Source organism: Moschus berezovskii, chromosome 20 (genome assembly GCF_049115385.1).
Source record: "Moschus berezovskii isolate FMDL1 chromosome 20, NW_MosBer_1.0, whole genome shotgun sequence".
NCBI lineage: Eukaryota > Metazoa > Chordata > Mammalia > Artiodactyla > Moschidae > Moschus > Moschus berezovskii.
Genome location: NC_142479.1, coordinates 66682320 through 66785627, shown reverse-complemented (window position 1 = coordinate 66785627; position 103308 = coordinate 66682320). Strand labels below are relative to the sequence as shown.

Sequence of the window (103308 nt, the reverse complement as noted above, 5' to 3'; positions counted from 1 at the left end):
TGGGACCTACTTGCTTTGTGATTTTGGTCTTCTGTTGTGTGTGTGCCCGCCACTCCCATGGAAGGGTCCTCCCATCCCTCAGGTGTTCATTGAATGAACGCGCACAGAGAACAGTGATCCGCGTGTGCGGTTCTCCGTGTATACTACCTGTGGGGCAACGCGCACAATCACATCTGCAACAGGCGCTTTTTTAATAAGGCCAAGGAGGCAAGGCCTGGGGTCCCTGAGGGCAGGGAGGGCAGACCGAGCCTCTTTCCCCTGGCTCTCTATGGTCTGCCCAGCTCAGAGCCCTGGCTTCTGGATCTAAGTCACTGAGAAATGGGGCATGCGCTCCCACCCCCTCCATCCGTTCTGCCATGCTCTGTTGGGCACACACCATGCACCACTCCCAGCTCCTGACAGGTGCCATGGAGAACCAGGCACTACCTCTGCCTTCCTGGAGCTCCCCATCCGGCAGGAGAGGCCCGCAATGCCAACGTAGTGAAGTCAAGGGCACTGGAGGGTGGCAGTGAGTGGAGAGGTGGCAAAGGTCCAGATGGGTCCCCCAGCCAGTAGGCCCAGGAGAAGCCAACCCCATCTGCGCTGACATCCTCAGTGTCATGTTCTCTCTGTGGGCCTCAGTTTCCTCTTCTGCAGGTGACACTGGAAGGCTCTCAATATTTCGTGCAGACTAAAAACCTATGCCTCTATGACTGAGAACCATTTCAGGTGCCCCCTCCCTCTTGCAAAGGGGGCAAACAGACCAGCGTTGCCCCAGAGCCTAGGCTTGCAGACCCTGGAGTCTGCCAAGGGCCCAGCCAGCTGATGTGGGTTCCTGGAGCTCAGGTCTCAGCTCATCATCTTCCCCAACAAACGTGAACTCCAGGCAGCAACTGGCAGCCCCGAGGTGGGCAGTCTGTGCTGGCAGCAGGGGAAGGGCATGAGCATCAGGTGAACACCCAGCCCCTGTCCTCTGACCTTGCGTCGTGCAGCAGGCTGCTGGGACGAAGCAGGAAGAGAGGTTGTGACGGAGGCCTTCTCCCAGACTGGGTTCTAGATTCACCCAATGAAATGGCTCAGGGTCCGGAGCAGGCCTTAGCGGGTAGACCTTCCAGAACTCTGGCTGGCTGGCGGCAGAGCAAGTGTCCAGGGACACCACCCCAACCTTCTGTGCCCTTCCTTGAGGATGTGTCCTCAGTTGGGGTACCCGTATGGGGACCTCGATAAGTGTAACCAACTGCCTTCTCAAGCAGAAGTATGGAAAGGGTTGCGGTGAGTCCTACCAGCGTGGTAGAGTTCTTCCAGCTCGGGGGCCACAGATGGGGACTCAGAAAAGAGTTACCCAGGTGAAGGGGGAGAGTGGGAGGGTGTTTGCTCAGGGCAGGGGTGGAAATAGCGATTCTGGGTAATACATCAGTGTGACTGATCACAGAGGAGGGTAGGTGGGAAGTGAGTGGCGAGCAGGGGAAGATCGTGATGGTGTTTAGAGCCTTCTGTAGGCGAGGGAAGTCATTGCAGGGCTCTCAGCCGATGAGTGGCGTGGCCAGAAGTGCACTTGACAAGAGCCCCGCTGGCCCCTTACCCTCCCTGCACTGAGCCAGCCAGCTGGGTGTCCACCGGCGCGCCCTTGCCCACCTCCTCTCCTTCTGCCTGTCTCGCTGTCCTGTCCTCTCTGTGTCTTGCTGAATACCCATGCCGACTCTTCTAGAATCAACTCAACATAGTCCAGTGAAGGGTTTGTCTTCTCTTCCCAAGCCCCATTCACGTGAAAAAGATTTTTTTAAAATACTTGTTTTGGCTGGGTCTGTGTTGCTATGCGTGGGTTTTCTCTAGTTTCGGCAAGCAGGGGCTCCCCTCTAGTGGTAGCGTGCGGGTTTCTGGTTGCAGTGGCTTCTCTTGTTGCGGAGCGCAGGCTCTAGGGCCTGTGGATCTCTACAGTTGTGCTGCACGGGCTTAGTTGCCCTGTGGCATGTGGAGTCCTCCCAGGTCAGGGATTGAACCCATGTCCCCTGCGTTGGCAGGCTGGACTCTTAATTTCAGGACAACAGGGAAGTCCTGAAGAGAATTAAAAAAAACCAAAAAACACCCTAGGACTCACCTAGTGGTCCAGTGGTTTAGACTCTAGGCTTCCGCTGCAGGGAGCTTGGGGTCGATCCCTGGTTGGGAAACTAATATCCCTCATGCTGCATGGTTCAGACAAAAAAAAAAAAAAACAGAATGCTTCGTATAAGAATGTTCATAGCAGCTTTAGTCACAATAGCCCCAAACCGGAAGCAGCCCAGATATCTATCAAGTAGAGGATGGATAAAGAAACTGCTATAGTTGTCTGGTAGAATACTACTCAGCCGTGAAAAGGAACAGACTGCTGCTGCGTGTGATGAGGTGGTTAAATTTCAAAATTGATATGTTGAGTGAAAGAAGCCAAACACAGAGTACAAAGTGTTTGATACCATTTATATGAAATTCTAGAATAGGAAAAACTGACTTGTGGTGGTAGAAATCAAATGAGTGGTTGTTGCTTGGGGAGTGGGTTTAGGGGCAGGAGGGGTTGCCTCGGGTCTGCTCACACACTGGGGTGCCTTTTCAAAGCTGAGTGTCCTAGAACTGTCCTTTGATACCCAGAAGCTTCTCAGCCATCCCTCAACTGTGTGCTTCAAACTCTCTGTACCTCCAGCCTGACTCCCCCTTCCCTTCCCTTTCATGCTGAATTCCCCACTCAGGCAACCGTGACACCACCGCCCACCAGTCTCAGAGGACATCGAGTGGCCTCTCATAGTGGCCTCCCAGCCCTGAGAAGACCACTCTGCCTGATCCTGGGAGTGAAACTGGAGAGTTACCCTGGCAAGACCACCCTGCTGCCCAACTCAGTGGGTCAGGAAATCTCTCTAAGACCAGGTCTTGCCCATATTTGTGTCCATGCGGACTCTGGTCCACAGGTGTAAGGAAACATTGACCAGGCAACCAGGTGATGTCTGACCAGGGTTTCTAGCACCTGGGACTTGGGTGTCCTCCCTGCAGGTGGGAAATCCCCTGAGTCCTGTCTAGCTGGAGGCAGGAGACGTTGTGGGCCTGTTAGGTTGGTTGCAGAGACTCAAGGAGGCCAAGGCTGGCTTCCCCATGTCCCTGTTCCTTTCTGTTTATTTACTTAGTTATTTTGGCGGTGCTGGGTCTTGGTTGTGGGGATCTTTGTAGTGTGCAGCATGTGAACTCTTAGTCGCTGGGATGGATGTGGGCTCTAGTTCCCTGACCAGGGATAGAACCCGGAGCCCCTGCATTGGGAGCATGGAGTCTTACCCTTTGGACCACCAGGGAAGTCCTTCCTGTTCCCTTTTTTTTTCTGTCTCTGGGTTTCTGAGTGCCCTTCCATGTCACTCCAGATTGCTCCTTCCTCCTTACACCCATTGCACTGTACACTAGCTCGAGCCAGAATCAGAGGTCCCCACAGTCCTCTCGTGCACCCCAGCACAGCCCCCTTCCCCTCCCCCAACTCCCCACCCCACTCCCCTCCATCACCCTGCTCCGCTGGGCTGGGGCAGGGCTCAGCCTTCCTACCTCCTCCTGTTCCCAACAGAGGGGCCCATCCTTTGCTCTCCCAGCATCCCATCTACCCAGCATCTGTGATCCACCCTCTCCCCGGGCTAGCCCCTTCTCTCCTGCAGGCACACACAGGTCACCTCATCTTAAAGCTTCTCTTGGGCCTGTGTTCACCACAGCTGATCCTCTTCTCCCTCCTGCCCCTTTCCGAGCTCTGGCGTTTGCCGCCTGCTCTCAGACTCTGGGCTCTACCCCCATGGTGCTAATGAGATGCCCTGTGGGAGGCCAGGAGCCCTCCTGGGCAAACGCTGGCTTCCTTCTGAGCCCACTCTGACCTGTTGACTCTCACTGCGGGCTCCGAGGCGCGGCCCGCCTCCAGGAACGGGAGTGTCTGTGTAGGTGTGTCTAGGGGGCCAGGAGGGGGCAGGGTGAGCTAAGAGGCTCCCTCCTGCCCCAAGTGTGGCCCCTTCCAGGCTCGGTCCTCACCCTTTCCTCTCCTCTTTGATCCCACTTCTGGGAGAGTCCATGTACCTGAGTGACAGCTTTTACCTTCATGAGGTCCCGGGGGACTGCGCCTGTCTTGGCTCTATCTCCTTCCTGCTTGGAGCACCATACTGGTTAACCGACAGACTCCGCTCTCTCCACTGAAGGACTTGGGGTGACCTCCCCAGGACAGGGCTAATGCCAGGGTCACCTCTCCTCTCTCCCAAATGGCTCTATTTCATTTCCTAATTCACATGGTTACCCATGCCCTGTGAATTCCACAGGTGTCTGTCACTCTCCACTCCTTCAAACCATCCTTCATTTTCCCCGGGGGAGGGGGGAGTCATTTTCATTCTGTAGCCACATCTTTGATTGTCACTCATACTTGTCTCTTCCCAAGTCCCTTTGGAGGTCACCGTGGGTCATCTACGTGGAGGGGTCTGGGAAGTGACTTGTCCTTCAGAGAAGAGCTTTCTGAGCCCAAGGATAGCAGAGCCTATGAGCTGATCGTTTGGGTGGGGGGCCAGGGTGTGGGTCGCCATCTCTTGTGGGCCTAGTTGGTGATTTTCTTCCTCTGCTTGGGAGACCTTCAATGTCCCCACAGAACCCACTCCCAATAGAACCCACAGGTGGAGTAGGGAGTCTAGGAAGACCCAGGGAATGTGGTTGGAGGTTGAGTCCTGGCCTTCTGTGAGGTCCTCCCGCCTGATGCCCCTCTCCAGAACTGGCCTTGAACTATCGGGCCCAAGCGTGCCCGGCCCTGCGCCACAGTGTAGGCCCAGCCTCCCAGGCAGTCTCTGCCAGGCCAGGCTTAATCTTTAGCCACACAGCAGGCACAGGGGACTCTCAGGCACCTCACAGAGCTCCCAGCCTGAGCTTAGACTCTGGGTAGCTGGGCTCCATGGCCGTCAAGCTCAGTGGCCCATCCTGGTGCACCTCGGGGTGGGGCCCGCAGGGACAGATGGGCTGGGCACCCCTCTGACCTGGTGACCTTGTAGCCAGGTGCAGACAGGTCAAAGGCCATTTGCTGACCCTGTGGATTTGGGTGGGGTAATAAAAGATGGGAGAGAGGGCCTCGAATGCCGATTCCACTGCACCAGCCCTGCCTCCTGGGCCTCTGTGGTCCTAATTCCCAGGGTCTCAGCCCCAGGGGAGCTGGGGACTGGAGGAGCCGATGAGGATGAGAAAGGCCAGGCCTCTCCCACCTCTCTCTGTCCCTTCCCTCTAGTCCCCCATCTGGTGTCCCCTCCCCATCCCTCCTCACCTGGCTCACAGCTGCCACACATCCCACTCAGCTTCAGCGGGCATCAGGGCCCCCCTCCCTGTTTCATTACCTGACCCAGACACACAGGATCAGCAAAGGGCAGCATGGGGCTTTCCTCAAAGGCCCCCCCCCAGGACAGAATGCTCTGCACCCCTGGGAGCATCAGGAAGCACCCTGGGCCCAGTGACCGTGACCCCGTTAGTGTTTACTGTCTGCGGTCACATTTTGTCGAAGTGACTTGGCTGTTTTTCTTCCTTTTGTCGATCTGCTCAGCTGGCTTCTTCATTCCTTCAGTACTTTGGAAGCTGGGGCCTGTCCTTGATGCTGCAGATATAGGAACGCTTCAGGTTATCAGCCTGCCGGGGTCTGCAGGCCCAGGGGCTGCTGAGAATGAAAACTCTCAGAGGCGGGGTCTGTACGCCACCCTGCCCCATCCCTCGATCTCCTGTCTGTGTTTCACTTGAGGCAAGTTGGAGGGAATGGGGTGCCCCTAGGGTTGGGGACAGGCCTTGGTGCGCAGAGTGGGGGCAGCTGGTGGGTGGCTGGGTGAGGGGTGGAAAAAGATTGGCATCCTCTCAGTCTTAACTTAATTCCCTGGGCAAACAGCAGCGCTGGGAGCGCTGCCGGCAATCCACTGTGGCTTCAAAGGGCCTTGGGGCCATGGGTGGTGTGGGCCATGGGCAAGGCGCCAGGCTTCCCCACTTCCTGGAGCGCTTGCATTCCTAGGAGCTCAGCGAGCTGCTTCCTTCCAGGGGAAAGAGGGTCTGGGTCTCGGACCCTGCCATCCTGCCCTCAGAGCGGCGTCTGGGGGCCAGAGTCCAGGCAGCCAGACCTGCAGCCCAGCCTCCTGGCTTGATGAACAGGTACCCTGCCGCTCCCTGCCCTGCCATACCATCTAGCTGGCTTCTGGGGGAGAGTACCCTCCAGCTGGTCCCTGCCCGCCTGTGACACAGGGAAAGTTCAAGCCCCAGCAAGCCAGTCACGATGCCTCCGACCTGTCCCCACCTGGGAGCCTCGGAGTGGGCTGGACACAGGGGCCCCTGGAGAAAGGTGACCCCCTGGGGCTTCCAGGCACCTCCTTGGCTCACACTGGCCTGCGCAGGCCCAGCCTGGGTGGCCTCCCAGAGCCCCCTCCCCGGTGCCGCTGCCTCCCCCTCCCTTGTCACCTGTGTTTTCCTCTTCACCACACAAGAATGTGTCAGCCGGACCTGGGGCCACTCTGCCACCCATTGTTAAAGCAGGCTTCTCTCCACATCCCCATCTCTGACAGGCCCAGGCCTGCCCCGCGGGGCCAGCCCCCTGTCCCCTGCCGGGAGTCTAAATACACCTGTTTACCTTTGGGCCTCAGCCAGGGATGGGGACGGAAGCTCCCCTGACTCCTGACCACCGGCCCCCACTGGCCCTCCCAGGCCTCCCTTCCCACCCCCCACTCACTCTTCCTTCTGCAGGTCTGGGTGCCCAGAACACCTGGGTGGGGGAGGCGTGATGGCAGGAGAGTGTGTCCTGCCCTGGGCCCAGCTCTGCAGGAGGCCTGACCCATTTGCTCTAGGACAGCATGGGACCCCATCCCAGGGGGCCTTCCAGACATCCTGAGAGTCACGGGAGCCGGGAGTGGCCGGTACTGTGGAACGGGATGTGCTCTGGACAGAGGAGGAGGACCCCCAAAGCCTGAGCTCCTACCCTTTCCCCCTTCGTCACTTTCCTGGCTGGGGGATCCATGGGGGAGGGAGGATGGGGAAAAGGTGGCACCCAGAAGGGTGGCCTCTTGCTTTGAGAAGGGACTGTTCCTAACACCTGAGAATGAAGTGGCTCAGGACCTTCTTCCCTCAAAAGTGGAGATCAGGGCTTCTCTGGTGGCTCAGTGGTATAGAATCTGCCTGCCAAGGCAGGAGACCTGGGCTCGATGCCTGACTCAGGAGGAATCCACCTGCCAAAGAGCAGTTTAACCCATGTTCCATGAGAATTGAGCCTGTGCTCTAGAGTCCGGGAGCTGCAACTGCTGAAGCCCGCGTGCCTAGAGCCCGTGGTCCACAAGGGAAGCTACCATAAGGAGAAGCCCGTGCACCGCAGCTGGAGAGTAGCCCCTGCTCGCCACAGCCAGGGAAAGCCCGTGCAACAGCGGAGACCCAGCACAGCCGAAACAGGAGTAGACCTCAATGGAAATGAGAAACCTGCTCCGAGAGCTTGGGTCACGGGCTCAAAGCCACACAGCTCAAAGGAGAAAGGACAACTCAGTGCAAGGTGGGGTCCTGGATTCAGATGCTGGAATGGAGAGGAGCATTACCAGGCCAGCAAGATGTGGTTACCAAGTCGATGTCAACTTCCTGATTGTGATGATGGTACTAGGGTTATCATGATGTTCTAAGGAAATACACACTAAAGTATTTAGTACTAATGGAGCATCCTGTCTGCAACTTAGTCAATGGTGCAAAATATATTTTGATTGGGATTACATTGAACTGACAAATAAATCTGAAATAAACGTCATTTTTATTTTTTTAATTAAAAAACAATTATTTATTTGACTACACCCGGTCTATCTGCGGCATGTGGGATCTACTTCCCTGACCAGGGATCAAACCTAGGCCCCCCCCTACACACTTTAGGAGCACAGAGTCATAGCCACTGGACCACCAGGGAAGTCCCTGAACATCTTTTTAAAAAAGCCACCCAGTCAAGGGTCAAGGCAGGAATGAATAAGAGGGACAGGATCTGATACTCCCGCTTCCCACCCTTCACTCTTTCCTCCCCCATCACTGAGAAGAAGCCCTGTGTTTGGCCAACTTCACAGCCCCCCTCTTAGCTTTGGCTGCTCCTAGAAAGTGTCTTTGGACCCTTAGAAGTACCGATGCCTGCCGCCCCCACCCCCCGCACTCCCCGTGCCCGCCCCCCCCCCCCGCCCCCCGCCAGAGACACTAGTCCCAGGCATGGTGATTTTCAGCTCCTGGTGGTTCTTCCTGGCAGCCAGAGGCTCCTTCAGCCTTTCCTCACAGTGACAGGCCCCCTCTGTCAATCCAGGGTGTACCTGGAGGCTGAGGCTGATCAGGGGCTGGAGGCTGATCCTGGGGACCAGGGAAGAGCCTGGAGCCCCTGTGTTCCCCCAGTGTTGGGGAACGTGGGGAGGAAGGCTGGTGGGTGGTGGGGAGAGGGAGGGAGCCACTGCTGGGGGTGGGTGTCTCAAGAGGGAAGACGGGGCAGCCTCCTCAGTGAGCTGTGGGAAGAGAGTGGGCTGGCTCCCGAGCTCAGAAAGGTCCCAGCCCGCTGGCCTCGCAGTGTGCTCGCCCTTCTGAAATATTTGGAATAATTAGCAAGTGAAAGCAGCACGTTAACCGGGGAATGCCAGGTTGGCCAGGAGCCAGCCTCGAGTACAGGGAAAGAAAGGGGCTTCGGGAAAAAGGGGTCCGTGGAGGCTGGGCAGGATTGTGTGGGACAGTGCCTCTGTTTGTGCCTGCCTGTGAGTGTGTGTGTGTGTGTGTGTGCGCGCTCACGCGTGCTGGGGGAAGGGGCTGTGGGCCACAGGGGCATGCTGGCAGGGCTAGGTGGGGGCCGGAGGTGGGGAGTGATGGGTTCCAGGCAAAGCTGGGGCGAGGGGGGTTGAAAGGTGCCTCAGTTTCCCCATCAGAACTCTGGTAGGGTCTGACAGTGGGAGAGTAGGGTCTAGGCACCCTGTTTTCATCTCCCCCCTCAGTCTGCATTGGAGGGAAGGTGCCGGTTGGGGTGACTGCACCCCAGGGTGGGAAGTAGGGGCCCTGGGGCTGGGGCCCTCTGACCTCACACCCTGTCCCTCCAGCAAGGGACGGAGGAAAGGAGGAGCTGGAGACAGGCCCAGGCGAGGCCTGCAGGCGAGCCTGGGCAGGCCCTCGTGGTGGGGGAGCTGGGGGACAGGAACCGAGCCCTGGGCAAGCCAGGCCTTTGTGAGTCCCCAGGGCCAGGGAGGGGGCTGCGCCTCCTTTGCTGCCCGCCCCCTGGGGACTATAGGTGCTATCTCCCCACTGCACAGATAGAGGTGCTAAGGTCTGGCTGCAGGGGACCCCCCCACAGGGCTGCCTCTCAGTCCTTGTCTCTGGGGACACAGAGGTCGTGGGGAGGGCATCAGCTGGGACTCTGCAGGCCTTTGGTGCTCCCTTCTTCCTCCCAGCCATTCCCTCTTGGCAGTGAAGCCCCCCAAAAAACTGGCCCCCACTTTCCCCCAAACAAATTTGCAAGCAGGTCCATTTTAAAATTTTTAAAAGCTTTATTTTTAAAAATGTTTTACTGTAAATAACTTTCATGAAAAAGTTAAGTTGCCTCACGGGGCAGGAAGGTGGATGTGGAACACAGCCCAAGGGGCTCAGGGTGGAGCAAGGCACTCCCCTGCACAAGCACAGGCAGGGGGCGCAGGGCGATCCCCGTTCCCTAGTCCCAGTGGTTCTAGCAAGCGCCGCGTCCCTCCCGGTTAAGCCTCAGCTATAGCTACACTCACTACATTAGTCTTTCTGTGCCCCCTTCCCTCTGCAGCTTGGCTGCTCCTGTCCCCAACCCCGCAGAAACCCAACTCCCCGCTGCTCTCAGCCTCAAGTTGGGCTCAAAGATTAGGGATTTATACCTCTAGAGATGGGGCCACAAGGCCCCAGAGGCCTTAGAAAATCTCCTGGCTCCACCCGGCACCCCGACCTCGGTTCAGTCTCCTCTCTCTGCCCCCCTTCCCCAGCTCCGCCCCATGTACTGCCGGCCCCAGCCCCAGGGAAGCTTGGCCGAGAGAGGCCTCTAGGGGGTTAATTTGCAGTCACCCAATTAGCATTTGTTGTACCTGGGAACTTTCTCTGGATAGAGACCTGGGGAGGAGAGCCGGAGAGGGAGAGGTCTTGAGGCTAAGACGCTCTGGGGAGGACCCTGTACTGTGGTTTCCAGCTTGGGCAGGGACCCTCCAAGCTGCAGCTCTCAAAGTGCAGGGGCCCGAGCGTGTCCCTGGGGCCGGGAAGAAGTGGATCAATGAAACACTGTGTGTATGAGGGGTTGGGGAGGGGCGGCAGCAATTCTGGTCTTAGGTCCCAGTTCTCAGCCTCCTGGGCTGGAACCTGAGGACGGCCCGGGCTGGGGGCCCTGTGTCCTTGTGGGGTCAGCCTTGGGAGACCTGGCCCAGCCCCTGCCTGGGCAGTAGGGTGTCCATAGGCCTGCAATGGGGGGGCAGTCTGGGCCCAGATGTGGGCGCTGTCCAGAGGGGGAGGGGCAGGGCCTGGTTTCTTACAAGAAGGCACCCACGCTGGCCCAGTCGTGCAGATCGGTGGCCAGGGTGGCATCTCCGGCCTCAAAGAGGGGCTCCGGGGGGAGGCAGCTACTGCCGCTCTCGTCCCAAGGGTGCTGCAGGAAGGATGTGGCCAGGAAGGTCTCATCGAAGTCCAGGCTGTCGGCAGCCTGCTCCACCGAAGCCCCCCAGGTGGCTGGGCAGTCGATGTGGCGGCCGTGGACAGTGAGGTCCACGTCACTGTGCGAGGTGGGGCTCAGTGGCGGGCTCAGCTCCAGGGCCTCCAGCGAGCCCAGCTCCCCACCCAGAGCACCAGCGTCGAAGATGGCCTCCCAGTCAAAGTTGCCCTTGAGGGGTTCCAACTCGCCCTGCTCCTCCTGGGTGAGCAGCAGGGTGCTGGGGGGCCGAGGGACCTTGGCCACCCGCTTGGGCAGCGGTTGCTTGCGCTTATGCCCGAGCCTGCCCTCGCCTGCGCCCCAGCCCGCCTCCCCGGTGGCCTCCTCGAACTCCCGCAGCAGCTGTTGGGCCTCGGTGTTCACGGTCAGCGGCCCGGCCCATGGGGCGGTGCTGGGCTCTTGTGCGGCCTGGCGGGCGAAGGCTGGGTGGATGTGGACTGGGGGCAGCCGCCGCTTCTTGAAGGCCCCGCTCAGCAGCCGCTCTGCATACTGGGGGTCGATGCGCCAGAAGCCCCCCTTGCCGGGCTCGTCCTTCTCCCGAGGCACCTTGATGAAGCACTTGTTCAGGGACAAGTTGTGGCGGATGGAATTCTGGACACAGGCAGAGAGGAGAGGAGGGTGGGTGAGTGGGCAGGGTCGGGGATGGGGGGCACCCAGTGCCAGTACCCCCACCAGCTTCTCTCCGATGGGGGCCGCTGGGACGGATGGAGGGCAGCAGAGGCGCTGCGCAGACCAGGAGGCTCTGGGACACCAGCCACGGGGCACCGGGAGCCGGGAGTGCGGTCGGGGGCTTTTGTTCCCTGTTGCCAGGATATCTGCCTGCTCAGTCATCCGAGCCCTGAGCCGCAGGATGGCTCTCAGTGCCACCCTGTCCTGCCCTCCCTCCCCTCCCCTGCCGCTTGCCTCTGGCCAAAGGCCTCGGCTCCCCCAGGGCCTGGACGGCCATCTCTCTCTGCCTGGGCCTGGCTGGTCTTCTCTGTTTGTGAAGTGAGTGAGTGTGTGTGAGTGTGTGTATGTGTGTGTGGGGGGGAGTGGAGTCTGATGATTTTCCTTGTTTGTAGAGCCGGCCGCTAGCCTGGGCCCTCACCCCCCCGCCCCCGCCACCCCCCAACACCACCCTCCTCCCACTCCAGGCTCTTGAGGCCTCGGTTGATTATTACCCGGCCAAGAAGGCCAAGGGCATAGCGCTCATTCCTGGGGCCTCTCAGGCTTGGGGTAGGGTGGTGGTGGGGTCTCTGCTTTCTCACCAAGGTTACAAATGGTACTGCCCCCTGGGTCAGAGCCCAAGCAAATGTGGAACAGCTTGGAACTGTGATCCTGTGGTCTGTGACACAGGGAGTGATCCGCACATCCTGGGTCTCAGTCTCCAAGAGGCAGATGATCGAAGATGCTGAGGGTCAAGTATGCTCAGGGCAAGGTGTGCCCAGCCTCCCATCACTACCCTGCTTTGTTCATGCCTGGGTGCATAGGAACAGGGGTCTGGGGCTTGGACAGTGGGGCAGGCAGGTGGGTAGTGCCCCCTGGCAAGACTGGGATGTTTACACGGCGGCCTGGGCCCCTTGGCTGCTCTGTGCCAGGTTCTGGAGACTTGGAACATGAAGCCAGTGTGGGAGGCACAGCCCCTGTGGAAAGCACCTGGCTCAGGTAATTGTCCCCCCAGGGAGGTTGATGAGAAGGGTGGGGAGGAGGAGTGGTGGCAGGAAACTGGGGAGGGTTTGGGGTGGGGGTTGGGACAACAGCTTTAGGAAGGCCCCACAGCCCTCCCATGGGGACACAGCTGGCCTTCACACCCCAGAGCACAGTCACTCTTGCCTCCCTGTCCTCCTCCAGCCAACTGAAACCAGGCAGGATGTACAGCCTGTTTCCGATTCCAGTCCGGCCCTGACAAACTGGCCTGGAGCAGGATCGTGTCTAGGAATTCTAGGACTTGGGACAAAAATGTGTCCCTCAGCCCATCAACCTCCCTCTAGGGGGCCAGCGTCCACACATAATTCAGCCCTGGTCTTTGGACTGGGCCTGCTGGATGGGTGACAAGTTCTTTCCACTTGAACCGCAAATTCAACACCCCTAAAGCCCTCTGAACATCCGCCCTCCTTCCTCTCTGAAGTCAGAGTGGGGGCCGTTCCAAGCACTGGGCTCCCTAGAGGTCCTTCCTCGACGGCCTTCTTCCCTCGGGGCCTGGCTTGACGGCGCCTGCGGATCTGGATCCGTGACGCGAGTCCAGCCCGCGAGAGCGTGGGCCGGGCTGGAGGGCCTCCCCTACCTGCCAGGTGGGATCAGCGTGGCGGAAGTAGCAGAAGTTGTCCGTGATCCACTTGTAGATGGCCGACAGGGTGATCTTGGTGGCCTTGCTGGCCTGCATGGCCATGCAGATGAGCGTGGCGTACGAGTAGGGCGGCTTCACGTGCGGGTTGGTGGCGTAGTCCACGTCGTCCGGAGGCGGGGCCTGCAGCCCCGGGGGCGCGCTCCGCGACGTGCACGACGACGTGGGCTTGCCGGGCGTGTGCGGCTGCCCCAGGCAGGCGGGGTCGGCGGCCAGGGGAGACCCCGGCGCGGCCGAGCCTGGCACCTGGTGGTAGCCGTGGGGGTCGGTGCCCCCGGAGGGCAGGGCGGGAGCCTTGGCGTTGAGAATAGAGAATTCCTGGAGCCACTGCAGGCTGGTCAGGCTGTCATCCAGAGCGTCGGGCTCCTCCAGGCCGCCCTCCGGCCCGGGCTCCTCCGCCGCCCCTGCCCCCGAGAGGCGTAGCCAGCTCTCCGCCATAACTGCGGGGACTCTCCGAGGGGGCGGTCAACATCCACGAGCCGAACCGAGGGTGGCCGGCCGAGCTCTCTGGCCCGCTGACGCCCGCGGCTCGAGTTACTCAGTCTCCCGGAAGAACGCTTCCATCCCGCGACCCGGGGGTCGCTTCCTCCAAATTGAATGAGGTGCCTGCGGGGATCACAGCGGGAACTGAGCCCTCTTCCCCCACCCTCGAAGAGAGAGTGTGCGCAAGGAGGTGGGGGGGGTCCTCTAAAATCGCCCCCGCAGCTGGGGAGGATCTTTTACTGCCTTGGTCTGGGAAACAGAAGCTGTGCCCGGGGGTCCAACCTCCGCAGGGTCCGCCTGGCTCTTCCTCTTTGATGTTTCAGAGGAGACTTAATTAGCCAAACGAGGGAAGAGTGTAAGGGACATCCGAAGCCATTCTCTTCTCCCCAAGAGTGGGAGATCAACCCCCCTCCCCTCCCTCCATAACAAATGGAAACGGGGCGAGGGAGCCCAGGAGGGTAGTATCTTTGAAAAAGGCTATTAGGATGAGGGAGCAAGGGGAAAGAAGGAAGGAAACAGGATAGAGAGTTATAGGAGCGCGGGAAGTGAGTGTCCCCCAAACTTCTCTGATGTCGTCCCCGGGGCCCGCCACTTCCTTCGGGGAAGGATGGGAGAGCGGGCTGCTACCGACGTCCTCCCTTTCCGCGGCCGGCAGACCACCCCGTCCCTTACCTGGCTCAGAGCGCAGCACGGGCCAAAGGAATGTTCTGGAAGAAGTTCCTCCCACCCCCTGCGGCTCTCTGACACCCTACCCTCAGCTCGAGGGCCCAGCCAGCAGTCCTTGCCCCCACGCCCGACGGCGCCTCTCTGAACGCCAGAGGCCGGGGGACAGGCATTAAGTAGCAGCTCCGAAGGCTTCTCCTGCTGCCATGGCGACGCTCCGCCCCTATAAACAGCTTCCGCTTCTACCATTGGTCAGTGTGTCTCCAAGGGGACCGCGGGTTCTTACCACTGTCTCTGGCGGTAACTCTCCTCGAACTCCCTCCTCCTGCCGCCTTCTCCCGCGCCACGCAGCCCCCTACCCGCCACCGGGTCCCGGCTCCAAACATTCCCGCGCAAGGGCCCCGCGCACGGTTCGGAGAGGCGCGCGACTCGGCGCTCCAGCCGAGGCCCCGGGACCCCGGGTGAGCCGTCCGCTGCGGGAACCTCACTCCCGCCCTACCCCCCTACCCCACCCCCCCACCTTCCCGTCTGGGCTGCTCCGAAGTGTCGACGGCTCCTGGGACGCAGCCTGGGGCGCGGAGGCCAAGGCTGGGAGCGGCTTAGACTCAGGGAAAACCTCAGCGTGCTTGGGGTTTTCCTTTCCTCTCTGGGTTGTGAGTGGCACTTGCGCACGTTTCCCTGATTGTCGAGTGGTGCCCGCAGGCAGGTCTGACTCTCCGATGCCATCTGCCGCTTAGGTCCGCAGACACCCCCATGGCGGGTAGGGTAATCCATGATTCCTGGTAAGCGCTCCCTCCCAGCCCCATCCTCAGCAAGGTTCCCAGAATGGACATCCCAGAAGCTTCTTCGAAAGCACCTCTCCCTCCCTTCCAGATAGCCGAGGAAGCTGAGCCAGTGGGTGGTACCCAGAAAAGCTATGCCCTTGTCAAATTCTCCTACCAGGATCATTTGCTCCTTTAATTTCACCAGCCTTTAAGTGATGAGGACCAACAGCGGACTGTAGTCCGTCCTCCTCCCTTCTCCCAGCCTCCCTCCAGTAACCAGCTTTCCTGCTCTTCAATTATTGAGCAGCTGCAGTTGGAAGTTCTCCGGTTTAAGGGCGGGAGTTGGGGGTTGGGGGGAGGGTTGGTTATCACGCCTTTGCACAGAGCTGTGCCCAGGCCAGCGGACAGTCAACTCCCATCTAGAAACATGTCTTTCCCCATCCCTTGTCCCAGTTCACTCCTTCATATCCAGCGTGTCTTGAGGAAAAATAATAAAGAGTGCTGGAGAAAGTGAGACAGAAACTTTCACAAATAAGCCAGCTGCACAGTGAACGGCTCTCCTTCCCTTGTCAACAGTTTATTCATTTTTAAGAATCATGCAGCAATCCATAAATGTTGCATCCTTGACGTCCCCACTGTAGTGTGCCCACAGGTGTACTCCGGGGGGTGAGGGGCACACAGATGGCACAACAGGACACACAGACTCCCACATACTAGTGTGCAGATCCTGAAGCAAAGTGAGCAACCAGCATGCCGAGGTCAGGTAGACGGGACACGAGCTCTTCCCAGGTGAGATGGCTTACAGTGTGTGGATCTGTGCCCAGGGGTGCCCCAGAGTGGGCATGACCTCTGGGGGGGTGGGACTGGGTAGGGAAAGGAAAAAGGGCTCCATGAGGAGGCCAGGATCATGGCAGCACTCAGAAGTGAACTCACAGGTGAGTTCAGACCTGAGCATGGCAGGAGGGAACCCCAAACTCAGGGGAGTCTGTGCCTTCATGGGAGAAGCCAGGCCCTGTCACAGGTTCTCTGGGTCACCTGCTTACAACATGATGGTCTCCAGATGATGGCTGGGGCATCTGCCCTGTTCCCTGACCAGGCTGAAGACCAGCCTCTCTGGATGGGCTATTTCTAGGAATCTTTTCTTCCCCCCACTCTTTGGTCGGACCATGTGGCATGCAGGGTCTTAGTTCCCAGACCAAGGACTGAACCTTCACCCCCGGCAGTGGAAGTGCAGAGTCTTAACCACTGGAGCACCAGGGAAAGTTCTACTTGCCAAAGAGCGAAATGAGAGCAGATAGGTGAGGGGCTTGGGGAGAGAGCAGGAACTGAGAAGCAGGCACGAGGAGCCATGTCTCACCCAGCTCAGCCTTGGTTATGGAGCCAAGGCCTTGAGGAATCTCTCTGAGCCTCTTCCTGGGAGAAGGCAGACCTTCCAGAAGGGGTGAAGTCGAGGACTTCCTCTTAGGGTTCCTGGCCGCTGTGGCTACTGTTTACCTGCCCCTCCTGCATCTCCAGTAACAGCACACTGTGAATACTACCTGCCGGGAGAGCAGCTGGGTCTGAATGCCGCCACCCCAGGCTCAAGGAGGCCCCATTCTCTAATGTTTCTGGGGCTCAAACTTCAGGGAATCAGGAAGTGGGGTTATTGCTCAAATCTTAAATAAGGTAGGGGCCATACTAATGTTTCGAGGAGAGAAAGGACATGAAGTGGGGCCTGAAACAGCAGAGGCCGCTGCAGGATTTCAGAGAAGGTAGACGTGGGAAACTCAAGACAGAGGCAGAGATTTAGGCGTGGCTTGTGTGGTGTCTGTTGGGACTACAGGCCTCCCCATCCCCCAGAGCAGGATGTGAGCCACGGCCACCAGTGTGCGGGTCACCACCACCTGGCAGCGCAAAGAAACTACATAGAAGGTTCAAAAGGTCCCCTGGCCACTGGGCTCACTTCGAGGCCTTGGGAAGGACCTGAAAAGCTCTTCGAGGGTCGCAATGCTACTGCTGCTGCTAAGTCACTTCAGTCGTGTCCGACTCTGTGTGACCCCATAGACGGAAGCCCACCAGGCTCCCCCTTCCCTGGGATTCTCCAGGCAAGAACACTGGAGTGGGTTGCCATTTCCTTCTCGAGGGTCGCAATACCAACTATTAATTCAGGTCATTGTGGTGGATGTATCTTAGGGCTCTGTCAATCACACCTCTGCCTCACAAACTGTTGGATCCAGCTTTGCTTCCCAGTCTCAGGCTCCACTAAACAATGACCTCTTCCAAAAGCCGGCAGACAGCACATCTATCTGAGAGCCGGTAAGAATCCACTGACAACACCAGTGTTGAGACAGGAACAGCCAACAGCTTATGGTCTGGCCTTGCTGTTTCAGGGTGTCAGTTATATGTCCTCCGTGGGACTGGGGTGGGGTGAGGTGGACACGTGATTTGAACAATACCTTTAAATCTCTAATGAGCCTATGGAAGGTAGTACCTCCCCCTCCCCCTTAAGGCTCAGCAGATCCGGGGGGGGGGGGGGGCGGCAGAGGCAGGGGAGGACAACGGGTGGGGAAGGGAGCCCCCTGGACTACCCCCGGCCCCAGCTCAGCCCTTTCCCCAACTTCCTTTGGGGCTCCTGGGTACCAATTGAGAATCACCGGTCCACCCCCTCTCTCAACCTGTTTCTTCAACTATTTAAGAAAAGGGGGTGGAGATGGCTACAGTGGGGATACGAAGGCCACTTGACAGGGCGGTAGTGATGAAACGTGATACCACATGACAGCTCCTAACATGTGCCTGCCACATCGCAGGGGTCAAACTCTTTTTGCAGTGTCACCTTAGGATGCAGTCCCAGGCCTTCCCGAGTGCACCTGACCATAAATAACCCTCCGGAAGGGGGCCACGTAATTAAGGGATTCTCAGATTCCAGCAAGATTTAGCCTCCTTCCTAAGCAGATAGACACATGAGGCACTGCCTCTGCCACCAGCAAGAAGCAAGAACTGTTTTCCCAACCAACCTTCCAGTGGTTGCCACCATTTCCTGTCCTTAAGAAAGGAGCTCCTAACGCTTTTTGAGGGGGAACTCCACTTCTAGTGCAATATGGCTTTCCCTTTTCGCAGGAGTCAACCCCCAACCCCCCACCCCGAACTGGAGGTTTCAGACTGGTCATGATGTCCCCGAGACCAGAAAAGGCCAGGTGTCTGTAATGAAGTCACGCAAACTCCGAGTCCTCTTGGTCTACCCGCCTAAGGAGAAAAATGATGCACAAGAAACAGCTGGTCCATGGGCCTCAGCTCCACCTGAAGGTCGAGATTCGGTGGAAACGTTTTCAAAGAGTCTCTGCAGAGGGTTTCAGGAGCTGCAGTTCACCCCGTGGCTTTAGCCCTCCAGGAGCAAGGAGGCTTCTGGTCCCTTCTGAGAGGGGAAGGATCACGATTGCAGAAGAAGGCTGGGAGAAGGAGCAGGTGCCCTCAAGCATCCAGCTTCCACGTGGGTCTAAAGAGTCTCCACGTATCTTGCTGAGGATGCCCAGCAGGTCAGTGGTGCAGTGAGGCCAGGAAGGGATGCGAGGACAGGAGGAGGGCCCTGGCACACAGGCAGGGGCTCTCAGACGGCCAGAGGCCCCCACACGCAGGGCCTGTCCTCAGGGTCCTCCAGGCTTCCGGAGGACAAGCGCCGGCGCTGCGAGTTCTGACGACTCACCACGTTGTCATCGGCCTGCCAGGCACCTGAGAAGAGAAGAGCAAGGTTACTCGAGCTGGACCTCCGGATTGGTCCAGATGGTGTCCCCAGCAGGGCAGCCTGGGAGTTCGGCACGAAAACTGGCAGGCTGCCTGTGACTTGGAGCTCCCACGGTGTGCCAACCCCAGCGCGTGAGGAATCCGGAGCAGGGGTGCCCCCTGGGCCAGGGACCATCACGGACACTGGGGCCCACAATGGCAGGACACATGGGATGGGCCCTGTTTTGTGGGACCTTGCCCTAGGACCCACATTTGTATCTTTATTTGGTCCTAAAGTTTGCTTCAGTGTCGCAGACAAGGAAAAGAAACTGGGTCTAGCTGAGATTCTCATGAGGCAGGAGGAAGCGGATGGGAGGGAGAAGAATGTGTTAATCTGAGCCTAGAGTTTGCTGTGGGGGCCAGGGTGGAGTAGGAAGTACTTGGCTGCCCAGAGGGTGCCAGGGACTGAATGGCATGGGGGAGGACAGTGCAACAGCCATTCCTCTCTTTCTGCACGCAAACAGCCTGCTGAGGTTTGCTATCAGCTGGTGCTATCAACCCCAGGAGATGTTAGCCCCAGAGCCGTGGGGTCCCACGAGCACCATCCCCTAAACTCATCATCCTATCCCCAGTCCGTGGCTCCTGCACGAGCACCGGCTGCCCACGCTGGAAATGCCCACACCCCTGGATTGGGGCTTCTCTCTCCTTTGTGCTGTGTATACAATCATGACTCTGCTCCTGTTTAGTCGATAAATCACGTCCGAGTCGTTGTGACCCCATGCACTGTAGCCTGCCAGGCTCCTCTGTCCACGGAATTTTCAGACAAAAATACTGGGGCAGGTTGCCATTTCCTTCTCGAGGGGATCTTTTCGACCAAGGGATCATCGAACCCAGGTCTCCTGCTTGGCAGGAAGGATTCTTTACCACTGAGCCACCAAGCAAGTGCTGTTCACTCTCCAGTCATGTCTAAATCTGTAAGTCAGAAAACTGGGTATACCCCCAACTTGTAACATACTGACTGTGTGACCCTGGGCAGGTCATTGTCCTTGGGGTTCCAGTTTTCCTGTCTATCAGATGGAAATGAGTACTCAGCCCCCAGAGCTGCTGGGAGAGGTAAGTGAGGTAACACAGCAGAGTGCTGAGCAGGGTGCCTGACTCTGAGAATGTGCTCGACAACCAGGCCTGCTCCCAGCCCTGTTCAGGTTCATCTCCCCCCCGGCAGTCCTCCAGCCCAGACTGGCTCCATCCATTCATTCCCTCCAGTGCAGCAAGAAACTCCTTCCAGGGGAGAGGAGGAAGCCCTAACCCCCTGGGGTTGGGGAAAGCCGTCCAACCTCTGGCCTGAGAACCTCTGAGACGCCTCTCCCAGCCAGTCCCACACGGCCCCCCAGCCGAAGATCCAGCGTGTGCCGACTTGCTCCCCCACAGCCTGCACTGCTGCCCCCCTCCTCAAGTTGTGAAAATGGCTGAATCCTTGAATTCCTCCATTGCACTGTGACCTTCTCCTGGGCGGAGCCAAGAGCCACACCTGGCCCAGCAGGGGGCTCATTCTGAGGACTGAGCCTGGACTGGGGGCCTGAGGCTCAGTATATTCTCCTGTGACGGAGGCCACTCACGAGGGTCTGGGGTCAGCCTTCAGTTAGGCCAGCACGACACGAAACCCTTTATTGGCAGAAACATTAGCATTAAGTGGGTAGAAACTATTTTCCATAAATGTCCTGGTACGATCATCTATCCTAAACCTCTGATACTACCCTGCAGAGGTGGACCCCGGGCCAGAGGAGTCCGTGGGACAGAAACTGTTAGGTATCTCTCGCAGCCAGACAGAATGTGGGGGGGTCCCTATTCTCTGGGGGCACTGCAGTCTGGCACCCTCTAAGGATGGCCCTCTAAGTGTGACGGCATGACGAGTAGGCCAGATTGCCCCTCTAAGTTAAGAACCCCCAGAGAGGGTAAGTTGTTTGTTCAAGCATATAATTTGGTAGAACTCATACCTATTCCTCAGTGTTTAGGGGGCAGGACTATGGAATGGTGGCTATTTGGTGGGAAAGGCCAAAAGCAAATGGTAAACGAGAGAGAAGACACACAGATGCACACGCACGCACAAAGTCAAAACGCCTCCACTGCGCGGCTGCCACCGCCAGCTGCCAGGTCTCAATGCCTGAGTCCTTGCTACCAATGCCACTGGTCCAGTTCCTGAGCCAGGCTCCTTCTGAAACCACCTCAAGACTCAGATCTGAAGCCTCCGTGCTCCTGGGCTTCGTGACAGTACCCTTTCTTCTAAAAAGGGCCCCTGCTGGACCCGTAGCCAAGCCCTGCTGCTGCTCGGCTCCTCCTGTTCAGAGGGCGAGCCTGGGTGCAGCAGGTAAGCCATTCTGTCCAGCCCCTCAGCCAGAAAAGGGAGCCTGGAAATTCAGAATCTTTCAGCAGGGGTAGATAAAGGTGCTTCTTGCTCAATTCCATTCTGGGGACTCAGAAATGGGAGAGTGGAGAGACCTCTAGAGGCAGATTTGAGAAGCACATCCATGGTGTTTCTGTACGCCCCTTCCTGTCTCTGAAAGTGTTAAGTCACTCAGTCACCTCCGACTCTTTTCGACCCCATGGACTGTAGCCCACCAGGCTCCTCTGTCCATGGAATTCTCTGGGCAAGGATACTGAAGTGGGTTGCCATTCCCTTCTCCGGGTGATCTTCCCAACCCAGGGATCGAACTCCAGTCTCCTGCATTGAAGGCAGATTCCTTACTGTCTGAGCCATCTTCCTGTCTCTGCCCAGCCACTAATTAGATATAAGGGCTGTAACAGATCCGACCATCCTGTAGAGTCTCTCCAGGAAAAGAGGATGTTCATTTCAATTTTTCCTTGGTATATGGGAAGTGTAGCCCTTCCTAGCAGTGTCTTAGTCTTGGGTTATTTCAGGTCTCTGTAAGTACTTCTTCGTTTTCTCTTTTTTCTGGCCATGCTGCATGGTTTGGGGGATCTAAGTTCCCTAACCAGGGGTCGAACCTGGGCCATGGCAGTTAAAGTGCAAGTCCTAACTACAAGACCGCCAGGGAATTCCCTCCATAAGTATTTTACATTTCCTTGGCGATGCCCACTAACATTTAAAAACATTTGTATTTCCATTAAACCAAACTATCTTTGCTTTTCCCCATCACTCCCCAGAGCCTTTTCACAGAACTGTCACCAGTCCCCTGATGACTATCCTGCCGCCGCTTGTGTGATACACCATCATATTCCTTGCAACCACATCTACCTAGCACTCATTCTAATCTGCTCATCACCTACCCCTCTCAACTCAGATTTCCTCCCTTTGAGAATCTTTCAGAACAACCTCAGAATATAATTCTCCCCCTGCCTTAGTTTTAGGGTCCAAGAAGATCCAGAAGCTTCTTAGAGAAAGAGGGGCTGGGTTGACAAAGGTGCTCTCTCAGCACTGCTTCCACATTGGTGATGAGTGCGGGGAGGATGTGGCCGTGAGCGGTCCTCGCCACCAGCTGGGGATCCTGGCAGAGCACGTGTGTGGCTGGGGGCGGTGGACCAGGGGATATTCCCCTGGCTCTGCTGCTCGTGGGCCCTCCGTGAGGGGACTGACGTCCTTGGAGAGAGGGAGACCAAGTGCCTGAGAAGCTGTCCTGGCGGCCCAGCCAGCCTGCAGTACCTCAGTCATAGGATGGAGCTCAGAACTTGCAGCTGAGTGAGGCAAAGTCTGTCTATTCCATGGGACCTACCAAAGTGGGTACTTCTGTCATTAACCCAATAGATCCTTCCAGAGAGTTCCCCAGCACTTTGCTACCAGTGTGATGCTAACAGTGGAACTGGAGAAACATTTACCGAGACAGCAGATGCACTTGCCCTCTCCCATAAGAGCCTCTGAGACCTCTGGGTGAGGCTACGCAGGGACCCCCTCAAGCACTTGCGCCTGGGCCCAGAGCAGCCACCCCAGTCATGTGCTTTCACGTCTGGCCCGAATGGTGTACTCGGTTTAATCTGAAAATGGCTGGCTCCCGAGATCACCATGAGGAATCCCAGGTCTCACTCCCCTCCTGCGAGCCCAGAGTGGAATAAAGATCCACCAGCAGGTTGGCCAGACGGAGTTAAGGAGAGGAAGAAGCAGACAGAAAGGGATCAGTTTCCACCAGCACAGTTGGCTGAAACAATTTCCAGCAGCTCCCTCTGCCAAAAAATGAGGGTGGAAAGCGGGGGCCCCCGGCGGGAGGCAGGAACCTAGATTTCTCTCTTAAAGCCCAGTGGCCACAGCTGCTACAGACACAGGGCAGAGTGAGGGCAGAGATGTCATCTTCCCCAAAGTGTTAAATCACTCAGTTGTGTTTGACTGTGATCCCGTGGACTCGCCAGGCTCCTCTGTCCATGGGATTCTCCAGGCAACAATACTGGAGTGGGTAAGCCATGCCCTTCTCCAGGGGATCTTCCCGACCCAGGGATCAAACCTGGGTCTCCTGCATTGCGGGTAGATTCTTTACCATCTGAGCCACCAGGGAACCCCTGGTCATCTTCCCCAACTACTGACCAAAACAAATTCTTCCCGTAACCTTTGCCCCAGACGCATCCACAGTTTTGCAGAACAGGGATTCATCTATTCTCACAATTTTTTTTTTCTTGAAAAAATCCCAGTATGTAGAATATAGGCCCTTGTCAGTTAAGAACGGAAGCCTCGGCAAGAGCCCCTTGGGTGTGCACATGCCCAGCAAGCTCAGGGTCAGGCATGAGTGAACATGAACTTTCACAGAGTCTGGATAACAAAAATGACTTTCAAAAGAAACAAACCGGACAGACAGACTTACAAATTTGGCAAAAAGACATGAGAAACACATGGACAGACAGAAGCCAGGTAAGGAGCAGGAAGGCATGAATGAAGTGGACCCTGGGCCCCAGCTGCTCCCGGCACAGACTTGGCAGGGTCAGCGCTAAGTGGGGAGGCGTCTCTGGGAATTACGGCTTACCCTGCCGCAAGCCTGCGCGGGGCCAGAGGGGTGAGGACCCGGGTCTTCTGCGGGCTGATGGAGAGTGGCAACCACAGGAGGCTGTCCCTCCAGTCCTTAGCCACGTCGCCAAGCAAGTAAAGCACTGGACCCACGACAAAGACGTGGCTGTCCTGAAGCGAAGGAGGTCTTCGTTTCAGGGTACTTTAAAAGATTACAGAACCACGCAACGTGAAGGCAATCTCTGCCGTGAACCCAGGAGAGGCAATTTCGACCTAGTTCACTGGGCAAGATGTGGCTTTTGAGGCCTGTTGGTGGAGCCCTTGGTGAGCAAGGAGCAGGGGGACCTCAGTGCCTGAAGTGTGACCGACAGGGGGGCTTCTCCACGAAAATGTATCCCAGATTCAGTTCAGCGTCTTGGGCACACGTCAGGGACACTCTGATGGCCCTGGGAAAGGGCCAATTGAGTTAAGGCTCCAGGGAGAGGAGGCACCCTCCACCCCTATCTCTCCTCTGGGATCCACATCCAGTGAGCATAAGGCAACTGGTGGTCACCTGGGCCTCCCTGGGTCACAGAGCCACTTGCTCATCTGTGAAATTCTGACTCTCAAATTCCTCTCTGATCCTAAAGATCCACACTCCTCTGGGGAGCTGCAAGGTCCCTTTTCAAGGGCTCAGGGCTCTCTGAGACTTTCTCACAGAGGTGGTGTCTGCCTCCAACACTGCTGATAGAAGCAAGATGTGGCCCCCTGCATGGGATCTGTAAGATTATGATGGATGCACCCCGTCAGGCCAAATTGGAAGAACTGAGAGGGATTTTTGCCCCTTTTCTTCCTGCCCTAACAGTCTCGCTCAGAGCAGGGGTCCCTTTTTGCTCAAGGACTCTCCTTTCAGCAATTGGCTTCCAGCATCTTAGCAAAGCCCATGCCTTCTTGCAGGAACTCCAGGGCAGGAGGTGGGTGTCCCAGGGTGAGAGCAGGGGTGCGAGCAGGGGAGGGAGCGTCTCCCACCAAGTTCATGTTCAGCAGACTGCCACTCACCGGGTAAGCAGACCTCAGAGCACAGCTTATTGTCCAGTGCTTTCACGCTGGCGATGTCAAAGTCATTGTTATTGTCACACTCCATACCTAGAAATGCGCATGTCCTCTGGCCTGTAACGGAGTTAAGGCAGTTAGAGAGGGGCTGGCTGTGTTTTTTCTCTGCTTTGCTGTCCTTGAAATAAAAATCTTAAGGATGGAGACAAAAAAAAAAAAAATCATATCATATGTTTAAAAAAAAACAGACAGTAATTGAGTGGGTAAAGAGTGGACAAAAAAGGAATCAAACTGTTTGTGTTCTCCTGCTGTGCTGCTGTTTCTCTAACAGGCCCCTTTCCAGCCTTTGTTCCTGGGAAGTCAGACCCTGGGGAGGGCTGCAGGATGTGGGCCCAGGCCCAGAGCAGGACTAAGTCAGGCTGGGAAGAGCTGGGGGAGCCACCGGGGAAGCAACTCTGCCTCTGGTCCGTGGCTGTGGGTTTGTATGGGGTGTGTTTATGACCACACGGCTCTGCGAAATGACTAATACATAAAACAGCAATTAAAGCTCTTCAGTTCCATAATTTTGCCCATCAAAGAATCGCTTAGTTCACAAAATTACGATTTATTTTCTGATAAGGCTTAATTTGTTATTCTAAGTATGTTTTAAGGCAGCAGTCCCCAACCTTTTCACCACCAGGGACTGGTTTCCTGGAAGACAGTTCTTTCACATACCAGAGGGTGGTGGGGGATGGTTTCAGGATGATTCAAGCTCATTACCTTTATCATGCACTTTATTTATATTATTACATCAGCTGCACCTCAGATCATCAGGCATTAGATGCCAGAAGCTGGGGACCCCTGTTCTAAGGGACTGACCAGAAACCTACAGTCATGTAAGATGGGGACAGTTTTGGATGTTATTTTTTTCAAGACTCTCCCCTCTTTTTTTTCTTGGTGGAAGGGAGAGGAAGAACATACAGCTACCGTGCTGGGCTCTGGAATGTCAGGCGGAAACCTGCACTTTCCAGAAACTAATATTCTGCGGGGGCGACAATCAGAATGGGGAACTCCAGCTCTCAAGACATCAACTGCAGTGCCCAAACCCTGCTTGGCTGGCGCGGAGGCGCAGTCTGGTTCGCCATGCTCCTCCTCCCTGGCTCCCTGGCCAGGTGGAAGCGGTCCAGGGTGCGTGCGCCCCCTGCACCCCGCAACGGCCAGCGCCAAAGCAGAAGCGACTAGCATGACACCTGCATCCAGGCTGAGATCCGGGTCTGCTTTGGAGGTCGCCCTTCCACGGAGGCGCCTCAGAGCAGGGGAAGGAAGAGACATGGGTTCCTGGGCCGCAGGGTCCTCCCCTCCCAGGTGGGAGCCCCAGCCCCTCCCGGTCCTGCTTCCCTGCTCGTTGGGTAGGTCCTCTCCAGGCTTACTAGAAACAAAATTCTTCCCCCTGAAGATACGATTGACCTTATTTACAAAACAGAAACAGAGTTGCAGATGTAGAAAGCAAATTTATGGTTGGGAGTGGGAAGAGGAGGAGGGCTAAACTGCGAGATTGGGAATTGACAGAGACACACTGCTATATGTAAAACAGCTAACTAATAAGGGCCTACTCTATAGGACAGGGCACTCTACTCAATACTGGGTACTGACCTATGTGGGAAAAGTGAAAGTGAAAATCACTCAGTCGTGTCCGACTCTTTGTGACCCCAGGGACTATACAGTCCGTGGAATTCTCCAGGCTAGGATACTGGAGTGGGTAGCCTTTCCCTTCTCCAGGGGATCTTCTCAACCCAGGAATCGAACCCAGGTCTCCTGCATTGTGGGCAGCTTTTTTACCAGCTGAGCCATAAGAGTGGCTGTACCTATATGTATGTATGTATATAATAAAATATTATACATGATACTTACAATATTATATATTGTACATATATTATATATTATATGTATTATATTTATATATAATGGATTCATTTTGCCATATAGCAGAAACTAACACAACATTGTAAACCAACTACTCCAACTTAGGGAAAAAAAAACAGATATAATTGAGGCCTAAATGACGGTAAAGAGAGCTTACAGAACACTGGCCTGCCCTGAGCTGCCGAAGTCTCTCCCCCAGCCTTCACTGTGCCCGCTGCTGCTAAGGCCCCTCTGCTACTGTAACAACAGCCCTTTTCTTCACTAAAGCAAAACCAGACCTACTGCCTGCAGTCCTTCCCACCAAGTGATGGAAACTGCCCTCTGCTGCTGCTGCAGCTCAGCTCCAGGGCTGCCCGACCAGCTCCATGAGACTCAGCTGAGAAGCTGAAGCAGGAAGGAAGCTGAAGGGAGCTGCTCAAGAAGCTTCAGAATCTACTCCGTGTAGATGGAGAACCACCTGAATGATATCGTCTGCAGTCTTGGCTCGGGGGCCGGAAAGAGCTGGGAAGGCCACTGAGGTCCTCGGATACCCTGCTGGCTTTTTGCTATTTCCTCAAGAAGACAACATTTCTCCAAAGCCACACCCTTGAGCAGTGCCACGCAGTCACACCAGTCCCCCTTTCTGTACTGTTTGGCGAATACCCGGGAAAGAAATACGGTAACAGGGAGTCAAAGACCAGGTCTTTTACCATCTTCCTGTGTGGGCGATGCATCCTCTTCCTCTAGAACATCGTTCCCCTAGGACGGAAGAAAGGCGCTGTGAGTCCAGAAAGCAGTGACATGAGTGTACTGAGTGACTGAAAACAGCGCTAATCAGCCTCCTGGTCTCTATGGGTTTCCCATCCATGTGAGACGGCTCGGAAGCCAGGCAGGTTTTGCCTGGCGAGGCCAGATCGGCCGGCAGAGACCAGGTCTGAGGCACATTACAAACGGATCCTAGGACTCTCAAGAATAGCCTTGGAAATAGTTTAGCTCACACTGTCTAAGGTGGATGTCAAAGTCGTGAACTGAAAAAGCAAACTGTGAGATCAAAACACTTTCAGAAATTCCTTAGGATCCCAAACCCTGTCCAGATATGCCTTTGAGAACTTGTGCCTCAAAAATAATTTCCTGCGTCCTCACTGTGAGCCGAGTGCTCCTGTATGGCCCCACAGCTGGGTCTGACCACTTCTCATGCGGAATTACAATCCTGACTCCTCCACCGGATGGAGCTCCTGGATGGGTGGAGAGGATGACAGGCAGGCAAAAGCCACGTCAGTTGGTCGGTGTCCCCCCAGTGCCAGGAAGCACCCGTGAGCCAGCTGTCCTGGGTGAATACTAAATGAACGCAGGACAAACACCTTCTTGATGGTCTGGCCTCGAAGACTTCCCTCTAGAACTCTCTCCACGCCTGTTACTCTGAGAGACCAGTGCCCTCGCTAATCGCTCCCATCCCATTCGCACCCTCTGCCGGCACCAAAGGCCCCTAGACTGGGGAAGGGGCACCACCGTCCTCCACCTGGCTGTTACCTCCGCATCCTGCTCCTCGGCGGCAAGGCCCATGAAGTTGCAGTCTGGAGATGCCGCGGGCGTCACCTGGAGAAGAGCGGCAAAAATCAAGGTGCAGTCACCACTGGCTCACCTCCCAGCTTGCCTGGCAGCAAACCCAAACCAAGTCCTCAGGACAGAGTGATGCCAAACCAAAGATTAGACATGAGGGTGTCTTTGACTTAAGGACTTGGTACCCTTTTTCTGGGGCTCCCTTCCCGAGCACTGGAGGGGCTTTGTGATCTCCCTGGCAGACCCTGGATTGAGCTGCTTGGGATGAGCCTGCAGAACCAGAACGGCGAGGGCCATCCCATGCCCCCCGCTCACCTCTTCTTCATCTGAGGGGGTCCTGCTGGCGGCCCGGGGGGAGGGGAGGGCCTCCCCATCCTCTTCCGTGCCAGGGGCGATGTAGGAGCCGGACATGGAGGAGACAGTGTCGGTGCTGATCTGGGAGTGCTGGCTCTGGGAGGACACCATGGACATGACGGACTGGGCCAGGCTGCTGCTGGCAGGGTCTTTGGAGACAGGAGTTGGGGTGGGGAGGAGATGTAGGTCAGACACAGCTGCTGTGAGCCGACTGGGAGCAGGGTTCTCTCCCTGCACCCGGGGTCCGTGAGGACCGTGGCAGCCTGGCCTTGCCCTCACCAAACAGGGTTTAGACTTAAGGTTTGGCTCCTTTATGCTTTATTTAAGTTTAAATTTTCTCTTTTTGGCCATGCTATGGGCCATGCAGGATCCTAAGTCTCCGACCAGGGATCAAACCTGAGCCCTCAGCATTGGAAGCTCAGAGTCTGAATCACCGGACCCCAGGGAAGTCCTTATCCTTTACATTTTAGAGCTCTGAACTCAACCTCAGGGGTGAGGGATTTGCTTTTTTTCCCCTGTTAACGATGGTAAAAAAAACCTTACAACAGCAGGACTGGGAGCAAGATACTTGCCTTCCCCCTAGCTGGGTGGCAAGACCACCCTCTCATTGCAAGACACCGAGTCCCGCTTCCCTCTCAAGTCGGGCCCTACTTGGTGTGGCCGCTGAGGTATCACTTGGCTGCTTCCCCAGTCCATCCCGGAGGAAATACTAGAAGCGCCACGGACTCCCGCCTTCCTCAGGTACCTTCTGGGGAGGAAATCGTGGAGGACAGCGGGGTTCCCGTGCAGGACGACTGGTCAATAGCTCCTGATGATGACAGGGTCAGGTTCTCACTTTCTGGGGTGACACCGCATTCCTGGGGAGAGGCAGAGTCAGAAGGAAGGGGTCAGGGCAGGGGGCCCGGGCGAGGGATGGCGGGGGGTGACGTGCGAGACAGGACCGGTTTGTCCTCTGTCATCACTTCTCTGCAGCCCTGACCTGGGGTGGCTGGCTGTCTCCCCGGGGAGATGCGAGTGCCTCCTGCCCGAGGCCCAGCATCTGCTGGAGCCACACAAAGACGGCAGCTCAGATGACCCAGGTCAGCTAGCAGCTGTGACACGGGAACACCCCAGGCTTCCCCAGGATTACAAACAGCTTTCCTTCTGAAGGGGAAGAACACAAAACCAGTCAAGGCCCTGGAGCCCCCCTGGGCTTCTCCTCTGGGATGGGGGAGCTGGTTCCAGCTCGATGGATCTAACATAAACACCATCTCCTGCCCCACCCCACACCGGCCCACCACCCCACCCCGCCATCCGTCACCTGGGCTCGTGGTCTCAGTCCACCCCGGCAGGTGCAAAGGCCTGTTGGTTCTCTCTCCATACGCCTCCATACCCCGTTCTCGCTCCTCCAGGCATTCCCCCTGCCTAGCTCTGTCTCCTGCCTGATCCTGTCTGCCTGCCTCTGCCAGGGGGTGCCTGGTGGGGCCAAGTTCCCGCTGTACCACTGGCCTGCTCAGGGCCCCCACTTCTGCTCCGTGCTTCGCATGTACTGTCCCTACAACCAGGAATGTTTCTCTCGCCTTCCTCTTCAATGTCTCAGAAATTTTGCCCCCTGCAGTGGAGGTGCAGAGTCCTAACCACTTGACAGTCCGGGAATTCTCCATGGACCACTTTTTTTGTGTGTGTGTGTGGCCCATTTTAAAAGTCTTTATTGAATTTGTTACGATATGGTTTCTGTTTTCTGTTTTGGGCCACAAGGCAGGTGGAATCTTAGCTCCCTAACCAGGGATCGAACCCGCACCCCCTGCATTGGAAGGCAAAGTCATAACCACTGGACCGCCAGGGAGGTCCCGCCATGGGCCACTTTTTAAAGTGAGCAATTCCGCTCTTAGCCTCGACCCCCCCCTTACCTGACACACTGATCCATGGTACCACCTGCCACATACACTTTGACTGTCTTTGACTGTCCTGTGTGTCCCCCCAACCCCAACTGCCAAGCCTATAATAAGCACGAGGGCAGGACTTTATTGTCTCTCCACTGCCGCTATTCTTAGCCCAGAGGATCACGCCTGGTCAGATACACAGGCTCCATACTTTGTTGAAAGAATGAGTCTGGTGACACCTCTGCTGCGTCTCAGAGTGTTCAGAAGGTGTTTGATGAGTGAATGAGAGCAGATGGACTGGAAGAGGCCGGGAGGTAGGAAGGAAAGGACCCAGAGTCCGAAACCCAACAAGGATGGCATGTATATTACCTCTCCGAGGTGCTGGCCTGATGGTCTCTGAGACAGCTGCGTCTCAGATTCACTGCAGGAACGCTCATCGTCCTCTTCGGGCAGCACGGAAGAATTCTGGGAGATGGATCTGCGTGAGGCCGGAGGGAGAAACAGCTGCAGACAATGCCCACTTAAAGAATGGAACTCACTTGCACTCCCATCAACTAAAGTCAGAGGGAGCAGAGGACCGTGGGGGGAACTGCAGGGAACTCACCTCGTAGGAGGGAGTGGAGACATGGGAAAAGGTACCGAGGGGTCTGAGACCTCTTCTGGGTGTCAGAAAAATCTGAGTTTCCCTTTTGCTCCTTCAAATAGTTGTGTCTGAACTTGGGGAAAACCACTGACATTGTTAGGGTTTCAGTGTTTTCATCCGTAAAACACCCTCCTTTCTTCTTTCAGGGACACTTATTTTATGACTTGTGACTGTGCATGCACGCTCATTCGACCCTGACTCTTTGCCACCCCGTGGACTGTAGCCCACCCAGCTCCTCTGTCCCTGGAATTTTCTAGGCAAGAATACTGGAGTGGGTTGCCATTTCCTCCTCCAGGGGATCTTCCCCACTCAGGGACTGAACCCATGTCTCCTGCACTGCAGGCATATTCTTTACCACCGTGCCAGCTGGGAAGCTCCATGACTTGTGCCAAGGTTTGGATGTAAACACTTAAGAAGTACAGATCACGAGGTTCCTTCAGTCCTCAGACTAAGTGACGCTCCCATAGATGACCCTAATGATGTCACCTTCCCTGTACCTTATACCCTCCTCCCGAAACAGAACATGTAAGTTTTATCCTTCTGGATCCTCCTAAAGACCCACGTACCATCTTATTTTCCTCTCCTAAGGGGTGGGATAACTCCCCCTCAGGCGTTGTTAGCCCAGGTCTCCAGTGAAATGAGCAGCTCTGGCAACAGCCCAGGGGGTCTACGGTGCCCCCACACAACTCGGGACCCAGGTCTGGAGGAGCATGGAGGAGCGGAAGGATGGACCGAAAGCATCGCGTCAAGGACCCCAGGGCCAATGCAGTCGCACACCGCCTACTCACTTGGAGAGACTCTTTTTGAGTTTGAGTCCTTGGCTGCCGCAGTCGGAGAGGCGGTCGAGGGGGGAGAAGGTGCGGACGGGAGGCAGGTGGCCGTCGCTGCCGTAGGAAGGCAGCATTCCTGAGAGGTGTCGGTCTCCAAGCACGTGGAGTGGGGGGACCACTGGGGACGGGGTGAGGGGCCCATTGAGGGCCTCCAGAAGAGACACCACCTCATAGCCTGGCGGAATGTTCTCTGAGGACTAGGGGAATCAGAGACAGGTTGAAAAATTGATTAGATACTTTTCACTTTATGGTATGAGTGTGTTTCTTCCCCTATGGAGGAAAAATGCTTTCTTTTATATCTAGTCTGGGGGTTCTGCCAAGAAAAGCTTCTCTATTAGAGGCAGAAGAAAGAGAAAATATCAGAGAACCACATGTGCCAAGACTCTACTTATACATGAGCTTCTTCTTAATAATGTTTATTTTTTGATTATAATAGAAATATGTGTTCTTTACAGGAAATTTGGAAAACACCTAAAAATGGAAAGAAAGAAAAAAATCAACAACCGAGTCACCCAAATTGATCTTTCGTTGGCATTCTAGTGAATTTTCTTCCAATTTTTCCCCTCTGTACTGTTCACACAGTTGTGATCAATCTGTAAGTAATAATTTTGTACCAAGCTTATTTCACAGAACATAATATTCTCATTCACATGTGTCCCTTTTCATAGACACCACACCTTTCCTACTTCTTCCGCTGGTGCTGGCTAGTTAACTGCATCCACTCCCTGCTGTCAGCAGCACTTTGACGAACATCTGTTCGTTTATTATGCACACATCTCTTTTTTTCAGATCATTTTCTGGGCATTAAATTCTAAGACCTTAGATGACCAAGTCCAAAGGTTCTTTTTTTTTTCAATTATTAATTTTATTAAATCTTCACCCTATCACACACCTCTTGTTTTTTCTTTTTATAAAACCATTTAAAAATTTCATTTTATTTTTATTATTATTTTTTGGCTGTGCAGCGTAGCATGCAGGATCTTAGTTCCACAACCAGGGATCAAACCAGCGGCCCCTGCATTGGAAGTACGGAGTCCTAACAACTGAACCACCAGGGAAATCCCCAAGTACAAATATTTTTTAAGGCTCTTGATATATACAGCTGTTTGTTTTTTTACAGTGAACGTTCTAGGTATACTCCTATAAGCGGGACAGAATACCTATTTTAATTGCTTCTTGGACAGCATGGGGTATCTTTAAAAAAGGAAGTTTCTAAATTTGAAAGGTGAAAAATGGTCTCTCATTTTAACCTGCATGTTGTTGATTTTTAATGTGGTTGACTTTTAAAATTTTAATGTGTTTGATCATTAACCAGCTATGTTTCCTGTTTTGAGAAATTTTTTATACATATCTTTGACCATTTATCTATTATTTCATTCAGGTGAGTTATTCTAGAGATCCTAGCCTTTCCTCTGACTACATTTGGTTGTGCCTACATTTTTTTCTTTATAGGATTTATTGATTGCCTTTTAATTTGGGCCATCTTTTACATATCTAAAGTTTAAAGTTTTTTATGGGATAAAATCTACATGTTCTTTTTTTGGATTGTTTTCAAGCTTAGAGAGCCCACTTAGAGAACCCCCATCCATAGTCAACTAAAGAATCATCTGTAAAGTATTCTAGGCTTTTAAGGTTTGGTTTGCTTTGTCTTTAGGGTAGTTAACTAGTTGCTCCACCTGGAATTCATTATCTGATAAGCAGTGAAGTGCTAAACTAACTGATTCTTCTTCCCTAAATAGCGACCTGATCATTCCAGTAGCACTTACTGAATAATTAATAATTAATCTCTTCTACTCACATGTTAACCTAAAGACAAGACCTTCTAGTCTATAACTACAAAGCTCAGAAGCTTTGTGCCATCACTTACACTATGAGACCAAGGTGGGTGATTTCATCTACTTGGCTCCTAGTATCTGAAGCCATGAAATGGGGTAAAGAAAAATAGTCACCTTCTCTGAGGATTCAGATAAAAATAGTAAGTTGAATCTAAACCTCAAACAATCATCCTCTTGTTTCTGCCTGGGGGCGTTCCAGAACTGACCCCACCTCCGGAGTGAAACAGCAAGCCGATGGCTCGAGAGATGGTAAATATTAACTGGACACTGAGTTCCCAAGGCGGCAAGGGGAGGTTTTAACGATCAGAACCTCATTTTCCACTGTACTATGGGCTGGTTCTAACACAATGTGATCTCGGCCAGCTTACTCAATACTTCAGAGTGCCAAGACTCAATTACTTGCTGCCAAGCCACGTGAAGAAGGACTGAAGGTGGGGGAAAAAAAAAAGCCCAACTTACCGAATGCTCTTCTGAGTCGGAAGTCTGGGATGAGAGGATAGGGTTGAAGCTGGTTGGGGACAGGGGGCCCAGTTTTTTCCTCATGGCTCGGATTTGGAGCAGTGCCCGGAAGGCTGCAAAGAAGGAAACCGGTCATCAGGACATGGGGGAGTCAGGAGGGACTAGAGCCTCCACGGAAGCCACCCCGGTGGGGGGGGGGGTTGACGTGGGGGACCCAGCGGGGCCTCGGGGGGCTTACGCAGTCGGCAGATGGGGCAGTTGTTGGCCTGGTAGCGCAGGGTGTCGGCGCAGGTATTACACAGGCAGAGGTGGCGACAGGGCAGGATCAGGGTGTCCCGCACGTCGGAGAGACACACCACACACTCGGCGCTGTTGTCGCTTACCTCATCCTCAGCCACCTGGCCAGGGGACAGACAGTTAGCCAGCATCACAAAGACTCTCATGACCCACGCTTGAGCTTATTACCCAGCTGTTTGTTTCATGTGGACCAGTTTCAAAGTCTTCACTGAACCTGTTACAACAGTGCCTCGGTTTTTTTATCTTTATGTTCTGGATTTTTGACGGCAAGGCGTGTGGGACCTTAGTTCCCTGACCAGGGATTGAACCTGTAACCTCTGAGTTGGAAGGCGAAGTCTCAACCGCTGGACCCCCAGGGAAATCCCCCATAATCTAGAAGGCAGCTTGCCTGCAGAGCAGAGACAAGACGAACAGAATCTTGCACCGACACTGGACTTGACAGTTTACCAAGTGCGTGTACGCACCCAGTTTCACTTCTGGCGACTGTCTGCGCCAAGCTGCTCCTCTGGGGCTGAGATCCGGTCCTGTCCATCAGTCAGAGCTGAAGGAGCCCAGGAGGCCACACAGGGAAGGAGGGGAGAGATGGACTGAGGGGCCAGGGAAGTGGGTGAGCAGAGCCCCGTAGAAGAACCCATCCAAACCAGCCCAGTTTCTCATTTCCAAATTTACATATAATTATAATCATCTGAAATGAGGAAGAAGAAATAACCTTCTAGCACCAGACAAATTTCAGAGTTTGATGTGCTAAATTCCTAGATCCTGGCTGGATCAGAGACGGTCTCACCCTGCCTCCTGGGAAGAGGACATTCAGAGAACTGTGGATGGGGGCTTCCCTGGTGGTCCAGTAGTTAAGATTGTGCTTCCATTGCAGCGGGTCAGGGTTTGATCCCTGGTAGGGGAACTAAGAGCCCCCATCCTGCAGGGAAAGGCCGAAAAAGAAAAGAACCATGGATGGAACTTGCCTTAGACTCTTGAGTGTTGTACTTGTTTTCAATCCCATAGATCTCCTGAAGGAGGTAGCTGACCCCATCCACCTGAAGAACAAATGGAAAAGTGCAAGGGCAGGCTGGTTCTAATGCAAGATAAAAGTGGGAACTTACATACCTCCACCAAGAACCTCCTTCGGTAACCAAGGACTACAGATTCACAATGGAAACAATCAAAGGCCTAGACAAGTACAGGATGCCCTTAGTTACTTACACATTCTCTTTGGGAGGGAAAAGAAAATCTGATGCTTAATTCACCCACTCTTTTGTCCAACAGGGAACATGAACATTCATAAATACAACCGTAATCCTTGCACTGTAGGTCACTATGACAGAGCCCAGAGACTCGGAAAAGGGTGGAGGACCACAGGTCAACATAGACGTGTTAGACAGCTATGGAATGAAAGCTGAGCTTAGACCTTATACAAATGAAGGAATGGAAATGAGAAAGAAAGAGAAGAAATGGGCAAGGGGGAAGGGAAAATGCATAAGTCGAGACAGAGCAGACTCTGGAAGGAGAGGCCGATTGTACCCACCCCCACTACTGAGCCACCCCCATCGCCGACAGGTGGGCAAAATAACCTGTTAGTCCTTTGAAGAGCCGACTCATTGGAAAAGACCCTGATGCTGGGAAAGACTGAGGGCAGGAGGAAAAGGGCACAACAGAGGATGAGATGGTTGGATGGCATCACCGACTCGATGGACATGAGTTTGAGCAAGCTCTGGGAGGCGGTGAAGAGAGGGAAGCCTGGCGTGCTGCAGTCCATGGGGTTGCAAAGAGTCGGATACGAACTTAGCAACTGAACAATAAGTCTTGCCTCTCAAAACCCCCAGCTTCAGGACTTTCCTGGTGGTCCAGTAGTTAGGACTCAGCACTCTCACTTCTGGGGCCCAGGTTCAATCCCTGGTCAGGGAACTAAGATCTTGAATGCTGTGCAGCGTGGCCAAAAATTAAAACCCCAACTTCAAGGCCCAGTTCGATCCCCACAGTCTGAGCCACGTCTGCCAAAGCTGGCCCCTCCCTTGTTTCTTCATGCCAGCTCATTCCTCGCTCCCCCTACCCCCAGTGAGCCCCTCCCCCAAGGCCCAGTCCATTATCGATTGCGCGTTTTAGTCTCCAGTTAGACAAAGCCTGTTGCTGATGCCAATCGAGCAACAGGAGAAGGATGAACCAACTCCCTTGTGGTACCCGAGTCGTTCCACCCCATGTCTCCTAGTCCTGGAGAACTAGGCCTCCACAAGAGGCAACTCACTGAGGCCCGGCCTTTCCAGGCAGCAACCCCTGGGCTCAGGCTCTGTCATCTCCTCTGTCTCTCTTAAGACTTGCTTTAATGTAGTGATGATTCTGGAAAGGACATTATCAACAAATTCATACTAAGGTATCACTGATGACTATTGACCTCACTAAGGGCGGAGAGCGCTTAGTACCTCAAAGAATGAAGAATTAGAATTTCACGAACCTACAGCCTACCTTACACAGTGAAGTAAGTCAGAAAGAGAAAACAGATGATAACGATAACCCTGTATCCGAGACAGCAAAAGAGACACAGATGTATAGAACAGTCTTTTGGACCCTGTGGGAGAGGGCGAGGGTGGGATGATTTGGGAGAATGGCATTGAAACATGTATATTATTATATGTGAAATGAATCGCCAGTCCAGGTTTGAAGCACGAGATAAGATGCTCGGGGCTGGTGCACTGGGATGACCCAGAGGGATGGGATGGGGAGGGAGGTGGGGGGTTCAAGTTGGGGAACACATGTACACCCGGGGCGGATTCATGTCAATGTATGGCAAAACCAACCAATATAATATTGTAAAGTAAAAATAAATAAATAAATTTAAAAAAAAGAAAGAGAAAACAAACATATTAACTCATGTATATGGAATCTAGAAAAATGACATCGATGAACCTATATGTAGGAAAGGAATGGAGACGCAGATACAGAGAATGGACTTGTGGACCCAGAGGGGACGGGAAGAGTGGCATGAATGGAGAAAGCAACATCAACATATATACACGATCATTTGTCAGACGTGGCTGGGGACAAGCTGCTATGTAACACAGGGAGCCCAGCCTGGCGGTCTGTGATGACGGAGAGGGATGGGATGGGGCTGGCACGAGACGAAGGGGATACGTGTATAATTATGGCTCATCTGCGTCATTTTATGGCAGAAACCAACACGATATTGTAAAGCGATTTTCCTCCAGGTAAAAACATTAAAAAAAAAAAAGAATTTCAGATATCTGTCGGCCATTGTGGGGTAGGGAGGCCTTCTTCGCATCTCAACCAAGGCCTACCCTGCCCCACACTCGACCGCCCCTCACCCTCCACGTGATGAGCCGGCCTCGCTGGGCGATGCCGCTGACTCCACCCTCCTCTCCTGTCCTCCACAGCTCTCCCCCGGCCTCAGGGGTCAGGACTTCCAGCAGACACCTGCATAACTTGTCCACCATCCTGGAAGGGGGCAGATGGCCAGCAGACTTGGAATTTGAGAAAAGAAATGTTGGGATATGTTAAGCCAAGAGCTCTAATTGGCCCTGAATCAGACCCTGATGGTTTATTCTTTTAGCTGGAAATGTTAAGTTTCTCGGCCTGGCCTTTTCAATGAAAAGAGTTCTCCCTAAACCTAATGTCAGGAGACAAATCTCGTCCTTTCATTTTCTGAAGTCTTTGCTCAGCTACTGGCCGCCTCACCACCAACAATTCTGGAACAACAGACACCCCAAATCGGTATTCCTTTCAGGCCACCCAAGTCGTTTCTAACACAGAAAAGCATCCCTTTTTGCTTTTCTTCTTTGATTAAAAAAAAAAAAGAAAAAAGGCAGGGAGGGGGGAAGAAGAGCGCTTAGCAGAAGAGTTGGCGGGGGGGGGGGGGCGCGGAGAGAGACAGAGAGCAAGGTGGGGGCACCAACAGTCTCTGGCCCGCGAATACTCACCACTTGCTTCTGTTTGAGGGGCTTAACGCAGAAAGTGCCATCGGAGTGCTGTCGCGAGAACACGAACACACGACAGTTACGACGAGGAAGAAGCGGATCAGGAGCAGCGGCTCTCCTGTTACTTCTCCCAACTAGGCATGTTCTTGGATCCCCCTGCCCCTGCCCCCAGGAGAGTGGAACGACAGACTCCTCATTCTAGAAGGGTCCTCAAGCATGCAGTCCAGCCCTTCCAATGTAAGATGACAAAACGAGGCCTAAGGAGTCGAGGGGCATCAGCAAGCTAGTGGCTGAGCTGGAACTCAGCCCTGTGTGGCCCTGGGTGTGCAGAGGGTTCTCCCCCGGCTTCCCGCAGCCTCCCCGCCAGGCGGCCAGAGAAGGGGCCTCCACGTATCCTTGGAGGAGAGACAGAGCAGCGCATACCAAAGCAAGGCCCGTAACGTCACCCACTGACCTTTTCAAAAGTGCCCAACAGGACGTGGCAATGGCCAAAATACTCTGAAAGAAAGAAAGACGCACAGATGGGGAAGGAGAGAGCTAATGATACAGCTCGACCCCACCCATCTTCCCTGAGCCCCTGCAACCCTCTGGCTTCACAGGGAGGGGCAGGTTAAGTCACCCAGTAGGACTGTCGGTGCCCGAGGAGGCTGGGAGCAGGAGGGTGCCGGGATGTGGAAACTGACGCCCATGGAGGAGCCTTGTGGATCTGAGGCTGCAGTCGCTGCCAGCCTGCCTGCCACAAAGGGGCCCGCATGCAGCCCAGAAGACAGGAAGCACCCGTACCATCGCCTTCATCCACCACGGCGTGGACCACCAACGGGTAAACCTCTCTGTCTAGGTCGAAGCCAAGCTGAAGGGAAAGAAAAGAAAAAGGGAGGGAGGAGAGGGCCTTACATTCAAAGGGCACACTTACCATCAGAAAGGGAGGCCTTAACTTCATCTTAGCTCCTCACCCGTCAACCTGGTAACTAGCTGGAGGTTTAGTCTCTAAGTCGTGTCCCACTCCTGCAACAGCACGGACTTTAGCCCACCAGGCTCCTCTGTCCCTGGGATTTTCCAGGAAAGCATCCTGGAGTGGGTTGCCATTTCCAACTACCTATGTCCATTGAGTTGATTTCTCTCTGTAAGAAATCTCATAGATGGAAAGGCTTCTAACCTGTATGTCTTTTCTCTGGGCATGGCTTTCTCAAAATATCCTAGGTTAATGGGGCTGCTCTGGGATAGAAAAATTAAATGTGCCCTTCCCAGGGCATGAAGGCATTAGAAGACTGGAGGGGAGCACGCCTTGGAGCACCGGGGCCGGTCCTGTGCTGCCGGCCGGGGTCCCGAGGAGCTCCCACGCCCTGCGGGTCTGTACGTGGAACCTGCCCTGCGCTTTCTCCCGGCGGCTGGTCCCCTGCGCCAGCCGGTTGCTCACCTCCTCTTCCGGCCACTCGGAGGGGTCCACGGTGTGCGAGGGCAGGCAGAACTGCTGGCACACCCCGCGCTTGTAGTGCACCGTCTCCGACTGCAGGCTGTTGTCTTTGGGGATGTAGCTGTTGGTCAAAGTGGGAAGCAAAGCACAAGTCACCGTCTTGCCCAGAGGATCTGATGGTTTCCTCTGTTCTGTGTCTGTTGTCAATTATCAACAGGCTCTCAGTATAGCGTGGAACAGAAAAAAGAAAAAAGATCTCCTTATAATGCTTCCCTGGTGGCTCAGAGGTTAAAGCGTCTGCCTCCAATGCGGGAGACCCAGGTTCGATCCCTGGGTCAGGAAGATCCCCTGGAGAAGGAAACGGTAACCCACTCCAGTATTCTTACCTGGAGAATCCCATGGACAGAGAAGCCTGGGAGGCTACAGTCCACGGGGTCGCATAGAGTCGGACACGACTGAGCGACGGAACGGATAATTTATTTTCTTTGCCCTTGCCTGGTGATGCTATTGAAGTTATCTATTTAGGGACTTCCCTATGAGGGCTACCCAGGTGGCGCTAGTGGTAAAGAATCTGCCTGACAATGCAGGTGATGCAAGAGACTTGGGTTTGATCCCAGGGTGTGATCTCCAGGTCGGGAAGATCCCCTGAAGGAGGAAATGGCAACCCACTCCAGCATTCTTGCCTGGAGAATCCCATGGATAGAGGAGCCTGGTGGGCTACAGTCCATGGGGCTGCAAAGAGTCGGACACGACTGAGCGACTGAGCGTTGGTGGTTCAGAGATTAAGAATCCACCTTCCAATACAGGGGATGCAGGTTTGATCCCGGGTCAGGGAATGAAGATCCCACCTGCTTTGGGACAACTCTCTCTCCTGCTGCAATGAAAAGATCCTGTATGCTGCAGTGAAGATTCTGCCACAGCTAAGACCTAACACAGCCAAAAATAAATAAGTAATTTTTAAAAGGTATCTATTCAACCTACATATCCACAGAAATGTAGCTTAAAAGATTTTTAAAATATTTATTTATTTGGCTGTGTAGGTCTTAGTTGGGGCATGCGAGATCTAGGTTCCCTGCCCCGGATTGAACCCCGGGCCCCCTGCAGTGGGAATGTGGAGTCTTAGCCACTGTATCAGGAAGTTGACCCAGCTTAATTGATTTCTAACAGCATTGTGATGACCTGAAGGAATATGCTGGTACCTATCACTGTACCAATATGGCATAGTTTGAAGGGAAAAAAGTGAACAAGTAAGACCGCGTAAGTAAGAAAATCCAAATTCAGGAACAATTCTCACCTGAGTGTAGAAAAAGAATGTTTTCCTCCGCAGGGGAGCGCATCAGGCATGGACTCTGGCCTGTGTGGGAAGGACATAGCTCCCCTGGCCCCTTGTTCTTACCTGGCGATGCCATTCTGGAACTCTTCGGTGGCCTGATAATAGATGGTGATGGCCACCCGAGCATCCGTGTCAAAGGTGAACTCCACGTTGTAGTGGACTTTCGCTCTGCCCGCCTCTTCCCCAGGGGTCTTCACTTCCTCGGCACATCTAGAAAACCACAAAGACTCGGCATTCGGGGGTAGCCAATTAACATGTTTACAGTGATCTTTCTTCCTTTCCTTTCCTTTTGGTGGGATCCTAGCTCCCTGATCAGAGATTGAACCCACGGCCCCTGCACTGGAAGCAAGGAGTCCTAACCACTGAACCGCCAGGGAACGCCCTTCTTTTTCTATTTCATAAAAATTTATTTATTTATTTGTTTGTTTTAATGGCTGTGCTGGATCTCAGTTGCAGCATGCAGACTCTGAGTTTTGGCATATGGGATCTAGTTCCCTGACCAGGGATGGAACTAGGGCCCCTGCACTGGACGCCTGAGTCTCACCCACTGGCGCACCAGGGAAGTCCCTTCTCTTCTTTAACTGAATATACTGTGGGCTACCCTCTGTGATCACACACTTAGGCCCCCACCCTCATTTTGAATGACAGCAGAGCACCCTGTTACTACTATGGGGGGAATTTAGGCAATTTCTGATACTTCATAGTGCCACCGTTAAACGCCTTTTGCGTTTGCCAGACTTTTTTTAAAAAATAGCTTTTACTTTCATCAAAGTTACTCGTGCCATAGTTTAAATAGTTTCCACAAGGCTTGTGACAAAAACGCAGCGGGTCTCTCTGCCTGTTTTCCGCTTCTTCAGAGAAAACTGCCTTTCCCTCTGCAGCTGACTGTTTCTGGCATTTACCTGCATGCTTTGAAATAACAGGCTCAGGTTACTTTTTCAGCTTTCGGCATTGTCTATTGACTTTCTACTCTGGGAACAAGGCTTTCTTAAAGTTTTTAAAAAAATATTATTTATTTATGTCAGTGCTGTGTGCGTGTTTTTCCAGTTGTGGTGACTTCTCTTGTTGCAGAGCCCAGGCTCTAGAGCGTGGACTCGGTATTTGCGGCGCACGGGCTTAGTTGCCCTGTGGCAGGTGGGATCTTTCTGGACCAGGGACTGAACCTGTGTCCCCTGCGTTGGCAGGCAGATTCTTAACACTGAGCCATCAGGGAAGTCCCAAGATGTTCTTTCCCTTCTTTCCCTCTGCTCCACACAGGGGTGTTCCCTACCCCGTGTAATACACCATGATTTTTTAGCTCAGTACATCTTCCTCCATACAAATGTGAGTCTATCAACATTACTCACAGCTCAGCCACAGAGTAATCTCTAATCATCTTCCTTTTCCTGCATAAGCTTTTATTAGAGTCTGTGCTCTTTTTTTTCTCCCCCAGCTGCTTAGTTCTCTATGCATTAACCACTCATTTGAACCCAACCTCTTGGTAGACAGACTATCTGGAGGGCAACATTGGTTTAAAAGTCATACTATCTCCGGGACTTCCCTGGTGGCACAGCAGTTAAGACTCTGAGCTTCCACTGCAGGGGGTATAAGTTCAATCCCTGGTTGGGGAACTAAGATCCCACAAGCCACACAGTGCAGCCAAACACACACGCACGCACGCACGCGCGCACGCACACACACACACACACACATAATCTCAGAGATAGCACAAAGAAGGCAGATGCTGATGCTAACTAATACTGACAATGGTGATTAAACAGCAAACCCAGGGTGCCAGAGGAAAGGCACATGAGATTAAGAATAAACTACAAAGTAAATATAAGCAGGAAAATCAGGACTTCCTGTGCCAAGTTCAAATATCCCACTTTCACATAGGTTTGTCCAGGTATCTGCAAAATTCACTTTCTCCTCCAACAATTCTTTGTTTTGGACAGTTCATCAGGTTGGGATAACCATGATGGCTTTCAGAAAAGAGAAGCTTCCTCACCAACACTAACTGTGTCAGAAAATTCTGAACGATCCAGGTGCAGAGACATCTCATGCAAGCGGCCCACGGCCTGGAGGCCAGGCTCTGGGTCTGGCAGAAACAGTTCTGTGGGTCCCCTGGGGAGTCGGCTGCCCCTGCCTGAAGAAGGGCCCCTGGAACCTGGCCCCAGCTGGGAACCTGAACTTACTTGACGAGTCTTAGTGTGTCCTTTCGGATGTTGATCAGGCTTCTCAGAGTCTTCACTGGTTCTTGGGGAGGAGGGGCTGCATAAGGAAACTGTGTCAGAAACAAAGCAGGAGAAGACAGTGTGTTTAGAAAGACCGATCACAGTAAGTGAACCTGCTCAAGGTCACAGCTGCTGGGAGGGCAAGGTGGGAGCATTCTGGCGTCCAAAATGCTACATTTATCTGCCTTTCCCATTAGATGAAGCTTATGTGAGTCAGCATTCAAAATGTGGACAACTAATAAAAGCTCCCACTGCAGTTCCAAATACCATGCGACACATGGTGGCCGAGTTAATCACCAAAGACTTTTCCGCCTGACCTTGCACCACAGGGAGCCGGGCCTGCAAGGATTTTCCTTCGGCGAAGCCGCATGGTGTCTGAAGAATTTAGGAACCGCAAACACAAGAGAAACCCAACCTGTGTACAGTGAAGGCCTACAAACCGTGAAAAACAAATTTCTTCCACAGCTGATTATATAAAGCAGAGGGCTTTTAGAAAACAAACAAACAAACAAACCAGGAGCCAAGAGCTCTTCTAGGGTCATCACAGGTTTTCGGTTGTCCATCGTTTACCTTACACTCCCACTCGCTCCCGTTTAGACACCTGGGTTTGGAGTTGTGAGGTGAGAACGATGAGGAAATGAGAAAGGGGGGGCACAGTAAAACATTTAATTGGGGACTGCTTGGAGGAGATGAATCAGGGTGACCTGCAATGCTCCTGGTATTTTTCCAATGTCACTTGGGCAGTAAACATTTTTTACATACAGGTCCCCGAAAACCTACTAGTGTTTGAAGCTTTGCAAAAATGTGGTCCTCCTAGCTCTGAAGAGTCTGCTCCCTCCTGCTGCTTTCAGCAAACAGAACATCCACACGAAACTCTGCGCTTTCATGGATTTTTGCTGACTATAACTGTTTTACTTAGGAAATACAATTGAATCTATGGAATTATACATCTGATTTTGTGTATTCAGTGTGATCGCTGATACTTCATGTGTATGAATGTGACCCTTAAGAGAATATGTTGAGGGACTTCCCTGGTGGTCTGGGCCTCCCTGGTGGCTCAGATGGTAAAGAATCTGCCTACAATCCAGGAGACCCAGGGTTCGATCCCTGGGTCGGGAAGATCCCCTGGAGAGGGGAATGGCTACCCACTCCAGTATTCTTGCCTGGAGAATTCCATGAGTAGAGGAGCCTGGCGGGCCCTAGTCCACGGGGTTGCAAAGAGTCGGACATGACTGAGCGACTAACACTTTCTAGTGGTCTAGTGGCTAAGACTCTATGCTCGCAATGCAGGGGTTCCGGGTTCGATCCCTGGTCACGGAACTAGATCCCACATGCCGCAACTAAAGATCCAGCATGCCACAATGAAGACGGGGCCTACTTTAATCAATTCCACATTATTCAATGTTTTCAGCTGAGGTTTTACTTTTTTTTTTCCTGATATAAATGTCACGGTGAATGCCTTGTCCCTACATTTCTGCGTGCCTGCTTGATTATTTCCTTAGGACAAATTCCTAGAAGTGGAATTACTGGATCAAAGAGTAAGCATATTTTTAAGACGCTTAAAACTATGTTGCCAAATTGTTCTCCAGAAAGCTAATTTCAACGTTGCTCTCCTGCATGTAGCGTATCAGGAGGCTTTTATATAGGAAAGCTGAAATCCTGGTTCAGACCCCATTTGTGGCCCGTTTCTCCACGCCACCCCTGCCCATTTTGCTGGGCTGTCACACTAAAGGAATTTAAAACAATTCTTAAATAAGCTTAAGTAAAAAGTAATTAGGCAGGAAATCCTGACACAAATGCTTGTCTATTCTAAAGCCAAAATAAATGACTTTGGGATTAACATTTTTTTCTGGAGTAGCGAAGTTAATCATATTTATTTGCACTGGTACTTGAGAGTTATCCATAACTCCTACCTGAGTTCAAAAACAAAAAATTAGCGGTTCTCCCTTCACTTTTTGCCCCTTCTCCACATCCTCCCCTCAAAGAAGAAAAACAAAAGGAAAGGGTGGGGGGAAAGCTAGTGTTCCTCATCTCCCACTTAGAATATGACATTTGATGATAACTGGCAATGGAACACAAATTATTCAGTGCTCAAGGAAAGACATCCCTGGGATCAATTGTTTATATATACAAACTATCCTTTGTAGTGGGCTTCCCTGTTAGCTCAGTGATAAAGAACCTGCTTGCCGATGCAAGAGACTCAGGTTCAATCCCTGAATCGGGAAGATTCCCTAGAGAAGGGAATGGCTATCCACTCCAACATTCTTGCCTGAAGAATGCCATGGACAGAGGAGCCTGGAAGGCTACAGTCCATGGGGTCACAAGGAGTTGGACACAACTGAGTGACTAAGCACACACGCACACAGCCTTTATAGTTTAATAAATCCATGCTTATATTTTAGCTCTCTCCCCCACCACAAAAGAAAACCATTGAAAATCTCTTTAAGAGAAACTAACCCGGTTTGTAGGCTCCTACCTACCAAAGCTTCTGCCTTAGCAGCTTTTCATTAACCCAATCAGAGTCTTATCCACAACCCTCAGTGCTGGGTGTAAAGAGAGACTTCAAGTGGAAAAGAAAACGTCCTGCTCTTTCAGGAAGCAGCATTATAAGGAAGATGATATTGCTACACAAATAACCGTAACATTAAGCAGAGAAAAGCCAAACAAAAGGGCAACTATAAGGAAGTGATTGTTTCTGGCTGAGGTAATCTGGAAGGCTTCATGGAGGAGGTGGTCTAGCATTCAGCCAGAGGAACTCTTTCAATGAGCTCCCAGGGGTTGCTGATCAAGGCTTTGTGTGAATACAAAGCAAGTTCCTCACCGGCTTTTTATCCTGGTGTTCATCAGTTTCCTTGTACATTTTTCTTACACCAGCCTGGCGCCACCTGGTGACCGAATGTGGAATTGCCAGTTTACAGAGACCTGATACGGATATGAACTTGTGTGTACAGGTTCATCCCTGAATATTCACTGGAAGGACCGATGCTGAAGCTGAGGATCCAATACTGTGGACACCTGATGCGAATAGCTGATTCTCTGGAAAAGACCCTGATGCTGGGAAAGACAGGGCATGAGGAGAAGCAGGTGACAGGGGATGAGATAGTTGGATGGTATCACCAACTCAATAGACATGAGTTTGCACAACCTCAGGGAGATAGTGAAGGACACGGAAGCTTGGTGTGCTGCAGTTCATGGGGTCACAGGGAGTCAGACACAACTAAGCAACTGAACAACAACAACATATACGTATATATTTACACACACACGTGTATATGCATATCAACTGTGTATCCTAGATTTTCTAGCCATCCTAATTGCAAATATTTTGTTAAACTACCCTCTACTTTTGCACGTTTTTGTTGTAAAGATTGCTGGGAGAAATATCAATAACCTCAGATATGCAGATGACACCACCCTTATGGCAGAAAGTGAAGAGGAACTAAAAAGCCTCTTGATGAAAGTGAAAGAGGAGAGTGAAAAGGTTGGCTTGAAGCTCAACATTCAGAAAACAAAGATCATGGCATCTGGTCCCATCACTTCATGGGAAATAGATGGAAAAACAGTGGAAACAGTGTCAGACTTTATTTTTTTGGGCTCCAAAATCACTGCAGATGCTGATTGCAGCCATGAAATTAAAAGACGCTTACTCCTTGGAAGGAAAGTTATGACCAACCTTGATAGTATACTAAAAAGCAGAGACATTACTTTGCCAACAAAGGTCCGTCTAGTCAAGGCTATGGTTTTTCCCGTGGTCATGTATGGATGTGAGAGTTGGACTGTGAAGAAGGCTGATCGCCGAAGAATTGATGCTTTTGAACTGTGGTGTTGGAGAAGACTCTTGAGAGTCCCTTGTACTGCAAGGAGATCAAACCAGTCCATTCTAAAGGAGACCGATCCTGGGTGTTCATTGGAAGGACTGATGCTAAAGCTGGAACTGCAATACTTTGGCCACCTCATGGGACGAGTTGACTCACTGGAAAAGACTCTGATGCTAGGAAAGGTTGGGGGCAGGAGGAGAAGGGGACAACAGAGAATGAGATGGCTGGATGGCATCACCGACTCTGTGGACATGAGTTTGAGTGAACTCCGGGAGTTGGTGATGGACAGGGAGGCCTGGCGTGCTGTGATTCACGGGGTCGCGGAGAGTCGGACATGACTGAGCGACTGAACTGAACTGAACCCCCTACTTTTGCACGTTTTTGTTGTAAAAAATATGGTCCCAGTGCATACGAGATTACAGAACATCTTACTTCAGTTGTAAATTATTGGGCGATTCCCAGTAGTCTGTAAAAGGGATTATAATCCAGTCATAAAAATGAATAATTAATGTCAATAAAAAGGTTTTTTAAAGGTACATAATTTGCTAACATTTGCTATTAAATTCGGGCCTGACCACAAACCCACAGAGCAGCCTGGATATGGCCTCAATGGCTCTTGGGTCCTTTAGACTTGCCCCCATCACTTTTTAAAAACTGCCTATTAATTTATTTTTGGCTTCGCTGGGTCTTCGTTGCACCTAGGAGTTTTGGTGCATGGGCTTAGTTGCCCTGTGGCATGTGGGATCTTAGTTCCCAGACCAGGGATCGAACCTGAATCCCCTCCATTGGCAAGCAGATTCTTAACCACGGGACCACCAGGGAGGTACCCCCCCAATCACTTGTTGAAGCACTTGCTTACTTTCTGGCACAGAAAGATACTCCAGGTTCACCTTCTGTTTTTCTGTCCCCTTCCTCGAACCCATCATGTCTCCAAGGAGCCCTGGTTCCTTTCTGGAGAAGTCTATCTCAGACCAGCATGTATTCACTAATCTTTTATTGATGGAACACCTGCTCTAGCTCCAGTTTTCAGTCTTAAAAACAACCAAGCAATACACATTCCCTGAAAGGAAACTTAATAGGAAAAAAGGAAGAGGGACATAAAAGAAAAACAAATGAATACAACCTAATGCAGTTTTTTATTTACGAAACAAAAAGCCCAGAATGCCAAAAATCTGCTTCTGAAGAGAAAGGAAATTATTTTTAGACAAACTATGATGAAAATAGAAAAGCAATGATTTTATACATAGCAGACACGTAACACTTGTGTCAGAGAAACAAATAATAGTTAATATGGAAATCAACATCTGGGGTCATATGAATAGCTCATTTACAGCACTCTTTTTACATAAGTGCTTGCTTTTATAGATTTTAGGGCTTTTCTATTTAAATTTCAGTTCCTTTTTATTTGATGCTTGGTTATTTTCTCAGCCTTCCCTACTTCCCCTCTTCTCAGTTACACAGTGTGTCCAAAACTTTACCAGTGTATATTTTTAGACTGGTGATACTTCAGAACATTTTCTTAAGATCCGTGTTGAGGAGAACAGTTTACTCTGGTTGAAAGCTGTGAAATGAATACAAATTTCCCTATTTAACCAGCTGTAGCCCTGGGACAGGCTGTATTGTGCCTGCTGTCCACCAAAATATCAATGAGCTATATTTACAGCAGTAAAACCCCTTTACATTAATTTCCCACCCAATCCTCGTGAGGAATCAATCACTTGTGTAGAAAGACTGGTAACCACAAAGCTGACAAGATGTGAAAAGACATCCTTTCCACTCAAATTGAAGATGTGAGGGAGACACCGAGAGGGGGTCACAAGATGACCTTTACTCAAAGATGCTCTGTGTTCAGGTCTGGTTACCAAAGGAATCCATCCAAGATGGCAGTCTATTTATAATCTGTTAACTCCTCTGCCAGGCCCCCTGGCAAGGGGCACACAGGACCAATGTCCTGGCTACATGATATCACCTCTAAGGTTGACCTTTCCAAAATATTTAAGCCCTACTATGGGTATGCACAATAACCCAGTTCTCTCTTAACAGGTGCTGACAGAGCATGAAAGATCCACTGCAGAGAATCGCGCAGGTCTCCACTAACCACCATCACAGACCCATGTTCTCCCTCCATTATGATTTGGGTCTTAGCTCACATTGCTCAGGAGTACTCAGACCAGGCAATGGGTTCCGTACACTCTGACATCAAATGCATTAAATGTATGGATATGATCACAAGTGAAACCTACTTGACTTCCGGTTCCTGCCTGAAAGCCCCTCCCACAGGGATAAAACACTACCCAATCATCCTGTGCTTCTACAATAAAAGTTCCTTCTTGCACAGAGCTGCTTTTAGATACACAGAGTTCTGCCTAACACCTGCTAATTTTAAGGAGCATTAAAAGGGAAAAAAGGACTGATGCTAAAGCTGAAACTCCAATACTTTGGCCACCTCATGCGAAGAGTTGACTCACTGGACAAGACTCTGATGCTGGGAGGGATTGGGGGCGGGAGGAGAAGGGGACGACAGAGAATGAGATGGCTGGATGGCATCACTGACTCGATGGACATGAGTTTGAGTGAACTCCGGGAGTTGGTGATGGACAGGGAGGCCTGGCGTGCTGTGATTGATGGGGTCGCAAAGAGTTCGACACGACTGAGCGACTGAACTGAACTGAACTGAAAAGGGAAAAAAAGGGCTTTTAGTAAAGCAGACACCGTCATCTTTTCCCTCCAGTTAAGCTGGTAAATAATGACTAATCGTCAGAGAAATGACTCCCTTCAGACAAGCATTCTATTCTAGATGCCTGACTTCCAGATTTCATCTGGTCAAACTGGTAACCTAGCCCACAAAAAAGAATTCACTTTTAAGTAAGAGATTTCGAGATGCCTAATCCTGTATGTAAAGAATGTGCCCAGAAGGATAAGCACCAGCATCAGCCAAAATTGGCATTTTAAAATACACAGCGTATTTTTTTCCCAAAGACACATATATTCGAATGTTCTTTTTTTATATATGAATGTTCTAATGCCACCAAGTGTTAGTTTTCCAATCTTTTTTTTTTTTTTTTTAACACAGATGCATTTTCAATAGGCCAATTATTAAGAAGGCCAAGTGGACAAAAGTCTTCCCTAGTCTATATTTCAAAAACTAAAAACTGGGACTTCCCTGGTGGTCCAGTGGCTAAGACTCCGCACTCCCAATGCAGGGGGGACTGGGTTCAATCCCTGGTCAGGAAACTACATCCCACATGCTGCAATGAAGACGAAGATCCCGTGTGCTCCAACTAAGACCTGGTACAGAGAAACACATAAATATTAAAAAACCTAAACTAAAAACTAAGTTGATTTTCAAGTTGAAAAACTCCAAGCTGCCCACCTGTGCCCCTCCTGAAGTACACTGACTGTAAACTACCTATGTAAGATTCAAGATTAATTACAAGAGTTTCAAGTCTCCATCTCTCAAATTGCTAGAAGGGAAATATGCTCTGAGGTCTGCTATTGTGTACGGCCACACCACCCTGAATGCGCCTGATCACATCTGAAGTCTGCTGTGTTAGAAATCTCAGCTTTTAAGGGACTTCCCTGGTGGTCTAGCAGTTAAGACTTGGCCTTCCAATGTAGGAGGTGGGGGTTTGATCCCTGGTCAGGAAGCTAAGATCCCACATGCCTCGTGGCCAAAAAACCAAAACATGAAACAGAAGCAATATTGCAACCAATTCAAAAGACTTTAAAAAGAATAGTCCACATTTTTAAAAATCTTGAAAAATAAAAAAGGAATCTTGGCTTCAGAAAAAGAATAATAGTATGAAATATAGAAAGAGTTACATTTATACAGATTTCTAGGCCAATTCTCTGGTAGCTCATTCGGTAAAGATTCTGCTTACAATGCAGGAGTTCGGGTTCAATCCCTGGGTTGGGAAGATCCTCTGGAGAAGGAAATGGCAACCCACTCCAGTATTCTTGCCTGGAGGATCCCATGGACAGAGGAGCCTGGCAAGCTACAGTCCATGGGGTCACAAGAGTCAGACACAACTTAGTGACTAAATTACCATCAAGCCAATCAAATACAGAATTCTGGGCCCAGGTGAGGTCTGTTATCTTGGCTAAGCTACATATTTGCAGATACAGCCTCAGGCTTAGGAAGAAGGCCATTAGTGACTCAAAAACTCTAACGAGATTTTATTTTGTTTAGTCAATCATGAGATATGGAAATCCCATATAATTAGAACAAAATAGCATAAAATAAAAGCCTATAGCATATGTCTGATAGTTTTCATTTCTAAATTGTTAATATTAAGATCTGTAATTTGTAGCTAATTTAACAAGGCACCATCTGCTTCATTTTGTCTTGCTAAGCCTCCAAAAGTTTCGAGAGCTCTGATTATTCTTCAGTCACTCCTTAATAACGGTGATTAGCCAAGGCTATATAAAACAACTGAACTACTTTCTCTGGTTTATATATTAAATACATTATATTGAGGCCTAAGGTCACTTAAAGTCTGTCCATAATGAAATCTAGAGCTAGAAGTATGAATCTTATATCCTAGATGGTGAATCTCAGGACAAACTACAAATATTTATAATATATCAAGTCCAGAGTCCAGCCCCAAGGCTGATTCACATCACAGGCTTCTCTCTCATCCTGTGTTCCATCCTTAACCTTTCTTTGACCTCCTACCTGAGATCTCTGTGTCCCTCCATCTGTTACCTGTCACCTCGCATTCATCCTTGTAAATTTCCACTCTTTGAACCACATCCTTCAGCCCTTCCAATTTTCCTTCCAATTTTCTCAGCAACCACTTCTCTCTGTCTCTTACGCTTTTTACTGATTTCCTGCATGCTATTTCCTGGGCTTCTGATCATCTTTCTGGGCTTGTCAGAAGTGATTCCAGTTCATCAAGTAAAAGAAGGTGTCCTAGCATTAACTATAAGCTTTCTGAGACTAAAAATAGCCAAGTTTCATGTTTAAACATAGTGCAAGGCAAAAATGGTGCAACAGCTAATAATTTTCCAAGGAGCAATACACAGCCATAAATCTTGGCATGGTTAGTCTGGCTCTGAGGTTTATAGTTCTCAGCCTAGTCAATTAATACAAAGATTCTTTAAGCACTAGTTAATAATCTGCCAAGAAAGCAGAGCCCGAGGATTAAGTGGGAAGTCAAAAGTTCAGCAAGAGGATTTAGTAACTAGCTTCTAAACAAATAAAGTATGGAAAAGGAAAGATTTATAGTGAAACCTGACAGACTAAGTGATCAAAGCTGCCATCACTGGGAGTGGCATGAACTATTATGTGCCTCTGATCTGATGTAATAAGAAGGGCACTTACCTCTGTGGTGTTCTTCCTCCAAAACCATAATTCTAATCTAATCACAAGAAACACCAGAAAACCCAAACTGATGGGAGATCTACCACATATCTAACTAGTACATCTCAAAGTTGACATGGTCATGAAAAACAAGGAAAAACATAAACTGTTAAAGATCGGACGAGATAAAGGAGACATAACAACCAAAGGTAATCTGGAACTAAAAAAAAGACATTGGTGTAGTCCTAATAAAATCTGTAGCTTTGAAAAATAGTAATGCTCCTATGCTAATTTTTAGTTTGGATAAATGCTTCATGGTTGTATAAGACGTTAACATCAGAGAAAGCTGGGTGATGTTTTCTAAGTTTTCATCAGAATTTCCTACTACCTTTGCATTTCTTCTGTTAAGGATAAAATTATTGTTATTATTATTTGGGCTGTGCAGAGGGGCATGTGGGATCTTAGTCCCCTGACCAGGGATTGAACCTGTATCTTCTGCAGTGGAAGTGCAAAGTCTTAACCACTGGACTGTCAGAGAAGTCCTTTTTCTTTTGGTATGAAATTATTTAAAAGAAAAAAAAAAAGGAAGGGAGGAAGTTAAGCAAGAGAAAGGACGAGAAGGAATGGAAAGCAGAGGAAATCAGAACAGAAGGTGGACCTGCCTTGGCTCTTGTACTAGCGGTTGCGCAATTTCACACAAACCGCTGTACCCTAGGTCTGCACTTCCTCACCAGTAAAATATGCCTGATAATAGCTGCCTTATAATTTGAGAGAGTAAAGGTTATATTAATCAAGGTCCAGTCAGGAAAACAAACCACATCAGGTATTGTAACAGAGAATTTAATAGAAGGAACTGGTTAGGGCACTGGAGAACCCAAGCACTGAGCTGACACAGTCACCTCGGGGAAGCCGCTCCCACCCCCAGTGCTGAGGGGACCAGGGGGAGAGGTTGGGGCTATCAGATCTTAGAGGCTCCCAGAAGCTGGCACCTCTGGGTACCACACTTCCTCCTCCTCCAGACCTGCAGACTCTTTAGCATCCTCTCTTGGCAGAGCCTGGAAGTGGAGAAACCTGGCAGAAGACTTCCCCATTACCCCTGCTCACCTTAGAGGGTGATTTGGGGCTGGGAGAAAACAGCTAAACTGTTAACGATGAAATAACTGTGTAGACTGTAAATGGCACCTACTGGTACTTATTACTATCATCACTTCTATTAAGTGCCTGGGCTAACTTTCTTTTTGGCTGTACCACGTGGCTTGTGGGATCTCAGTTCCTCACCAGGGGAGGAACCCCCTGCTCCCTGCGGTAGAAGCTCAGAGTCTTAACCACTGGACCGACAGGGAAGTCATCTCCCTCTCGTTCTTTAAGAAACCATTTAACAGTCTGGGTTAGCAGAGGACATGCACCTTTGGTATTAAAAGCATTTACATTTTTAATAAATGGAAACTATGGGACTACATTCTATTCTATAATTATAGCAACCTTTACCGCAAAGCCCGCTTTGTCAGAGCTACCTTCTAAAGATAAAGCACACATCTGATTCATTTCTGTAATAATCAGAGCTACTATTTTAGTTGAGTGAAATAAGTGTGCCATTCAGGGATGCTATCTATCTACATATAACCACAGTATTTGACCCAGAAGTCTTTGACTTTTACAGTCTTTTGTAAAAAAAAAAAAAACACTTTTCTTACAATGTAAGGTCATTCTGCATCTCTTTACGAGCTGAAAAAAATTAACCAAATTTTTCTTTGAAATGCAACACAGATACTATAGCTTCCCGTAAGCTGGGGTGGACCCTGACAACAGGAAACAGAGGTGAGAGTGTGTACTTAGTGTGTTTCAAAGAAATTTCGAGGAAATTCCTGCAGCAGCACAGAAGCTTCAGTTTCACTGTGAAAGCCGCAGCAGTTCTCTGTGCCCTGGTTTGTTAACAGACATAGCCTTAAATGACAAACCAAAAAGTTCACGGGCTCAGCAGCACTTTCCAAGTCAGCAAAACTTATGTCACAAAGTAAAGTTTCTCAGAGCTTCTGGAAGCTCAGTCTACACTTCATTCACCACTTCCCCTTTTGTGTGTATGTGTCTGAGCTTCCAACAAGATGATAAACTTGAGGGCAAAGTCTATGCTAGAGACATTTTTGTATCACCCAGAGTGATTAGACCAGCACACATAAATGATTAAAATGGGTATCTATAGAATGAAAATATGAATAAAGTCTTCAGAGAAGCACAGTGTGTGCCCATGGTCACCACCTGGATTTTGAATATTTGCCCTAAACAGCAGGTTGGCACAATTAATACTCACAAAATACCTAAAAAACAGACTGCCGTATGTTTTTTATTTTACTTACTCTTAATTGAAGTATGGTTGATTTACGATGTTGTGCCAATCTCGGCTGTATAGCAAAGTGATTCAGTTTTACCCATATACACATTCTTTTCTTTTTTTTTAATTGGAGGCTGATTACTTTACAACATTGTGGTGGTTTGTGCCATACATTCACATGAATCAGCCATGGGTGTACATGTGTTCCCCCTCCTGAAGCCCCCTCCCACCACGTTCTTTATTATTATTATTCTTTTCTTTTTCTTTTTGGCAGCACTGCTTGGCTTGAAGGATCTCAGTTTCTGAAGCAGGGATTGAACCCAAGGCAGAGCAATAAAAGCAGCAAGTCCTGACCACCAGGCAATGAGGGAATTCCTTGCCATGTGCTTTATGTTTTTTTGTTTCGCCTGCACCACATGGCATGTGGAATCTTAGTTTCCCAACCAAGGATCAAACCCACGTCCCCTGCGTTGAAAGTACGGAATCTTAACCATTAGATTGCCAGGAAAGTTCCTGACATGTGCTTTTTAATATAGGCTTTATGCTACAATATTTTATGAGTTCAACTAGGAGCTAGGATCCTCTGGTCTTGCCAGTGAGCTGTGTGCAAGCATGAAATGAACGAATACAAGTGAAACGATTTGATAAGACACCAGGAGGGAAGATCTAAGTTCTTGCTTCTATTCTCGGGTGAGTAATTTAACATCTGTGGCATCAGTTTCCTTATCTGTAAAATGGGATTTACAGCCCTTGTCTATCAGGTGGGGTAAGTAGTAAGAAGACAATGAAAGTCGCTCAGTGGTGCCCAAAGACTATTTGTGACCCTATGGACTATACAGTCCATGGAATTCTCCAGGTCAGAATACTGGATTAAGACCAAATAGAAAATGTTCTAAAAATCACACCATGCTATGAAAATATAGGTTATCACTAGTGATCATTAGTGATGATTATTTGTGACAATATTATTTTCTTTAAAAAAAATTCTACCTGTAATGCCATTTTGAATTCTTGGGGGAAAAAATGCACAAATTATCAGCAGTTAGATAAGTATCTCTTATCCATGAATCCCAAAACACTTGGAGAAAATACAATTTAGGACACATCTCACTTTTACCCGGGAGAATGACTACAAATCTTTCACATAGTCTATTGGAATTGAACCTCCTGGGAATAGCACCCACCCTCCCCGCGGAGGTATAAAAATTCTTACCACAGTGACTGGAAGGCTCTCTGAGATCCTCAGGTTATGATCAGAAGGGCATGGGAGACACGGTCTAAGGTAAAATGAGAGCCGAGCCAGCTTGCCTCTTGTCTGCTGTGACCCTGGTGGCCCGGCGCACAAGCGTGACCTCTGCACTCGATTCAAAGCAATCACGAACCAGTGAAGAACACAAAGCTCAGGTCTGAGACAATCCGCGTCCATTCTGCAGGGAGACCCAGGCACCCGCTGGTGGGAGCTGGGACCGACCCCTCCGGCTGAGGGCTGCTCATGGAGCAGCAGAGCTGACCCGTCCCCGCCTCCACCAGCAGGGGCACGTGGTGTCTGGGGGACACGCTGACCACCTCTCCTTGTCACACATCCACAAACAGGGGCTCCCGGGGCCACATGGAGGCCAGGCTGCAGAGAGCACTGGTATGTCTGTGAACTCCTCCTCCTTTTCAAGACATTCCTGTTTTTTTCTTAAAGTCAGGTTTCTCAGAGAAACAGTAGAGGATCTGACAGTCCCGGGACCCAGGGACATGTGGTACAGCTGAGGTGAGGGAGCTCTGTGAAAACTGATGGCTAAATCAAAAGGCTTCGAAGGAAGCTTGCTGAGACCGTTCAGCCCCTTCCCCAAGGATCTCCCAGAAACTGGCACCAGGCTTGCTCCCCTCTCCACCCCTGCCGCGCTCAGGCTGGACGTGCGTGGATCCTTTACTGCAGAAACTGGATACAGTCACCTGATTTGCAGTGCCGTGAGAAAGGGATGGACAGCCTTTTCCACAGTTGGTGTTGGGTTAATTTAAACAAACAAAAAAAAAGGCAAAGAAGCTTGGCCCTGGGACTTCCCTGGTGGTCCACTGTCTGACCTTGAGCTCCCAAGCTCCCAGCAGGGTTTGATCCCTGGTCAGGTAACTATGCTGCAACTAAGATCCTGCTTGCCACAACTAAGACCAGAGTCGCCAAATAAATAAGTATGATAAAAAAAGAACCCTGGCCCCCACTTCACAGCATACCCCCAGGTCAATTCCAGGTGGATGACAAGCCTAAATGTGAAAGGTAAAACAAAGTTGTTAGAGGAAAACCAAAATATTGTCATGATTTTGGTATTTGAAACGTTTCTTAAATAGGATACATAAAAGTGCCACCATATAAGAAAAAAAAATAGATAAACTGGACTATATTAACATTTAGAACTTCTGTTCAACTAAAGATACCATGAAAAGAATGAAAAAGGCATTGAACTTCAAAGCTGCTAAGAGACTAGGTCTTAAACGTTTTCTCACCACAGAAAAGAAATAAAAACAGCATGCCCTGAGGTGGGTATTAGCAACACGTTTGGTGGTAATCATATTGCAATATGTAAATGTGTCAAGTCAACAGGTTGTACACCTCACACTAACACAATAGTTACCTGTCAATTATGTCTCAATAAAGTGTATTTGTTTATTTTATTTTTGGCTTCGTGGCTTGTGGGATCTCAGTTCCCTGACTCGAGATTGAATCTGGGCCACAGCAGTGAAAGCATGGAATCCTAACCACCAGGCTACCGGGAAACTTTCATAAATAATTTTTTAAAAGAGAGAGTGAAAAGCAAGCAGAGACTATGAGAAGATATTTGCAATGTATTTATCTGAGCAAAGACTCATGCCGCCCTATTATCTCCTTACTAAGAAAGAAAAAGCAGCTGAGCTAAGAGAAAAGGTTTGAACTGACACTTTTCCAAGGATGGATCCAAATGGCCACTAAACATATGTAAAGGTGCTCAGCCTCACTGGGACTTCCCTGGTGGTTCAGCGGTTAAGACTTTGCCTCTCAGTGATGGGGCTATGGGCTGGATCCCTGGTCAGGGGACTAAGGTCCCATATGCTTCATGGCCAAAAAAATAAAAATAAAGCAGAAGCAATATTGTAACAGATTCAAGAAAAGACTTTAAAAATGGTTCACTTAAAAAAAAAACTAAGGAAAAAAAAGGTACTCAACCTCTTGCGTCATCCAGAAAACAGAAATTAATTGTGCATTCTCACCAGAATAGCTAAGATGAAAAAGATGGAAAATAACTAGGGACCCCAAACACTCCTGGTAGGAGTAAAATTGGCAGAGTTGCTTTGGAAAACTGTCTGGCAGAGTCTTCTACATTGCTGGTGCCCCAGCAATGCCAACCATGAGCATACATCTAACAAATATGCATACATATGCTGAACAAAGGCTTCCCTGGTGGCTCAGATGGTAAAGAATCTGCCTGCAATGCTGGAGACCTGAGTTCAATCCCTGGGTCGGGAAGATCGCCTGGAGAAGGGAATGGCTACCTCCTCTAGTATTCTTGCCTGGAGAATCCCAGGGACAGAGGAGCCTAGCCCGCTAGGCTAGGGGTAGCAAAAGAGTTGACATGACTGAGCAACTAACACTCTCACTTTCATGCTGGACAAAATTCATACAATAGAAGGTTCACAGCAGCAGGGCAGGGGGTACAAAAGGCCAGCCCCCTGTCCTCGAGATGGGGGGATTCTGTGGTGCAAGCTGCACTCCAGAGCTTTTCCGAAGGACCAGGCTGGAGCAAGTCTCTGCCAAAGATCACACTGTTGCTAATTTTGCTCCCCGGCACCATCTGGCTTCCATTTTACCTCTTCTCCAAACAGCATTCCTTCAATAAACAGTTTTCATAAAGATCTCCTATGCAAGTTTGCTTCCAGAGAGTCTGCCTTAGAACAGGTGGCATCAGAAGTTGCCTACGGAAGTGGACTCAGCAGGTGGAATTCTGGAGGTGGTGGGTCGTTCACCAGCCAGATGGCAACTTGGATCCATCAGTGGGGTGAAGGTCCCTGGGTTGCTATGACCTGTGGCAGGGGGCGGGGCACACTGACCAGTTTCACGTCTCTGGTACAGGAGGTGCAGAAGAAATGGCCACAAGAAGGACCGTGGGACTGGGTGGCTGTTATTAAAAATCATCCGTCCAATGAAACGGAAAAAGACAATCTCAGATATGACGATGTGAAGCCAAGTATGACAGTCGGCCTAAAAGCGCTCACCCCCCGCAGGCACAGCACCTGATATTAAGGAGTGGCAGAACCAAGAAGAAGGACTTCCCTGGTGGTCCAGTGATTAAGAGTCTGCCTGCCAATGCAGGGGACACGGGTTTGATCCCTGGTCCAGGACGTTTCTATGGACCACTAAGCCGGTGCTCCACAACTACGAGCCTGTGCGCCCTAGAGCCTAAGCTCCATAAGAGAAGCCACTGCAGCGAGAAGGCCAAGCACTGCAGCTGGAGAGCAGCCCCCGCTCCCTGCAACTAGAGAAAGCCTGCACAGCAGCGTAGACCCAGCACAGCCGAAAAAAACAAAACAAAACACTAAGAAGAAGAGTGAACTCAGTCCAGACAAGTCTATCACACCAAAGTCAAGGCCCTGATGGAAAGGCGTGAACTCTAAGGCTTGAGATGTGGATGTGTGTGCTCGATCGCTCAGTCGTGTCTGACTCTTTGGGACCCCACGGACTGTAGCCCGCCAGGCTCCTCTGTCCATGGAATTTTCCAGGCAAGAATACTGGGGTAGGTTACCATGTCCTTCTCCTTGCATCCGCTGCATTGGCAGGCAGGTTCTTTTACCACTGAGTCACCTGGGAAGCCTCAGCATGGGGGCTATTTACTGTGTCTATTTACTTGAGAACCTCAAACCCTGGATTACCTGGGCCCACAAAGAGGCTGACTCCCTCTCCTTGGAAAACAGAGGAATCCCCCTTGCTTGAAGACTACAGCGGCAGTCTCAAATAAAACAAGCCTCTTACAAGACAGTGCCTGCCCTACTCAGGACTGCCCCCACCTCCCTCCTGGCCACTAGACCATAATGAGGGTGAAATCTCAGCAATACCCAATGGGGTTGCTGGGATCATCATTCCAAACACCCCAGGGGACTGGGCTAACGTGCACACAGGCAGGAGCTGGAAGGATGCATGGGTCCTAGGGGTATCAGTCAGGGGTGCAGAATATAAAGCAGGATGGGGAAGAGCCGCTGAGGACATCCTCCCATGAACACCCTGGCAAACCTCAGGGTCTCATGTGCTGGGGCGGGGGGGGGGGCGGGGGGAGGCTCTTAGGAGCCTGGAAGAGCAATAGTGAAGTGAAAGTGAAGGTCACTCAGTCGTGTCCGACTCTTTGCAACCCCATGGACTATACCCCGCCAGGCTCCTCTGTCCATGGAATTCTCCAGGCCAAAATGCTGGAGTGGGTAGCCGTTCCCTTCTCCAGGGGATCTTCCCAACCCAGAGATTGAACCCAGGTCTCCTGCTTTGCAGGCAGATTCTTTTCCCTCTGAGCCACCAGGGAAGCCTGGAAGAGCAATGGACCACACTAAATGATTCCAGAACTGGCACAGGAGTCTTTGGAAAAAAAGACCTTGAGGTCACTGGGACGTCAGAGTGAACCTGATGGTGTGGCTCAGGGCCCTCCGTTACTCTCCTGCCCCATCACACTGGTGGAACCTTTTTCCATCCCACGATCCGTCACCTACAGAAACTCATCTCCATAAAACAGAGGTCTCAGGGTGGAAAACCAGGACAGAAGTCACATTAAAAATCCCTTCTTAGTGCCAAGTGCTATAGCAAACTTTTGGACTCAGCTGACTAGCTGTCAAAGCTGTCTTTTTTATAATTTATTTTCCAAAGGTGGAGCTAACATTACACGTACTGTTAAGTCTCTTTATTTTAGGCTTTTATTTACGTAAAACATAATCTATCCTACACTGCATGTAAAACTAACCAGCATGGGACTTAGAGGAGCTGGCCTACTAGAAACGGTCTGCCACATACAGCAGGAAAAGCCATGAGCAGGAAAAGCCTCCTTTGGGAGGGCCGGGGACACAGTCTGAGTACCAAAGCCTAGACACTGCACTGATTCTGCCTCACAGATCAGGCCCGCTTCTTCTTCTTTTTTTTAGATTTATTTTCATTTTGGCCATGCTGGGTCTTTGCTGCTTGGCTTTTTCTCTAGTTGTGGTGAGTGGGGGCTACTCTCCTGTAGTGGAACTCGGGCTCCAGGGTGCAAGGACTTTAGTAACTGCCACACGAGGGCTCAGGAGTTGTGGCTCTTGGGCTCCAGAGAACAAGTTCAGTAGTTGGGGCACAGGGGATGACTTGCTCCACGACATGTGGGATCTTCCCAGACCAGGGATCAAATCCGTGTCTCCTGCATTGGCAGGCAAATTCGTTATACTGAGCCACCTGGCTTCTTCTTCTGATTATTATTTTTTAATATTTACTTATTTATTTATTTGGCTGCACCAGGTCTTAGTTGTGGCATGTGGGATCTAGTTCCCTGATCAGGGATCCAACTCAGGCCCCTCTGCACTGGGAGTGCGGAGTCTCAGCCACTGGCCCACCAGGGAAGTCCCTAAACACTGTTCCTGTTCCTTGTTCAAGCCCAGCAATGCTTCTTCTCTAGGGCATTTTCTTTTTTCCTTTTTCTCATAATTTCAGGTTACCTTGCCACTCCTTTCTACAGCTTTAATTCCATAGACCTTGAACCCGACATACCAGACAGACAGAATCACAGTCTCTGCCTTGAATCTTTCAGCAATGCAGCAGATCTAATATATGCAATGTCCCATTTCACTAACCTCAACCGGTGCAGCACCTTTATGTGAAGAAAGGAGTAAACTTAGTGAGCGGTTTTTGCATTAAAAAAAGAAGACATCTAGGTGGTAGTTTCCAACCAACTTCCCCAAGATACTTATTAACTACCACGGGAAAGATAGTAATGCTTCTGTGGAGAAATCCACAGTGAATTATATCTTGATAAAGCTGTGACCAGGGCCCGGCACAGGGCAGACTGCTAAGGTGCTGGCAATGCTTCATTTCTTGATCTGGGTGGTGAGTGTAAGGGTGTTTGTTTGTAGTTTCTTTAACAGTAGATATGTGGTTTATAATTCCATATAAATATTTCACAACTCCCAATACAAAAGTTAAAAGAAAAAAAAATAGAAAGTAAATTAAAAGCAGATGATTTTTGTTTCCAGAAAAGAAAGCTAAAAAAAAAAGAAAAGGAGCAGGTGGCAGAACAGTCATTATCAGCTGCCTGCCATCTTTGGGACAACCCTCCTCATCACTGGGAGCGCACAGTGAACCCGGCGGTGTGGCTCAGGGCCCTCCGCCACTCTCCTGCCCCGTCACACCGGTGGAACCCTTTTCCATCCCACGATCCATCTCCTACAGAAACTCATCTCCATAAAACAGAGGTCTCAGGGTGGAAAACCAGGACAGAAGTCACATTAAAAATCCCTTCTTAGCGCCAAGTACTATAGCAAACGCTTGGACTCAACCAACTAGCTGTCAAAGCTGTCTTTTTTATGTTATAATTTATTGTCCAAAGGTGGTGCTGACATTACATGTACTCTTCTTTTTTATGCTTTTATTTACCTAAAACATAATCTGTCCTACACTGCCTGCAAAAGTAACCAGCATGGGACTTCCCTGGGGGTCCAGTGGTTAAGAATTCACCTTCCAAAGCAGGGGGCACAGGTTTGATCCCTGAGTGGGAAACTAAAACCCCACATACAGTGGAGCAACGAAGCCCACACGCCAGAGCTACTAAGCCTGATGCCACAACTAGACAGTTTGTGCACAGCAATGGAAGATCCTGTCTTATATAATGAAGATCCTGTGTCTCAAATAAGATCCAACACCATCAAACAAATAAATACATTTTAAAATAAAAGTACCAGTTTTTTAATGATATCTCTGGGATCAAGAGACAGTTGAAGCTAACTCTTGAATAAAATATACAATTTGGTTATAGTCCCTCAGTATTTGGAAATATGATAGGATGGCATCTGCACACTGCAAAATAGTCTGTGATTCAGTTCAGTTCAGTTCAGTTGCTCAGTCGTGTCCGACTCTCCGCGACCCCATGAATCACAGCACACCAGGCCTCCCTGTCCATCACCAACTCCCAGAGTGCACTCAAAAGTCTGTGTTTACATATTCAGTATTTATCCACTAAGTGGTAGGAAGCAACTTTCCCTAAAAGAATGCATTTGAAATGATTTCTTCACCTTTATTAAGAATTACAAGGTAACATAAACAGAACAGGTCACTCAGATGGTAAAGAATCTGCCTGCAATGCAGGAAACCTGGGTTCAGTCCCTAGGTTGGGAAAATCCCCTGGAGAAAGGAACGGCTACCCACCCCAGTACCCTTGCCTGGGAAATCCCATGGACAGAGACTGGTAGGCTATACAGTCCATGGCACCGCAAAGAGTCCAACACGACTGAGCGACTGACACACATCTTAACCCAGAGCCAAGGGGTAACGATGAAAAACAAGTTAAATTTCAAAACTGAAGACGTACAATAATTTTATTTACATAATTTATGAAAGTGAATGGTCACTTCTTCCCTAGGCCAATACTGGCATGTAAGCCTTAAAAGTGGGATGTAACACTCATGTTCTTAGCAGTATTACTCACAACAGCCAAGAGGAGGAAGCAACCCAAATGTCTATTGACAGATGAAAGGATAAACAAAATGTGGTCTATCTATATATTGGAATATTGCTCAGCCTTAAAAAGGAAGGAGATTCTGGGACTGCCAGAATTCTGACAGCCCAGTGGCTAAGACTCCAAGCTCCCAGAAAATGGGACCTGGGTTCGATCCCTAGTCAGGGAACTAGATCTCACATGCTGCAACCAAGAGTTTGCAAGACAAGACTCCCACATGCCTCAACTAAAATTTCCTCAATGCTACAGCTAACACCGGATACAGCCATTGAATACTTTTTTTAAAAAAAGAAGGAAATTCTGATATAGGCTACAACATGGATGAACCTTGAAAACATTATGCTCAATGAAATAAACAAGTCCCAAAAAGACAAATACTGTAAGACTCCATGAAACAGATCCTAGAGAAGTCAAATTCTTAGAATGGTTGCCAGGGGCTGAAAGGAGAGGAAAAGGGCAAGTTAGTATTCGATGGGGACAGAATTTCAGTTCTGCAAGATGAAAAGAGTTCTGGAGCTTGGGTGTAAAACAGTGTGAATGTACTGACATCGGTATACTTAAAATTGCTAAGACGATACCTTTTATGTTATGCATATTTTGTCACAGTTTTAAAAAATGAAAGCAAGATTGAGAAGATAACATACTGAACTGAGCAGGGTAGTCACCTCTGGGGAGAGTCCAGGAGAAGGGAGACAGGAATTACAAAAGTGCTGGTTTTAAAAAACCCTTACATAAAGGTCTGTAAAGTCCTATTTGCATTTTAAAAGTATAAATATTCATAGTTTAGCTTTTTTATAGTCTGGATTTTTCTTGGACTCTCAGGTTGTTAAAAACAGGACCCAGTCACAATGAATCTGACATTTCTAAAGGTGAATCATTGCACCTTGACACCCAGAGGCTGAAGCTCCCAGCTCCGCTCCTCCCCATGCTGATTCTGATGTCTTTGTCTTTCTCTACAAGTCCGCAACCACTTCTTAGTAAATCGCAACCTGTGGTTCGGTGGTAAAGAATGGACCTGCAGAGCAGGAGACCGAGGAGATGCAGGTTCGAGCCCGGGATTGGGAAGATCCCCTGGAGGAGAAAATGGCAACCCACTCCAGTATTCTTGCCTGGGAAATCCCATAGACAGAGGAGACTGGTGGACTACAGTTCATGGGGTCACAAAAAGTCAGACACGACTGATAGATTTAGCATGCAACCCCACTCAGCAGACCACACCCTTCCTGCAGTTCACTAAAAAAAAATCTATTATTCTATGAACTTCCTTCATTTTCTTACTTTTATATATTCTCCTAGGCCTATTTCCTTCCTGTGCTCAGCGGTAATCCTTTTTCTATTTTTAGAGAAAATGTAAATGCTTTCAATTAAAAAATAAAAACATGTCCACTGAGGAAAATTCAAACAACACAGAAGGATATGAAGAAAGTACCTCCCCCGTCACTGATGTAGCCCCAAGAGTTACCCCTGTCACAGGTTCAAATGCTGTGTGCTCATGTATTTTTATGCAACCCGTAAATATCAACATAAATGTATGCACAAATATTTCATACACTGTTACTAATACTTTTATCAGAAGTGAAACCAGACTCTACATTATATATAGCAAATTGCTTTTCTTGGTAAATGATGTGGTCATGTATATATTTTCATCTCAGTAAATAGAGCTCTACCTTATTTTTGGCTGAGTACTAGTTCATAGTATAGACACGCTATGATTTATCTGATGATTCCTGCCTAATGTGTGGAAAACCCACACGTATCTGGTGTCAAAGTGAATCAGCGCTGCAGGAGAATACTGAGAGCAGAGGAGACACACAGAAGTATGTTCCTCCTCTACACGGACAATCGGAGACGAGCGATAGCTGGGCCATAGGTGAAAATGAAATGCGTATTGCAAACTGAATGTCCAAAAAAATAAAAAACAGCTGTAGTACCATTATAAAGGAAGAGCGGGAAAGAAGACAGTCAAAAGGCAAAAAGTTCAATTTAATACAGACATACACCCACACACTCCCTCCATGGACTTTACATTGTGCCATGGACTCACGGCATCACTGACTCAGTGGACATGAGTTTGAGCAAACTCCAGGAGACAATGAAGAACAGGCAGGCCTGACATGCTCAATTCATGGGGTCGCAAAGAGTCAGACAGGACTTAGCGACTGAACAACAACAACAATGGACTCAATTATGCCCCCTCCCCCATTCATACATTGAAGTCCGACTTCCAAAGTGACTACATTTGGAGATGGGGCTTTTGAAAGGTAATGAGGTTAGATAGGGCTTCCTTTGGAGAAGGCGATGCAACCCACTCCAGTACTCTTGCCTGGAAAACCCCATGGACGGAGAAGCCTGGTAGGCTGCAGTCCATGGGGTCGCTAAGAGTCGGACATGACTTAGTGACTAAACAACAACATACGGTTAGATAAAGTCATAAGGGTGGGCTCCCTCAAGATGGGAACTGAAAGAGAGCTATCATTCTCTCTTTCCTTTTTGGCTGCACTGAGAAGCCTACAGAATCTCAATTCCCCAACCAGGGACTGAAACCCGACCCCTGGCAGTGAAAGCCCAGAATCCTAACCACTAGGGAACTCCCAGGTTCTTTCTGCCATATAAGACCCGGTAACAGAGTCGGACACGACTGAAGTGACTTAGCAGCAGCAGCAGCAGGCAGTCATCACAAGTAAGAAAGAGGGCCTTCACTGGCAACCTGGTCGGCTGGCACCTTGATCCTGGACTTCTCAGCCTCCAGAACCATGAAAAATGAGTATGTGTTGTTTCAGCCACCCAGCCTATGGTATTTTGTTACGGCAGCCTGCGTAGACGAATAGAGGCTCTAAGGCCATAGATATCACTGTACCTGTGACCAAACTGCCTGGTTACACTGGGGCCCGGGCACAAAACAACCTTCAGACAAAACCCCTGCAGAGCGCCCTGTTTAAGTGGCAGCTGCCCCCAGGGGCTCTGCTCCTCCACGTCCTTTGCCTTGACTTCTCCCTTTTCCTCAACTCGAACTGCCCAGAACTCTTGGATCCTTTAATGTTAATATCCTAGTTCAGGTACTTTTCATTCTTAACTAACGTAGACTATGACTTCTGGGCCATTTTTGCCTTCTGAGATGGCCCACATTCTGCCTATGGAGTGTGTTTCTCTCTAGATAAATGCAGTTTTTATCTTAAAAGTAAGATAAACTACGACTTCCTAAATGGTCTCTTCCTCTCTTTCTGATTCACTCTACACTCTGACTTGATTTAAAGAATTAACTTTCTAAAATGGAAATCAAAGCACTATAGTTGTCACTGTTCGAATTCTTAAAATAATCCAGCAAGATGGATATTTTTTTAAATGCCTCTGGAGTCAAGATATCTCTCGATAACTGACAATCCTAAGGTCACTAAACCTCCAAATGATTTAGAGTTTTAATGATTTAGTTTATTTACCTCAATAAAATAAAATCTAGGACTTCCCTGGTGCTGCAGTGGATAGGAATCCGCCTGCGAGTGCAGGGGACATGGGTTCAATCCCTGGTCGGGAAGGATTCCACATGCCATGGAGCATACTAAGCCTGTGTGCCACAACTATTGAAGCCCGAGCTTGAGAGCCCAGGAGCCACAATTACAGAGCCTGTGTGCCTAGATCTCCACCATAAGAGAAGCCTCCACAATGAGAAACCTATGCACCACAAGGAAGAGTAGCCCCCTGCTTGTCGCAATTAGAGAAATCCCAAGCAAAGCAAACGAAGATCCAGTGCAGCCATAAAAAAAAAGAAAAAAGAACTCTTAAAGAAAAAAGATCTAATGCAATAAACGACCAAAAACCCAGCATCCGTTCTTCTGCCACCCAGGGAAGGGGAGGGTGGCCTCAACTGTGATGTACAAACACCACCATCTCATCTCCTCTATACAGAGACCGGAGCAGAAGGACCTGTAGAATCCCTGTTCACTACTTAATATAGTTCCCCAACAACCAGTGAGGGGATTTGTCTGGTGGTCCAATGGTTAAGACTCTGCAAGGGGCATGAGTTTGATCCCTAGTCTGGGAACTAAGATCCCACCTGTCACGTGGCTTGGCCAAGAAAATAAAAAAATGAAATAAAACAAGAAAAAAAAAATCACAATTAACTTAAAAAAAAAAAGTGAGTATGTGCTCCACCCAGAACTGTAATTGCAGAAATAACCAACCTGAAAGGCTAGCAAGTGCAGCTAACATTGTTGCATACATCTCTTCCTTCAGCAATTCCAATGCATTTTTCAAGCATGACATTCCTACAAAGTCAGAACAGCCTCCCTGTTACAAGTGGGTAATTTGAGATCCTGAGTGATGGACCCTTGCCAGGGTTGCAAAGAATTTGGGTTGCAATCTTCATTGCCAGGGTTGCAATAGTAAGATGTATGTAAAACTTGCAATCTTGATTCTGACTTCTCTTCAACCGTCTTTCCACATACACACACACTCTGGTTCTTTAAATCTGACCTGAAGACTTGGTAATACATCTGACTTTGACGGATGGATTATCCTAAGTGGGAGATGAGCTTCAGTAAAAACTACAGGCTGAGCCATTGCTGAATGGTACTCATCTGAGTCTGATCATTCAGAAGATGACAAGAAATACGACAAGTCCCAGAAGCCAGGAAGTCTATGGCCTTTATGACTTAATCTAACCATGTATTTCAACATACTGTGTCCCCATCTCTGGAAAGAGGAGCCATTCCTGCCTGGGGCTGCTGGATGGCTTTATAAGGCTGTTCTCTTTCCTCTGCAACCCGACGCCCATCTACCGACACTGAGATATATTAACAGAGAGTAGAGGTCAGCTTCGGAGAACTCAAGTGACCAGTCAGCCTTCAGTCGCTGGGCCTTCCCCTGAACAAGCTGGCGTGCGCTAACAGCAGGCGGCCAAGGTCAGGTCAGCCGGTGGAATTACACACCGAATACAAGTTCTCTCAAGAGACACTCGTGAGAACGTGTCACGGCCATGCTGGCTACTCTCTCCACATTTCACAAACTGCCCTCGAGGATCTACTCAGACTCACATACAAGATGTGGGCAGGGGTCCTGAGTACCCCCAACCTGACCAGCAGGAAAGGGCAGGGGGCCCCAGGCTCTGGAGTTGGACTGCTGGGTTCAAATCCTGAGTCAGTCACTTCCAGGCTTGGCCATCTTTGCTTCAGTTCTTTGTGTCTCTTGTTTTTCATCCATCAAATCAGGACCTTCCTCGTTAGGGTGTGAGGATGTAACCGAGCAGACCCTACAGGGCCTTCCCTGGACAGGCCTTCCCCCTTACCCTCTGCTTCAGCTCCTCTCTGAAGCACCTCGATAACCGTATTTGATGCAGATTTCCTGAGCTGTTTTGCAGATCTGAAAAAACTCCCACCAAATGGAAGAACTAGTTGATGACCAGCAGCACCTAGCCCCAGGCCTCCTGGAGCCTGAGGACTGATAAAGTGAACCCCTGTGAAACCCCCTGCTCCCCCCTTATCAGCCAGTCGGAGACCTGTGCACAAGGCGATCACATACCTTGCAACACCGCCCACCCCTGCCTCGCCTGCCATTTCAAAGTGCTGTGCTGAAACTCACTGGAGAGCTGAGGCTTTTGACAGCAGGAGCCACCCATCTCCTTGCACGGTCCTGCAACAAACCTTTCTCTGCTCCAAACTCTGACGTTTCAGTTTGGCCTCATTGTGCATCGCCCTCGAACTTGCATTAACAAGGACACAAAGAGTTAACACACACAGAGAACTTGGAACAACCGGGCCTGGCAAACGGTAAGGGTTCACTAAATGTTAGCTCTTATTAACTAAGAGAGGGGAGAAGCAAAGGGAAACTTGTTTCATTCTCTACTTCCACCTCCCTCTTTGAAGTTACTCCGATTTGCTTTCTTGACATGAAACAATGATGTCCTTGGAAAACATTTGCTCTGTGCAACTTGAAGCATGTTTAATGATTAGTCCACAAAAACAACAACAAAAAGGCCAATGTTGATGCTTCCTTGGGAGAAAGCCTGAAAGTGAAGGTCAACGCTGCTCTCCGGGGCTCCTGGAAGAGCTCGGTCATTCATGGGCTCACAGAAGTGTAAACAAAATGGTTACACTTTGGGGAGGTTTGTCAGCCAGCATAAACCTCAAAACGAGCCTAAAGAAGTGTTCCCTTGTTTTAAAATCACCTTTATGGCCTGAAAAAGTTTTTTTTAAAAAACCTACACTTTAAAAAAGTATATAAACTATTCTGACACCAGAGGAAAGAAAAAAGGGAGGAAGAAGCGGATGCAAATGGCCAAGCCCCTGTGAGAAGAAAGGGTATTTTTCAAGCATGAGCCCACTTCCAGGAAGTAAGGGAGTTCTTATCTGGCTCAAGCAGAAAAAAAGATTATTCTACTCTAAAGGCTAAGGTAACAGTAGAAAAATCAGACAGTAAACATTTGATAAGTATCAGTTGTCATAATTGACTGTGAAGCAGAAAGTACTTGGTATTCTGAAAGTACTGTTCAACTAAGAATTGGTTTCCGAGGTGGCACAGTGAAGAATCCAACTACCAATGCAGGAGATGTAGGTTTGATGCCTGAGTGGGGAAGACCCCCCTGGAGAAGGAAATGGTTTCCCACTCCCGTATTCTTGCCTGGAAAATTCCATGCACAGAGGAGCCTGGGGGCAGGGGGTGGGGGGCTATAGTTCATGGGATCACAAAGAGTTGGGCATGACTGAGCACACAGCACCGGGGTGTAGTGGGGGGTTGTCACTCCAGATAGAAAGGTGTTGTTAGTCGCTCAGTTGCTTCTGACTCTTTGTGACCCCACATACTATAGCCTCCCAAGCTCTTCTGTCCATAGAGTTTTCCAGGCAAGAATACTGGACTGGGTTGCCATTCCCTTCTCCAGGGGATCGAACTCGGGTCTCCTGTATCGCAGACAGATTCTTTACCTTCTGAGCCATCAGCAAAGCCCAGATGGAAAGGAAGAAAGCAATAAAAACCATCAACAACAACCAAAATGCTTTTTAATTAAAGCTCCAGATGGAAAATCATCATCAGATTAACCTTCCTAAAGACGAAAAAACAAACGATTTCTCTGGGGCGCTCATCTGCCTAAAAAACTTCAGTATTTCCCCAGAGCCTATGGGAGAGAGTAGAACACGTCTTGAGGGAACAGAGCCCCCACCTACCTTTCCAATCTTGCTTCTCCACCAGGAAAGGTCCACTCCTGTCAGACTGGCTTTCTTATTCGTTCCAGGGGAGGAACAAACCATGCTCATTTCAGCTTTGTATCCCCAGCGCCTACCACAGTACCTGGCACACAGTAGTTTCTCAGTAAATGGTTGCTGATTTGACAGAAATGTGAACACTTTCACGCCTGTGTTCTGTGCCTCCCTTCAGGGAAGCCCCTCGCCCACCCACCTCATGAAAACTCAGCCATCCTCCAAGGCCTCCTCAAAACCAGCACCAAAGCATCAGCCCTTGTGATTCCCCTCCCCCACTCTCTATACCTACAGAATCCCAGCCCTTTCAGACCTTGATCGCTATTGAAATATCTCTTGTTCCTGTGTTTGGCCTGACCCACTAAAATAGGAGTTTCTGGAGAACAGCAGGATATTTTGAAGCAAAAAGAAGCAGTGGGAAGGTTATTGATCTGTGGCTAGGCAGATCTAGTTATGTGGCTTTGGGAAAAATTTTCTGAAAGCATTTTGAACAGGGCCTGGAACACTGTGCACTTCATAAAGACTACTGGGCTTCCCTGGTGGCTCAACGGTGAAGAATTCACCTGCATTGCAGGAGATGTGGGTTCAGTCCCTGGGTTGGGAAGATCCTCTGAACAAGAAAATAGAAACCCACTCCGGTATTCTGGCCTGGAAAATCCCATGGACAGAGGAGCCTGGTGGGCTACAGTCCATGGGGTCATAAAAGAGTCGGACACGACTGAGTGACTAAACAAAAACAACAAAAAAGCTGTTACCACTGTTCAGCTCTCGGAACCTCAGTTCTCTTGCTTAAAAAATAGGTAGGGTTTTTTTAAAATATAGTTTTGTTTTTATTTATTTATTTTTTGGCCTTGCCACGAGTTATGTGGGATCTTAGTACCTGGATTAGGGATTGAACCCTGGCCCCTGCATTGGAAGTGCGGAGTCTTAACCACTGGATCACCAGGGAAGTCCTAAAGTGGGTCTTTATGAAGATTAGCAATAATGTCTGAAAAGTCTCTAGGGCCTTCCTTAGCGCAAAGTGGCCAATCAGTAGCCACATGGCAGCCTTTGTGCAAAGCTTCATGCTGGGTGCAGAGAAAATGCCCCATAAACATTTATGGAATGGGTTGAATGAATGGACAGAGACAGTCTGATATCAACTCAGATACTGAGGGGAAATTTGTCAGTCATTCATTCAACAGACCTTTATGAAAGGCTTATCACAATGTCCCAGGCTTTGTTCTGGGTGCTGGGTTTCGACAGTGGCACAGCCCCCTTGCCCTGGGAAATGTACCTTCTGATGCAAAAGGCAGATAATAGAGGTGACAAGGCAACAGAAGCTTATGTGGTATTAGGAAGAATTGATGTTTTCTAATTGTGGTGCTAGAGAAGACTCTTGAGAGTCCCTTGGACTGCAAGGAGATCAAACCAGTCAATCCTAAAGGAAATCAACCCTGAATATTCATTGGAAGGACTGATGCTGAAGCTCCATTACTTTGGCCACCTGATGCAAAGAGCTGACTCATTAGAAAAGACCCTGCTGCTGGGAAAGATTGAAGGCAGGAGGAGAAGGGGGTGGCAGAGGATGAGATGGTTGGATGGCATCACTGACTCAATAAACATGAATCTGAGCAAACTCTGGAACAGAGTGAAAGACAGGGAAGCCTGGCATGCTGCAGTCCACGGGGTTGCAAAGCGTTAGACAGGATTGATCGACTGAAAACAACAACGTGGCGTTAGCTGCTATGAAGGAATGAAAAGCAAGGTGAGGACGAGCTAGGGACTGGGAAGGGAAGTCTGCAGAGGTGGCGCTGAGGCAGGGCTTCAGAGGGGCAGATCCTAGGAGAGCTGGGTTTTGTGAGCTGTCCTCACCCTCAGGCAGACCGGGTACTTTTCCACGGGGCAGCCTCTGGTGCCAGGAGATCCTGCTCCACCAAAGAGGCTGCAGTCTGGCTCCTCTCAACTCAGACCAAGCCGCAGACATTGCTGAACCAGCAATTACAAACTTATTTTGACAAGACTATTTGACTCGGCCACTTAGCCCCGAGTGGAAGTAAACAGATGATAACCATACCGCCACTGGTCTGTTCCCCAGAAAGTTCAGATCGCTGTTTTCTCCGAACAAGTAGCCTTCGGGGTGAGTTGAATCAAACTTCTCTCCTCCCATAATGAAGTGGCTGGCAAAATAGCTTCCTAGAGGGCGGGAGACAGAAACCAGTCAAACTAAGCCAAGTGAACAAGCCGATTCAGGGGGAAAGAAAAAAAATGTTAACCCTTCAACAAAAAATTACAGCCATTTCTAACCCTAGGAAAACTTTCTTCTCTTGATTGGGGATAATGGCACAAAATACGCAAAATCCTAGCAGTGAGAACCCAAGACATCAAATATAAAATAGATCACTGTTTTTCTTTTGACATTCTTTTTTGGGGGTTGTACCTCACGTGGGATTTCTCTAGTTGCGGCGACTGAGGGCCTCTCTTGTGGTGGCACGCTGGCTCAGTGGTCGCAGCACACGGGCTTAGCTGCCCTGTGGCATGTGAGATCTTCCCAGGCCAGGGATCAAATCCCCCGTCCCCCACACTGGCAGTCAGATTCTTAACCACCGCATCACCGGGGAAGTCCCTTTTGACATTCTTAATTGAATCTTTACCTATCACACCAAGAAGCAAAAAACCAGAAGGCCCCACCATGCACAGTAATGAATATATACATATGTATTTTGCTCCTGAATTTTTTCCCCTTACACTTGAAGTGGTTATTCCTTATTCTGCATGTACTCATGAACCTTAACTGCAGGTATCAGGATGCACACACGTACATATGTCCCTTTGCCTAGATTTTTTGTACACCAGCTCATACCCAAACACAGTGGTCTCAGCATTTCCCTGCCAATTCCGTGTATACCTCCATCACCCTCCACAATGGAGGCTCCTTGTGTTCCATATTTGCTTCAAAATGATGGTTTAATAGGAAAATAAAAATTAAGTAATACTTCCCCAGGCTTTACCAATCAACTACCACACAGACTCTTGCCTGGAAAATTCCATGGACAAAGGAGCCTGGCAGGCTGGAGTCCACTGTGTCTCAAAGAGTCAGACACACCTAAGCGCTTGGGCACTCACATACCACACAGATTATATTGCTTAACTGGACAAGTTTAGTGATTTTGAAAGACACAGACATGCATATACACCCTAGTCCCAAATTCATTACCAGTCTTCATGGCCAAGGTTTCAGGGACATCAGTCAGGCCCCACCTTGACCAGCCAGGAGGCAGGAATATTTTCAACTCTACACTAACCAGAGGCAATCCGCAGGCAGGGTCAGGATCTCCAAGTGCCTTATCCAGACAGGGGGAGGAAGCGAGCCAGGACACGATGGCACTAAGTAACCAAGGGAGGCTTAGGTAACACTGCCCATTCCATCTGGGAACACTTTCCAAATCTGATTAAATGCATGCTTCTCACAGACTGGATCAACAACAGGTCCTACCGCACAGCACAGGGAACTATGTCCAAAATTCTGTGATAAATCACAGTGGAAAAGAGTATAAAAAAGAATGTATATATAACTGTACAGCAGAAATTAACACATTGTAAATCAACTAATTATATGTCAATAAACACAAAACAGTAACAACAACAAACCCCAAATGCTTCTCAGCCCACATTTCTATAATCTAATTCTCCCATAAAGGTAAACTGTTCAAAAGTGAGTGACTCGGCCATATCGTATTCTATCAATGCTCTCATATACCCCAGTTCTTGGATCAATACAAAGAGCTTACGAATCAGCAGAAGTCTTCTTTAGATGTGTTATATGGCTAGGATAAATGTTTCAATTTTTTAGGTTTACAGAAAACTCTAAAAATTGAGATTCAGCATTTTCAGCCTGTGAAGACAGGAAAGTTCTAACAGGAAAACGGAATCAAACATTCATTTTCTTTTTGAATTTTCTACACATGGAGTTGCTTTGGTCTAGGAACACATTAAACAAAACAATATGCATAAAATCCCTTGCCACAAAATGAGGCAATTCTTTAATTAACCAGCAAGCAGGAAAACATTATTTGAGAGTCGTTGTTATTTTAATTCCTAAGTCGTGTCTGACTCTTTGGGACCCCAGGGACCATAGCCTGCCAGGCTCCTCTGTCCACTGGCTTCTTCAGGCAAGAACACTGGAGTGGGTTGCTATTTCCTTCTCCAGGGAATCTTCCTGACCAAGGGATTGAACCCACATCTTCGGCACTAGCAGGTGGATTCTTTTACCACTGAGTCACCTGGAAAGCCCCTTATTTGAGGGTAAAAGCAACTGAAACCAAAGCAATTGAGGAGGAACCCTTGAATGTTACCCATCAACATGAAAACACACAGGGGCAGCCATCTGCAGTGATACACAGTGCGGTTCATCATTTAGGAGCTTAGTTATAAATTATTTATGTCTAGTACTTGCTAGCCCTATTTTCCACGTGCATAATTTATAGAGAAGGAGGGCCTAGCTGTCACAAACAGAAGCAGCCATCTCAAAGAATTTGTCATTTACTGTCAAACATTAGCAAAACATATTTTCTACACATTAGACATTATACATTTACTATACATTAGGTGAAATTAGGAAAGATGTTTACATTAATGGCCGGCTTGCTCAGATCATGAATAAAGAATGGGGAGAAGCAGGTTCAGTGTCTGGAGTGGTACCGGCTGAGTTCAATCTGGGACACGCTGAGTTTCCAGGACCTGGGAGCCATCAGGTGAGGGACGTGGGGACAATGAAATCAACGGATAATCAGCTTACACATGGTAGTGATTGATCCTAGCAAGAGAAGAGCATTAATGGCTTCAGGGTTAAAGGCTTCAGGGTTAAAGCATTAAAGATGGCAGGATTCTACCGGAAATGCCCTTTTGGGGACAGCCATGATAATAAATGAAATTACCCAGAAAGCAGTGTGTAGAGCTAACTGTAGCTTTGTCTGGCATTTTATTTTTTAACTTTTTATTTTTAAATAAATCTATTCAGCTGCACAGGACCTTGGTTGAGGCATGTGAACTCTTATTTGTTGAATATGGGATCTAGTTTCCTGATCAGGGATCATACTTGGGCCCCCTGGAATAGAAGTTTGCTGTCTTAGCCACTGGACCACCAGGGAAGTCTCTATTTTATTTTATGACTATTTAAAAGAAAATAAAATTTTTTTTGGCTGTACTGCACAGCATGTGGGGTCTTAGTTCCCCAACCAGGGATTAAACCCACATCCTCTGCATTGGAAACTCAGTCTTAACCACTGGAGCGCCAGGGAAATCCAGCCCTGCTTGGCATTAAAAATCAAGAGCACGCATATACAAAGACCTAAAAGTAAGGTCAATAATCCACAGGTGAAAAGGAGATTTTTTTCATTTTGAGAGAAGTGTCAATTACACACTGATCTCCCGTGACACACTTAAAATACGAATGCTAATCAGATAAAAGAAAAACTAAACTTAAGACAACCCACATTTTGCTTTTTTTTCCTTTCTTTGAAATTAGACTGGGGAGAGAGCAAACTTGCCATCTGTAGCCTGGGTAAAACATTCTGTTTGCCCAGGCTGCCCAGAGGTGGGGATCAGGGAGCAGTGACCTAGACAGTGTGGCCACATCAACAGATGGGAACACCAAACACACCATCAGTCCCTGAAAAAAAAGTGCCTTGTGGACAGTTTGTGCACATTTTTGCTTCTTAGTGAGAACTGTGCACTAAGGTCAGAAATGGCATGGAAAAAAGAGCTACATGAAAACATTCCTTTGCCTATTTGTGGGCAGGAAACAACATACATGACTAGTAGATTACCTGCAAGTTTTTCATTATTAATTGGCTATAATTTTTATTTATTTTATAGTTTTTATTTTACTTTGTAGGCCACCTATGTAGCTTGTGGGATCTGAGTTCCCTGACCAGGGATCAAACCTGCAGTCCTTGCATAGAAAGTATGGAATCCTAATCACTGGACCTCCAGGGAAGTCCCATAGTTGGCTATAATTTATTAACCACATCATAATTGGAATTCTTTGCAGGCTTTAAGAAGATACATCATGGGACGTCCCTGGTCCAAGGGTTAAGAATCCACCTGCCAATGTAGAGGATGTTGGTTTGATCGCTGGTCCGGGAAGATTCCACATGCCAAGGAACAACTAAGCCCAACAGCCACAACTACTGAGCTCCAGGGCCCAGAGCCCTTGTTTTGCAACAAGAGAAGTCAGTGCACCGAAACTAGAGAGTGGTCCCAGCTCGCCGCAACTAGAGAAAAGCCCTCACAAAGCAATGAAGACCCAGTGCAGCCAATAATAAATTAATTCAATTAAAAAAATCTAAACCTGACTTTAAAAAAGATATCTTGTGGTAATCATTTTGCAAGATACATATAGATCACGTTATCATGCTGTACCCCTTAAACTTACAGAATGTTATTTGTCAATTATATCTCAGTAGAACTGGAAAAAAGAAGCCACATCATACACAAAAATTTTATACGTCTAAGAAAAATGTTTATTGAAATATAGTTGATTTACAATGGTGTGTTAGTTTCAGGAGTATAGCAAGGTGATTCGGTTAGAGATATACTTTTCCATTACAAGTTATTACAAGATCCTGAGTATATAGAGTATAATGGCTTGTGCTACACAGTAGGTCCTTGTTGGTATCTATTTCCCATATAGCAGTGTAGACATTTTAATCCTAAACTCTTAATTTATCACTCACCCCCCAAATTATATTTAAAACATGAGGTGTGTGTGGGAGGAAAAAGGGGGAATTAGTGATTAGTGGGTATAGTTTCAGTTTTGCAAGAAGAAAAAATTGTAAAGATCTTAACACTAATGAACTGTTAACACTTGAAAATGGTTAAGGTGGTAAGTTTAACGTTATGCATTTTTAACCACAATAAAAATAAAATATCAAGGGGGAAAACCCCATAAGGTATGGCCCAGAATGATCAGTACTAGTACAATTTGGTTTTTTTTTTTTAAGTATTAGAGAAAAAAAAAAGTATCCAGATTAAAAAAAAATTACTTACAAGGGAAGAAAATGACACTAGTACTGTTCTTCCAGATCAGCACTGTTCAATAATAATATACCATGACAGGACTTCCCTGGAGGTGCAGTGGTTGACTCTGGTCTCCCTGGTCAGGGAACTAAGATCTCCCATGTCTTGAGGCGTGACCAAAAAAAAGCAAGCCTCATGTGTAATTTTAAATTATCTAAGAGCCATATATTTTAAGTAAAAATAATCAAAATTAATTTGAATATATTTTATTTAATTTAACCCAATTTATTTTATTTGATATCCTAATAACCCAATATATCTAAAATATTACTTCAACATGTAATCAATATAAAAATATTTTCAGGTGCTAGTCACATTCTTTTTTCAACTATCTGCTAAGAAGAATACAGCTATTTGTTACTCAGCATGTGAAAAAGAAATATCTTGGAATTAAAAATCTTAAATAGTTTACCCAATGAACTACACTACTGGGGTATATTCCTAACATCACAATGAAAGTAAATGTTGCTCAGTGGATTCCAGAATTCATGTCTGCTCCAATGAGATACTCTGACGTTTGCCACCAAACCACTATGAACTATTACATCACACAATAAAGGGCAGTTGACACTTTTCATTTTTCTTCAACTCTGTATTTAATGGATACCCTAAATGTTAACAAACAAAAACTCTTAATCTGGGGGGACTTCCCTGGCGGTCCAGTGGTTAAGAATCTGTCTGCCCGTGCAGGGGACACAGGTTCAATCCCTGGTCTGGGAATTGCTACACACCTCGTAGCAACTACTGAGCCCGCATGCCTAGAACTGGTGCTCTGGAACAAGCCACTGCAGTGAGAAGACTACGCACCTCAGGAAGAGTAGCCCCTGCTGGCGGCAACTAGGGGAAGCTTGTGCACAGCCGTGAAGACCCAGAGCAGCCAAAAGCAAAATTAATTAACTTAAAAAAGACAATGATCCTCCCCCCAAACAAACAACAAACAACAGTCTGCAGCCTTCTAGGTTTTCCTATACATAAATAAGCACATTCAAGTTTTCGGTTTTGCTTTACTTTTGTTTTTTAACCTAATTAAAATATTACTCATATTGATCTGCATGTAGCTTTTTTTTCTCTAATGTTAATATTGGCATCTTTCCATGTCTGGACTTATGGACTTATGGATTGACATCATTGTTCTTTTTTTTTTTTTTTCCTGGCCCACTCCAATTGGCTTACAAAATCTTAGTTCCTTGACCAGGGGATTGAACCCAGACCCGGTCGGGTCCTAACCACTGAACCACCAGGGAATTCCTAACCTCATTGTTCTTAATGACTATATAACAACAACCTCTTTTTGAAGGCTTACTCTATATACCTGTAGACTTCCCTGTAGCTGAAACGGTAAAGAATCTGCCTGCCATGCAGGAGACCAGGGTTCGATTCCTGGGTTGAGAAGTTCCTCTGGAGAAGGGAATGGCAATCCACTCCAATATTCTTGCCTGGAGAATTCCATGGACAGAGAAGCCTGGTGGGCTACAGTCCATGGGGTCGCAAAGAGTCGTACACGACTGAGCGACTAACACACACTAACAAATATTACATAGGTTATTCCTCACAACCCTATAAGGTGGGTGTTAACTACTTTTTTATTACCAAAGAGGAATTGACTGCCCAGAGAGGTTAAGGACTTTGTCCAAGGTCACACAGTTAAGAAGAAGCAGTGCCATGCCCCAAATCCAGCTATTTTTATTCCAGAGCCTACGTGTGCTCTTAACCATTATGCTGTAATCCCATTGAGTGTCCAGATTGAATTAACTGTTTCCCTCCTGATAAATGCTCCCTACTCTTTCTAGTTGATGTTGCTTGCCTGGTTTTTTTTGTTTTTACATCTGGAATTTGTCCTTGTGAACTGTGTGAGATAAGGGTTTAATTTTTTTTTTCCAAACAGGAAACATCACTAACATAATTTCTTGACTATTCCATTTCCCCCACTAATTATTTTACTATCTTACTTATTCATGGCTGTGCTGGGTCTTCATTGCTGCTGGGCCGTCTGCAGTTGCGGCGAGTGGGGTTCCTCTGCTCAGGGTGCCTGGGCCTCTCATCGCAGTGGCTTCTCTTGCTGCTCAGTCAGGCTCTAGGATGTCTGGGCTTCAGCAACTGTGGTTCCTGAGCTCCAGAGCACAGGCTCAAAAGCTGTGGCCCATGGGTTCCTCCACTGATTGAAATTTGATTTTTATCATGCGATATACATCTAGATCTGGATCCTCTTCTACTCTGAACAAGTACAATATAGTGGGTTTTTTGTGGGGGGGGCATGCCCTGGAGTCTCAGCTGTGGTGTGCAGGATCTTTTAGTTGTGCCATGTGAACCCTCAATTGCAGCATGTGGGATCTAGTTCCCTGACCTGGGACCAAACCTGGGGCCCCTGCATTGGAAATGTGGTTGTCTTAGCCACTAGATCACCAGGGAAGTCCCACAACATGGTTTTAACAACTGTAGCTTCACAGTATATACAGCAAGGCACACATCAATGGACCCAAACCTTTCCAACCTTCTCAAGTCTCCAACCTTGATCCCTCTACCTATTTTTCTTCTACTTTGTGGAGCGCCTTAAAAACCCAAAGTTTCAATACCTTACAACTTCCCTATATTTGTATTCATCCTTCTTCCCGTCTCAAGAAGATATTCCTATTTTCCCCATCGCAAGCTTAATTTTTCACCTAGGTTCTCATTCCCAACTAACTCTACCTCCTCCAGACCTCGTCAGCAACCATCCTGCTTACTCAAGATTTCTATTCCTCATTCTCCACTGGCTTTTTGTTGGCCTCTACAAACATATTCTCTCCCTGATTTAAAAAACAAATTCCTTAAGATCCAACCACTCACCCATCCATCCATCCACCCATCCATTCACCCACCCATCCACCCACCCACCAACCCATCCATCCATCCGCTCCTCTGTCCTCTGCCTGCTCCCATCCCCACATCCAACAACTCCTCTGATCTTCACAGCACTTTCTACCACTGCGCTGAAACTCTTCTCTGGAACACCAACAGGGCCAACTGTCTTTTCTCACACTTGATTCACCTTGTGAATGCTCAGAAGACTTCAACACTAACTTCTTTCTTTTTCAGTATTTATTTCTTTATGGGACTGCTCTGGGCCTTAGTTGCGGCATGTGGCAGGCTTGCTCTAGTTGTGGTGAGCAGGAGCTACTTTCCCAATGCGGTGAGGGGGCTATGCACCGTGGTGGATTCTCCAGTCGTGGAGCACGGGCTCTAGAGCTTGAGGGCTTCAGGAGCTGCAGCCCTTGGGCTCAGCGGCTGCAGCTCACGGGTTCTATAGCACAAGCTCAGGAGTTGTGGTGGGTGGGCTTAGTTGCCCTGAGGCAGGTGGGATTGTCCCCGACCAGAGATCAAACCCGTGTCCCCCACGCTGGCCAACGGATTCTTAACCACTGGACCACCAGGGAAGTCCTCAAGCTCTTCTCTTTATTTTATTCAATTGGCAATAAAACACTCGGTATTGCCTTTTTAAATATTTATTTATGTATTTGGCTGTGCCAGGAATTAGATGGAGGATTTGGGATCTTCCATGTTCGCTGCATGTGGGATCTAGTTCCCTGACCAGGGATCGAACCTGAGCCCCCTGCATTGGGCGCTCAAAGTCTTAATCACTGGACCACCAGGGAAGTCTCTTTACTGTTATTTTAAAAGCAGTCTTTATTGAGGTATAATATACACAGCATAAATTTCATCCATGCTACAATTCAATGATTTCGGCAACTATTACCACAATCCAGTTGAAAACATCACCACCCCAAAATGCTCCCTCATGTCCATTTACAACTAATTCCCACTCCCACCCTCAGCCTTAAGCAAACCCTGCTCTGCCTTCTATTTCTTTGTATTTGCTGTTTCTAGTCCATACAAATGGACACATACAATAATACATCATCTTATATCTGGCTATTTTCACTTACCACAATATTTTTGGGGTTAATCTGCATTATGTAGCATATATCAATAGCTGCTTTCTTGAAATTGCTGAATAGTATTGCAATGGATGAATATACCTTATTTTGTGAACCCATTCACCACTTGATGGACATTTGGATTACTTTCAGTTTTTTGATCATTATGAGCAATACTGTTATGAACATCTGAACACATGTCTTTGTGTGTATCTATGTCTTCATTTCTTTTGAATAGATTTACTTTTTGGAAGAGCTTCCCTGGTGGCTCAGATGGTAAAGCATCTGCCTGCAATGTGGGAGACCCGGGTTCGATCCCTGGGTTGGGAAGATCTCCTGGAGAAGGAAACAGCAACCCACTCCAGTACTCTTGCCTGGAGAATCCCAAGGATGGAAGGGCCTGGTAGGCTACAGCTTATGGGGTCGCAAAGAGTCAGACACGACTGAGCGACTTCATTTTCACTTTTCACTTTCACTCGTTGGAAAAGACCTTGATGCTGGGAAAGACTGAAGGCAGCAGGAGAGGGGGACGACAGAGGAGGAGATGGTTGGATGCCATCATCGTCTCAATGGACATGAGTTTGAGCAAGCTCCAGGAGATGGTGAAGGACAGGGAAGCACTGGTGTGCTGCAGTTCATGGGGTCGCAAAGAGGTGGACATGACTGAGTGACTGAACAACAATAGGAGTGCAACTGCTAGATGATAAGGTAAATTTATGTTTAACTTTTTAAGACACTCTCAAACTCTTTTCCAAATTAGCCATTACCATTTTGCATTCCCATCCATAAGGTACACCCAATTTCTCTGCATTCTCACCAACACCTGATATTGTCTTTTTTACTGTTGCTTTCCTAGCGGTTTTAAATGCTATCTCATTGTGGTTTTAATTGTATTTCCCTAATAACTACTGATGCTGAGCATCTTTCCATGTGTTTATTGGCTATTCCTGTATCTTCTTTGGAGAAATATCTATTCAACTCTTTTGTCCATTTTTAAATTGAGTTGTCGTCTTAATATTGAGTTGTAAGAGTTGTCAAAATATTCTGGATGTAAATCCTCTATGTGTTTTGCAAATATTTTCATTCAGAAGGTGGCTTGTCTTTTCAACTCCTTAATGTTATTTGAAGTAGAAACATTTTTAATTTGGAAGAAATCCAACTTATCAGTTTTTTCCCTTATGGATTTTGCTTTTGGCATTGTATCAAAGAACTCTGCCCAATCTGAAACAAATATATAGCTTCTCCTATGTCTTCTTTTAGGGGTTTTATAGTTCTAACTCTTGAATCTAAGTCCATTTTTTTTTTTAATTTTGGCCCCATCACAGAGCATGTGGGATCCTCAACCAGGGTTTGAACTCTCGCCCCCTGCATTGGAAGGTAGAGTCTTAACCACTGGACTACCAGGGAAGTCCTCTTTGTTGTCATTTAGTCACTAAGAAGTGTCCGACATTTTTTGTGACCCCATGGACTGTAGCTCACTAGGCTTCCCTGTCCATGGAATTTCCCAGATGAGAACACAGGAGAGGGTTGCCGTTTCCTTCTCCAGGGGATCTTCCTGACCTAAGAATAGAACCTGAGTCTCCTGAACTGGCAGGCAGATTCTTTACATCTGAGCCACCAAGGAAGCCCTGGGGAAGTCCTAGGACCCTTTTAAAAACAGCTTTCAGTTCAGTTCAGTTCAGTTCAGTCGCTCAGTCGTGTCCGACTCTCCGCAACCCCATGAATCACAGCACGCCAGGCCTCCCTGTCCATCACCAACTCCCGGAGTTCACTCAAACTCATGTCCACAGAGTCGGAGATGCCATCCATCCATCTCATTCTCTGTCATACCCGTCTCCTCCTGCCCCTAATCCCTCCCAGCATCAGAGTCTTTTTCAGTGAGTCAACTCATCGCATGAGGTGGCCAAAGTATTGGAGTTTCAGCTTTAGCATCAGTCCTTCCAATGAACACCCAGGACTGATCCCCTCTAGAGTGGACTGGTTATTGAGAGATAATTCACATACCATACAATTCATCTATTTGAAACATACAATTCGATGGTTTTTTAGTATATTCATGAGTTATGCAACTATTCATCATTATCTAATTTTAGAACATTTTCATAATCCCAGAAAGAAACCCTGTTAGCAATCACTTCTCATCTCCCCCTCCCCCAGCCACTGGCAGTCACTAATCTCCTTTCTGTCTCTATGGATTTGCCTCTTCTGGACATGTCATGTAAACGGGATTATACAATATATGGCCTTTCGCCTCTGGCTTCTTTTACTTCATGTTAGTGTCTTTCAGGTTTCAGCTAAGCTATAGCACACATCAATACGCCATTCCTTTTTACTGACGAATAACACTCCACTGCACGGATTTACCACGTTTTATCAGCTGTTCCGGTCCTAGTTGTTGAACGTTTGGGTTATTCCCACCTCTTAGCTACTGTGACTAATGCTGCTGTGAACGTTCATGTACATGTTTTGGTATGGAATATTTTTTTTTCATTTTTCTTGGGCATACATACACACACACACACCTCTAGGACTGTAATTGCTGAGTTATAAAGTAACAAAGCATTTGAGGAGTTGTCAAGCTGTTTTCCGTAGCAGCTGTGCCTTTCCACGTTCCCATCAGTGGCAGACAAGGAGTTCAGCTTCTGCACATTCTCACTGACTCATACTATTTGTTTTTTAAAATTATTGCCATCCTAGTGGCTGTGAAGTGGTCCTCTCACTGTAGTTTTGATTTGCATTCCCAACCAGTCCATTCTAAAGGAGATGAATCCTGGGTGTTCATTGGAAGGACTGAGGTTGAAGCTGAAACTCCAATACTTTGGCCACCTCATGCGACGAGCTGACTCACTGGAAAAGACTCTGATGCTGGGAAGGATTGGGGGCGGGAGGAGAAGGGGACGACAGAGAATGAGATGGTTGGATGGCATCACCGACTCGATGGACATGAGTTTGAGTGAACTCCGGGAGTTGGTGATGGACAGGGAGGCCTGGTGTGCTGTGATTCATGGGGTCGCAAAGAGTCGGACACGACTGAGCGACTGAACTGAACTGAACTGAAAGGCCAACATCTATTTCTGCTTTATTGACTATGCCAAAGCCTTTGACTGTGTGGATCACAATAAACTGTGGAAAATTCTGAAAGAGATGGGAATACCAGTCCACCTGACCTGCCTCTTGAGAAACCTATATGCAGGTCAGGAAGCAACAGTTAGAACTGGGCATGAAAAAACAGACTGGTTCCAAATAGGAAAAAGAGTACGTCAAGGCTGTATATCGTCACCCTGCTTATTTAACTTCTATGCAGAGTACATCATGAGAAACGTTGGGCTGGAAGAAGCACAAGCTGGATTCAAGATTGCTGGGAGAAATATCAATAACCTCAGATATGCAGATGACACCACCCTTATGGCAGAAAGTGAAGAAGAACTAAAGAGCCTCTTGATGAAAGTGAAAGAGGACAGTGAAAAAGTTGGCTTAAAGCTCAACATTCAGAAAACTAAGATCATGGCATCTGGTCCCATCACTTCATGGGAAACAGATGGGGAAACAGTGGAAACAGTGTCACACTTTATTTTTGGGGGCTCCAAAATCACTGCAGATGGTGATTGCAGCCATGAAATTAAAAGACGCTTACTCCCTAGAAGGAAAGTTATGACCAACCTAGATAGCATATTAAAGAGCAGAGACATTACTTTACCAACAAAGGTCCGTCTAGTCAAGGCTATGGTTTTTCCAGTAGTCATGTATGGATGTGAGAGTTGGACTGTGAAGAAAGCTGAGCGTTGAAGAATTGATGCTTATGAACTGTGCTGGAGAAGACTCTTGAGAGTCCCTTGGACGGCAAGGAGATCCAACCAGTCCATCCTAAAGAAGACCAGTCCTGGGTGTTCACTGGAGGGACTGATGCTGAGGCTGAAACTCCAATACTTTGGCCACCTGATGCAAAGGGCTGACTCATTGGAAAAGACCCTGATGCTGGGAGGGACTGGGGGCAGGAGGAGAAGGGGACGACAGAGGATGAGATGGCTGGATGGCACCATCGACTCGATGCACATGAGTTTGGGTGAACTCCGGGAGTTGGTGATGGACAGGGAGGCCTGGCGTGCTGTGATTCATGGGGTCGCAAAGAGTCGGACACGACTGAGTGACTGAACTGAACTGAAAGGCCAACAATGTTAAGCGTCTTTTCATTACTGACATGCTTATTGTATATTTGCATATCTTTGTTGGAGAAATGCCTACTGAAGAACTTTGCTTCTTTTCAGGTTGTCTTTTTGTTTTTAAATTGCACACATTCTTTATATAATCTAGATACAAATCCCTTACCATATAGAAGATTTGCAAATATTTTCTTCCATTCCATGGTCAGTATTTTCATTCTGTGCTCCATGGTGAGTTAATTTTTGGTGATGTGAATAAAGGGTATCAGCTCACTTTTCTGCTTGTCAATATCCGACTGTCCTAGCACCATTTGTTGAAAAGCATGTCCTCTCCCTGTTGAATTGTCTTGGCACTTGTCAAAAACAACCGACCATAAATATAAGGATTTATTTCTGTCTTGCAATTCTACTGATCTATATGCTTCTAGTTGTACCAACACCACACCGTGTCTTGATGTAATTTTTGAAATTGGGTAATTCCTTCTCAAAATTGTTAAGGATACTCTAGATCCTTTGCATGTCCACATGTATTTTAGAACTGGCTGGCCAGTTTCTTCAAAAAAGTCTGTTGGGATTGTGACAGAGAATGTAGTCAATTTTCAGATCAACTGGGAGATCACTGGCATCTCAACAGTACTGAGTTTTCCAATTCATGAACATGAAATGTCTATTTATATAGACCTCTTTAAACTAATCTTTAGTTAGAGTATTAATCGTGATAACATTTTAGAATTTTCAGTGTACAAATCACACACTTATGTTAAATTTATCCCGGAGAATCACTATATTCTTTTTGATGCTATTGGGAATGGAACTGTTTTCTTAATTTAATTTTCAGATTATTTGTTGTTGTTTAGTCACTCAGTCATGGCCAACTCTTTTGCGACCCCATGGACTGTAGCCCGCCAGGCTCCTCTGTCTATGGGATTTTCCAAGTAGGATTACTGGTGTGGGTTGCCATTTCCTCCTCCAGGGGATCTTCCTGACCCAGGGATTGAACCCAGGTCTCCAAGTCCTCTGCATTGCAGGCAGACTCTTTTACCGCTGAGCCACCAGGGAACCCCCTTCAGATAACTGCTTGTATATAAAAGCACAATTAATTTTTTCATGTTTATATGATCTTTTATCTACAACCTGACTCAATTAGTTCTAGTAGGCTTGTTTGTTGAATCCTGGGTATTTTCTATACATAGAATCATGTCGCCTGTGAATACAGTTTCACTTTTTTCTTTACAATCTGGTTGCCTTAAAATTTCTTTTTAATGTGTTTCTTTGTTTGACCTTATTGTTAGAATCTCCAATCCAGTTAGAATTTCCAGTTAGAATCTTCAGTCAATACTGAATGGCAAAAGCAGACATCCTTGTCTTGACCCTGATCTTAGCAGGAAAGAAATCTGTATCTCACCATTAATTATACTGGTAGCTATGAGTATCTCATAGATACCCTGCATCAGATTGAAGAAGCACCTTTCTATTCCAGGTTTGTTGAATGTTTCTTATCTTGAAAAGGTATTGGATATGTTAAGCAGTATTGATCCAAGGTACAGGAGATCATGTAGTTTTTATTCTTCATTCTACTAATATGGTGTATTAACATCGATTGATTTTTCAGATATTAAACCAACCTTGCATTCCTGGCATAAATTCTACCTGATCATGGTATATTTTATATTCTTATTTATCTCTTTATGACTGCATTCTACATTTGATACTAGATGATGAGCACTGAAATTTTGGAAGAGTGTAATTCTTAAATAATGATTTTTGAAGAGTGTAATTTTTAGACATTTAAAAATATGATTTCCCTGCACAGGCACTCTTTCAGAAACTAAAAACTTGAGCCAGAGTTTTGTGCCGATCTAGCACAAATAATTTGATAAAATAAGAAGCTACTGATAATTTCCTGGTGGTCCAGTGGTTGGGACTCCGTACTTTCACTACCACAGGTTTGATCCATGGTTGGGGGATTAAGATCCTGAAAAGTCATGCAGCACAGACAAAAAAAAAAAAAAGAATCACTATGACCGCTGAAGAATCGATGCTTTTGAACTGTGGTGTTGGAGAAGACTCTTGAGAGTCCCTTATACTGCAAGGAGATCCAACCAGTCCATTCTAGAGGAAATCAATCCTGGATGTTCATTGGAGGGACTGATGCTAAAGCTGAAACTGCAATACTTTGGCCACCTCATGCGACGAGTTGACTCGCTGGAAAAGACTCTGATGCTGGGAAAGGTTGGGGGCGGGAGGAGAAGGGGACGACAGAGAATGAGATGGCTGGATGGCATCACCGACTCTGTGGACGTGAGTTTGAGTGTACTCCGGGAGTTGGTGATGGACAGGGAGGCCTGGCGTGCTGTGATTCATGGGGTCGCGGAGAGTCGGACACGACTGAGCGACTGAACTGAACTGAACTGAACTGAACTGAACTGAACTGAACTATGATTGTTAATTTTGATGTCAACTTGGCTAGGGCTATGGTGGTCAGTTGTTTGTCCAAACACTAATCCAGACATTGCTGTGAAGGTATTTTATAGATGTAATTAACCTTTATAATTAGTTGCCTTAAGTACAAGAGATTAACCTGGATAATGTGGGTGGGCTTCATCCAATCAGTTGAAGGCTTTAAAAGACAAAACTGAGGTTTCCCAGAGGAAAAGGAATTCCGCTGTAAGACTTACACACATATGTATGGCTGAGTCCCTGTGCTGTCCACCTGAAACTACCACAACATTGCTAACTGGCTACACCCCAGTGCAAAATAAAAAGTTTAAAGTCTGGGGGAAAAAAAAATGAACACAGAAATCCTGCCTGAGTTCCTTGTCTGGCAGCCTGTCCTACAGATTTCAGACTGACGAATACATCATTTCCTGAGAATCCAGCTTGCTGGCCAGCCCTACAACTTTCAGATTTGTCAGCCTCACAATAATGGAGGCCAATTATATGTATACATCTCCTACTGGTTCTCTTTCTCTGGAGAACCCTGGTGATACAGCCGCCATATAGCCTGTATTGTTAATCCTCCCTTCTGTGACACACATCATGAACTACAAAGTTGATTTGAGGGCTTCTAGGTGATGGAATTCCAGTTGAGCTATTTCAAATCTTGAAAGATGATGCTGTGAAAGTGCTGCACTCAATATGCCAGCAAATTTGGAAAACTCAGCAGTGGCCACAGGACTGGAAAAGGTCAGTCTTCATTCCAATCCCAAAGAAAGGCAATGCCAAAGAATGCTCAAACTACCGCACAATTTGACGCAATTGTGCTCAAATGACTTTGAGCATGACGCTAGTAAAGTCATGCTCAAAATTCTCCAAGCCAGGCTTCAGCAATATGTGAACCATGAACTCCCAGATGTTCAAGCAGGTTTTAGAAAAGGCAGAGGCACCAGAGATCAAATTGCCAACATCCACTGGATCATGGAGAAAGCAAGAGAGTTCCAGAAAAACATCTATTTCTGCTTCACTGACTACGCCAAAGCCTTTGACTGTGTGGATCACAATAAACTGTGGAACATTCTGAAAGAGATGGGAATACCAGACCACCTGACCTGCCTCTTGAGAAACCTGTATGCAGGTCAGGAAGCAACAGTCAGAACTGTACATGGAACAACAGACTGGTTCCAAATAGGAAAAGGAGTACGTCAAGGCTGTATATTGTCACCTTGCTTATTTAACTTATATGCAGAGTACATCATGAGGAACACTGGGCTGGAAGAAGCACAAGCTGGAATCAAGATTGCTGGGAGAAATAGCAATAACCTCAGATATGCAGATGACACCACCCTTATGGCAGAAAGTGAAGAGGAACTAAAAAGCCTCTTGACGAAAGTGAAAGAGGAGAGTGAAAAGGTTGGCTTGAAGCTCAACATTCAGAAAACAAAGATCATGGCATCTGGTCCCATCACTTCATGGGAAATAGATGGAAAAACTGTGGAAACAGTGTCAGACTTTATTTTTTTGGGCTCCAAAATCACTGCAGATGCTGATTGCAGCCATGAAATTAAAAGACGCTTACTCCTTGGAAGGAAAGTTATGACCAACCTTGATAATATATTAAAAAGCAGAGACATTACTTTGCCAACAAAGGTCCGTCTAGTCAAGGCTATGGTTTTTCCCGTGGTCATGTATGGATGTGAGAGTTGGACTGTGAAGAAAGCTGATCGCTGAAGAACTGATGCTTTTGAACTGTGGTGCTGGAGAAGACTCTTGAAAGTCCCTTGTAACGCAAGGAGATCCAACCAGTCCATTCTAAAGGAGATCAAACCTGGGTGTTCATTGGAAGGACTGATGCTAAAGCTGGAACTGCAATACTTTGGCCACCTCATGCGACGAGTTGACTCACTGGAAAAGACTCTGATGCTGGGAATGGTTGGGGGCGGGAGGAGAAGGGGACGACTGAGAATGAGATGGCTGGATGGCATCACCGACTCGATGGACATGAGTTGGAGTGAACTCCGGGAGTTGGTGATGGACAGGGAGGCCTGGCGTGCTGTGATTCATGGGGTCGCGGAAAGTCAGACACGACTGAGCGACTGAACTGAACTGAACTGATCCTGATGCTTGCCATAGGCATCAAAATCCCAGGATCAGAATGTATACACTAGCACGCAGCACAGTACCTCAGTGCCCAACTGACAGTAATAAAAAGAAAGAGAAAAGAGTTGCTAAGGAACAAAAGAACACAACCATTATCATATAAGGAAACCAAAGGCCCTCATCATGAGACAAAATCAAGAAGTCAAAGAAATCAGTCTGCTCTCAACGAAGTAAAGGACAAATAAAGCAAAAATACTGCAGGTTTCGAAAGTAGAATTACCACCTTTTAAGTGTTCAAAAATAATACCAGCATTTGAACTCTTGATCTTTATGACTGCATCATTAAATAGAACAACCACTAGCCTTATTATGGTATTAAATGTATTTGCTAAAAATTTTAGTTCAGTTCAGTTCACTTCAGTTCAGTCGCTTAGTCGTGTCCGACTCTCCGCGACCCCATGAATCACAGCACGCCAGGCCTCCCTGTCCATCACCAATTCCCGGAGTTCACTCAAACTCATGTCCACAGAGTCAGTGATGCCATCCAGCCATCTCATTCTCGGTCGTCCCCTTCTCCTCCCGCCCCCAACCATTCCCAGCATCAGAGTCTTTTCCAGTGAGTCAACTGGTCGCATGAGGTGGCCAAAGTATTGCAGTTCCAGCTTTAGCATCAGTCCTTCCAATGAACACCCAGGATCGATCTCCCTTAGAATGGACTGGTTGGATCTCCTTGCGTTACAAGGGACTCTCAAGAGTCTTCTCCAACACCACAGTTCAAAAGCATCAATTCTTCGGCAATCAGCTTTCTTCACAGTCCAACTCTCACATCCATACATGACCACGGGAAAAACCATAGCCTTGACTAGATGGACCTTTGTTGGCAAAGTAATGTCTCTGATTTTTAATATATTATCAAGGTTGGTCATAACTTTCCTTCCAAGGAGTCAGCGTCTTTTAATTTCATGGCTGCAATCAGCATCTGCAGTGATTTTGGAGCCCAAAAAAATAAAGTCTGTCACTGTTTCCACTGTTTTTCTTATGAAGTGATGGGACCAGATGCCATGATCTTTGTTTTCTGAATGTTGAGCTTCAAGCCAACCTTTTCACTCTCCTCTTTCACTTTCATCAAGAGGCTTTTTAGTTCCTCTTCACTTTCTGCCATAAGGGTAGTGTCATCTGCATATCTAAGGTTATTGATATTTCTCCCAGCAATCTTGATTCCAGCTTGTGCTTCTTCCAGCCCAGTGTTCCTCATGATGTACTCTGCATATAAGTTAAATAAGCAAGGTGACAATATACAGCCTTGACGCACTCCTTTTCCTATTTGGTACTAGTCGGTTGTTCCATGTACAGTTCTGACTGTTGCTTCCTGACCTGCATACAGGTTTCTCAAGAGGCAGGTCAGGTGAAACCTACTTAATTTTACTTTTTAAAAATATTTTTTTATGTGTGGACTATTTTTAAAGTATTTATTGAATTTATTACAACATTGTTTCTGTTTAATGTTTTGGTTTTCTCGACCTCAAGGCATGTGGGGTGCTCGCTTCGGCAGCACATATACTAAAATTGGAACGATACAGAGAAGATTAGCATGGCCCCTGCGCAAGGATGACACGCAAATTCGTGAAGCGTTCCATATTTTTAAACTGGAGCCTATTATACAGAGTGAAGTAAGCCAGAAAGAAAAACACCAATACAGTATACTAACACATATATATGGAATTTAGAAAGATGCAAATGATAACCCTGTATACGAGACAGCAAAAGAGACACAGATGTATAGAACAGTCTTTGGGACTCTATGGGAGAGGGTGAGGGTGGGATTATTTGGGAGAATGGCATTGAAACACGTATGTTGTCATATGTGAAACAAATCACTAGTTCAGGGTCAATGCATGTTAAAGGATGCTTGGGGCTGGCATGCGGGGATGACCCAGAGGGAGGATAAAGGGAGGAGGGAGGTCGGAGGGGGGTTCAGGAGGGGGAACTTATGTAAACCCAGGGCAAATTCATATCAATGTATGGCAAAACCAACCAATATAATATTGTAAAATAATTTGCCTCCAAGAAAAAAATAAATTAATTACCTAAAAAAAAAAAAAAAAAGGCATGTGGGATCCCAGCTCCCTGACCATGGATCGAACCTGCACCCACTTGGTTACAAGGCTAAGCCTTAAACTTTGGACTTCCAGGGAAGTCCCAAGAGACCTATTTAATTTTAGTTAATGCATCAATCAAAATTTGCCAAAACTAAATAATTCTTTATTCTGCAGTAAGTTTCCCTGGCAGCTCAGTGGTAAAGAATTCACTTGCCAATGCAGGAGACGAGGGTTCGATCCCTGGGTTGGGAAGACCCCTGGAGAAGGAAATGGCAACCCACTCCAGTATCCTTGCCTGGGATAGGAGCCTGGCCGGCTACAGTCCATGGGGTTGCAAAAGAGTCAGACATGACTTATCAACTAAACAACAACAAAGCTAAGAGAAACTTATAACTGTATGACCAGCAAAGACTTAGTACCCATGCTTTAGAAACTGCTCTTGCCCTAGGACAGACCTACTTGACAAGCATATATGTACTCCAATACAACAAAAAATTTGGAGAATGATGTTGCTAGCTATCCAGGACTCTGATTACCATTCTGAATTTTATTTACTCTTTTAGAAATTATTTATTTATTTGGCTGCATAAGGCCTGAGATGCAGCATGCAGGATCCTCATGTGGGATCTCTAGTGGTGCTCAGTAGTTGCAGCGTGTGGGTGCGGGTTTAGTTGCCCCAGGGTATGTGGGATCTTAGTTTCCCAACCAGGGATCTAATCCCCTGCATTGCAAGGCATATTCTTAACCACTGGACCACTAGGGAAGTTTCACCATTTTGAATTTTTTTTTAATTTTATGTTTTTAACTTTTTATTTTGTATTGAAGTATAGCCAATTAACAATGTTGTGAATAGTTTCAGGTGAACAGCAAAGGGACTCAGCCATGAATATACGTGTAACCATTCTCCCCCAAACTCCCCTTCCATCCACGCTGCCAAGTAACATCGAGCAGAATTCCATGTGCTATAGAGTAGGTCCCTGTTCGTTATCCATTTTAAATACAACCGTGTATACATGTCCATCCCAAACCCCCTAACTATCCCTAACCCATTCTAAATTTTTATAATAGGTTTCCCTCTTAACACCTGAGCAAAATGAATTACTATTTTCCAATTTGCTCAAATATGTAAGAGGGAAGATTTATCAGGTACTGAATTAAAATGAATATCTTTATGGTATGCTATTTCTTCCTGGACAGAGTAAAACAGAACCAATGACTTATCAATATGGGGACACCTTTCAAAAGTTGGGCCTGCACACATAAAAACACCACCTCAGCAAAACCATACCTTTGCTGAACAAATGATCGTGGGCTTTGAAAGAAACAAAGATCTCAGAGGAGGATTTAAAAGTACAGAATGGCTTCTAACTCAAAAATTACAAAGGCACAACCCTGTGCCTTTTAGCACTGTGCAGAACAGTGCTAAAAACAGCTTTAATGTAGAAACACTCTACAGCAACAAATCCCCATCATACCTTCTGTTATTTAAATGATTAATATTTGTGTATTTATTTAAAAAGCTAAAAATTGCCTGAGAACATATGTACAACATTAATCATTGCCGTGTTGTTTGTAATAGTAAAAGGTTGGGGCGGGAAGACACTTCCAAATGCTCACCAGTAGGAGACTATGAGAAACTGATAGCAGGCACACACCAAGGAAGGTTGTACAGTTGTTTCATTTTTTAAAAGAACAACAATAACAGCAACAACAACAAAAAACCCTAATATGCAGATAATAGAAAAAGCTCTCCAATGTCTTTGAAAGTAAAAAAACCAAAACAAAACACGTGCAGAGCAGTCTAAGTAGTGACACTTGTAGTTACACAAGAAACTCTGGAAGAATTCCAGAAAGTGGTTAGGTAGGTATGGGCGGCGTACAGGGAGGACCTGGGTGGATGACCAGGCACTGTGAGAACTAGACTCTCACTGTGTGCCTTTTCATTCTTTTCAACTTTGCCCTATGTGACTATATGACTAATTCAAAAAAATAATTAATTCCAAACAATTTTAGGCCATTTTATTTTCGCCTATCTCTAGTAAAGAAAAAAAACAACAACTATAAACCCAAGTGCCAACATGAAATCAGCTGTTCTCAATATCTTTCAAATGTTTCCAGGTCAACGTGCGTACAAAATTAAGGGGTTCCTTTAAAAATACAAAAAGCAGAAAACCAATTTCTGCTGGGCACTGTGACCATCATGACAGGGACAGATGACCTTGTGCTCGCTGTGGAGTTATAGAGACTTCATAGTGAGCCAGAGGGCAGTCCCACCTCAGCCAGGCTGGTCACCCGGAGAAAGCTGATTCTGCTGTTTGCTTTGTTCCACTCTCAGTACCAAAGACAGGGAGACCTCAAGATCAACCCAGTCTGATCCTTCAACAGGGAGACAGGCCTCTGAGTTTTGACCATTACTGATGCAGAATAGCCTCCATTCCACAAATCATCAAGGGTGAATTCAAAATCCAATTCCTAAAGAAAGGCAGAGGCTGATGGTTTAGTAACTTACCCAGCAGTAACTTGCTGGGTAACCTTGGCCTTTACCAACTCACTTCTCTGAGTCTCCATTTTCTTACCCACCAAATGAATGGACTGGGGGCCAGATTCTCTGCAAGGTTCCTTTGGAACTCAAATACTATAATCCAGGGACTGCCCTGATGGTCCAGCAGTCAAGACTCCAAGCCTCCAATGCAGGAGGCATCAGTCTGATTTCTGGTAGGGATTTGTATGCTGCACTGCCCGGCCAAAAAAACAAAAAATATTATAATCCAATAGTCAGGTAAATTTAAAGATCACATGAGGGACCTGCATCTGCCTTGTAATGCAGGGGACAAAGATTCGATCCCTGGTCAGGGAACCAAGATCCCACATGCCACGGAACAACTAAGCCTCTGTGCTGTAACTACTGAACCTTCGAGCCACAACTAGAGATAGTCCTAGAGAGAGTCCATTCTCTGCAGAGAAAGATTGTGCGCTGGAAAGTGGCGACACAGCCAAATAAATAAAACAATAATAATGATAAAGATCAAGTGAAAGACAACAGATGCCTCTAGACTAGTGCATGTACACCAAGTACACAATTTTCAAGTACACAGAGGTCTGCCGACTGGGACATGAATGTTCTGATTTCTGTTTTCTGTGTTTTACGTTCAACATACAAAATTTTGTCCACTTGCTACAAAGATTTCTCTCATGCAAAAGCTCTGATTAAAAAAATGAGTTACCATTAGGTGAAACTTCTAAAAAAGATTGGTAGAGCGGAGATGATTTAAGACTGGAGGGTGATGGTTAGGGAAAAGTTTCAGTTTGGTCCATTACCCTTTTATTATCATCATCCAAGATCCACAGTTGCATCAATATCCTTTGGGGACTTTGATCGACCTATGCTTATTCCCATAAGTGAAGGATGGATGAATACTCTTCTGAGGCAGTGAACTCCACTGCAAACTCCAAGTTCAGCAAAACACGCTCCATATGCTAATCAATAAAAGTTAAGTGATTTCAGAAAAGCCCACAAATAATTGTGTATATTTTTGTCGACTAAAAAGCAAAATGTATGCCTCCTTTAGCACTGGGTTCATACAGCCATAATTAGCCAGAGCTTTATTAAAACAGTAATGATGCCTCCCTTGATCTCAGACTGTACTGAAGCAGCTCAAAAGCATATTCATGTCTGCAACGATTCATTCTTTGGCACAAAAGCAGTGTGCAACACGGCCCTGGCAGACACACCGCAGGGTGCAGGTTCATTGTCTGGACCCAGCTTTCACCTGGCACAAACTGGATTGACTGCTGAGAAACCAGCTCATCGAATTAGCATGTCTTTATTCTACTGCTGTAATTCTGACATCTCTCCAAGATCATGAAAATCCCCATCAGGTCCAAAAACGAAGGGAAGATGGTAGCCATGGGTCCCCAGAAGTCTTGAGAAAAAGTATTGAAAAACAAAGAGCCAGGAGTTAGGTCTTAGGCCAGCAGTTTTGAATTGGCTGGTGCTCAATCCACTTGTAAGCCTCTCTGTGCTGTCAAAATTCTCCTCCACTTCCAATATTTATGCTACAAGCCAGAGGCTGGAGACATTTATCCTTTTTAATGATTCTGAAAACAAACATAATACTTCTAGACATTGTCAATACCTGTGCCCTATCCCAGGGCTATTCTCATTCCAAATGACAGGTTTGCCACTACTCTGGCAAAGTGACAACCCGAATGACTCTGATACATTTCTGTTAAACTCCTTCTTCCTTCTGACAGCCTCTTGAAAAAGCACCCGCAACAGCAAACGCATTTTCGGTCTCCATCCTCCAGCAGCTCCCCCGCCCGCCCCGCAACCCGAACCCGGAGAACCTAATTCAAACCCGTGCCTCCTTCTCCGGAGGCCACCAAGGCCAGCACCTAGCACAGGTGCCTGCTTCGGATGCCAACCCGTTCCACCTCACCCTCGGGTCCTGAGGGGGCCCGGGCACCGGGCGGGAAGGAAGGGGCCCGGCCTGCGCCGTGGACACCCCGCCTCTCGGAGCCGCAGTCCCCCCGAGCGCACGTCTCCGTCACAGGACCCGATGGCTCGCAGGCCGCTCCCAGCCCCCGGCGGAGGGGCTGCCCACCCCGGCGACCGCCGCCAAGGGCTCTAAAGCAGCCCCTCAGACCTGGTCCAACACCTCCCACCCTCCGAGATGGCTCTGCAGCGCCGTCGGCCTCTGGGTGCCCTGGGCCCCCGGGTCCCCCCGCGCGGGGGCATCGCGACCTCCTCGCAGCCCCGGGCGCGCTCACCGGACTTGGGCGGGTAGCGGTACACGGAATTGGACGGGATGTCCACCTCCTCCACACCCGCGTGCTGCCGGCTGGTCAGGGCCCCCATGGCCGCTGCGCCCGCGCCGCCCTGGGCGCCTCAGCGCGGCGGCCGCTCGCCCCGCGTCCGGTGCGGGGGTCGGCTGCGCGCCGCGGCCCGCTCCTGCCTGGGCGCTGCGGCTCCGGCGGCGGCGGCGGCGGGGGGCCCCGGGCGCGCCGCGCACCATCCTCCGCCGGGCCCCGCGGCGGCGCCTGTGCCGAGGGGGGCTGCGGGCTGGGCCGGGGGCGCCGCCGCCGCCTCAGGCCGCGTGATGTCAGCCCCGGCTGGCGCGCGGGGCCCGCGGCGGCCGCGGCCAATGGCGGGGCGGGGCGGGAGCGGGCCGCCCGTGCCAGCCAATGGGCGGCGGCATGCGGCGGCCGGCCGGCTCTGGGCTCGCGGCCGGGCGCGGGCTGGAGGGGCCGGGGACGCGTCGCCCCCGCGGAGCCAGCTGGCCCCGCTCAGGTGACCGGGCGGGAGCCGCCGACTCGCCGCGCGCGCCAGGTCGAGGCCCGGGAGTTCGCTCACCAGTGTCCCCAGCATCCGCAGGGCGCACGCGGCTTCCCGGCCGGGAGGACGCCTTCTCCAGCCCCAGCCCTCAGCATCCCAAAGCCAATGGTCAGAAACCCTGCAGAGGGGTGCCCCTAGCCCTCCCGCCCCGCCGAGGATCTTCGGGTGGGTTTCCCCCACCCCCAGCGCCTTGGCCTCAAAGGGACTCCCCGGGGTCAGGGAGATTGATCAGTACTGTTGACCCGCTCGGAAGACGTCGCCAGCGACATCCGTCTCACTTTGCTGTTCCTCAGCCTCTAAGTCGTGTCCGACCCCATGGACTGCAGCACGCCCGGCTCCTCTGTCCTCCACTCTCTCCCAGAGTTTGCTCAGACTCATGTTCATTGAGTTGGTGATGCCATCCAACCATCCCTTTCTCTATCGCCCTCTCTTCTCTTGCCTTCAGTCTTTCCCAGGACCAAGGTCTTTTCCGATGAGTTGCCTCTTTCCATCAGGTGGCCAAAGTATTGGAGCTTCAGCTTTAGCAACAGTCCTTCCAATGAATTCAGGGTTGATTTCCTTTGGCATTGACTGGTTTGATCTCCTTGAAGTCCAAGGGACTCTCAAGAGTCTTCTCCAACACCACAGTTCAAAAGCATCAATTCTTCTACGCTCAGCCTTCTTTATGGCCCAACTATCACATCCATACCTGACTACTGGAAAAACCATAGCTTTGTCTAGACAGACCTTTGTCTGCCAAGTGATGTCTCTGCTTTTTAAGGCACTGTCTGGGTTAGTCATAGCTTTCCTTCCAAGGAGCAAGCATCTTTTAATTTCATGGCTGCAGTCACCATCTGCAGTGATTTTGGAGCCCAAGAAAACAAAATTTGACACCGCTTCCACTTCTACTTCTAACCCTCTCATTTAGCTCCTTTCAAAGAGCAGAATTCTATACACATTCTCTGTTTATGGGTCCCTTCTGCAGCTCATGTAGCCCTGAAGTTAGGAAATCCTTAACTCAGTAGATTGAGACAGTCAGGCTTGGATCGTGCCTTTTGGAAACTTTGGCTGCTGCTAAGTCACTTCAGTCGTGTCCGACTCTGTGCGACCCCATAGACGGAAGCCAAACAGGCTCCCCCGACCCTGGGATTCTCCCGGCAAGAACACTGGAGTGGGTTGCCATTTCCTTCTCCAATGTGTGAAAGTGAAAAGTGGAAGTGAATTCGCTCAGTCGTGTCCAACCCTTAGCGACCCCACGGACTGCAGCCTACCAGGCTCCTCCATCCATGGGATTTTCTAGGCAAGAGTACTGGAGTGGCTTGCCAGTGCCTTCTCCGTGGAAACTTTGGAGAGACCTGCAAACAAGGAGAGTCAAAGCGGGATGACATGTGGAGAAGGGCTTCTCTGAATGAGAAAACACACCCACAGTGGGTCACTGGAACAGACAGAGGATGCCACTCCAGAGCTTAATTACAAACATGTGTGTTTTAAACCTTTTCTTTTTTGTGTGGGTCTGGTGAGAGGGTAGACTGATTAGCAAAAAACTTCAACTGCTAGAACACGATGTCAGCAATGTTTCAACAACATTCAGTGTACTGTTTGGGCCCTTGGGTTCCCTTGATTAGATTTGTAAAAGCCATTTCAAAAAGTCTCTTTGCTGATTACCTTTTGTACTAGTTTTTTATTCATTTCTTTATTTACTTGGCTGCCTGGAGTCTCAATTGTGCTGTTCATGGGCTCAGCAGTTGCCTAATGGGGGCTTAGTTGACTGGTGGGCACGAGGGATCCTAGTTCCCTGGCGAGGGATCAAACCCAGCATCCCCAACACTGGAAGGCGGATTCCCAACCACTGGACTGCCAGGGAGTTTCCTCTTTTGTACTTTTAATTGTCCTCTTCTCAGCTGCAGACCTGGTGACAAAGATACCGTCACCCAATTGCCTTGGTTGTCTTCAGGGTCCCCAGGATGGTAGGAACACATACTTGTCTTTTTTTTTTTTTTTTGACTGATGCTGAGGAGCAGGCAAGTCCCTGGCCCAGGCCAGCAGATGGAAGCTTCTCCCAAGCACCAGGGCTCCGTGGCAGAGTTCAGAGCCCTCCCTCCAACCCTTGACCCTCACCACTAGAAGGCTTTTGGACATATTTTTGGAAGGGAACCAATGACTACCAGCTCCCCTTTTCATCACACACACGGCCTACCTTGTAATTACTGGGTAAAGATAAAATACAAGTCACGAAGAATCAGTATGGCCTCAAAGCAGAAGGCCTTTAGCACATCACAGAGTAAAATGCCTTATAATCTTATGATCAAAGAAGCCTTTGTCCTTCCTGCCCTTGGCCATTGGTAAAGGGGGCACCATCCCTGAACGGATTTACCCATGTCTGCGGCCAGAATCAGGCAGGATGTAGCTCAATCAGGCAGCTGTGTTCCTGTTGTTTGCAACGATCTGTTCTTCTCCCATCTCAGCCTCTGATCTTAGGAAGTGGGTTTGTTCCCTATCTTTTTATATCTAAATATAATTTTATTTTTATTTATTTCTTTTTGGCTGTGCTGGGTCTTCGTTGCTGCATAGGGCTTTTTCCTAGTTGTGGCAAGCAGGGGCTACTCTCTTGTTGCAGTGCATGGGCTCTCAAGGTGTGGTGGATTCTCTTGCTGTGGAGCACAGGCTTTAGAGCACGTGGACTTCATTAGGGCATGTGGGCTCAGTCGTTGCAGCTCCCCAGCTCTAGAGCACAGGCTGAATAACTGGCGCATGGGCTTAGATGCTCTGAGGCATGTAGGATCTTCTTAGATTAGGGATGGAAACCGTATCTCCTACATTGGCAGGCAGATTATTATTATTTTTACCACTGACTGAGTCACCAAGGAAGTCCTGTTCCCTATCTTGGATAACACTCCCCAAGCCTATAACTTTGTTCTTCCTCCAATCCTAACTGGCTGTTACAAAGAAGCCATTAGTGAATCAAGACTCAGTTTTAAAAAAGAAGTGATTGGGATTTCCCTGGTGGTACAGTGAATAAGAATCCACCTGCCAATGCAGGGGACGTGGGTTTGATCCCTAGTCTGGGCAGATCCCAGAGCAACTAAGTCCACCCCCGAGCCACAACCACTGACCCTATATGCCACAGCTACCGAAACCTGTACACCTAGAGCCTGTGTTCCACAATAAGAAAAGCCACTGCAATGAGAAGCCCAAACATCTCAACTAGAGAGTAGCCCCCGCTCACCGCAGTCAGAGAAAACACGCTAGAAGCAACCAAGACCCAGCAGAACCGAAAAAAAAAAAGAGTTAAGACTTTAAAAAAGAAGAAGAAGTGATAATGGTAAGGGGCTGAGGTCAGGAGGCAGAAGAGAAAAGGATGCGGGTAGTTCAGAGAAAATTCCAGATCAAAGAGATTTTCTGTGAATTGGGTTAGAGTCCCACGATCTACAATGCAATCACACAGTGTTTTGGAAAAAAGAACCTCCCCCTGCACTCCTCAGGGTGCAGGCGAGATAAGCAAACCCTTGAAAGAGCCGTCACTGCATTCCTCCCAGGTCTTTCCTTGGTGCCTCCGGACTCCCCTTGTCAGAGATGTGGGCCAAGGAGAGGCTCTGAGGGAGAAGATGGCACAGACAAGAGGAAAAATCCAGAAGTGAGAGTCATCAAGAGAGTCATAAAAATACTTTTAACTTGAACAAATGGTCTGGGGAGAGATGGCGCAGATCGCATAGGGAAATTACATGCAAATACCACACATCCTTTGTGTAAATAGCCTCAAGGCATTCTAACCTTTTCCAAGCCAATGTGGATGCAGCCCTTGGGAGAACCCTAGGAGAGAAGCCAGCGCTTAAGGGTCTCAGGGGTTTCCTCTAATCATCCGAGGAAGGCAGGGAGGTAACAAGCCCGTGTATTTTTATCAGGTCCTTCCTAGCCCTTCTTCTCCACCTTGGGTCTAAGGGAGAAAGGAGAAGCCTGCAGGGAGGGGAACAGAGGGATGAGTAATTTCTAGGTCAGCTAGTCCCCTTGAGCCTTTAATTTTATTCATTTTGGCTGTCCTGGTTTCAGCCCCGTCGTGCATTTTCCACCTTTTGTGACACATCGGCTAATTTCAAAGATTCGCACGGATGCCCATATCAGGAGGGAGAGAGAGAACTTGCAGGTGAAAAGCTGATAGATGCTGTCCTAATGGTAGCACAGAGTTCCCAAGGCAGCAGAGCCAGGGTGTTGGGCGGCCTGCCTCAGGGACCTGAAGGAGCTGTGACAGGCTCCTTCTTGCCTGTTTGCCTTACCCTTCTGCCTGGGCTGGGCGGCAGGAAAGTTAGAACTCTGGCTATCCTGAGTATCCAAAACATGGGCTCCAGGGACTTCCCTGGTGGTCCAGTGGCTAAGACTCTATGCTCCCAATACAGGGGGCTCGGATTCCATGGTCAGGGGGCTAAGATCTCACATGTCACAACTAAAGAGTTCTCATGCAACAACTAAAGCATAGACCAACCCCCCCCACCCGCCCCAAACCGGTGCCACAATGAAGATTGAAGATCCTGTGTGCCGAAACGAAGTTCTAGAGCAGCCAAATTAAAAAACAAACAAGGTGCCCAATCTCAACGCATAGCTCCTCATCTCTTTCTCTCAGTCCTCGGCCCTTGGCTTCAGTGGATTCAAGCTAAAACCGCAAGCAGAAAATTTCACATCCTGCTCCAGATGGGCACGCCAGGCTGATGCGGACACAGGGGCCTGATCCTAAATGTTTTGGGACCCAGCAAACTGTTCCTCCGACAACCGAAAGCTCTCTGTTGAGGAAAATAACCTTGCCCGCTAGGAAATCAGCCATCGGCCTTTCATATTTTTGCGTCTTGCCAAGTGTGAATTTCTCATTGTTAATTTCCTGCTCAGCTGCGTGCCTCTAACAAAGGGCAACTGTTTAGACTCCAGTTGGGTTTGTAGCTTCTTAATCTACTTTTCAAGTTAAGATTGAAATGAAAGACAATGTTTACACTTGCCCGGTGTGGCTTGGGTGGGGAGAGTGAGGTGCCTGGGGTGTGACCTTGAAGTTGGCACTCAGTGTCCTGAAAGGCGCCTCACCCTGCCTCCAGCCCTGCTTCCCCGGGCCTCTGGCATTTGGAGAAAGGAGAGACCTGGGACATTGATCCCATTCAAGCACTCATTTAAAGAAATCAGGAGAGTTCCTTCTATTTTTCTTTAGTTTAGTCCCAGATTGTTTCTGTCAAACACCAGAGCCCTTAAGCTCGTTTCGGTACATTTGCTCCTGCCTTCACTTCCCTGTCCTTCTTTTGGTTTTGAGCTCAGCCCCATCTGGGGCTGAACATGCTACGTGATGAAATCTGTGCTAAAGGAGGTGCCACTAATGTTTCAGCCCATTTCGGATCCGCTGCCCGATCTGCCTCCTCCGAGGGAAATTCTCCAGGCAGGCAAAAAGCCCAGCATCTGTCTCCTGCTAGCCAGAGAAACCAGAATGTGGAAGAGGCAGTGTGCTGACAGCCTCCACACCTCTATGCTCAACTGCGGTTACTTAGAAAATCAAAGGGAGAAACTGAGAACAAATTCTCTTCCTTCTCCCGGGGTTTCTTGACATCACCGAGTGCTGGTTGGAGCGTCAGGTCTAGAAGAAGCCAGAAGGATATGTAATCCAGGGCCCCTCACCTGACAGGTTGGACATAGCTGTAGCCTGGGGAAGGCGAGGGACTTGCCCAAGGTCAGGCCAGTGACTGCCTGTCTCAGAACCCAGGG

General features: G+C 48.6%; 2 protein-coding genes and 1 non-coding gene across 4 annotated transcripts; 1 reads left to right on the top strand and 2 right to left on the bottom strand.

Moving 5' to 3' along the window:
- Nucleotides 1-9505: 9505 nt before the first annotated feature.
- FOXJ1 (forkhead box J1) lies at nucleotides 9506-14287 on the bottom strand. Its single transcript, XM_055398009.2, has 3 exons — nucleotides 14139-14287; nucleotides 12924-13589; nucleotides 9506-11251 (listed from the first exon to the last, which is right to left on the bottom strand). Exons 2-3 carry the CDS (start codon nucleotides 13419-13421, stop codon nucleotides 10484-10486), a joined length of 1266 nt encoding a protein of 421 aa, XP_055253984.2. The 5' UTR covers nucleotides 13422-13589; nucleotides 14139-14287; the 3' UTR covers nucleotides 9506-10483.
- Nucleotides 14288-15449: 1162 nt separating this feature from the next.
- Nucleotides 15450-97336, bottom strand: RNF157 (ring finger protein 157). 2 transcript variants are annotated; one of them, XM_055408538.2, is made up of 19 exons: nucleotides 97035-97336; nucleotides 72553-72671; nucleotides 43129-43217; nucleotides 41018-41164; nucleotides 39625-39742; nucleotides 38991-39057; nucleotides 38662-38705; nucleotides 38211-38258; nucleotides 35247-35318; nucleotides 34226-34385; nucleotides 33988-34100; nucleotides 31652-31890; nucleotides 30590-30698; nucleotides 29104-29215; nucleotides 28320-28507; nucleotides 27975-28040; nucleotides 27155-27203; nucleotides 24570-24680; nucleotides 15450-18598 (listed from the first exon to the last, which is right to left on the bottom strand). In XM_055408538.2, exons 1-19 carry the CDS (start codon nucleotides 97120-97122, stop codon nucleotides 18477-18479), a joined length of 2061 nt encoding a protein of 686 aa, XP_055264513.2. In that variant the 5' UTR covers nucleotides 97123-97336; the 3' UTR covers nucleotides 15450-18476. The 2 variants fall into 2 exon arrangements, with proteins under 2 accessions (XP_055264513.2, XP_055264512.2); XM_055408537.2 differs by lacking the exons at nucleotides 72553-72671; nucleotides 97035-97336 and adding an exon at nucleotides 55830-58051.
- LOC129544892 (U6 spliceosomal RNA) lies at nucleotides 91702-91808 on the top strand. The gene has a single exon (XR_008683629.2). It is a non-coding gene; the product is annotated as a U6 spliceosomal RNA (small nuclear RNA).
- Nucleotides 97337-103308: the final 5972 nt, after the last annotated feature.

Coding starts and splice junctions, on each gene's coding strand:
- FOXJ1 (XM_055398009.2), bottom strand. CDS start 13,421: ATGGCGGAGAGCTGGCTACGCCTCTCGGGGGCAGGGGCGGCGGAGGAG. Junction 11,252..12,923: donor ACGCTGATCCCACCTGGCAG/GTAGGGGAGGCC, acceptor GCCTGTGTCCAG/AATTCCATCCGCCACAACTT.
- RNF157 (XM_055408537.2), bottom strand. CDS start 56,042: ATGGACGCGGATTGTCTCAGACCTGAGCTTTGTGTTCTTCACTGGTTC. Junction 30,699..31,651: donor CTCAAAAAGAGTCTCTCCAA/GTGAGTAGGCGG, acceptor GGCCTCACGCAG/ATCCATCTCCCAGAATTCTT. Junction 29,216..30,589: donor CAGGCCAGCACCTCGGAGAG/GTAATATACATG, acceptor GCCTCTCCCCAG/GAATGCGGTGTCACCCCAGA.